General features: G+C 57.9%; 1 protein-coding gene across 1 annotated transcript; it reads left to right on the forward strand.

The window, feature by feature from the left end:
• Positions 1-37,353: 37,353 nt before the first annotated feature.
• On the forward strand, positions 37,354-91,235 carry TMEM121 (transmembrane protein 121). The gene is made up of 2 exons (XM_075937086.2): positions 37,354-37,539; positions 87,846-91,235. The coding sequence occupies exon 2, from the start codon at positions 88,484-88,486 to the stop codon at positions 89,420-89,422; it is 939 nt and encodes a 312-aa protein (XP_075793201.1). The 5' UTR covers positions 37,354-37,539; positions 87,846-88,483; the 3' UTR covers positions 89,423-91,235.
• The last annotated feature ends 10,819 nt before the right edge of the window (positions 91,236-102,054 follow it).

A 102,054-nucleotide genomic window follows, 5' to 3' on the forward strand; every position in this document is an offset into this window, starting at 1 on the left:
GAACCCGGCGGCCCCCGCAGGCCATAGGTATCAGCAGACCACCCACCTGGGTGCCCCGCCGGTGGCATTTCCCAGGCACTTAGGCACGTGGCCTGCAAGGCTCAGGATGACGCCCGGCACAGGCACGCTGCCGTTCTGTAGGGCCCAAGCCTCCTGGGCGCCGCCCACCCGTGTGAAAAGAAGGTCGTGTGGACTGAAGATCGGGCACGCCGGCTGCATTGCCACGTTTTCATTGTCCTCAAACACACGCTCCCCCCTCCACGAGCAAACTGACCTAAGGCCTACGGCCAGTCGCCGGCAATGCTGGGAAAAGACCTCCACGTTATTTACCCCCAGTCCTTCGAGGACCAGCCCAGTGCTGCTGAGACCGCATTCGAATTTGGCTTGGAGGGTTGGATTGCTGCGAGCTCCCTGCGCCTGAGCCAACGATGCTTTGGGATGGAAGAGCTGCTGGAAAGCTCTAAGAGTACGGATTGGCTGCGTAGCTGTCCCTGGGGCAGTGGGAGGCTGTCTGCCTTGAGCTGGGTCAGCCCTTTCCTTTTGTGCAAGTCATGGGTATTCGGCCCAAGAGTGCCTTGGCTTTTACCCTCATGGCCTCGGTTTTGCCTGCTCATCTGCCTCAGCAGGAGAAGCAGCAGCTGTCCAGCAGCAAATGATCCTGTAGATAATATCAAGATATTGTACACGGCACATGGGGTCAGCATTGCCAAATCTACAGTGACAACACGCTTTTCCAGTGTCTAACAAGGCCGCTATCAAACACTGTTCCTCATGATTTTTCTGTGTGTTTCTCCTCTTACAATATGATCAATTATATATTGTCCTTTCCTGAAATCACTTTCTAGGCAGGTAATTTCATTTCCCCGGGTATGCTGCTGATCTCTCACTTATCACACTTTCCATGGTTTTCACCATACATTATGTGAAGGCAATAGGTCTGTATGCATCAGATCTTCTGATTAATTTGTCATGTTTTCCTATCAGTATAACCAACAACCACTTCCATTCTGCTGGTAGCATTCCCTTTCTCCGCATTTTATAGCATTACCACCACATTTTTTGATTCCCCTCCAGTAAGTGCTTAAGCATTACATTACATATGCTCTTTACCTGGGGCCTATCTTTTTACTTTTGTCTAGTGTTTGTGTGGAGTACACCATCTTTAGAGTCTATCCATGGGGTAAGAGCTCACAGTGTTCTTCAGCAACGATTCTTTTTTGGTTCACAAGACTCTTCAGTTTGATTTTTGGAACACTTGTGCTAAAATATCTGCTCTTACTAAGTTAGAACTTTCAACTGCCTCATTAACTATAATGGCTGCAGTGTAGACATTGACTATGACTGCTATACTACCAAGCATACATTTGTTTTTCCTCCATATCCCATTCATCTTTTTAACCTGTATGGCTGAAAACTTGGAATCTTTGTCCATTTCCCCACAATACTTTATCCAGCTCTTTTTGCCTTTTTAATATTTTGGGCCAGTGCCTTACATCTTCCATAGTTCATTAAGTCCTTGTCATTCAATGTGCTTTGAATGCCTTTGTTCATTCTTTAATTGCTCTTTTACAATCTTCATTTCACCAGAGAATTGGTTTCTGAATTTGTGGCAATTTGATGTCTCACATATAGCTGGGCTGGCTGCTGCTACAACTCCCTTTACTATATTCTTGTGCAATTCCTGTAGGTTCTAAGCTATACAATTGGTACTTAGCTATTCAGCACACTTACGCTTAAGTAGTCTCCGGTTTGCTTTGCTAAAGCTCCAGGTAGGAATTTTTCAGTGTTTTAAACAATACAAGCAACAGGGAGGAAATTAGTGTGAGCATCTGATCAACATTTGAGACGTCTGTACCTAATGTTGGGAGTATGAAGAACACGCAGAAAGATCTGAAAGTGTTAATGCATAAGGTAAATTAGGATTTAATTGGCATCGCGGTTAAAGTCTAATGATGGGAATATTGATGTAGAGGAGGGAAGTTGGTTCAGAAAGGACAGGCGGGGAAAAGGAGGACGGATTGCATTCTACAGAAACATATATACTTGTGCTGAGGTTCAGAAGGAGGTGGAGACAGACCAGTTGAGAGTCTGATTAAAGGATGAAAGGACTGAGATAGAGGTGATATCCTGGTGGGGGCTGGCACTCTATGCCTTGGAGGGGCTCTATTTAACCGCATATTCCTGAGCTGTACATAATTGTGACCGTGTGTATAAAGCACGCCATGTGAGACCGCAGGGGAATAGTGTGATCTGCCGAAAGCCATGCTCCATCCCTATATGCATCTGTATGTCACCAAGGCTCAGGAAACTGGTGCTGTAAGGTTTTCACCAACATGTACTGTGGGTTTGGGAGGCGCCCTGGGACTAGCTCTGCAGAGACGCTGTCAAAGAAGGTAACCAACACCCAGGTGGGAGCTGTTGGACAGACATCACCCCCGGGAGCTACAATGCAGTGACTCGCCTGCGTGACACCACCCGGGAATTGCTCAGCTTTGCTTAGGGACTCAGCGAGGCCCCCTAATGTGCCTGGACTTGTATTCTCCAAGCACATGGACTAAGGGTGTAAAAACCGAACACAGGGGCCCATGCTTGGCCTTTCTCCTTCACCCACCTACGCTGCAAGCACCAGCCACTGAGAAGCCTGAAGGCTCTAATTAAGGGGACCAGCCCAGATATCCAGGGTGAAGTCTGTGTACTGTGGACTGCAGTATCCAGTGGGGTGAGCCAAGAGGCTTGCTCTAGGCTTGAGAGCGTCTGTTTATTTCAGTAATTGCTTCTGACTTTTTTGCCTGAGGTGTTGAGTAAATTTGCTCAGGGGTTCTCCACAGGCTGGTGGACGTGCCCTTTCCATTGGTGAACGGTACGTGGTCTGTTCCTGAGGTACAGCACTGGGAGCTGGGGGGACTTGGCTCTGGTGCCTTTCGCTGGGTGATTCATGAGTGGGCAGCGGAGCATTCGTGCAGTGTGGCCGGGCTTGGGGTGACCCTGGAGGGTTCCCGCTGGGCACTAGCAAGGCAGTGAGAGAGACATCCCAGGCTAGAGAAAGGTAGTGGGGCCCAGGGGTCCCACAGCCCCAGGCTGCACCCTGGGGATCCGTCACATGGGGTCTGCTCTAGACTGGATGAGGCATTTTAAAAACAAATAGCAGAAACATCCATCCCACGGGACCTGGTAGTAACGAGGCGTAGGCCTTGCTGGAGTCCTGGGCCAACTAATGAGGGAACCAAAGGCTCTGACCTTGGGCAGGCCTGGCCTTGACAAACGGGTGCCTGCTGTATTGGCTAGCCAAGCACGGCCATTCCTGGCTGCAGGGGATAGTGCGAGAACCCCCCGCGTTCCCAATGAACTGTGGAGTCCAGTCTGGGGAGGTGGTGCTCTCCGGATGCCTTGCAAAGTCTGATCCGTCCCGACAGCGGGAGCAATACCAAGCCCTAGCCAATTATACGGGCCCAGACCTTTTGAGTGCACCTTAGACGCTTCCCACCTCAGATGAGATCAGGAGGGGATGACGGGAGAACGGATAAGGAGGTTTTGTTTGCAATAGCAGGTACAAGGAGAAGGACAACAACCAGTGACCTCCAGCGTGAGATACGAAACTGGTGAGATCAGTGTGTGAAAGGAGAAGTCAGAGGAGTGTTCCAGGCCGGGGACAGGAACCTGAGGCACCGACTACCTGGCACGTTGTCGCGGGAGCTGTGCTAGTGGGCCTGTAGGCCCTATGTGCTGCTAGAACTGTTTTGCTGACAATAAACTTGGCTTAGTGCTTTTGCCTCTTGACAGGTGAGATGGTGAAGAGGCTGGAGCAGCATTTTGCAATCAGTGAGCCCCTCCCCCCGCCCCCATGAAGCAGTATTGAGCGAAAGCCCACAGTTTAGTACACGTGCTGATCACCTCACGCTAGCCAGCAAAATCTGTACTGAGCCTGCAAATGGTTCAGAACCACGTGTCCCCAGAGCCCCGGTTGTAGCAGAAATGCTCAGACTTGCTAAGAGGAATCAGCTTGGTGGGGAATCTGTTTCCTCCTGTGCGACAGAGTGACAAAGGATGATCAGAACTCGTGCTTGTCAGGCTGAGCTTAACGAGGCCCGAGAGACAGATCTGAGTGTGGCTTGCTTAATGAACGTCTGCAGAAGAGCCTCTGAATCGAGGAATTCTAACCTTTAACATGCAGTGGAAATTGGAGTCGCGCTGGAAAGTGCAGCTAGCGATGCAGTCGAAGTGCATAGTGGCCCTCAAACAGAAATAGAAATGCATCAGCAGGCTGTAGCCAAGGCCAGAGCCGGTCTGCTCAGTAGACAGTTGCGTGCTATAGGTGTGGAAAAGCATCCTATGCTCCTTCAGAGCGCTGACTTAGAGATGTGTCTTGCAGAAATGGTAATAGAAAAGGTCTAGCCAAGCCGCTTGTCACACTAAGAAACAAGAAAGAGATGAAATTAGGGCATAGGAGGAAAAGAACCTCGGTGTACACTCCAGACAGAGTCAGTCGTGACAGACTGTGAGCATGGAGTAGCCGGTCTGGGCGTATACAGTATGAACAGTAGGACCCCCAGGCCACGGGGGAATGCTCCGAGTGGAAATGGACACAGGCTCCCCGCTGTTACCTCACCTTCAGAATACGGGAACTTTTAAAATGACCAAACCGAGGAAGGTACCGGCCTTGCTGCAAACCTCAAGAGAGAAAATAGTGGCAGCTGGAGAAATGCAGGTGCCCGTGAGGTGTCTCAGTAGCAGGGTTTAGTGGACTTCTGTGTCATAGAGAAATGGGGACCAGCCCTCCAGGGTCGCGAATGGGTGCCCGAGAGTCCTCTCGGTTGGATTCCACTGTACAGTCGCTCTCAGCAGCCCCAGGAGAAGGACCCAGAGTGGGGCGTCAGGAGACCTCGGGGAGGACAAAGGAACACACGAAGGACGAAACAATCCGGGAGGAGACGCTGCAGCCCGCGCTTCACAAAGCTTGGCCGTGCCTTGCCACGTCTGCCCAGAGGGGGTGCGGCGCTGGGACGTCTGGGAAGAAGACGTCTTTAAAAAAAGGAATAAGGGATCTTTCGGAAAAGGCTTTATTTTCCGAAAGATCCCCGTCTAGACTGGCGCTTTTTTCCGGCAAAGCTCCGAGCCAGAAAAAAGCGGCAGCCATGTTTATGCAAATGAAGCAGGGGGGATTTAAATCCCCCCTTCATTTGCAATCGCGATGTGTCTAATTTGCATCCCTTTTACGGAAATGGGATGCAGTCTAGACACAGCCCTCAGGAAAAGGTAGAAGGAATCTTGGAAGCACCAGTACCAAAGGACATGTCACAGCTTTGATCACTGCGAGGAGTTACCGTAAGCAGTGGATGAAGGCCCAGCTGGGGAAAGCAAGCCATAGGCCCAGCCCTTCTGCCCGAAGCCCCGCCCCTTCCACTGAGGCCACGCCCCTTCAACAGCCTCTCCCACCCAACCAGAGCCCTCAAGCCCGATCCTTCCTGGCCACCTGGAGGGCTGAGGCTGTCCTGCTGCTGGCCCAGCCCTCCCAGGTGGCAGGGCAGTGTAGGCAGACTTACGAAGGCAAGGCCTTCCCTTGCCTATATCACCTGCTGCCCATAGGAATTATCAATTACTATAGCTGGTTGGTACCAAACCCAGCAACTCCATTGGTCTGCCAAGCTGCTCACCGCTGGCTGGGCAAACATGGCCACGACAGCGTTCTCGGAAGTAAAACCATTGGTCAGATCAGGCCACGAATTGACGCAGTTTGACCCTTGCTGGCCTATGAAGTTAGCACGTGATGCTTCCTCACGTGGAATTGGGGCCGGGTTGCCACACAGAGCCAGACAGCGGCACAGACCCGCAGCAGTTGCTCCAGATCTCTCCGTGGCAGAACCTAACTGTGCCCAGCTAGACGAGGGGCTGTAAGTCTGGTCTGTGGTGGGAAGCAATCAGCCTGGGAGAAAATTCGCCCTTGTCACACACCACCAGCCCCGCGGAACAGTCCTTCATCCCGGGAAGGGAGTTTCCGTGACAACGGCAGCCCACGTGCCACACTGGGCTCTCTTCTGAGCTGCTTACATCTGCGGCATCGAATTCCAAAGAACAACAGTGCACGCAGGTGCAGAAGAGCCCGTCCGCCTGCCCGTGCTCATTGAAGGACAGCCTCTAATACAGACAGAATCGGCTTCTTTCAGACTGTGTGCGCCCCGGTGACTTGGAATTGGATTGGGCAAGAAGCCACGAGGGATCCCACGCTAGCCCGGGTGCACAAAGCCCCTCTGAAGGGCTGGAAATACACTGAGCGCCCTAAGCTGGAACCTTTCTGGCCGTGCAGAGGTGAGCTTACCAAGCAGAGAGGGTGTGTCCTGTAGGGAATTCGTGCTGTTACACACAATAAACTGCACAAGAGTCTCCGAAGAGCCTCCTGTATGTCACCGGGGAAGTACAAGTGAAGGCTCTTGCCGGGAGTTTTATACGGTGGCCAGGCATTGACCAGCCAAGACGGCAACTTGCTATGGAGGGTTCCGAATGCCAACAAGTGAAAGAGGCTCCTAATCCAGTGCCAGTTTGCCTCTCAGGATGGCCACGGCTCCCTGGCTTGTCTGGTTCGGAAGGGCTGTTTGGGAGTGATGGGTCCAGGAGGGGCAGATATCAGGGCCAGAAGCCCTGACCACGCATGTCCCAACAAGAGACCCACGATGAATTGTTTTGCAAGGACTGGACTGCCAGAGCAAACTGTGAGTAGCAGTGGCCTGCAGTTCAGTACGGAAGTGTTTCAGTGGCTCTGGAAGGAAAATGGTGTGAGACGTATTACCCGGGCACTATATCACCCAGCCGCAAACAGCGGGGCTGGCGGGGCTGTTCTCACTTTCCAGCAGTGCATGACAGATGAGGGGGGCTCATCACAGCAAGAAGCCATCATTCTCCTTGCTAGTATATGGAAACGCGGCTCTGCCGCGAGGAACCAAACACCTGCAGAAATCTCTGGCCAGGCATGGCATTATGAAAGCCAGCGCTATGTCTATAGGTTGGAAATCATCATTACAATACAAGAGTCCCCCTCCCCTGGATGTTTTTGTGCTGCCACATTGACCAATTGTGAGGTCAGTGGGTGATCGTGGCTCACAAAAAAAGGCAAAAATTGGTGACCCACCAGTTCCAACATTGGCTTGTTGCAACAGTCAGTAATGTTATACCAGGGAGCAGCTATGCTGAACAGCCAGAGTCAGCCAGAGGAACATCTGAGTCGGATGTGGCTGCAGACACAACTCTTCCTTGGGGAGTGTTCAAAATGTTGGCAGCTGCTTTCCGGAAAGAAAATGCAGCCGCCTGAAAACCTGGGTGTGTAGCTGAGCCCTGGCTCATTCCCCGCAGACGTGCCTGTTTCATTCTAGGGCAGGATAGACGTGATGTGCATGAACGTTCCGCGCAGGGTCGTGAATCCATTCGTGTGAATTTCTTAAGCAGTTGCTCGTGTAGATTCTGCAGTTCTGTCGTGGTTCCTACATTTCTCTTCTCTCTTGGCAGTACAGACACAGATACAGTGGCTGAGAAGCTGGATATGAGTCAACAGTGTGCTCTTGTCGCCAAGAAGGCTAATGGCATATTAGGTTGCATTAGGAGGAGCATTGCCAGCAGATCCAGAGATGTCATTATTCCCCTTTATTCGGCTCTGGTGAGGCCACATCTGGAGTATTGTGTCCAATTCTGGGCCCCCCACTACAGAAAGGATGTGGACACATTGGAGAGGGTCCAGAGGAGGGCAACCAAAATGATTAGGGGGCTGGAGCATATGACTTATGAGGAGAGGCTGAGGGAGTCGGGTCTGTTTAGTCTGCAGAAGCGAAGAGTGAGGGGGGATTTGATAGCAGCCTTCAACTTCCTGAAGGAGGTTCCAAAGAGGATGAGGAGAGGCTGTTCACAGTAGTGATGGATGGCAGAACAAGGAGCAACGGTCTCAAGTTGTGGTGGGAGAGGTCCAGGTGGGATATTAGGAAAAACTATTTCACTAGGAGGGTGGGGAAACACTGGGATGGGTTACCTAGGGAAGTAGTGGAGTCTCCATCCCTAGAGGTGTTTAAGTCTCGGCTCGACAAAGCCCTGGCCGGGTTGATTTAGTTGGGATTGGTCCTGCCTAGGGCAGGGGGCTGGACTTGATGACTTTCTGAGGTCTCTTCCAGCTCTGTGGTTCTATGATTCTATGCCTTTCTAATCAGGGACTTGTGCTGTGTCCACAAACCTTCTCCATCCTCGCGGAGTCCCCCCGTCCTGGGATTGGCATGGCCGTGCTGCCGCATTCCCTTCACCGTCAGCCACACACAGTCGGAAGTGGGCAGTGTAAGAGCAGCCTCCATCGGTTCCGGAACCCTGGATTTCCCAAGAGCCCTTGGCACCCCTTTTGGGCAGCAGCACCGTGGGCGCCGGTCCCACACTTGGAACTCATGGAAAACTTTGGATTGGGTCTTGTTGGACTCTTGGGTTGAGTTTCTGACAGACTCTGTGGCCAGGCTGCTGACGAGTGAATTCAAGGACCCTGGGCTGAGCAGGTGCCTGGGCACCGAGTGAGGTTTGTCAGAGGCCCCTGGCGAAGGGGAAAGAGGGTCAGTGGTCGTCCGTGTGCAGTAGCCTGTAGAGAGAAGGCCCGATGTGCTATCTGGTCACTCTGCATGGAGGCTGCAGACAGACACGGCAGCCCCCTGGTGTTATGGGGAGCTGAGCGGTCAGTGCATGCGGTTCTTGTAACCCCCTTGTTTGTACCCAGGCATTGCCGTGGTGGTGCAGCTTCCAGACTCTTCTGCAGGAGCCTGAGTGAAATAAAGGTTCAACACAGCAAAGCTCCCGGAACCCGGGAAGTGGCAAAACAAAAGCAAGAATGTTTCCCACTGGAACGTTTCCTCCCGTTACTGTCTCCACCCTCTTTCCCCGTCCACGTGCTCAGGGTACACTGGGCCTGTCCCACCAATTGATCATTCCAGCTCACTGGTGGAATCGCCATCCCTAGAGGTTTCCCTGGCGGGGCTGGTCCTGCTTCGGGCAGGGAGCTGGACTCAAGGGCTCTGATGTCCTGTGATTTGCATGTGAACTATGAAGGGGTTCGTTGTGAAACATACGTGGCGGGCGAGGAGCTCTGTGGCTGAAGGTACAAGAGTTACATGCGGGCAGAGGGACGGGATCCGGGGTGCGCATGGGGGTTCAATGGCAAAGCTTCCTCAGACCTTGCAGAGCCTGCCTGCTGGGCGTCCCCATGGACAGAAGCCGTGCTGGGACTGACCAGGTTTGCCAGTCTCCGTTTCACGCTCAGCTGTGCAGGGCCGGAGCGGGAGATGGGCACATGGGGACTGGTGGAGCAGGGAGTGCTGCGTGGGGATTGGCTGCTCTGGGTGTGATGCCGACGCACTTCCAAGGCCACACTTGTTGCACGCCACCCATCAGCTCCAGTTGGGGGGGGGAGCTGCTCTTAACACGCGTGTGGCACGAAGCGAGAGAGGCTGGGAAGAACTGCTGCCTTCTAAGGGCCTCTCCACTTTCTTCCACCCACGCCGGCCCGTTTTCACAGCGCTGGCTCATGCTCCCTTGCTGGACGAGCGACGTGAATCCTGCAGTGCAGCCCGGCCCGCCCTGGCGCTGCGCCATCCCTGCTGGGGAGCTCCGCACTGGCACGTCCCTTGCGCGTGTCTTGCAGCTCCTGCTAGGCAGCACTTTCCTTAATTAACAGCTCCCCACAGGCCAGTCTGGATAGCGAGGGCACTGCCTGACTCGCTCCTGAGCCAGCAGCCCTTGGCTGCCACGTAGACTTTCCATTTGCTCCCAGCAGTATCAGGCACGTGACACCTTGAGCTGTAGCCAGCGGCTCGCACGCCAGTTCGTGACGGCGTGGAGGTATCGTGCACACACCGAAATTCTGTCTCAGCTGTCTCTAGGAACAAAGGCTGCCTAACGTCACCCTTTGCAAGCCCTCGTGTACCTAGAACACGTGATGGGGGCAGGATAAAGGGAGGGAAGGTTGGAAAACGTCTTCAGGCGACAAGTGAAAGTATTTCGGGTTGTGCTCAGCAAATAACGTTTCCAGTTAGTTACGTGGTGGGTTTAGCAAACTCCGAGTACCTGAGATTCATTAGCTGTTTGAAATGCGTTGGGCCAGTTTTTGACAGGGGGGTTCCGTTTGTTTTAGCCATTTCCCTAGCTCCCTGTGTTGGCGGCAACCCCTTCTCTAGAGATACACTTGCTCTCTGATGGCATTGCTTAGGTGGCTGTAGATTCCACGGCCCCAAGGAACCATCGTGGTCATGTTGTCTGACCTCCAGAGAAACTTCCCCCAAATCATTGCAGATGGGTTTTGTCCAATCCTGACGTAGCAATTGCCCCGCTGGAGTTGGTAAGTTGTTCCCCGGGTTAATGACTCTCACTGTTAAACATGCACTTTCTGTTGAGTCCCTGAATTTGGCTAGCTTCAACTTCCAGCTGTTTAATTGTTGTTATATCTTTGCTTGCTAGCTTGACGAGGCCATGATCAAATATTTCTGTCCCAGGCACTTGTAATGCCAGCAGGGGGAATTGAACTTGGGACCCTTAGAGCTTAGTGCATGAGCCCCTTGTCATCTGGGTCGTAGAGCAAACTCGTTCTCTCCCAGGGTGGGCGGGTACCTCTGAGCCTGTCCTCGGTTTGCAGGCCAATAGCTGCTGGCAGCAGTGCGCCGGGCGTTCTGGAATTGACTGGCCAATGCGTTGTGATTAGCTTGCAGTTTAAAATATAAAAGCATGGATTATGTCGGGGGGAATAGAAAGGAAATGTGTTTTACATAATCTTGACTCGAGGGGACACGCTTTCCGACAGTCCTACGGGGAACCCAGGCTGGCCGCCCTGCCAGTTAGGGAAGTGGTGACCCCATCTCCCACGGCACAAAAGCTTCGCTCTCACAGCAAACGTGCTTGGTGTGCAGAAGGGCACATTAATCGGCAGCAGATCTGAGGCGGTGCCAGCAGAGAGACGCTGAGTTCAGCGGGAAATCTCTCTGCTACTGTATCTAATGGAGAGTACTGCAGTTGTCTGGCTACAGGTGCCTGAATTTAATTAGGTGTTTCTGCATGATGATAATTTTAATTAAGTGCAGCCCGTTGTCGTGGCTGGGTGCGAGTCCCTGCGTATCTGAGATACCCAGGCAAGCTTTCATTTCAGCCTCACCGCTCCTTTCTTCCCAACTTCTCCGTTCATTTCCTCCTCTTTGTAAATAGCTAATTGAAATGAAAAGTGATTTTCTCCACCTAGGACACCGAGAATCTCTCCTAAAGCACGTGGCAGGGCTCCTGAGACGGGCTGGGGGACGAAACCACACAGGGCGGGGACTGGGCTACCTGCGTGTGCACGCAGGGCCTGGCACGATGGACACTGTGCTACTCCTCCGCGACCATATTAACACAGCGGCCGGGGAAGGGACTTTCCACCTAAGACAGCCGACCGCAGTGGGGCCTGTCCCCCCGCAGCCCCGGCCCGTCAGACCCCACCCCTCTCCTTATTGGTGTCTGCAGCCCTCACGGGGTGGCCCCTGGGGCCATTAGCAAGTGGCTCTGTCCCTTCTCCTCACTAGCCCTTGCCCGCTCCCCCTGCTGTTTACTGGAGCGCTGCACCCAGGCCTGCTCTGCTTGTGGCCTCCTGCGGCGTGACCGCGGCCAGGCCTGCTGTTCTCTCACCCTGCGCCCATTCCCACCGCCTGGTGCCGTGCGGCTGAGCCCGCACCTGAGAAGGGGTCACCTGGGGACACAGCTTGGTGCCGGGCGTAGCACCCTTGCCACGTGCACTGAGGAAAGCCAGGGCCCGTGCTGGGGAGCCCACAGGCTGCGCCTCACTCCACAGCTGGGCACAGGGTGGCTGGGGCTGTGCCATGCCCCTGGGCCAACGTGTGGGACACGTTCTGTGACCCAGAGACCCAGTGGGGGACCCACAAACCCTTCACGCCCGGAGAGGCCGCGGTGGCCGGACTCCTCCCTCCAGCGGATCAGCTGCAGGGGCTGCGGCCCGGATGGAAGTCGCGCTCAGACACCGCACGTGTGGGGCGCGGCGCTCTGGAGCTCAGAGGAGCTGGGGCCTCAGAAGGAAGGCTACTGGAGAGGCCTGGGGGAGGGGCAGAGCTGGGCTCACCGTGCTCCAGTGGTGCCCATGACACAAGCCTGGCTGCCCCAAGGTGGGGGGCAGAAAGAGGCCTTGTGTTGACTGCCCCCCAGGTGCCCTGGAAGCCCCCAATGCAAAGTGCTGATCATAGCTCTGGGCCGGGGGTGATGCTGCTGCCGTATTGTAATGGATTTGCACAAGGGGCCAAAGCTAAGGGCTCAAGCTAGACTCCGTCACTTCCTGCTTTGTCTGGGTCATGTTCTGTGGGGCGCCTGGAAATGAATGGGCCGTTTGGGCCCCAAGTGGCCTTGCGGACTGGCCAGATCCTGCTGCTTCCCTCCATTTGGCATGTGGTTTCAAGTGGCAGCACGTTGCTCTTCCCTTCGGAAGGACCGGCTCCTCACTACAGGCGCCGTCTGCACAGACCTGCACTTGTGTTCTCCTGCGCGACGCAGCGGCCCCAGGAATACGAATCCACTGGCTTCTGGAGGGATCAACACACAGGCCACGGCGGGGGCGTCTCTCCAAGAAACCAAATACATTTATGGAGAGACGAGAGGCTAAAAGGAATCATTGGAGCTGGGTAATTTGTGAATCCAGCCTGATTTAACTTCTTTAATTACTCCCATCAGCCGGCCGTTTCAATCACATGGCAATATCGGGAACAGATTCAAATCTAATTAGCCCGTGTTCACATTAATTAGATGTATTGTGTGTTAGATGCTCAGCTCTTCCTTCAAGCTTCATCTCCGAGCATGTGCTCACAGTTAACCCACATCTAGCGCGCGGTGACGGGGACGTCCCTGGAAGCTCCTGTCGCCTCGTGCACAGCCAGTCGGTCTGCACTGCCCGGCCGGGGCACGCCAGGGGTGGGACAAGGGTCTCGGGAGACCGAAGAGGTCGGGCCCAATCAGCCAGGCCCAGGTGGCCCAGGGAAATAACTCGCCTGCGAGGAGACGTGTGATCACGTTGGAGAGCCGGCAGTGGAGAGCAAATCAGACGTGAGCGTCTCAAGGTGATTCTGCAGCAAAAGAGGCCAGTGAGCTCTGGGCTGCCTGCAGGGAGACGCCTGGCCCCTGCAGGGAGGCAGCCGTCCCCGTGTGGCTCTGGTGCCGCTGAGCAGGAGAGTCCATGTCTGGTCCGGCTGGGGCAGTGGATTGCCAGAAGGAGCTTGACAAGTTAATCAGCAATGCCCAGGGCAAATGGCCCAGCCCTTTGCAGCAGAGTGTCCCCAGGGCAGCCTGAGTGGGAGGAGCATGGGAGGGACGGGGCTGAGCTCTGGGAGCAGAGCAGGAAGCTGCTGGGCAGAGCCAGCCCCGCCTGTGGCAGAGGGCAGGGTCCAAGCGCATGGACGGGGCGATGGCGAAAGCAGGGCCCCACTGAGGGCCGTGACGGCCCAGGGGCTCTGGTGCCGATTCAGGGCGGCCAGAGAGAAAGTTTCCGACTTTATGCGAGTTGCACCTCACCCCCGCTCCCCCACCGGGCACCAGGGAGTCAGCTGGGGATCCGGGCAGAGCCTTTCCCAGAAGGCGCCCTCACATTCAGCCTCCAGCTGACTCCGCGTGCGGGATGGTGGCGGATTCCTGGCCGGAGAACGTGAGGATCCGCTCTTGGCAGCACTGGAGCCACCGGGGAAATGTCTCTGAGTTCTGCCACTTCCCCTTGGGGGGGGCCTCGGCACAGCTCCTGGACAGCCCCCGGAGACAAGCAGCCACATCAGCCTGGCTGAAATATCGGTCAGTCGAACAGTCGATTAACCGCATGAAGTCTTATTGGCTAGTCGACTAGTCTCTAGTCCCTGGGCAGCCCCTGTCTGGGGGGGTCTGAGCTCCAGGACCCAGCACAAGCCGGGATTGAGCCGGGCTGCCTCCCCTCCTGGCTCCCAATACACTTGCAATGCAGAGCCACAGCGGGGATAGTCCAGGAGCCAGTGCAAGCCGGGGCTGAGCCAGGCGGCTGGCCAGCCTGTTCGGTACTGGCAAGGGGTGGGGGCACGCGTGTCGTCTAGCATCAGCCGGTAAGCCTTTGCTTATTGGTTAATCGGTTGATGGACTCCACTGTCACATCCCTAGTTGACACAGGGGTGCGAGGGAGAGAGCGAGCCAATCGGTGGGGGCCGAGTCCTGTCCAGAATCAAAGAGCAGGGCTGGCTGGGGATGCTGGGCCAGCTCCGGGTTCCTGCCCAACTGGCGTTGCCTTTGTGCCGGCTCGGGGGGCCTGGCTGCCACTGTGCTGGGAGGTCCCTGCGTGGGGGTGGCCGTCCTGCTGCGTCTGCGCAGACAGCTGAGCGATAGCACGGACCCTGCACGGCAACAGCGCCCGGCAGCCTGGAGCATTTGCACCGTGCTTGCTCGCAGGCAGCCCTGGGACTCGCTGGGTGTGCCCGCACGAGTGCCCCATGCGACACGGCCCCCTTCCTGCCCCCTTCCAGGCACGGTCTGGCCGGGGCCGGACTGCGGAGGCGCGGAGCCAGCTGCTTTGACCGTAGAGGCGGGGCAGCGCAGAGGCACGGACACAGCCGGCCAGGCTGGGGGGCAGGCGGACTGTGGGGCTCGGGGTTTGTAGCTCACACAGTCGAGTACCAAAGATCCAGCTGGAACGCGGGGCTGCGGGGCTCAGCTCCCGGCGGGCACATGCCGCAGGGCACCTCCTCTCCAGACTATTGCTTCGGTGCTAGACCGTCCATCTGGCTGGGCGGATTGCTTTGTCTCTTGAGCAGTTCTGAGAAGAAGCCTGGGGCTGGCCCAGCAGCTGGCAGTCAGTGTGGGGGTCTTCCAGTCTGCTGCTAGGCTGGGGCCGGGGCAACAGGGACGCGGCGAGGCAGGCATGTCGCAAGCCCTGACAGAGACAGCAGGGAGTGAGCTGTCGTGACCAGGGTTCCCTGTAGGCTGAGCACTTGGGCAGGCACCCAGGAGAGAGTCCGGTGCCGTCCAGCTGAGTAGCACAATGCCCACAGCGGGTGTCTCTGGTGGTGGTGCACATCCGCATGCCATGCAGTGCGTAGAACAAAATGTATTCTTCACATGGATGGGAAAATGTGGAGGGAACTTTCCTTACCTGAGCTCCTGGCCGTGGAAAGGGAGCCGGGACACAGGGGAAGGCAGCTGACAGTAGGGCTGAGGGGCGGTGTGTGCGCCTGTCCACTCGCCAAAACCCCCTCCTGCCGGTCAGCTCCCAGGCCTGGCGGCGGAGAGCGGAGACGATGCCAGCAAATGGGAGTCTCCTCCGCCCCGTCACTACGGTGACGGAGCCCCACCTCTTCCATCCGCTGTCACAGCACCCCGGGGCCGGCAGCAGCACCGGGGCGTCCTGGGACGTGGCCAGGGTGCCACTGGGTCGTGGCTGGCCCCTCGCGCACACACCGTGGCTTGTTACACAACTAGGCCCCGAGATGGGCGCTGCCGTGCGGCTGGGGATGTCCTTGGCCCGGATACGCCACACGCAATCAGCTCACTCGCGGCGGCTCCCAGCTGCGCTCCATTCGCTCTGCCCTCGCCGCGGCCACGGCTCGGGGACTGCGCTGCCGCCGCAGACGCACACCCACTCTCTGCAGACACCACCAGCTGTCGGCCAGCAGAGCCGAGGGACCGGCCTTTCAGAGCTTTGCCAGAGCTGCAGCTGCTGTTTAGGTTACCAAGGCGGTAGGTTTGAAATGCCACCTCAGGGCCTGCAGCCGTCCGACAGGCTCTTTGTAGACCCCCTGCGATCCGCGCCAGTTCTTGCTGCGACCTGCTAATAAGCCAATAACCAGGGGTAACATTTGCAAAAGCTCCCGGGTCCTGTGTTCAAAGTGATTTAGGCACTTCCAAGCCAGCATTCCTTGTAAAGTCAATGGAACCTAAGTGCAGAAGCACCTAGCTCATGTCTGAAAGGGTTCCTCAGGCTCCTAAGTCACCTAGGCACGCCTGTAAATCTCACGCCAGATGGCTGTTAGCTGCAGTGATTTAGGAACTGAGTTCAGGGCCACTGATAGGCCAGCTGTGACTGGAAGGGCTCTTCCATTCCACGGCTCAGACTCATCCCGCCTCCTCCCCCAGAACCCACCTTTTTATTTTGAGTTGTCCTTTGGTTTGCAAATAGTCAGCTGTCGTCAGCTCTATTCTCAGACCTTCCATCAGTTCCTTTTGCCGCGACTGAAACCAAAAGCTCATTATGACACGTTTCTGAAACCGTTCTGGTGGCTGAGTTACTCAAACTCATAAGAACGGCCACACCGGGTCAGACCAAAGGTCCATCCAGCCCAGAGTCCTGTCGGCCGACAGCGGCCAGTGCCAGGTGCCCCAGAGAGAGTGAACGGAACAGCGAATCATCACGTGAGCCCTCCCCTGTCACCAACTCTCCGCTTCTGACACACAGAGGCCAGGGACACCATCCCTGCCTGTCCTGGCTACAGCCATTGATGGACCTGTCCTCTGTGAATTTATCTAGCTCTTTATTGAACCCTAGTAAAGTCCTGGCCTTCACAGCATCCTCTGGCAAGGAGTTCCACAGATTGAATGTGCATTGTATGAGGAAATGCTTCATTTTGTTTGTGTTAAATCTGCTACCTATTAATTTCATTTGGTGACCCCTAGATTTTGTGTTATGGGAACAAGTAAATCATTTTCCTTGTTTACTTTCTCCGTACCAGTCATGATGTTATAGACCTCTGTCATATCCCCCTTTAGTCACTTCTCTTCTGAGATGGAGTCCCAGTCTTATTAATCTCTGTTCACGTGGCAGCCGTTCCAAACCCCTAATCATTTTTGTTGCCCTTTTCTGAACTTTTTCTCTGTATATCGTAGATATACTCTGTCGATTTATCCCGTGCTGGACAACAAAACCTCTTGATCGAGGGCAAGAAATACTATTTACAAATGACAAATGTATGAGAATGTGGACGGCACTAAGGCAGGAGTAGTTTTTCTACTACCTTTTTAACAACGCATCAAAGGGTGCCATTCCAGATGTGTGCGCAAATGTGGTTGTATCTGGAGCGTCACACTTTGAAATAAACAACGCGGTAGCCGCATTCATGTCAGTGATTACACACGCAGGGGGGACATTTTGAAATGAGAACTCCCACCTAGGTGTGACAGCATTTCAAAGGTGTATTCACTGCAACCCAGGACAGCACATCCAAGTGGTTTCGCATGGCACAGAGAACTATAACTTTGCATCTGAATGTGACATAAACGTGTGCTTCTATGCAGCTGCTTGTGCTGTTTACACACACAAAAGCCTCCTGTAAAGCTAGCTATGTTGCTCAGTGAACTAAACCATATCAAAGTCAGGCAATACAAAGTGAAGGTTTTGAAAGGATTAAAGGGTTGCAGCATACACATTTGTTGTCATCAAACAATATTTGATTGCCAGGGATATGTTTGTGAAGCGCCTTATTTCGCACTTGGCGCTAGAGTCACAGCAGGGTGGCGCTGGACGGGACTGTGAGCTAGGGACGGGCCATCCAGGCCAGGGGTTTTCAGGCTGTTTCTCTGCCACCCAACACAACGACGTCTTTTGATGGAAAATAACTAATGGGTGACCCCAGCTTCCCGATCTGCGTGCATGGCTGTTGTGGGGCCGCCCTCCCCGGTGTAAACCAACATCGCTCCACTTAGTGAGTGACAAGGAGGCTTTTGCTCAAAGGAGGGATTGCCAAGAGCACTTCCTAGCTCAGGAGCACCGATCGCCAATGGGGGTGTTTCGACGGCACACAGGCAAAGAGGAATGCCCCCATGCTCCATCAATTTGCAAGTGACTCGCAATAACTAAGCACTCAATCCGCAGGGCACTTTTACTGACGTATCCGTGGATGAATCTGCGCTTCCAGCTTTAAAATCCGAAGGAGTGGGCTGTGCCCACGAAAGCTCGCGCCGCCATCGGCGTCTCGTCAGTCGCAACGGTGCTGCAGGACCAGTCGCTGTCTGTAAAGTTTTTGCAACTTTAAAATGTGGCGCATAAGGTGACATGTTCAGCCCAGCCCCTGGATTGTGCCCCCAGGAAGTGCTGGGGGTGGGGATTAACCTAAGAACGTTTCTGACTTCCTGGCCGCATTTCGACGTGGCGTTCTGTGGCGCGATGTGCTTTTATTTGTGGCTACCCCATGCTCCCACCAGTGCTCACACTTTGCCCTCGCATGGACCCTCCTCACCCAAGACTCCATTGCTTTACCGGCCGGGGTCAGCTGGCCCCTCTCTCCAAACCCAGGGGGCACGGACTGAGGGCTCGCCAGCTAGGGCAGCCTCCCTGCCTGGCCTGGCACCTCGCACTGCGCTGTGCCCCAGGCGCGGCAATCCGGCTCTAGGGAGAGGCGCTTACCGGCACCCCCGCCTAGGAGCTGGACCGCTGCTGGCTGCATGTGGTTCAGCGCGGTGTCAGAGCAGGGAGGAGCTAGCCAGAATTAGCAGGGCAGCGCCACCCCTGTGGCTTTGGATGGCCCTGTTGGCGGTGCTGACTGGAGCTGTCAGGGCCCCTCGTGCTGAGCAGGGTGGGACGGTGAGCCAGGGCTTTCCATTGCATGACCCACAACCGGGGCACGACCTGCACTTGGACAGCCCCGGCCTAGTCCCCTGGCTCTCCAGCAGGAACGGGCACTGCGGAGGGGACACAGGCATCTTGCAGGGATTCAACCACTCATCTAGATCTGTGCCTGCTTTTACAGTCGGGGCTGGCAGAGGGTGGGGTGGCCCAGGATTCGAACACACCACCCTGCGCTCCCCAGGCGATTGCCCTAAGTCACAGCAGAACCCACCCTACCTTGAGGATGTCCCTTATCCTGCCTTCCTAGTGCCGGAGCCAGGTCCGTCCAGGCAGTGCGAAGGGCAGTTGCATGCAGACAACGACGTGTCTGTGTTGCTCTGTATGCTACACACTGAAATGTACAGACAACGGTTTTGCTTCAAAGTTGGCAAAAAGTGCGCCCGCTCCTTGGGGTCCCGCGGACACCCTGCTGGACACGGCTGCGTGGAAGTTCGGACGCGAGACTCACGTGGAGATGCACAGAACTGCCTTTTGCTGAGTGTCGACTCTCGCTCCAGTCCTTTGCATGTCAGCTGCAACTCGTACGTCACAGGTAAGCAGCCTGTCCGTGAGAGGAAGTGGGATGCATTTCCAGTTGCAAAGGAATCCCGTGGATTTTCCCCAAAAATACCCCAAGAAAATACCGTATGGCCTCTCTGAGGGGACTGCACCCTTTTCTTTCCTCAGAGAGTCTGCGCACTCCCGGGGGGCCTGAATGAGTCGTGCTGCCTTGAGCCAGGGAAAGCAGCAGAATGGCACGACCCCAGGGGCACACACAAGGCTGATGGGCTGGCGTTCTTCCTCACGTAGACTTTAAAAGCCGCTCATCTGCCTTTTGGCGTGGTTACACGTCCCTGGCAAACGTACCACGGGCCGGCTGGTGTTGTGGAACCCAGGAGCGTTGCGTGTGTCGGTTTAGTCAATCGAAAGACAAGCAATGCGCGGCGTGTGCAGCCGACGTGGCCACGTTCCTTTCGAGCGCTTTACTCCGCATTGCATGTACCGTGCAGAGTCCTCGTGGTCTGACACGGCGTTGTCCCACACTTGGACGGACTCCTCTGAATCCAGATGGAAACGACCTTGCATCGCCCTGGAGAACAGCAGAAGATCTCAATAGCGCAATATTTACTGATTTATTTTCGTACTGTAGAACTCTGGGAGAATGTTAATTTTTGGCTGTCTGGAAAGTTCTGGGGCGTCAACATTTTCTAAAGAGAATTTCTTGCCTCTCAAAAGACTCTTAATTACAGCTTGGTGGGGAGTGAGAACTTCAAGCGTGTAATTTGCTTCCAGCTGGTGATGCACTGGGCCAGGGCGTGCTGCTGGTGCCTGTTTGTGGAGCAGAGCTCATAAAAAGCTGGAACCATGGACAGCGTTCGCTGGACTCATCTCAGATCACAAAGTGGGAACCTGCGTGTGTGGAAAATCCACCTTTGTCTCGTTGGGCCCACCCCGGAGTTAGCTTTGCTTGGCTTTCTTACGACTGTATAGCTGAGAAAATCTGCCTGTCTCTGTCCAAGAACTCCTCCGAACCAGTCGGAGCCGGGGCCACCAGGTCGGCCGGCAGCTTCCTCTGATCAGAACGTAAAGCCAGGGCAGGGCTGGGTTGTGCCGGGAAAATGGGATGAGCCTGGAGTGGGATGGCTTCTCCTAAAACCAGACGGGAAAGAGGCAGACTCACCAGGCAGGAGAAAGGGGCTGGCTGGGACCTAGCCCCAAGCTTCCCATCCCTCTGGTGCCCATTCGGGAAGGTGGGGGGCTTGAAGCCCCCCGCCCCAGCTTGTACAGGGAACGTTACCGGCTGTTCCCTGTTGTCAGGGAGCCAGGGGAAAGTGCCCAGTTTGCTGCATCCCTCACTCTGGCTGGGGAGCGCAGGGGCAGATGAACCTGGACCTGCCCCAGCTAGGGGACGTGCCCCTCCCCCGGCCATGCCCACTGGAGCTGCAGCGGCACGAAGAGGCACTTCCCACCTGGCCCCCAGCTGCTGTGGTGAGAGCGGGCTGGGGTAGCTGCCCCCCTCCCCCCCCGCGCCTCTCCCAGGAGCACTGATTCCAGTGATGCCTAGACAGTTGCATCACAATGGCAAAGCCCAGGGACATTGGCTTCTTGGGTGGCCACCCTGGGCACGGGTCCCGAGCTCGCTGGGCACAGCGGTAGGCAGGGGCTGAGTGGACCAGTCCAGCAGGGCCTGTCTCCACACTCTGCGTGGGTACCCGCCGGCAGCCAGGCCCATCGCGTGCCCTGGAGGTTTCCAAACTTTGGAACACTTCACTTGGCACCCTTACCATTCTCTTTTGCTTGTAATATGTGAGGCCTCCCTTCCTCCCCACAAAGAAAACAGTCAAACCAAGTCAGTCACACGTCTCTACACACGTACACCATGTGGGGCTGCACATGGGGGTGCTATAGAGGAAAGGAGCTTGCTGCTGATACTGACCCATGGGGAGCACCATAGGGCCAAAGGGGGTATGTGCAGGTCTGGCTGGGGAGAGCCTAGTCTGCCTCTCCCCCACTACAGCTGGTCAGCAGCCCCCAGGCCTCCACGGTGAGCTGGCTGCGCCAGGTTTAGTTTTGATCTTGACCGGCTGCTGCATGCCCCCGAGGAAGGGAAGGGTCCCATGAGGAGTGCGCGTCCTGCCACAAGTCAGGCCAGATTCCATGGGACAAAGGAAGGGCCCCGGGCAGTCTCCCTGCTGGGAGTCGAGGCTGGTTGCAAACCATGGCGGGGAGGGGAGCTCCTACAAACGCGGCACAGGGGCTGCTCCCCAGCTCCCCACAGATATTCTCATTGTCCTCCTCGTGGCCACGCCCAAAGCCACGTAGCCCCTTGCAGATCCCACGCCGCCCAGGCTGATCTCGGGCTGCAGCCTCGCGGCGGCTGGCTGACGTCTCTTTCCTTCCATCACGGGCAGGCGTGACGCATCACCCACGCCGTGGGCAGCGATGAGACCGGCAGCAGCAGCCTGGGGCGAACACGCATCGGTCGCCCCTCCAATAAGCCGCCCGGGCCAAGGAAGCCCCCGAAGAGGCTCTTGGGAGCAGCTGCTGGGTTCGGCTGCAAATACCCGCTTGCTGGTTTGCCCTGCACTTACTCTGCTGCCTGTCGATGGCGCGGTAGCACGCAAAGGCCCGGGCACGACTGGTTAGTCTTGAAAAGGCCAAGCACTCACCAGACACTGGGCCCTACTCAGAATCACGGGGACAGTCGATGGTGGCTTGCACCATTTCGGAAGGCCGTGCACTCCTGCCGTGCAATGTCGTGGGGCAGCTTGGCAGCTGTTTCCATTGTGCAACGGATAGCATGAGAGCCGATGATTTAGGAGAGTGAGCGGCAGCTTCATTTCTGTCTGGTGACCCCCAGGGTTCTGAGGCGGGGGCGCCGGGCGAGCCAGACGGGATAACGTGCCGTGTAAGAGCAAGACTGGCGGATCCCGTTCACCCCGGGGCTCTGACTGAGGAGCCCACTTGACAGCTGTAGCTAATCAGAGATTGCTTCCCAGCCTCCAGAGCCTCCAGAGTTCAGGGGTGAACCGTTTGTCTCCCAGCGCCCCTGGACAACGTTCAGTAGTTTTACAAATGATTTCTGCGCTCTCCAGCCGCCCTCGGCCTAATTGCCAGCCAGTTCCCCGCTGTCCACCTCTGGCTGTCTGCGTTCCTGATGTGCCTGCCGCTGCAAGAGCTATGACAATAAAACATGCTCCTTGCCCACCTCTGACTTTTTTCTGGAACGCCCTCCTGTTCCTGTGCAGAAAGTCCTTGAAAATCAGCCCTGCCCAAAAGAAAACTGACTTTCTTTGAGGCCCGTTGGCGTGCAGGTGTCTCCCTCAGCAGCACGTAAACTAGATTAACGTTCACTCTCGCTCCGAGGTCCTGCCGTTTAAATGTCTCAGAGATGGAGCACAGGCCTGCTGCATGTCTCCGCCGTCCCTGCCGGGTGGTTTGGGTGCAGCTCTGGTGAGCTCGCTGAGCTAGGAGCCGTCTCACGTGCAGGAGTGTCGGAGCAGGGCTCTGCTACGCTTCTGTAACACCCTGGCTGCACGAAGATCCCGGCCCGTGGTCCGCTGCTGAACGGCGCCCGTCTCAGAACAGACTTGCTCCGGCTCTGTCCAGCTGGCGAAGGCGTCATCCGTCCCAGGCAGCAGATCCAAAATGGCAGCGGGAAGGTTGCCATGGCAACAGGGCCTCATAATCAGACTGCCTGTGCATGGGGGTCCCAAGCGGGATAGGACAGTGTCTCAGGGAAGCTGCTCCCCCAGGTGAAAGAGCATCAAGGGAGGGAGAAGGACCCATCGGAGACAATCTCGCGTAGTCTCAGGCGGAGCCAAAAGTCAAATCAAACCTTCTCCCTCCCCGGACACGGAGCCGGCTTCTCACCAGCGTAACTGGGCGCATCCCCACTCACGCTGCCAAAGCTCCGGCCACACAAGAAACCGTGACGTCTTTCCCCTTGCCCTTCCCTGGCGAAGCTCCGTTGCTTTTCATCACGGGGCGCTGCTGTGTCTGACAGTCATTAAATACATCTGCCGGCCGGCCGGCGTGTGCTGCCAGCCGCTCACTTCGTAATCGGATCCGTGTGGAGACACAAACCTAACGCCGCCTGCCGCAGCCCGGGACACCAGCTGTCCAGAGGCGCCATCGGCCCGCCCGAGTGTCCGCCTGGCTTTTCACCTGGAGCGGTGCAGAGGGCTCATGCAGGGCACAGCCTGCTCCCGAGGGGCAGACGTACCCGAGGTGCTGTCCAGCCTGCACCTCCAGGAGGGGAATCCCAGCATTCACGGCCTGTAGGTGGGGGATCAGCTTTGCACCCTCTGGGCCTGGGCTGTTTTGGGAGTTGGAGAGGCCCGCACTGCAGTGTGCACGGCCCGGCGGGGGGTGTCTACGACACAGCAGCCTGCCTGGCTGTTTTGGGAGTTGGAGAGGCCCGCACTGCAGTGTGCACGGCCCGGCGGGGGGTGTCTACGACACAGCAGCCTGCCTGGCTGTTTTGGGAGTTGGAGAGGCCCGCACTGCAGTGTGCACGGCCCGGCGGGGGGCTGTCTACGACACAGCAGCCTGCCTGGCTGTTTTGGGAGTTGGAGAGGCCCGCACTGGAGTGTGCACGGCCCGGCGGGGGGGTGTCTACGACACAGCAGCCTGCCTGGCTGTTTTGGGAGTTGGAGAGGCCCGGGTTGCAGTGTGCACGGCCCGGCGGGGGGCTGTCTACGACACAGCAGCCTGCCTGGCTGTTTTCATAGAATCATAGAATCATAGGACTGGAAGGGACCTCGAGAGGTCATCGAGTCCAGCCCCCCCCACAAGGCAGGACCAAGCTCCGTCTACACCATCCCTGACAGATGTCTATCTAACCTGTTCTTAAATATCTCCAGAGAGGGAGATTCCACCACCTCCCTTGGCAATTTATTCCAATATTTGACCACCCTGACAGTTAGGAATTTTTTCCTAATGTCCAATCTAAACCTCCCCTGCTGCACTTTAAGCCCATTACTCCTTGTCCTGTCCTCAGAAACCAAGAGGAACAAATTTTCTCCTTCCTCCTTGTGACACCCTTTTAGATATTTGAAAGCCGCTATCATGTCCCTCCTTAATCTTCTTTTATCCAAACTAAACAAGCCCAGTTCATGAAGCCTGGCTTCATAGGTCATGTTCTCTAAACCTTTAATCATTCTTGTCGCTCTTCTCTGTACCCTTTCCAATTTCTCCACATCTTTCTTGAAATGTGGCGCCCAGAACTGGACACAGTACTCCAGCTGAGGCCTAACTAGTGCAGAGTAGAGCGGCAGAATGACTTCACGAGTTTTGCTTACAACACACCTGTTGATACAACCTAGAATCATATTTGCTTTTTTTGCAACAGCATCACACTGTTGACTCATATTCAACTTGTGGTCCACTATGACCCCTAGATCCCTTTCCGCCATGCTCCTTCCTAGACAGTCGCTTCCCATCTTGTATGTATGGAACTGATTGTTCCTTCCTAAGTGGAGCACTTTGCATTTCTCTTTATTAAACCTCATCCTGTTTACCTCCGACCATTTCTCTAACTTGCTAAGGTCATTCTGAATTATGTCCCTATCCTCCAAAGAAGTCGCAACCCCACCCAGTTTGGTATCATCTGCAAACTTAATAAGCGTACTCTCTATCCCAATATCTACATCATTGATGAAGATATTGAACAGTACGGGTCCCAAAACAGACCCTTGAGGAACTCCACTTGTTATCCCTTTCCAGCAGGATTTAGAACCGTTAACAACCACTCTCTGACTACGGTTATCCAGCCAATTATGCACCCACCTTATCGTGGCCCTATCTAAGTTATATTTGCCTAGTTTATCAATAAGAATATCATGCGAGACCGTATCAAATGCCTTACTAAAGTCTAGGTATATGACATCCACCGCTTCTCCCTTATCCACAAGGCTCGTTATCTTATCAAAGAAAGCTATCAGATTAGTTTGGCATGACTTGTTCTTCACAAACCCATGCTGGCTATTCCCTATCACTTTATTACCTTCCAAGTGTTTGCATATGATTTCCTTAATTACCTGCTCCATTATCTTCCCTGGGACAGACGTTAAACTGACCGGTCTATAGTTTCCTGGGTTGTTCTTATTCCCCTTTTTATAGATGGGCACAATATTTGCCCTTTTCCAGTCTTCTGGAATCTCCCCTGTCTGCCATGATTTTTCAAAGATCATAGCTAAAGGCTCAGATACCTCCTCTATCAGCTCCTTGAGTATCCTGGGATGCATTTCATCAGGACCTGGTGACTTGCTGACATCTAACTTTCCTAAGTGATTTTTAACTTGTTCTTTGTGTATCCTATCTTCTAAACTTACCCTCTCTCTGCTTGTATTCACTACGTTAGGCACACCTCCATACTTCTCGGTGAAGACCGAAACAAAGAAGTCATTGAGCATCTCCGCCATTTCCAAGTTTCCTGTTACTGCTTCTCCCTCCTCACTAAGCAGTGGGCCTACCCTGTCCTTGGTCTTCCTCTTGCTTTTAATGTATTTATAAAAGGTCTTCTTGTTTCCCTTTATGCCTGTAGCTAATTTGATCTCATTTTGTGCCTTTGCCTTTCTAATCTTGCCCCTGTTTTGGGAGTTGGAGAGGCCCGCGCTGGAGTGTGCACGGCCCGGCGGGGGGCTGTCTACGACACAGCAGCCTGCCTGGCTGTTTTGGGAGATGGAGAGGCCCGGGTTGCAGTGTGCACGGCCCGGCGGGGGGGTGTCTACGACACAGCAGCCTGCCTGGCTGTTTTGGGAGATGGAGAGGCCCGGGTTGCAGTGTGCACGGCCCGGCGGGGGGGTGTCTACGACACAGCAGCCTGCCTGGCTGTTTTGGGAGATGGAGAGGCCCGGGTTGCAGTGTGCACGGCCCGGCGGGGGGTGTCTACGACACAGCAGCCTGCCTGGCTGTTTTGGGAGATGGAGAGGCCCGCACTGGAGTGTGCACGGCCCGGCGGGGGGGTGTCTACGACACAGCAGCCTGCCTGGCTGTTTTGGGAGTTGGAGAGGCCCGCACTGCAGTGTGCACGGCCCGGCGGGGGGTGTCTACGACACAGCAGCCTGCCTGGCTGTTTTGGGAGTTGGAGAGGCCCGCACTGGAGTGTGCACGGCCCGGCGGGGGGTGTCTACGACACAGCAGCCTGCCTGGCTGTTTTGGGAGTTGGAGAGGCCCGCACTGCAGTGTGCACGGCCCGGCGGGGGGCTGTCTACGACACAGCAGCCTGCCTGGCTGTTTTGGGAGATGGAGAGGCCCGCACTGGAGTGTGCACGGCCCGGCGGGGGGTGTCTACGACACAGCAGCCTGCCTGGCTGTTTTGGGAGTTGGAGAGGCCCGCACTGGAGTGTGCACGGCCCGGCGGGGGGTGTCTACGACACAGCAGCCTGCCTGGCTGTTTTGGGAGTTGGAGAGGCCCGGGTTGCAGTGTGCACGGCCCGGCGGGGGGTGTCTACGACACAGCAGCCTGCCTGGCTGTTTTGGGAGTTGGAGAGGCCCGCGCTGCAGTGTGCACGGCCCGGCGGGGGGCTGTCTACGACACAGCAGCCTGCCTGGCTGTTTTGGGAGATGGAGAGGCCCGGGTTGCAGTGTGCACGGCCCGGCGGGGGGCTGTCTACGACACAGCAGCCTGCCTGGCTGTTTTGGGAGATGGAGAGGCCCGCGCTGGAGTGTGCACGGCCCGGCGGGGGGTGTCTATGACACAGCAGCCTGCCTGGCTGTTTTGGGAGATGGAGAGGCCCGCACTGGAGTGTGCACGGCCCGGCGGGGGGTGTCTACGACACAGCAGCCTGCCTGGCTGTTTTGGGAGATGGAGAGGCCCGCACTGGAGTGTGCACGGCCCGGCGGGGGGTGTCTACGACACAGCAGCCTGCCTGGCTGTTTTGGGAGATGGAGAGGCCCGCACTGGAGTGTGCACGGCCCGGCGGGGGGTGTCTACGACACAGCAGCCTGCCTGGCTGTTTTGGGAGATGGAGAGGCCCGCGCTGCTGTGACGTAGTGGGGGTAATTGCTGGGCTGTGGTGACCCCTGCTGTCTGGAGCAAGACCCAGCAGGGAAAACCTGGCTAGGCAGAGATAAGGCCAAACTGGTTGAACCAGTGGCCAGACACCCCCCATGGAGAGGAACAAAGGAAGGTGGAATGCTGCCCTGACTGCGGGGGCAGGGCTGGAGGGGAATTTAGTTAGACTGTGGAAGAGCATGGAGGAGAGCCTAGGGGAAGGGGCTGGAGTTTAGGGGCCCAGTCTCCCCCATCTCAAGGGGGCCTGAGGCATCCTAGCCCAGTTCCTGTAACCAGATTACATCTGTGCTGCGCTGTGCTGGAGGAGCAATAAACCACCCTCAATTCCACTGGCTGGTGCAGTCTGTTTGTGCCATTTCGGGGTGCAGGAGACGGGGAACCCCCAACGCGCCGTCACAGCTGCAGTGTGCACGGCCCGGCGGGGGGCTGTCTACGACACAGCAGCCTGCCTGGCTGTTTTGGGAGTTGGAGAGGCCCGCGCTGCAGTGTGCACGGCCCGGCGGGGGGGTGTCTACGAACCAGCAGCCTGCCTGGCTGTTTTGGGAGTTGGAGAGGCCCGGGTTGCAGTGTGCACGGCCCGGCGGGGGGTGTCTATGACACAGCAGCCTGCCTGGCTGTTTTGGGAGATGGAGAGGCCCGCGCTGCAGTGTGCACGGCCCGGCGGGGGGCTGTCTACGACACAGCAGCCTGCCTGGCTGTTTTGGGCCATGGCACCGCTGCAGTCGCTGAAGCAGCGAGGGCTTGCACGGGTCCGAAAGCAGCCGAACGGCTGTGTCCGAGCGCCCCCTCAGGTAGCCCTCCCCAAGGGCTTGTCGATGTGGAGGAGACGCCCCGGGGCGCAAGCAGGACTGTTTGCGTGGGTGGCTCGTTCCCTGAGAAGGGCCTGGCTTGGGGGGCGGCTCAGCCGGTGCGGCAGCGCCGGTGCGCGGAGTCGGCAGAGCTGAATTATGCTGGCTCGTGTCTTGGTGGCCCTACGGCGCCATCCCGCTCTGCGTGACGCCCCGATGCCGCGGTGCAGGAGGGGAGTGCCTTGCTGCTCAGCAGGCAAACCGGGGAAAGAGGCTGCAAAGTTAATGAAGTTTGTAATTAAAAGAGGCACCTTTGGGCCTCCCACCAGCAGCCAGCGGCCAATGACGTCAGGGTGGGGATTTGTTCCTGGCTTTCATGGGCTCGGCGAGGACACTAAGCCGGCTCCGCGCCAAGAGCATCGACGCTCCCCACTGTGATCGCGTGTGTGATGGCAGCTCGTGTCTGTGCAAGGACACAGACCAGTGTAGTGCAGGGCGTGATCAGAGCAGATAGCCGGGCGCTCCGTTACCCCCGCCACACACAGCCACTGGGGGTCACTCATCCACGGAGCCCCTCTGAGCAGTGAGCATCACAGACAGACAACGGCGTGTTTGCTTTGGGGGGCTCCCTTTTCAGGAGAGAGGTGCTGGGTTTCACAGACAGACCCTCGCCTGCTGGCAGGTGGCACGTTGCTGCCGACCTCCGCTGAGCTTGGCTGATTTGCAGCGTGCAGGATTCGGCCCTGTGGCTTCACGTGAGCTGCGCCAGTTTGCACAGCTGAGGCTACGGCCCCGTCAGGCGGCTGTGAGCTGTCATCACAAGACATGAAAACGAAACGTGAACCGTCTGAATAGAGGGGCTATTGCCTCTCCAGGATACAGCACAGCACAGATGTGATATTGCTACAGGAGTCTGGGCCAGGAGGCCTAAGACCCTTGGGCTAGGGGTACATCACCCCCAGCCCCTCAGCGCAGGCTGTTCCCTTCATGTTTCCCAACCAGCCACTGCCCCTTCCCCCAACACTCACTCCCCTAGGTCCCTCGCTGCCCTCAGCCCGTCTGACCGGTTGGGTCTTTGTCTACCTGACCTAGGCAGCGCCCTGCTGGGCCGTGCTCACAGGCGGAGGCCAGTGCGGGTCACCCACAGCCCACGCACAGCGACCAGCAAGGTACCGACGCTACATCACGTGGGTGAGTCCATGGGAATCGCACCTCACGGTGCAGGGGGACCCCGGATGACAGAGCAGACAGCCCCCCGCTATGCCACTGTGCGATCAAAGCATTCTGATTGGCTGAGCAATTGAGAGAGCTCTGAGAGTTGGCCAATCAGAAACCAGCGTTTTCACACCCTTCCCTCCAGCTGTGTTTTAGGGTGAATATGGCTTTGGCCTGGCTGTTCTTTCTCCGGGGCGAGGGTGGGGGCGATGGTTAGTTACCTCCTAGCTGAACTGGCTGACACTAACTTCGTTGCTTGGGGAGTGGCTGTCGGTGCCAGGATATGAGCGAGGCAAGGCCGGTGAGGTAATAGCTGCAGAGTCCTGCGTAGATGGAGAGCTTGCCCCTCCGCCAGCAGAGGTTGGTCCAATAACAGATATTACTTCCCCCGACGTGGCTCACTGATTTCATCGGTTAGAATGAACATCTCTGCACAGTCTGTTTCTGGGTCTCTTGGTGACCATGTGATGGGCACTGGGGACTAAGGCTGCCAGTTTTCTGGCCAGTCCCAACCAAACCACCCCGCCCCTGTTCTGAGGCTCCAGCATGCTCACTCCATCCCCCCCCTCACTCACGGGCTCGTTTTCACCCGGCTGGGAGGGTCCCTTTCAACCAGGGGGTTGCTCAAAAATCAGCCACTTGGTCACCTCCTGGGGACTTTGCTAGACGGTGCTCAGTCCAAAAGCCTGAGTTGTCACACAGGCCTGAAGCTGGCGTTTCCATTTAAACACATGTCTACTAAACCCTGACAATCTTTACCAAAATGAAGAACTTTCATTTCCATGTTTTGTAACAAGATCTGGCTTTTTGACCCGCAAGAATTGTGTTATTGGGGTGAAAAAGCTCCTTTGCGTTTTACAGACAATTAGCTATTGTACTTTGCATCCTCACGGGCAAACCCTTTCCCTGTGGCGCTCTGACCTGCCTGCGCTTTGGGATTTGTTTTGAGAAAGAACAGCGCATAGAAAAGGCAACCCCTCCGCTGGTACAAATCAGAGTCGCTCCCCTGCCTCCAGTCGATTTACACCCGCCCGCCCCCTGATGACCTGCATCGGCAGCTTCACACCGTGTCCTCTGCAAACAGCCCAAAGGGAACCGATTGGCTGAGAGCAAATCGGGAGAGGGCTGGGGGAGATAGTGGCTTTTATTGGACCAGGTTCTGGTGGTGAGAGAGGCGCTTCGGAGCACGTCAGGGCTCTTCCTCGGGCGGGGGAAGGCACTGGGGTGTCACACCCGCATGCAAGGCGGAACAGATTGATTTGCATGAAGGGTGTGTAGTCTAGGGCCCTGGCTCTCAGCCTTTCCAGTCGACTGTCCCCCTTTCAGGAGTCTGGTTTGTCTGGAGCGCCCCCAAGTTTCACCTCACTTCAAAACCACTTGCTTACAAAGTCAGACGTAACAGTACAGGCGTGTCACCACGCATTGGCACTGACAGATTGCTGACTGACTCCTGCTACCGTGTAATGATGAAATAAATCAACTGACAGAGAAATATTGTCCGGACATTTCAGCGTGTAGTATATAGAGCTGTGTGGACACTCAGCGTCTGTATAAAACTCCCGTTTGAGCTGATGTCACTAGGGCTGTAAAACTGGGCAAACATCTAGCTGGCTTATGCAGCCCCTGGTAGCTGGCTGGATACCCCCGACTGAGAACCACCAAGGCCCCGCGTAGTGGAGAGGCTGGGTGTTGTATAAGCCAGAAACCCCATGTCTCTGTTCAGGTCACAGGGTTTAGTGTCTCTGGATTTCAGCTCCCCAGCTTATCTGTGGCACGTGCTGTGCAGGCTGCTTTGAGGGCGAGAAGCAACAGGTCAGCTGGAGGCCCCACCATCCTTCCATATCTCCTACCCCTGCTCTGTCCCCTCCTGCCACCAAACAGCTGGTTGGTGGGCAGCTAACGGGTACTGAGCACATACTGCTTTTTCCATGGCTGCTCCAGAACCCTCAGAGCCAAAGCCCTCGGTGGCCAATATCTTGGGAATCCAAGTGGCAAGATAGCAGCCAATCTCCTGCTGTTCCTCCTATTGCCGGTGCCATCTGCCAAGGGAGAGGAAGGCAGCCCCCAGAGTATCCCCTGCAGCTCCACACACTTCACTGGGCACTTTATTGCTTCTGTTCATTCTCATTCCTCTCCATTTTTAGCATAATGAGTCTTTTACTGTCCGTTTCCAGTGATTGTCAATTTCATTAACTCCCTCAGCCATTAGCGCCTCATCAGCAAAACTAATAGAAAGGGGGATTCTTGGTAGCGACTTTCCCCTCTACAGTCTGCATGAGAGTCCTTCTGGCTCCCGGCCTCTGCCTCCCATCTCCACTTTCCCACAGTGGGCAGGGCTTTCGGCTCCTTGCCAAGGGAGCGAGGGGTTCTCGCACTCCCTGGGGGCGGGGAAAGGGGTACTGGTGGATACGCTGAACTAAAACAATTGGTGAGTTGAACCAATCAAAGCATTTGGCAAAACCATCCCCCTTTCTTCGCCATTGTTTTTCTTTTGGGGCAAAAATAGTTTGAAAGCTTTGGAAACTAAATGTGTCCTTTCCCCCTTGGCTGAGGTGAGACGGAGGAAATACGTTCACTGACTTCTGTGGCATCTTCCTCCTTTTGCCAAGGGGAAGCTTGTTTTAAGGTAAAAAGAAGTCAAGAAAAAATGCAAAGCAAAGCAAACCATTGCATCCGATTCCTCAGGATGGGTGTGCCCGTCTTCCACCAGCTGCACAACCCACAGGATCTGAGCACGCCCGGGCAACGGTGGTGAGCTTTGCTTTATTAATTGTTATTATTTGTGTGACGGTGACTGTTCTAGACCAGGACTGGTGCGGTGGAGTGGGGACCGAGCCCAAGGCCTCATGCTGCCTGTGATGGAGTAGAGACTGAAACCCAAATCTCGGATTTGTGCCTGAATCTCTGGGCCCCCCTCACTGTCCTGGTGCGCTGGGATTAATTGAACTTACTGACCAGATAGTGCCCCGTCCCACAGGCGCGACCTCATCCCATTCCCGGCCTGGATCTCAGAGTGGAGTTCCCTGGCCTGTGCTAGGCCGGCCAGAGGAGATCATCACAGTGGTCCTCTCCGGCCTTCAAATGGACAAAGCTCTGCGCTTTGGTGGTGGGTAATACTGGAGACAGTTGGCAAAACTAAAAGCTGCTGTAATTAGGGATAGTCAAATAATGATTTTGCCGAACAAGCTGTGCGAACTGGTGCGGAAGAGCAGCAGATTTATATTTGAGAGGTGTGGCTAAAAACGGATTCTCTGATAGTTTTTCACGGACTGATAGGGGAAAATAACAAATGGATTATTTGTGGCTATTATCCAACCTGTTCCAGCGGCGAGGGAAGGGAAATAGCCCAGTGGCTGTGTGCTACGCTGTGAGATAGGCAGAGGGCGGTTATCCAGATGAATTCAAAGTAGCACCGCCCACCTCTATCAAAGCGGGCCAGCCAATGATTCGGCGTAATTGACATCCCCTTGGTGCCCCGTGATGTGAGATTAATTGGGATGTAAGTGGTGCAGATGCCCTGCACGGGGTGAATTTCCTTTCTCTTGGCTTTGCAGCCTGCCTGGTGTGTTTGCCGTGCCCTCTCCGGGCACCCAAAGGATGCTGTGCACAGTGCGGTTTTGTTTCCTGACACTGCTAATTGCCGAGTGTGTGTTTCCCCTGCCTACGCTCAGTTATTTTGGGACTCTCTTTTGTCTCTCTGCCCCCAGCAGGAGCACTGTGGATTTGTTTTCCCTGTCTGTAATAGGGGGTTGAGTGGTGTCACACAGCGCCTGGGTTTGTGGAAAGCTAAGCAGGACTGGGATCTCCTAGCACAGATTCGGTGCCGAACAGCTGAGCCTGCAGTTCCTGGTGTAAATCCACTCTGGGCCTTTCACACGTCTAGTCTGAAAGGGAAAGGGACGCGAGCGCTGCCTTAGGCCTTGTCTCCACTGCAGGTGGAACCTCTCTCCAGCACCCTGGGGACCTGTCCCGTGCCGAGCCAGAGAATTGGCCAGCACCCAGGTCAGCCTTGTGTCACCGCGGCGGATCAATGGGGCAGCACGTGCAATGCTCCGTGTGCCTGCCGAGGGGCGGAGCCTGGCCACAGCACGTTTCTTCATCTTGCAGAGCTCAGGGCCACAGGGAATAGCAGAAACGGGGAAGTGGCCATTCAGGTCAGCTGGTCCATTCCCATCAGCCCCACCACATGCCCAGCTTGGGGGTCCAATCCCCAGCCCCTCTGCCCACAGGACACATCCCAGGAAGCCTGTGATGGCCGCCGGCTGTGGATGACTCACTTCGGAGCCTCTTTCCTTCGCTGAGCTGGTCAGAGGATAATTCTTCTCCTCACGGCGGCTGCTTGGCCAGTGGCCAGCATGTCTCCCGATGTGCTGTGCTCCTTGGAGCCGAGCCAGCGGCACGAGAGTGAGAACAAACGAGCGTTTGGAACTCCGGCGAGCACTTCAGCAAATTCACCTTCTCTCCCCCTTTCAAAGGAGCCACCAACCCCACTTTGTGACACTAAAAACGTCCAGCCTCATAAATCTGGGCCCCAGCTAAATGGCAGAGAGCCCCTGCCCAGAGACAGTGTGACTCCCCCTGGGAGACCCGCGGCTACACCTGCCCCGCTCACAGCAGCACGCAGCGAGCCTGCATGCACACGCGCTGGCTGAAAGGCTGCAGCTCGTTCTGAGCGATAACCCCACAGCCAGAGAGAGAACAGGCTGCTCCCCAGGCTGCGTCGACACAGCCGCGTTGCTTCGGAATAATGAAACGCGCGTCTACACTGCAAGCCGTTACTTCCAAATAACGTCGACCTGGAGGACCTCTTCGTCCGACTCCGGTAACCCCCATGGCACGAGGAGTGAGGGCAGGCGAAGGCAGAGGACATGTCTTAATTCAGCTTTTGCCCTCCTGGGTAGGCGTGCCCGAACAGAGAAAGGCAAAACTCACTCTGTCTTGCACTGGGATACCCCCACTCACTTCTGCACCCTCCCCCCTGGCCAGACACCCTACCCCCAGCCTGCTCCTGCACCCGACCTCACACCCTCTCCTGCACCCCACCTCCTGCCCAAATCCTTTGTCCACTCGCTGGCAGCCTTGTCCCACACACTGAACCCCTCCTTTTTGTCACCACCCCAGAGCCTAGGGCATCCACAAAATCCACAAGCCCTGGAACCCCAGAAGAGTAAATCTGGCCTATGGAAAGCTCTGAACCTCAGTCCTCCCTATCCCCACCCCTGTGGTGGGGCCGGAGTGCCAGGCGAGTGAGGCACCCTCAATTCGGGGCCACATCAGTGAGGGGTGGGGGAGGGGGTGGAAAGATTTTTTTGCTTCTCACTTGTATGGTCCCCAACTGATTCTTCTGTGGTCAGCAGCCCCCCAACCCAAGAAAGGTTCTCGCCCCTGCCACAAAGAAAACATGGAAACCTTTTGCATTGGGCATGAATTAATATTTTACTTTAATAGGAAGTTTGATAAACTAACATGAGAAAGTTAAAGCGCTTAATCTGGCTAACGGTTGAAATGAACGTTTCCGTTCGCACTGGGTGAATTAAAGTGCTCTGCCCAGCTGCAGCGCTAGCAAACGGCTCGGGTGCCATTATGTAAGTAGGGGCGAGGTCCGCGGAATGGTCTGCGTCGAGCCATGTGCACCACAGAGTTAGGGAGCCGCTGGGCGAGGGAAGGGTGGGCCAGGGCGGGCGACACTGATGCGCAGAGTGCAGAGCTGAGCTGCTCGCGGGCTGCGGACAGCGTGCGTGCTGCCGCTGGCGTCCCCTGCCTTGCGCTGTGGCGTGCCTGTGCGGGCAGGGGAGCGCTTTGGACGGTGCAGCACTGGGCACGTTTCAGGCTGTGACGACGCTGGACGTGTTTCCTGGGATTTAGCACATCCAGCTTTGCCCTGACACGGCAGAGGAAGAGCTAAGCAGTGGTGAGGCGCTGTGGTGTCCCCTTGCAGTGGGGAGGCCTAGCTTAGGGTATGTCTACACTAGCCCCTAGTTCGAACTAGGGTGGTTAATGTAGGCAACCGGAGTTGCAAATGAAGCCCGGGATTTGAATTTCCCGGGCTTCATTTGCATAAAGCCAGGCGCTGCCATTTTTAAATGTCTGCTAGTGCGGACTCCATGCTGCACGGCTACACGCGGCACGAACTAGGTAGTTCGGACTAGGCTTCCTATTCTGAACTACCGTTACTCCTCGTGAAATAAGGAGTAATGGTAGTTCGGAATAGGCTTCCTAGTCTGAACTACCTAGTCCGTGCCGCATGTAGCCGCGTGGCACGGAGTCCGCACTAGTGGACATTTAAAAATGGCGGCGCCCGGCTTTATGCAAATGAAGCCCGGGAAATTCAAATCCTGGGCTTCATTTGCAACTCCGGTTGCCTACATTACCACCCTAGTTCGAACTAGGGGCTAGTGTAGACAGACCCTTGGAGATTAGGGAGGGTGGGAAGCACTGGAATAGGTCCCCCGGGGGCGCCAAGTGCAGGCTGGGATGGCTCAGGGCTGGTCCTGCTTCAAGCAGGGGGTTGGATCGATGAGCTCCCAGAGCCAAGCTCAAACCATGCTTTCAGGCCTCCCGGCTTGGAGCACTTGCGCTGCTGCCTGTAACGACGTGCGAGGGCATTTCCCCCAGGGTACAACTGCCGAAACGTCTTTCCTGGTTTTTAGACTGGCTGCCCTCACGGACCAGCTCCCGCCTGGCCCCCTGCACTGCTGCCTCGGATACAGCGGCAGTGCAGTGTGGCAGGGGCTCCTCGGGAGGGGGGCCAGAGCGCACTGGCTGCCGGCTCCCCCCCCGGGACTACAGAACAGTGGGGTAACCGACAATTCGTGAGGTTAATCGCTATTCAATTAACTGAGATTTAACGTCCCTCGTCACAGCGTACGAGTCAATCCCGCCGGGGGTGCGGGAGAAAACTCGAAGTGTAACGTGGAAAAGCCCCTGGATGCGAGACAGACCCACATAGTGACCATGTCATCCCCCCGCCGACCCCCTGCCCAATGCCACTGCCTGCTGGGGCTGTTACGTGGGCGAACCGGGACGGGGCGCTGTGCACCCCAGAGGGCAGGAAGGGGGCACTCCCCCTGCACAGGGGTTTGACGCCAGCCCCCCTGCATGGCAGTAGCATGGGCCTCTGAATGGGGCTGTGGGTTAGCAGGAGCCGTAGGAGAGAGGTGACCGGTTCGGACCATCCAGCAGGCCCAGGGTGCCAGCTGCTAGCCGAGGATCCAGCAACACGGGAGCGAGGGGAGCGGGCCGAGAGAGGCTGTTTCCTGTGCCGGGGATGCCTTGCCTGCCCCCCTCCTGCTCGGCTGGATGCCGGGGCCTCCAGGAACACTGAGCTCCCTTGATTCCCTCTGCAGAAAAGGCAACAAAAGCTCTCTGTCTAAAGCAAGGGTGACCCAGAGCATCTTCCCCACCCTTCCTGGTCCGTGGGCCCCCTCGCCGCCCTGGGCAAGGAACCACGAGGGACTCAGCGCCAGCAGCAGCCGCGTGGTCCCCAAAGGAGCTGCTGGGGGGAAGCATAGGAACTGCCCCCCTCCCACTCACAGGGCCTGGGGCGGGAACCGAGCCTGCCAGTTCTCTGCTGCCACCCCAGCAGTGCTAGGCCAGGCCTGGGAGCAGCGGTGTCCCCTGCGCTGTTCCCCGGGGACCCCGAGTGCCCCTGCCTGGCTGGTTCTCCCCACCAGGGAGCAGTCCCAGGGCATCAGACTGGCTCCGGGGGGGAAGGTGCCGTGGGATGTTGACGGGTCTAGTCGGGAGCCTGTTCCCAGCCGCTGGCGCCAGTGAACCATTCCCCTGGCTGCAGGGCGCTTCGACTTTTCCACAGGGGCACAAGCTCCCCCCTCCCTCCACCGGCAGCTCCCCGCGCTCGCCCGCTTCCCTGTGCCCCAGGCTGCCTGTGCGCGCATCCCCTCGAGCAAGGCAGTGTCTGGAGGGAGCCCCCACCCCCGGGCCAGGGGTACCCGGCTCTGGCCTAGGGCGCGGCTCACCGCAAGGCCAAGCGGCCCGCTGGGGGCAGGGGCCTTCTTCCCACTTCACCCCCCCCCCCCCGGCACGTGGCTCGGGGCCAGCCCTGCCCGCCCCACGCCTGGCAGCGGCCGCAGCTCCGGACCCCGCGCCCCGCCCCAAGTGCGCGTGACCCCCCCCCGTTCTGCGGGGGCACCGGCGGGGCGGGAGGCGAGGAATGAAACGGGGGGGCGCCCCCTTCCCCCGCCCTGTGCGAGCGGCAGCGCCCCCCCCGTGCGCCCCCGCCCCGGCAGCGGCGGCTCCGCGCTCCGCGTGCGCCCTGCCCAGGCTGCGGGACGCGGCGATGCCGGCCCCGCGCTGCGGCCAATCGGAGCGAGCGAGCGGGGCGCGGGCAGCGCCTGGGGAGCCGCTCGGCTCCGGCCCGGGAGGCGCCAGCGCGGGGCTGCCGGGAGCGAGGCGCAGCGCCCGGGGCGGCTCGGCCCCGCCAGGTAGGAGACGCGGGGCTGGCGCGGGGCAGAGCCGGGCTCCTCCGGCGCAGGCTGGGGCGCCGCTGCCGGGCCGGGGGCGGGGGGCGCCGGGAAGGGGGGGGTCCCCCACCGTGTGCGCGGCGGCTCGGGGCAGCCGGGCTTTCCCTGCGAGTGCGGGTCCGCGTCAGCCCCTCGGCTCGGGGAGAGCCGGAGCCCGGGGCCGGCTTCAGCCTCCTCCCCCGGGCACAGGCGAGGCGGCGCCAGGCCCCGGCACCGGGCACCGAGCACGGCCAGTGCCGAGCTCCGGCTCCCGCGGCCAGTGCAAGCCGGTGGCCCCGGACCGCTCTCCGCCTCCCCAGCAACTTGCTGCAGCCGGCGGCCTCCCTGCGAGAGGCGCTGGAGTCCCGCCTGAGCCCTCAGAGGGCAGAACTCCGGGCTCTCCGCAGGAGCCTGCTCCCCAAGGCTTGTGTGCTGGCCGGGGGAGAGGAGGGGTCCGCTCGCTTGCTCCCTTTCCCCCGGAGGCAAGCCCCAGGTAACGGCCCCTGTCCGGGAGGGGCAGATGGCTAGAGCGCCCAGGCAGGGGCGGAATCAAGGCAAAACGCTGCCCCTTCTGTCGGCTGCCGGGGAGCCCCCGGACCAGCCTCCCACGCAACAGGCTCCTGCAGGCCCAGCTGGCGCTCAGCACGGGGGCGTGGGGAGCTGCGTGGGGGGGTGCAGATGGGAAGGCAGCTCTCAAAGCTGAGTGCCTGGCTGCTGGCAGCAGGCAGAGGCTCGCAGCTGCTCTGCCCGGCACTGGCTGGGCACGGTTCCCTTGCACAGACCTGGCTGAGATATTTCTGGCAGCTCGTTAATCAGAATTGTGCAGTGAGCTGTCTCTGCAGCGCTCCAGGCCGCTCAGGAATGGCTGCTTGGCTCAGCTGTTCCTGGGACCCTCCTGTGGTCCCTGGTGCCGGCTTGGAGGGTTCTCCTCCATGTATTGACTCAGGGTTTCAGCCAGGCTTCCTGGAGCCAGGTCCTCGCTTTCCCAGACAGGTGTGGGCAGGGCGACCCTGCTGAGGGGCAGTTCTCCGGGCCGGGTTAGCCACGGGCCATGCGCCCTGCTGCTGCCAGCTGTGGGGAGCCAACATTGCCCGGTGGCCTTTGTCCTGGCAGCATGGCCCTTGGTGGTGTGGTGCAGACAAGGGGCCATTGGTTTTCTATACAGCTGCTCGGCCATAGGGGAGGAGGGAGGCCCTGCCCATACTCTCAGGGTTAGGAGGGTGTCACCACAGGGGCCACATTAAACCCACTTGCTTAATCACCCATTAGACATCCTCCCCCGTCCCGCGCGCAGAGGGGCCGTTCCCAAAGCCACGCCAGGGCCAAAGGCCGCAGGTGTCCCGCGGAGACGGGGCCGAAGGCCGCAGGTGTCCCGCGGAGACGGGGCCGAAGGCCGCGGGTGTCCCGCGGAGACGGGGCCGAAGGCAGCGGGTGTCCCGCGGAGACGGGGCCGAAGGCAGCGGGTGTCCCGCGGAGACGGGGCCGAAGGCCGCGGGTGTCCCGCGGAGACGGGGCCGGGCGACGCGTGTTTGTACCGCACCTGGGCCAGAGAGATCCGGGCGCGGGGGTTCCTGCCTTGCAGATACTGACTAACAAGGGCAGAATTTCCGCCCCTGGTTGCAGGGGTCGGGCTGCCTCTGACCAGGTGGGGTTCTGCCCACGAACGCTTGGGCCCAAGTCAGTGTGAGGCTCCCCGCTGGTTAGGTGATTAGCGCGGCGGGGCCCAAAGAACATTCCGTGTATTTGGTGCTGCGAGAGCAGGGGCCACGTGTAACCGCCGGGGACGGGGCGGGGGCTTTGCCTTTCCGGAGCACAGTGACATTCCCGCTTGCTCTCTGCCCCCACAACCCCCTGTCCTGACTCGGATTGAGTGGGGAAGCTGGCTGAAGGCCACGTGGATTCAGGATTTCTCTCGGGGCTCGGGAGAAAGATCAGCCCAGCCAGCAGCATTTGTCTCTGGCTCCAAGTGCAGACTTTCCCAGACCCGGAAGGGGTTCTGATCTGTGTTCTCTGTGAGCGGCGCGCTTGGGCGGCCGCCCAGGAGAGCTTCCAGTGCCGCCCAGCTGGTTAGCGGAGCGCCCACAGCCGACAGCCTGGGTTTCTATTGCTGGTGCACATCTGCCCATGCCTGGGTACGTAGAACAAAACTTATTCTGCACATAAGTGACAGACGTTCGAGGGAGCATTGGGAGCTGGAGGGGATGGTGCAGCCACATGCACAGGGACGCGCAGAACCTGGGACTCCGCTCAGGAGCAGCCTGCAATGTCCAGATGCTTGTGTCTCCAGGCCTGCTCCATTCGCCCGGGGATTCCAGAACCCGCCACTGCCGTTGCGCATTGGTGCAGGGCAGGTCTCTGGCTTGCATCCTGCCGGAGGCCTGGGCAATCGCAGGGGTGCCCTGTGGCCTGGGAATGAATGCAGGTCCCGTGGGGCCCATCTTGCCTCACAGAGACGGGGTCAAGCAACAGGCCAGGCTCTTCCCACAGCAGAAGGTGGAGGAGGGGCTGGGCCCCGTGCACTCTTCTGTCCATCTCTAGAGGGGTCTCCTCTGCCCTCCCACCAGAGGCGGCAGGCGCGTGGGGTCTGAGGGTCCATCCACTTTCCCCTTCTATGATGTGACGACGGCTCTCACGCAGCTCTGCCCACGGCGCCTGCTGGCCGCGTGGCTGGCACAGCCTGGCGAGGCCCTGCCCCCGGGCGCCAGAGCCGCAGGAGGGAGAATGGAAGTACCCCGAGAAACTCGCAGGGCACGGCCCCCCCACCTGAGCCTCTGGGGCAGGGGAAACCTGGGGAGCGCAAACACTGACGCCAGCCAGGCCCCCGCGATTGAGCTAGGTGGAACTGAACGTGAAGTGGGCTTCTTGGCCCCGTTGGGGATGCCCCAGGCGTCAGCGGGGTCGTGTGTTCTCTTCCTGCTCTCCTGGCCCCGCGCCCCACCCATCGGCCAGGCTGTGCAGTGCAGCCGCGTTAGTATTCCTGCGGGCTGCCTGTGCTATTTATGTGGGAGCAGCGCCACGCTGTAATCACGGCCTGCAGGCTGCTCCCGAGCACCGGGCTCCCTTCTCCGTCTCCGCAGGCCGGCGGCTCGAGGCACCAGGGGACTCCCCTGAGGCTCTAGAGCAGGCTCCAGAGTCCCCTGGCTCTGGGTGTCCGTGGCTGACGTGGGGGATGAGATGGACCAGGGAGAGAAGCTGGGATCCCCTCGAGCAGGACGCGTGGGGCTGCCACCAGGGAACCGTCTGCACCCCGCGGGGAGGCCGCCCAAGCGGAGTGGGGAAATCCTTCCTGCACAGGCTGGGCCGAGGCCCCAGGCACAGTCCTGCTCCGCCTCCCGGAGGAAGCTGCTTTCTCAGCTCTGATCTGCATGAGAATGGTGCAGGTGGGGAGCAGTCGGGGATTGCTGGCTCCATTCCCGGGGCTGATGAAGCCCTGAAGTGTGTGAACGGGGGGGCAATGGGACCCTGCGGGTCTCGGCCATTGCCTCTGGCCTGCGCGACAGGGTCCCGCCAGTGCCACTCCGGTCGGCTCCCTCGGTGCAGCTCCTGCTGGCTGGGAGGCAGCCCAGCAAACCGCGCGGTGTGCGGTGCAATCCCAGCGCCGCGGGGAAGGGAACCGGGTTTTGAACCCAAATCTCAGCAGAAAAAGAGGCTGATGCATGTAACCCCAGTGCTCTAGGTCATCTCCCTGGGCTTCCTAGAGCTCCCCCTTCCCGTGCTGCCTTGATCTCTCTCGCCTGAGCTCTGCACCAAGCAGCACCCTGTACAGCATCCCATGTGCGTGTGTTTATAGGGGCAGCTCTCAGCACTTCTGCAGGCTGGATCAGTCTCTGCTTTCCTGCTCCTTTCCAGGGGCTTGGACGAGCCATTTCTGGCACCACACAGCTCAGGAGATCCCACGCCAGGCTCTCGATCTCTCGGCTTCGCTGGCGCCAGGGCTGAGGGCTGCTGGCATTGTTCTGGGCACACTGGCCTGGCGAAGTCCAGCGGAAGTGAAGCCTCGTGTGCTTCCTTGCTGTGCCTTCCCGATTGCCCGCCATGGCTTTGATCGTTCGCCGGGGGGACAGGAAATATGGATCTCTCCCGAGGCCCTAGGAGGCACTTTTGGCAATTTAATCTCCATGGAGCAAAGCTGCTGTGAGTGGCTCCCAGTGGCAGGAAACAACCCAGAGCCGAGGAGGAAAAGTGTTCAGATTTATGGAGCTGAGATGGGTCTAGTTGGGTTTATCTGTCCCTTCTCTTTTTCCCTGCCATCCAGTCTAATTAGCCAAGATATTTGTGTCTCCCAAGAAGCCAGTTTTCTCCTCCTTCCTGGCCCTGCTGCAAAGCAAGAGTTCTCAGGCTTCCGCCCCCCGCAGCCGTTTCGTGGCAGGGTGCCAAGTTGGAGATCCCTGAGGCTTTGGGGAGGAATGGGAAAGGAAGCTGTTAAACCTGGACGCAGTCAGAGGCAAGGCCTTTGTAGGTGGGAGGGGAGTGTCTGTGGGGAGCCGCTCTGCCCTGTCGGCCGACCTGGGAGTGTCTGTGGGGAGGTCGCTCCGCCCTGTCGGCCGACCCGGGAGTGTCCGCGGGGAGGTCGCTCCGCCCTGTCGGCTGACCCGGGAGTGTCCGCGGGGAGGTCGCTCCGCCCTGTCGGCTGACCCGGGAGTGTCCGCGGGGAGGTCGCTCCGCCCTGTCGCCCGTCCCGGGAGTGTCCGCGGGGAGGTCGCTCCGCCCTGTCGCCCGTCCCGGGAGTGTCCGCGGGGAGGTCGCTCCGCCCTGTCGCCCGTCCCGGGAGTGTCCGCGGGGAGGTCGCTCCGCCCTGTCGCCCGTCCCGGGAGTGTCCGCGGGGAGGTCGTTCCGCCCTGTCGCCCGTCCCGGGAGTGTCCGCGGGGAGGTCGCTCCGCCCTGTCGCCTGACCCGGGAGTGTCCGCGGGGAGGTCGCTCCGCCCTGTCGCCCGACCCGGGAGTGTCCGCGGGGAGGTCGCTCCGCCCTGTCGCCCGACCCGGGAGTGTCCGCGGGGAGGTCGCTCCGCCCTGTCGCCCGTCCCGGGAGTGTCCGCGGGGAGGTTGCTCCGCCCTGTCGCCCGTCCCGGGAGTGTCCGCGGGGAGGTCGCTCCGCCCTGTCGCCCGACCCGGGAGTGTCCGCGGGGAGGTCGCTCCGCCCTGTCGCCCGACCCGGGAGTGTCCGCGGGGAGGTCGCTCCGCCCTGTAGGCCGAGCGTTCCTGGGGGCCCGGGGGTGGGCCAGGCCTGGTCACACTCCGCAGGACAGTTCGGTAATTCTGGCAGGCCGACTGCTCGGCCTGAGAGGTGGGTTTGTGGGGCCTCCTACTCGCCCGTTGTTATCCCCGTGGGCCCTGCCTCGTGGCTTTGGCCGGGCACCACGTGCGCCTCTGGGGGCAGCCTAGAAACCTGGGCTCGGCGCTGGCCGCTGCTGTGTGGCTGGCCGGGTGCTGCTCCTGCGCCCTGCTCCGGCCGCGGAGTCCCCCACGCCTGCTGCGGCGCCGCGCTGGGCCGAGTGCAGGGATCAGCGGACGCCCCTCAGGGAACTGGCTGTGGCTGAAGCCGAGTGCATGCTGCTAGCACCCTCTCTGAGGGGCCCCTTATCCCTCCCCGCAGTTGGCTGGAGCATGGGGGCAAAGCCGTGGCCCGGCCTGTGCCTCAAGGCGCCATGTGCCCCGGGGTAGGTGCTGTGGATGGAGCAGCCTGTGTCCTTCCGGGAATGCAGGGGCTGAAGCTCGGTAGCTCCTGGGAGGGCAGTTCTGGCTACTCCCCCCCCACCCCACGAGGGCAGGCGGAACCCGGCTGTGTGGCCCAAGAGCCGTGCCGTGTCCCTGGGCTTGCCCAGCAGTGTGGCCGCCTCCCGTGGCTGGGGGACAGCAAAGCGTGTCTGTTCAACCATGCACGTGCAGAGCGGATCGGCCCCTCACTCCTCCCGCTCCCCAGCTTGATCCCCAGCACAGAAGATGCTTTGGGCAGGGAGCTGGTTGTTATCTAGGCAGCGCTGGGCAGCAATGTCCCCTCTAATTTTTTTCCGTCCGTGTGTGGAATACATTTTGTGTGCACCAAGGCATGAGTGAATGTGCACCACCCGTAGAGACAAAGCCTATTGCGGGCACCCTGCCGGGCAGCCCTGGAATCTCTCTGGAGCAGGCCGCACACACGCCCAGCTTGCAGGGAGCCCTGTTGTGCAGCCTTGTGATTCTTACCCCTCTCCCCGGCCATGACAGTGACCTGCCCAGCGGCCGGCCTGGGGGTTTCCGCTGCAGAGCGTGAGAAATGGAGGCCACGTCTTGCTGGGTAGCAGACCAAGGAAGGAGGAGCACAGGCGCGAATCCGAGCACAGGGATTTCCGTTTTCAGATAGCCGTGCAGCACTTAAGGAAATCGGTCACACTCCCGCCTGCCTGATCAGTCGCTGTGCAGGGAGTGATCTGAGTGAGGGACACCCAGACAGGCGTCCACGAGAGTGGTTACACCGTCCCGGCTGAGCGAGGGGCCGAGGGCGTTCCACTGCTGCAGCTCGGGGTGGCCGGAGCGCCACATCGCGGTGTGGAGGGCCACGAGTACTCACAACATTGGGGGTTGGGTTGCAGGAGGGGGTGAGGGCTCCATCTGGGGGTGCGGGCTCGGCGGCTGAGCCAGAAACGAGGGTTCAGGAGGGTGCTCTGGGCTGGGATCAAAGGGTTCAGAGGGCAGGAGGGGGTTCTCAGCTGGGGCAGGGGATTGGGGAACTTAGGGGTGAGGGCTTTGGCTGGAGGAGCAGGCTCTGAAGTCAGGCTGGGGGTGAAGGGTTTGGGGTGCTGGAGTGGGCTCCAGGCAGGACAGAGGGGTCTCGGGGCAGGAGGAAGATTAGGGTTTGGGCAGGGGGTTGGTGCACTGGGGGATGAGGCTCCAGCTGGGGGTGCAGACTCTGGAATGGGAGTTGGGGTGCTGGAGGGGATCAGGGCTGGCTGGGGGAGTTCAGGGGTGCAGGATCCGGGTGGGGCTTACCGATGCAGCTTCTGGAATCAGTGACCTGACCCCACTCTGGCTCTCAGATGGAGGCAGGGCAGGCGTCTCTGCACACTGCCCCATCCGTAGGGCCACAGCTCCCATTGGCTGCAGTTCCCAACCAATGAGAGTGGCAGAGCCGGTGCTGGGGGGGAGGGACAGCCTGGCTGCCCCTGTTCCCGGGAGCCGCGCAGAGCCGCTGCATGCGTGGAGACGGGCAGGGCAAGCCCCGGCTGGAGCAGGCGAGGTCCCGACCCCGCTCTCGGGTGGAAGGTTGAGGTCAGATTAGAAGGGCCAGTGGGCGGGATGTGGCTTGTGGCTGCCGTTTGCCCACCCCGGCCAGAGATGCTGGAGAGGAGTTAATTCCTCCTTCAAAGGAGGGCGCTCGAGAGCACCCCGCCCCGGCAGACGCCTGCACCAGCACGGTGAGTGCCCTGGGCGGGTTTGGGCGCAGGCGCTCCCACTCTCAGGCGCTGGAGACAGGCCTCGGCCGCTAGCTACCCTTTGCCTTAAATGTGAGGCAATAACGGCTCTACCGCTCCGCCGTTTGGGATGCAGTGCAGAAGCGGCCAGCTGGCTCGTGGCTCTAGGCTTTTCATTCTTGTTTTGCACGAGTGTGTGTATTGGTTCAAATCCCAGTTGAGTTCTCAAACATTCCACATTTGTGTGTCAGCTTTCATCAGATAATTGTCTCCCCTTTAATTCCCGGTGTCTGGCACCAGAGGAGATCAGAGCAGAGTCCAGCTCGCTGGTGTGGCAAGTTCATTGGTTCTGTGGATACTGGGACTCGCCATTTCAGCTCTGGGTGGCAGTGTTCGGATAAGAGCGAGCCGGCCTGGCCATACTCAGATGTAGCCGCTCTCCTCAGCATTTGTTCTGATAACATTATTCATCAGCTTGTATGTGACTTTATTCTGGCCCTTGCATTGTGCAGGAACTGTTCATGTAAAGCCCTGTACCTGGCATTTCCAAGCTAAACTTCAAGCAAATTTGACTTGTGTCACTTGGCACATGTGTGTTCTCTGACAGGCTGAGCAAGACTTGTGGCATTCGATTTCCTGGTGGAATGCCCACGATCACATGTTTGAAATGATCAGTCATTGGACATGCTGTAATAAAATTCAGTTTTAGCAACATTTCTGCCACACAAGCCAGGTGCTTACACATCTGGTGAACGCAAATATGAAAGGTCAGTAACTATCACTGAAGTGGATTTATTTTGAAATTTGAACATAGAATAATAGCTAAGCAAATACAGCAAAGTCCTTTGTTAGCCTAACGTAGCATGTTTCCCTTGCACTATATTTAAGGAAATAAATGTGCCATGTGTAGTAACTTTGACCCAAATTTTCAAATTGCCTAAGTGACTTAGGAGCCTGGCTTATTGTCATTCGTTGAGATGTAGCCTTCTGTATGCCTATGGGTACATCTTCGAAATGGCCGAAGGGCCAGATTTGTAAAGGTATTTCGGTATTCAGGCTGACACCTAGGATTCTTTACAGTGCGTAGCAATTAAGTCCCATTAAATCATCTCTATCGATATGTTCAAACCACTGTTGTTTATACCAGCGTATCTCCCCCATGTGGACACTCCGACGCCAGACTCAGAGCAGCTTTTTCACAGTTTAGCTTCAATGGCTGTGGAAGCGACCTATGCAAAACCATACAGGGGCTGGACTTGATGACCTTCTGAGGTCTCTTCCAGCTCTGTGGTTCTATGAAAAGGGCTTTTCTGCCCGAATTGGAGCATCCGCACAGAGAGGTACCCACCTGCGGTGCTGTAAAATCACACTCTGCCTTATACCCGAGTAACTTCTCCCATGTACATAAGCCCTTAGTGCCTGAGCCCCTTTTGGAAATGGAATGTAGGCTCCGAAGTCACTTTTGTGCTTGTGAAAACGTTGCTCTAAATCTGTGATTTAACTTAAGAGCTGCCTTACTGGATCAGACAACGGTCCATCCTGCTCAGTATCCAGTCGCCCCAGTGGCCTTTACCAAAGCTTCGGAATGGAGCAGGGCAATTTTGAAAAGATTCATCCCTGTCTTCCCCTCCCAGGGTCTGCCATTGAGGTGCAGGGTGGCTCTGAGCAGGGGGCTACATCCCTGGGCATCTTGGCTAGTAGCCGTCGATGGACCTGTCCTCCCCCAGCTCACCTAATTCTTTTTCTGATTCAGCTGCAGAGTCCGTGGAGGCCAGACACAGCCTCTGTCAGCTGGGCAGCTCTGCACTTGCAGGAATGGGGGGCAGTGGCACGTACCCTGTGTGCCCCGGGCCTCATCTCACCATTCTTCAGGGGCGTGCTTCAGCAAACCCATCCAGCTGTACACAGCTCAGATGGCTTTGTCGTAGGTCTCTGCTCTCCAAGCAGGCCTTTCTAAAGTCCATCTGATGGGCCTAACTTCGGGTTAGTGGTTTGTGATGCAAATCCCAATCTCTGGCAAAGTGCAGCCCGTTAGCACTAACGACTTCATCTGGAATTCTGTGTCTGGAGTGGATTCCCTCCCTGCTGGCCATCACTGGCTGGCTGAGTTCTGGGCAGTATGCATGTTTCTGGCTACAGAGAATAGTAACTGGGACTATTAACTAACCCTCCGATTGCCAGGTACATCTGTCCATGCTGACCTTCTCAAAAGGCCTTTGTAGAACTGGGCCAGGGCTCAGCGGCTCTGCTGTTGGCATGGCTTGTATCTCAGGCACGAAAAGCAGTGGCTACCACCTTACCCATGTGTGATTGATGTGTGGCCAATACAGAACCTCTCGTGCGCATCATTTGCACGACTCAATCCCTAACTGACCCTGCTGGACTTGCTGCAGTCATTGGACTAGGAGCCTTCACACTCTTGAAAATCACTCCCATCTATCACCGTCGGCTCATGCCTGCAATTCCAATAGTCTGTTACGCTTGGAAAGTAGCTGGTTATTTCTTCCGGCCACCCTTTAATGATCCCTTCTTCGAGGGTTCCCAACGATTCGTCTTTCTCCGTTTCATCTCTTATTTGTGTCAGTTTCCCGTTAGCTGCGGGAATTGGCTTTCCAATCAAATCTGCGTAGGCGTAGGCGCACATCTCTGTTCCCGCCCTCTTCTCTGGTTTGGTGGGAGCCGCTGCCCTGGAAAGGGCACCTGCGCTGAGCACGAATTTACCAAGTGCGGAGGTTACAGCCAAATCATACGGTGGCAGCTTATCCCCATTCTTCCAATCCACAGTCTGACAAGTGTGAGGGGCAGCCCTGCTAGTCTGTTTCAGCAAAAACAACCGGGCGTCCTACGACACTGTAAAACAGGGGTGGCCAACCTGTGGCTCCAGAGCCACGTGCGGCTCTTCAGAAGTTAGATGCGGCTCCTTGCACAGGTACCAAATCCAGGGCTGGAGCTACAGGTGCCAATTATCCCCTGGGCCAGAGGGTGCTCCTTGTTCAACCCCCAGCTCTGCCTTAGGCCCTTTCCCCCTAGGAGCCTGCCACTGAGCCTTTCACACCCATGCTTCCCCCTCCAGTGTGTCCCACGGAGAGAGCTGATCCCCGTGGGCGGGAGGGAACGGAGGAGGCGGCACTGACTGGTGGGGCTGCCTGTGGGCAGGCTGTGCTGAGAGGGGTCATGGGGAGATGAGCAGGGCTGGGGATGTAGAACTGTTGCTCTTGGGCAATGGGCATTGGTCGATTCTGGCTCCTTCCCAGGGTTAGCTTGGCCACCTCTGCTGTAAAGTCTAACACCTCTCGTGGGCTGGAGCCCGCTTCGTCAGGTGCACCAAGTGCAAACGTCAGTGTGGCCACGCTCCGCGCACACGCAGGGACGGGCGTGTGATGTTACTGTGCGGAGGACCAGTGCTAGCAGGGCCGATCCAGACAGGGCGGGCAGGGCCCACTCCAAGGTGCGAATACCACCAGGGGGAAATGACTTGTGCATGGAGCCAGCCGTTCCTGGCGGCTATTCAGACCCAGTCGGAGGGCGTCAGGTTTGCTTTGGATTCCCAGCTCGGCCGTTTGGCGCTGCAGGCTGGTTTTGAGGTTATTTTACCCAAGAATGGCCATTTTCAAGTCTGCTACAGAGAGTCCAGGGAGACTGAAGTGCTCTCCTGGTTTTGAATGTTTCCCGTCTTGATGTCTGACCTGCATCCATTTATCCTTTGGCTCCGAGTCTGTCCGCTCTGGCCAGTGCCCATGGCAGAGGGGCATTGCTGGCACTTGATGGCATAGATCACTGTAGCGGATGTGCAGGTGGACGAGCCCCTAACGGGTGGTTGGGTGCGGTGACGGTGCACTGGAGTAGATATGCAGAAAGATTTGGCAATAGGGCTTGTTGGCGGGATTTTGGCTTGTGGTCCATTCGCACTTTCGCTATCTGTGCATAAATCTACTGATCGAATCTCTCGCAGGCAAACAATGTTCCTAAACTCTCCTTCTCGGTCTGTGCGTGTTTGCTTCTGCCTCAGTCAGGGCTTTCAGTGCATGTGCCAGTGGTTGCCAACAACCCTCAAGCTGCTGTGAAATCACTACCGCACCCAGACTGCGATGCAGCTGCTGAAATGTTATTACCTTTCCCTGCTGCATAGAACATCGACACTGGTCCCTGTATCCGTTATGTCAAACCGTCCCAGGCCGCCTCCTGTGCTGGGCCTCACTGTCATTCCGTTTTATTCGCCACCTCGGTAGGTGGATTAGGTAGGACTTTTCCCAGGAGAATGAATCATTCCCAGGACCCAGTGGCTATCCATCTCCGAGGACATGGCATCATTTAATGGCTGAAATCTTCCTATTCCCAGGTTTTACACCCTCATTGCAAACAGCAGCCTCAACAAACGTCAGTTCTGTGACCCCCTAGAACACATTTGAGGTTTTCAGCTCTCACTGGATCCAAGCCTTCCAGAAGCCGACAGTCGTGCTCCTCTGTCACTTAACCCCCGAGAATGACGTCCTCCATTGAGGCGTTAACACCATTAATGGGCCATATGGTTTGTGCATACTTCCAGTGCGGAAGCTACGCCGAAGAGCAGCGTAAGACTCTCCATCTCCCCAATGGGGTATTAAATGTACATAACATTGAGTTTTCTTAAGTTAATTTTAGCTGTCAAAACCTAAGGATGCGTCCAATTTACTGAAATATTGAGCATTTGCAAACTGAGTTGTGGTCTTTTAGTGGGTAGTTTGAATTGTTCTGGTTTTATGGCCTTGTTGAGATCTCTGGGATTTAAGCATCTGCACAGATGGCCGTTACTTTTCTCCACAGTGACGAGAGACGTCACCCATTCTGTGAGCCCCTCAGTTATTTAATTTACTTGCATTGCTCTCATTGTCGCAGGCTCAGCTGGAGTTTATCATGGCATGGGGGGGGGGGTCGTTAGAGGGATTTGCTTGTTAATCCGGATGGTGTGTTCACCCTGTAAGTAACCCAGCTGGTCATGATACTCCTGGAAGAATGTTGTGTCGTCAGGGTATAGTGAGAGAACCCATTTTACCAGATGGAGTTTCTTGCATGCAGCCAGACCTAAAGTAGGTGTCACCTCATTTGGCAGGACAATGCAAGGGAACCTGTATATGGCGTTTTCACGGTTGATGCTGGCAATCGCCTTCACTGGTATTTTTGTTCCACTTATTCTTATGTTTGTTGGTCCCAGACTTTATTTTCAGTCTCTCATAATCTTGACCAGACAGATTATTAACCTGAGCTCCTGCGTCCAGTTTAATAAAAAAACCCATCATGCCTCTCAAAAGTGTCATTCCTTTTTGGTATGCAACGTTCCTCAAATTTAGTCAATATTATATTTAACTTCATGCTTTCACTTTCTTCAGGCTCAAAGTTGTTATAAATATCCAATGTTCCTTCACCCACCACCTGAAAAAGATTGATGATTCTACTTTAACATTTGTCTCTTCTGCCACTATTACTGCTAAATGCAATTTACATCTCTGTCTGAATTTTTTCCAGTTCTCTGCAGTATTGCCTGACAATTGCAGACTGGATGGAGGTTGCAACACATCCATTTTTGGCTTTTTCCCCAACCTTTCTTAGGCTAGACAAGCTACTATTATGCTCACTAAATACATGCAAAAGCCTCTGTCCCTGGTGCTGCCCTAGATTTTCTGGTGCCCCCCTTTGTGTCTGCTCTCCGTTGCAAACACAGGAGTTAACTTCAAAATGACAGCAGTTTCCTTCTCATTCAGCACTTCAAACACCACGTAATGATCTTGGGGTTCATTAAATAACAAGCCAATGAAAGAGAAAAGATATGAAAAATTAATTGGAAAATGGCCCACTTTGGAGCCTGCAAAATGGAAGCAGCTATGACATTTCTCAGGAAAACAATATTTCACTTTTCAACCTGCTCTCGTGGGTTTTCTCCCAGAGATGGGATCCCAATGAAACTGCAAATATGCAGTGCAAGAGATTGAGAGAAAATTTCTGGGGAGAGGGATTCAAATGGAATAAAGAGAAATCCCAGATAGCAATAGTACGTGTACACGTCGGGGACCGTGTTGAGGGAGAATGGTTGTGATGGAAATGTCAGGACGTAAATAGGAGTCACAGCAGCGGACAGGAATTATTCCAGTCTGCTGCAACAACTGTCCACAAGAAGAGCTCTGTGGTGCGAGAGCTTTTCTCTCTCACGCACAGACGCTGGTCTGATGAAGGATATAGCTGCATCGACCTTGTCTGTGCAGGACGCGAGGGCCGTGCAGCTACAGTAGCACTCCAGCGTAGCCGTGTGTTTCCAGAGGCTGGGAGTGGGGGACGGGGAGGGCTCACGGGACGATTCCCTGTTCGGTTCACTCCCTCTGGGCCACTGGCATTGGCAGACAGACCGGGCGAGATGAACCTTTGGTCTGACCCCGTCTGGCTGTTCTGAGGAGAGTTACTACAGAACAGTGCCAAACGGCTACCGGACCAGAGTCACAATCGTAGGGCGAGGCCCCGGCCCTAGAACCTGGCACCAGGCCCTCTCAGAGACCCAGGAGGCCCCAGCCACCATACAAATAAAACACGCCGCCACATGAAAACAGGGAGAAATCATGTGACCCTTTTTGCGTGTTGTGATGTAGTGGGGGTACTTGCTGGGCTGGGGTGACCCCTGCTGTCTGGAGCAAGACCCAGCAGGGAAAACCTCACTATGCAAAGGTGATGCCAAACCGGTTGAACCAGACACCCCCCATGGAGAGGAACAAAGGAAGGTGGAGGCTGCCCTGGCTGGGGGGCAGGGCTGGAGGAGAGTGAGTTGAGTTGCTGGCTGGGAGCATGGAGGAGACAGCCTAGGGAAAGGGGCTGGAGTTTAGGGGCCCAGTCTCCCCCCATCTCAAGGGGGCCTGAGGCATCCTAGCCCAGCTCTGTGACCAGATTCCATCTGTGCTGTGCTGTATCCTGGAGAGGCAATAAACTTCCTCTATTCCACCGGCTGGTGCAGTCTGTTTGTGCCATCTTGGGGTGCAGGAGACGGGGGACCCCCAATCCGCCGTCACACGTGTAACGAATGCTTTTCTCGCCTTTTTCTGCACAGCTGCGCTAGTTAGTGAGGGGAGGTCTAGCTTTCCATCGACACGTGTCTAAACGTGAGGCCCAGGCCAAAAGGCCCCCTCCCCCTCTGATTGGCCACAGACCATGGGAAGGCCCGCCTCAAGGGGTCCAATAGGCAGCAGTTTCAAGGTTCCTGATTGGCTTCCCAGCCTGTATAAACCCCAGGGGCATTCTGGGAAGGATCCAGGTAGCCATGTAGGAGCTCTGTTGCTGCCAGGACTGCTCTTTGCTCCTGGGTTTGACCGGACCCTGTCTCAGGCTGATGCTCGGTATTGACCCTGGCCTAGAACCAGACTACAAACGCATCTGCCACTCCCAGCCTCAAGTGTGAGCAGCCCTTGACTGCCGTGTTAGGGTTCTGACAGGAGCTGTTAGGGAAAGCTCTTACCTGGTGTTGGATTAAAGCAAAGCAGCCCTACTGACCACGGCTGTCAGCAGCAGGTTGGCGTCCACTTTAATCTACGGGATTGCGCCCTAGCTGCTGTTGCTTCACGAGCAGTAACTGGAACTCTACAGCTATACCCAGCTCGACAGAGGAGGTTTTCTCAGGCTTGTGTGTAGGATTCGCTGGGCTGTTTCTGGTAAATAGCATGTGATACTGACCACAAATCATTGCAAATCAGTTTTAAAAACCTCTAACTGAATCAGCTCCCCGCAATATAAACATGCCTGTTGAGATGTCAGAGGTACCAGATTCATCTTGGAAATGGTCAAAATGCAGAACTTTAATTCTGAGGGAAAGTCTGGCATTTGGAAATGATAACAAGAAGTCAGTGTTCTGTGAAATGAAAATGCTGAAGGATTTTATTTTGGAATTATTGAAAGGACATTATTGATACGTCTTGTTTCAGCAAAGAGAAAGCCCTTCGTTTTGAATTTGATCATTCAACGTGTACATTCAACCGTACAGTTGTAACATTCAAAATTAAATTCTTCAATCTCACTGCAAAGAAGCACTTTGATACCTTTTGTCAACAACTGAGACGAGAGAGACATGTTCCCGTAGAATTATTTCCTAGGACCAGCATTTCCTAGCAGAAAACTGTTTGTGGAATCTCCATCACTGGAGATATTGAAGAGCAGCTTGGACAGACACCTGTCAGGGATGGTCTGGGCGGTGCTTGGTCCTGCCATGGGGGTTGGGGACTGGACTCAATGACTCTTGAGGTCCCTTCCAGCTCCGTGATTCTGTGATTCACTGGAAATTTTTCACCTTGCCCTAGTTTAACCAAAGAACTGTGCTGGGTAAGACTCTAATTATGGTAGACGCACCATTGAAGGTAAATCTGCGAGAAGTGGAGAGTCTCTTGGAACACAGTATAGACACCTAAGTGGGTAGGTTTATTGAAGTCAGTGGAGTGCTGACAGTTTGCACCCACTGGGCATCTGTGTATTGAGCTCAGAACATACAGTCGTTCGTGTAACACTGTGTCGTCGTCAGGCTACCAAAGCAATATCCTTCCAAAGCAATAATACCCGGGTGATGGCCCGCAGCTGGAGTACGGGGCTGCCAGTGCCAGTGAGGAGTCAATGCCATTTAACATGCAGGAAGGGGCGCTGGGCGGGGATTAGACACAAGGGAAGCTGGCAACAACTTTTGCTGGGTGGAATGAAGGCAAATGGGCCCAATTCATACCTGGTGGAACTCCACTGAAGTCAGTGCAGTTGCACATAAGAGTGGCCGCACTGGGTCAGACCAAAGGTCCATCTAGCCTAGTAGCCTGTCTGCCAACAGTGGCCAGCACCAGGTGCCCCAGAGAGGGTGGACCGAAGACAATGATCAAGCGATTTGTCTCCTGCCATCCCTCTCCAGCCTCTGATGAGCAGAGGACAGTGACACCACTTCTATCCCCTGGCTAATAGCCTTTTATGGACCTAACCTCCAGGAAATTATCTAGCTTCTCTTTAAACTCTGTTTTAGTCCTAGCCTTCACAGCCTCCTCTGGCAAGGAGTTCCACAGGTTAACTACACGCTGTGTGAAGAAGAACTTTCTTTTATTAGTTCTAAACCTGCTACCCATTAATTTCATTTGGTGTCCTCTAGTTCTTCTATTTAGGGAACTAATAAATAACTTTTCTTTATCCGCCCTCTCCACACCACTCATGATTTTATAGACCTCTGTCATATCCCCCCTCAGTCTCCTCTTTTCTAAACTGAAAAGTCCCAGTCGCTTTAACCTCTCCTCATATGGGACCCGTTCCAAACCCCTAATCATTTTAGTTGCCCTTTTCTGAACCCTTTCCAAGGCCAAAATATCTTTTCTGAGGTGAGGAGACCCATCTGCACCAGTGATGAATGTGGGCCACTGATTGCTGATGCAAGTTGGGAAGGTTCCCTGTGGGCAGAGCAACCTAAAGCACCGTGACACGCCAAGAACATGCTTGGCCGCCTGCAGCAGCGGGCTGGTCTCTGAAAGCCAGGGCTACTGGCTGCAGCTGGCTTGAGTTCGCATTGCCTGAGGTGGAGGCTACTTCCTAATGGCCTAGTAGAAGCAGGGGCCTGTCAGGTGAAATCCCCCTTTGCGTGCCGTGGAATTCCTGAGCCGGCGGCAGTCTCCCACCAGGGATTCCGTGTTTGAAGCTTGCGTAACACGTTGGGTTTCTCTGGCCACATGACACAGAATCCCTGTCCCCAGAACGTCTGCAAGCGAGTGACTGCCGTCGTAGGAGTTCTGGGTTCCCTGGTACGCAGTGCAGCAGAGTCCTTAATGGATTTCCACAGTGAGGGACGTTAAATGTTTCCTTTGAAATCTCCCCCTCCCCCCGGCAACCCTTACCAGGATGCTTTGCTGTCCGTTTGCATGTTGCCTGTGTGGCGTTTCCCTGGGTGTCCTAGTGGATTGTAGATGTTCCCCTGGGTGCCAGACCCCACTCTGAGGCCCTCCTACACACAGCTCGAGCAATGTAGCCCTGCATAGGTGCACGGGGGGAAGGGTTGTTCTCCACTGCCACTCAAGACTGCTGTAGAAAAACAACCCCCGTGCATCCATTGGGGTGTAGCGTTGTGACTGTGGATCTGTGTTCTTCCTGCCAGCCCACCGTAATCATGGCCCTCCATGCCTATCCAGACACAGCTGGTGCCGCCTGCTTTTGATGGTTCATGGGGGATGTCTGGGATTCCTGACTTTTAACCCAAACCACATGGCCCCATTTGGCTGGGACTCTCAAGATGACAAGGACAAGATGTGGCAGACGTGATCTTTAGAAGAGCAAACACAAACACCAAATTCCATCTGGAAGCTGCTTCCGGCCTTCTCTTTTATGCTGTCTTGCATATGTCATTTCTCTGCAACCCATCACTGGGCAATTCATTGTCAGCCAGATGCCATGCTTAATTGGGCTAGTCTGTAAAAAATGGAGTGTATAAGTAAATCAAGAAGAGAGGGGCCCATGGGGGGCCGGCATGTAGCATACAGGCAGTCCCCGGGTTACGTACAAGATAGGGACTATAGGTTTGTTCTTAAGTTGAATTTGTACGTAACTTGGAACTGGCTCCAGATTCAGCCGCTGCTGCTGAAACTGACCAGGGGCTGACTACAGGAAGCCTGAGGCAGAGTTGCTCTGCCCCCAGCTTCCTGGAATCAGCCTGATCAGCTTCAACAGCGGCTGAATCTGGAGCCTGGGACAGAACAGCTGGGGCGCTGCCGGGTAGGTCCTCCCAGGACCAACCCGGCAGCACCCAGGCTGCTCTACCCCAGGCGTCCACAACAAAAGCCTGGTCTCCTGGGGGGGGGGGGCACACTAGCTGCGCCCCTCCTCCCCCAGCAGACCAGGGAGACCCGGAGCAAAGCCGCAGAGGCAGCGGGAGCACAGCAGGGAGACAGGAGCAAAGCCGCACGGGCAGCGGGGTCCCCCGCCTATGCGGCTTTGCTCGGGTCTCCCTGCTGTGCTGGGGAGTCCCCCCCAGCACACCAGGGAGACCCGGAGCAGCTTTTCTCGCCCCGGAGGACGCGATGGCGGGACCGCTGCACTCTGGGCAGTTCCGCCGCCCGCGAGCTCCAGGGCGAGAAAAGCCCCGTTCGTAAGTGCGGATCCGATGTAAGTCGGGTCCGCGTAAGTCGGGGACTGCCTGTATTTGTTTAATTTCTCACATCGGTGTGGTGGGTTTCTCCGTAGTAGACACAAAGGCTGCTAGTGGGAGCTGTGAAGAAACGCCACGTCTGAGTTAAAAAATAAAACCTGTCTGAAATAAACAGGGATTGAAAACCTCCCCTGGGGCTTTAGCAGAGCAATTCAGCACCCTTCCAGGAGCACAGAGAAATCCTCTGCCGAGCTCTGTAGGGTGCGTAGCTAGTGCTATGATGCATGCAATAGGCAGTGAGTCTACTGAACACGTTTCAAATGGAGACCTTTCCTCCCTCCAGGATCATTCCCCCAGGCCCATCAGTGAATGCTCGTGTGGCATCGTGTTCTCATGGCAGACCTGCGTGCAAGGCTTTCTGAGCTGGGATTTCCCCAGGAAACCCAACAATATGGACCAGTCCGGGTGTTCCCGTGCAGGGGCAGAGGGGGCCGTGGGATGAACACTCTTGGAGAAGTGTAGCCAGACAGCCGTGAAAAGCTGGATGGCAGAATCGGCCCATCTCAGGGATGCTGAGTGGGTCAGAATCTCCCATGCTGGGAATTCTAACAGCAGCTTCTCTTCTGATGAGCCTCCGCCTCAGCTGAGCGCATCCCTCTCGATACCAGCCTAGCGTTCCCAGCCTCGGTTATCTGCTCCGGCCGCCACATGTCAGAGTCACCATATAACTACAGTGCAAGGGGAAGGACATCACAGCTGCACTCTAGACGGTGCTGGGTCCTGCTGTGAGGGTGGCGACGAGACTCAATGGCCTCTTGAGGCCCCGTCCAGTTCTAGGGTTCTGTGGCTCTGTCTGGTTGTGCACCCCGACTGTGAGTGCTGGCTCCAGGGAGGGCGTGGGTTGAAGTCGATGGCTCTGCTGTACACAAGTGAGTGTCAGTGTGTGCACCCCCACACCTAGCGCGCCCCGTGCTCTGGCTCGGGCAGCTGGGATTCATGCGTTTCGCTCTCCTGGGTCGGTCCCGGCTAAGCTGGCTAGAGCAGGACGCTCCCGATGTTGGTGTGAGCCTGCCACGATCCTGCCCCTTTATCCTGGAGAACAGAGGGGAGCAGCTGATGCCAGGAGCATGAAATCTGAGAGGCGAGTGACTGCAGGTGGGATAGAGCTGTCCCGCCAATGGAAGGGAAATGGGGACGCGCAGAGCGGACGGGGTGGGAAGCAACCTGAGCCGGGCAGGAAGGGAGGCCTGTGTAGTGCGCTGGGAGAGGAGCACTTGTATTAAAATCACCTTTCTGTTGGCTCTCGTTTCTGGAGAGAAGCGAAGTCGCTGGGACTCTCCAGTGGACCGTTGCTGGCTGACGGTGACGTGCACTCACCGAACGCGCTTGGTTAAAACAAGGAAACTTTCTCTGAGGGAAGCCCAAGATGCACATTGTCCTTTGGCTCAGGACAGTCGTTTCACTGGGGTTTGCTGTCCCAGTCACGGCTGGGAGACGAGCAAAGGGAGGAGGTTTTCTTCTCGAGACGCTTGGGAGTGTTCCCCCCGCCCTGGTTGTGTTGTTTTCTCTTGGCCCTGGCAAGGCCCCGCTCACAGATTCCTCTTAGGGAAAATAAACGGACTCTCTTGCTGCGAGACGCCAGTGCTCCTGTCGCTTTCTGACATGGAGGAAAGATTGCAAGGCAGGAGTCCGTTTGCCAGCCAAGTCACGATTCCGTGCGCATGTTCTGAATGGCGACCATGCGCGGATGCCTCACGCTTAGCCAGTCAAATCCTACCGTGCTCAATGTGCGGCAGGTAAGCTTGCTTCCACTCAGCTGGGCTACAGAAAATAAATGGCAGGTTTCAGAGGGGGCAGCCACGCGAGTCTGTTCCAGCAAAAGCCAGGAGAAAATAAGTGGTGGCTTGACATGAAACCTAATTTTGATGCCCAGGACGGTCACAGCATCCGAGTCTGTCCCTGATTTGATGCACCAGTGCTGCTTACTGCATTGGGTCTGGTTTGAAATGTCTCGCGGGACAGGATTCCGCCCTTCCCACAGCCTAGTGCTCGCTGGAGGGGAGTTGTCTGTAAGGCTGGTATTTAAGGGTTAGTTAGTGTCTGCTGGTTTAGAGACTGACGGTAGAAATGAACTGGCAGGCAGGTGGGCGTAACTAGAACACGGCCTGTGACAAGAGGAGGATTCTGATTTTTACAGTTTAACCCCAAACTGACAAAACAGCCCTGCTTGTTTTGAAAGGGGCGAGAAGGAGACAAAGCTCCACACCCCCAGAAGAGACAGGGCTGAGGGCAGTCGCCCAGCCACGTGCCACCGACTAGGGGGCTTTCCCCAGTGGCTAGTTGTTTCCAGTTGAAGAGCATACGGGGGAAAGTCGGAATCGTTTGTACAGCAGACCACGTTTCCCCAGGCGGTGTGATGAAGTGCGCTTCCCACGTTAGCCCTGCAAGAGCTGAATTAGGCCAGCTGGGCCCAATCTGCTAATAAAGCTGCAAAGACTGGCAGCTTTAGGCTTGAGGCCGCTAATTACAGTCGGGGGACAAAAGCCAGGCGGGGGGTAGCAGCAGGTGCGGCAGGTAAAGGCCACTCTCCCACTGGGGGGAGAGATGCATGTGGAGGGCACTGACTACTCGCATCGAAGGGCTGCTCTGCATGGCCCGTGGGGTCTGGTTCCTGAAGTGAGCTACTGTGTTGCCCGTTACCCGGTGCTGGTGCATGCTAACGTTCTTGGGAACGGTACGACGTCCGGCGGTTGGTTTTCCATCCGGGAATGCTCTTTTCCATTACCCCGTGTCATCAGCGCTGCGTGCTGCTCGTCCCAGTCCGTGCTGTCGGCAGACGGGACCATCTGACGAGAAAAGCACGGCTGGGGTCAGCCAAGGGTCAGCGGGCTCCGTGCTAATCAAGAGCAGTATCCCACTGGATCCTACTCTACTCACAGCCCAGGCTCTTGATTGAATTTGCCTCTGCTGGGCTCATTCATGCACAGCCATCCCTGAGCGAGCAATAAATCTTCATGCTCTGCATTTATTTTGCACATGCCACCTAATCTTTGGGTTTGGGTATCGAGAGAGATGGTTGCTGGCAAGTGTGATACTGTGAGTTCACCGTGCAGCAACCTGGTGTCCTCGCACCAGTGAGAGTCGTGAAAACACCTGTGAAGCATCTGCACATGTGCATTTCAGTGGTAAGGTTGTAAATAGGCTCATCTCATGCCAAAAGTTGAAGCTACATCAGAATACTTGGAGCTGTTTGCAAAATGGACATCTTGCACCTAGCAGGAGGTGGTGCTGCGTCTCTGTGTCTCGCCGGGTTTTGATAGCACGTTGTCTAGATCAGTGGGCGGGGCTTGGTAGGAAGTTTTAGTCCCACCTGGAGTTGCTCTCTGAAGGTCCCAATAAATCCCGTGATCTCTGTAAGTGAGCGTTACAGCTCTTGGCAGCAGCCTCAAGATGGCAAAAGAAGAAATGTATGGCCATGCAGACAAGACTCAGGTCTGGGAGTGCTTGCCAGACTTGGAGCTTCTGGTCTCTGGGAATGAGTAGACTGAGGCGAAGGCAGCTTGTTTGCAGGGCGATGCTGGAGCATTTTACTCGCAGCTTCCCCAGTGCACTTGTGGCTCTTAGGCAAACGCTTACCTGCCAGGAAGAACTGCAGAATGTTGATTCGCCAGGATTTGAAAGCAAAACTATTTTGACTATTTAACAGAAAACTTTCCATTCTCCGGTGGGGGGGGGGGGGGGTGTTACACAACAAACTCTCAGGATTTGCGTTTCACCAGATTTATTGCCCTTTTACCCTCTGGTGAGCCCAATATACCCTCCACCTGAATAAGTCGATGCCCGTCCCCAGTCCGAATGGGCCTGCCAATGGTCCCCTTAACTTTGTCCTAGTTATAGAAGTTCTGTTTGGAGCCCGCGTCGTATGGGTCGCGGCTCTGGTTTATGTCGGACACCGCCAGGGAAGGATTAGCCAAGGGTGGCAGGGTAGGGGGACCCAGGCCCTCCCTCACTCCCGGGTCCCAGCCTAAGGCAGGGATAAAATTTCCCCTACCTGGCTGACGGGGGAGTCGCCCCTAAACACGCCTGCCCACGAGCTCCACGACCCTGCCCTGGGCCACTTCCTACCCGCCTCCTCCAATCACTGTACCTCTGTCCTCTCTGTTTCCGTCCCTTCCTTGCTCCACCACACCTTCGCCTTACTCCTGGGACGGAGCTCAGCCTCCTCCCTCCGTCTTGCTGCCTTACCTCTTTTAAACTCCCCGGCGTCTTCCGTCGGCAGGGTTCCAGCGGAACAGCCATTCTGCCGCCACCGTGTTGGTGGGTGATGTCATTCCCCGGCGTCGGCCCCGAACCGGCGCTGCCTCTCCGCCGCCTCTCCTGCAGCTGCGGCTGTCCCCGTAATGCCAGCACTGTGCTGGCCGGAGTGCAGGGCGCCACCGCCCCGTCACAGGGGGAAGCTTGGGGGGAGGTTGTTTTTCTTTTATTTCTCTCCATTTTTCATCCCCTCCTCTCTTACATTCCCTCTCATTTCTCTCTTTTTTTGTTAGTGAAAAGGGAGGCAGGGGGATGCACAAAACCCACTCACATGTAAGTCCTCATGGTGTTTTCTTTCCTTGGAGAAAGTGAATCGTTTCCAAGCTATAAACACTGAGGAATCTTAGATTTCGGAGGGGTGGGGTCCAGTTTACAACAAATTATTTTCAGATTCCAATTCTTGACCAGTCCACATAATACAGTAACAAACATTATGTGCATTGAGCCATGTGCAGATGTGCACCACCAATAGAAACATCACCCCCAGCCAGAGCCCTCAGCTCTACCCCATACCTGCCTCAGTCCCCTTCCAGACTCAGAGCCCCTGACCTCATCCCCACCACACGTCACCTCCATGTTGGTGCACATAGCAAAATTCATTCTGCACATGCACATAAAAAATTAGATGGAACTCTTTAGCCCGCGTTACCCACACATGAATGGAAAGGCTGGGAGAGCCAAGACAATCCTGCGGTGGGAAGATCCGTTCTGTGCTTTTCCGAGTTGTGGATCAGTAGTAGCTGCTGGATACAGTCCTGCATATCTCCGGATGGGAAGACAACCTAGAATGCTGTTCGCACTTAAATTCTTTTCCAGTCTCCAAAGTGGCCAGATATGAAGTGAGTAGCCAAAATGGTTTAAAAGAGCTTCTGAAGACTTGTTTCCAGCAGGCATTAATCCGTAGAGAACGGCTGAGTCTAGAACCTACTGACCGTGTGTCTATATCACTGGGGAGGAAGGAAAAAGAAAAAGGCTGTGAAGGGGCCAGTCTTATGGGGTACCCTCACGCAGGAAGAAGAGAGACCAGGTGGGTGAGGTGATATCTTTTATTGGTCCAACTTCTGTTGGTGAAAGAGACAAGCTACGTGGAGCTCTTTGGTCTGGAAAAGGTACTTCATATTCCTTCTTATAGAGGGTGCAACAGATTGTATGATGGAGAGCAGGTCCAGAAATAAATCCTTCCTGGCCCTCCTCTTCTGCTCTTCAGATGACAAACCCCATCCTTGCCAATCTCACCAGAAGCAAGCTCCCCACGGACCAGGACCCACCAGCCCCTAACAGCAAGAGACCCTGCCGTAGCAACAGATGAAGAGCCTGCAGACTTCTCTCCAGTGCCACATGGATCAATACCTCCCACAGTGCTCTTTTTCAAGATGCGTGGGTCCGACTTCTCTTTTATAGTCTGTTGTGTTCCTCAGCCAGTGTGCCGACTGCTTCAGTAACTGTGTGAATGCAAATGGACAATCACCTCACTTTCGAATGAACTCCCAGAAAAACTTACAAAAGACAAGAACACTGTGCCACCCACAGGCAAATATTTTTTACAAAACAACCACTCCATACCTGATCTCTCAGTCCTCAACCTCAAAGGAAAGCCATAACTCCTTCAAAAGCTGAGCCTGGGAACTTCAATACGTAACTTTGCTAGACACAAAAAATCATCGTTTTAATAAAGACACTGGAGATATGGATTATTACAACAATCTATAACCCATTAGTGCCCCTTCACCTTTTGGGGTTTTTTGTTTTGTTTTGTGTTTTTATTCCAGAGGTATTAATGAGGCACTCGACATGTGTTGTAAGAGACTATTCAAGGTGATCTACTTATACTAAATAGTCCATTCCACTTTGTATGTGTGTACAACTTCTGAGGACATTTCCAGACCTGAGGAAGAGCTCTTTGTGGCTCAAGAGCTTGTCTCTTTCGCCAGAATTTGGTCCAATAAAAGGAACCCACCTTGTCTGTCTTATATCCAGAGCCCACACAGCTACACCACTACTGCAAACAAATTAGGGAAAGGATGGTGTGATAAATGGGAGGGGTGCCACTCTTTTCTGGATATCCCAGCCATTCACTTAACCTTTACAGGCAATTTAGTTAACTCCATAGACAGTGGATCCTAGAGAGTCTCCAGGAAGTGTTGGCAGGGAGCCAGGAGAGCCAATGAAAAGAGAGTGTGAGATTTGAATTGAAGCAGGACCCTCGTTCTGCAGTCGTGTGTGAGCAGAGCATGAGCTGGGAGAGAAATTTCCAAGGGGGCCCAAGCCAGGGGAAAGACTAAACCTTGGAACAACAGAGATGTAAGTAGAACAGGGAATGTTTAGATAGACATAGCCAGGTTATTTTCTTTATTTGGGGTTTGTTGAACTCCACTGTGTTGAGCCCATGTAACCCCCAAACACTGTAACTTTTCAACTGAATCCCAGAGAAACAAATCTCTGTGGTTTTAATCTGCTTTTTTTCAGTTGCTCTGTAACACCTGGCAAGCAAGTATTCTTTACCAGATATATCTTTGTGTTTTGTTAATAACCTCACCTTTTCAAGACTGATCTGATTCCTGTGTTCTAGAAAGCAGGAGGTTCTGTGTGCATGTGCCTGAGACTGAAAGGTCAGCTGTTAAGAGAATTACAGGTTAATGTTGGTTTTTTTCAACCTCTCGAGGGAGAGTTAAAGGGCATGGAGGCATCCCACAAAAAGAAATTCCGAAGTGCGTCATCCTGGGCTCTCAAAGGGGTTTTACATGTGGGTGGTGGCAGCGTCTCACCCCAGGCCAGGGCATCTGTGACCTCGGGGAGTTTTTCAGCAGAAGCCTTTACTGGCAGGTATTTTGAAGTCTCTTGTGGGCCCACACATTCTGCCCTTGAAGTGCCAGCATTGGGAGCAGCCTTGACAGATGCATTGTACTGAAATGAAAGTGACAGCCAGGACCGACGGGAGCTGAAAATTCCTCTCAGTGAAAAGGGGAAAGGAGGAGCCATACTGGGGAGTTGTGATCACATATGTTTGCTACAAGAGCAAGGCTGTTACAGGAGATTAAATGACCTGCTGCTCTCAGCTTCTTAAAAGAAAATGGTGTTTCTTGGCAGCTGTACAGATCTGACATCTTGATCCACTGAAACACTCTTGTACTCTAAACCACGAGCAAGCGATCAAAGCCTGCGGTGCAGGGAGCAGACTCGTTCTCCTTTCCGGCAGAATGCACCTTGTACCTTATTTTCTTCTTCAAATCCTTTTCTGCCCCAGGTGTGACAGCCCTCTGGCAGAGCTCTCTGCAAGGCGGGAGGGGAACGTAGCTGAAAATTCCATGGAGCTGGGACTCTCTTTGTGGTTGGTGAAAATACAGCATCTGGCCCAGCGGGGTCCTGCGTGTGATTAGAGGAACCCAGGTGCTATGTGTGTGTAAATAACAAGGGACCGACCTTGGCATCTCTGCTGTGCTAAATAACAGTGTTGGAGAGAATTGTTTCCTAGGAACTGAAGAGAGATGCTCCCCGCACTTTGATTATATATTGGACACAGCTGTGTCCAATATATAATCAATCTGCAAATGGGTTTGGGGTCTGATCCAGAGTCCACTGACCTCAGTGGAGTGACTCATGGATTCTAATGGACTTTGGATCGGGCTCTTAATGAATCACGTCATTACTAGTCAAATGCAGGGAGCTGAATCCTTATAAATGTTGGTTCGGTTCCGGTTCAGATGTTGATGGGTCGGCAACTAATTCGATCGCTTTGAACTGGCTTGAACCAGTTCAGATACACTTCCTGCAGACTGATGTCATGCATGCTTACGCTCGCAGTACAACTCTGGCTCAGTGATTCATAGGGTGAAATCCTGTCTCCACTGAAGTCAAAGGCAACAGACAAGGGTGTTGGTAACCAGGATTGGCCTCCTGAAAGACACAGGCCATAGAATTTCACCCAGAGATTCCCGTACTGAGCCCATAACTTCTGGCTGAGGTAGGGCAGGTCTTGTACCAAGAGACGCCCGCTCTTAATGTACGGCCTTCAGAACACACAGAATCCACCAAGGCCCTCGCACCTCTGACATTTTCACCTGATTTCTCGTCTGGATTTCTCTGGCTGCTTTTGTCATCACTGGACCAGTTGGCTCTCAGCTGTGGAGTAACATCCAAGGGAAAGCTACTCATCCCGCTGCTCTCGTGGCGTTGGCTCAGCCGTTCTCTTTGTTAGGGGGAGTTGTTTCCAGTAGGGCCAGCGACGTGCCAGGCGCTCTCCAGGTCCTTCCTGCTTCAAGGGAGGCTGTGGGAAGGGGAATGGGCACAGCAGGGACTGTCTCCTAGACAGTCTGCGAGCGACTCGGCTTGATTCCCTGAGGGTATCCCAGGACTGTACAGGGACAGGATCAGAGATGACCTTTTAGTACCATGCACAGGTGCCCAAATGAGGGAGAAAATGCCAGCCCCAAAATGCAGGATGGGTCTAGTTCTAATTTTAATTCAATGAGCAAATTGCACTGTAAATTAAACTTGATCTTCATGAAAATCTCCCCCTGCATGTAAATGCTGGTGTGAATCTGGGAGTGGGTTTTATCTGAATTCTCTCGTCTTTTGTCTTGAATTTAAAAAGTCAAAATTTCCATGTAATTGCCCTTGCACTGCCGGTGAGTTCTGGGAATACGGTAGCTGAGTGCCTTCGGAACGTCACGGCTGTAAGCAGATCTCTCTGCCTTAGACTTTGAAGGCATTTAACACCAATTCTGTGGGAGCGTGATGTTTTTATGGGGAATTTTTTCATCTTTTTCACTCTCGATGTCAAATGGATCATTACATTTTCCACACTTAATTACTTTTATCATCCCCAAATCCTCAGCATGTAATGAAAATAAAGCATCCTTGCTGAAGAGGCCAAACTGTGTTACCTCTGATGGTTCTGAGAGGTTGTTTGCACCTAGGTTGCTAAGAATTATGGAACACATTTTATTTCAACTAAATAGCATTCTTCTTCAATCTTCTACCTCTCATTCTCCTGTGCAGTCAATCTAGTTCTGTCGTATACAGGAAAGAACAGTAACATCTGTTCTCCCTTGCTCATAACACAAGAACAAGGGGACATCAATGAAACCAAAAGGTAGGAAATTCAAAGAGAATACAGGAAATGCTATTTTCATGCAATCCTGAGTAGACTGTAGAACTCATTGCCACATGATGTTGAGGCCAAGAGCTTAGCAAAATTCAACATGGGATCTTTAGATGGCTAAGTGTATTCAGAATTATTGTAATAAATGACAACAATTTTTTGGGAGGGATATTGAACCTCCTGTTTTGGAGTTTAAACCAGTCTCTATCAGAGACTAGGATGAGATTTCATTTCTGTTAGCTTTTTCCATGAATGCAATCCTTGAGTTAGTGCTCACAGTCTAAAGTAAGGGCGTGTGTAGAAATAGTCTGTAAAGTGGTAACAAATGATGAATAGATGTAATAAGCCTGTTCCAGAATTGAGCAGTTTGTCTTAGCCAGTTATGAGAACATCAGTAGAAATTGCTGCACCTGGTTATAAGAAATCTGCTGACCTGTTGGATTTTGTAACTATTGATTAACGAGTCATTAAAACAGCCACCCAGTTTTGTGAGATCTCTTTGTAACTCGGAGCTGTTTGTTTTGGACCTAACTATTAATTTTGTATCATCTGTAAAGTTTGCCATCTCGCTACTGACCCCCCCTTCTCCCAGATCATTTCTGAATGTGTTGAGCTGGTCTGAGTACAGATCCTTGGGGATCTGCTATTTCTCTCTCTCCACCGTGAAAGCTGCCCATTTACTCCTATCCTTTGTCTCCTGTATTTTAGCAAGTTACCAATCTATGAGAAGACCTTCTCCCTTATCCCATGCCTGCCTACTCTGTCTAGGAGCCTTTGGCTAGGGACCTTGTCAGAGACTTTCTGAAAGTCGATGTACGCGGGCTCCACTAGATCACCAGCGTCCGTGGGTTCAGTGACTCCCTCAGCACCATTTAACTAATGCAAGTGGGGCTCTAATACGGGTCGGCGAGCCAGTGGGGATGAGGGGAATCTCCCTGCATTTTCTGATGCCCAAGAAATGCCCCAGATTCCATTTTGTATGCCTAGCCCTCCTTGGGTGTCTCTGTCTTCCCTCCGGAGTATGCTGCAGCTCCCTCAGAGAACTCGGGTAGATTGGTGGGGCATGACTGCCCTTTACAAAAGCCAGGTTGGCACTTCCCCAACAGACTGTGTTCTTCTGTATGCTTGCTAATTCTGTTCATTACTGTAGCTTCAGCCACTGTGCTAGGTAGTGACGTTGGGCTGACCGGCCACCTTCCAGTCATCCGGTGCTGAAGCTGGTACATACCAGAGTTAGTAGTTCTGTAGTGCTAGACATGAGTTCCTTCAGAACTCTTGGGTGGACACCATCTGGTCCTGGTGACTTATTGCTCTTTAACTGAATTTAAAAATGGAAAATAGGTCAAATGACACAGCTGTAGGGACACAATGAGAGAAAGTTAGCTAACGCCATAAAGGATAACAAGAAAACATTCTACAACTACATTACAAGCAAGGGCAAGACCAAGGGCAATGTAGGCCCACTACTCAGTGAGGGAGGAAGAGAAGAACAGAAAATGTGGAAATGGAAGTGCTATTTTTTGTTTTCATCAAAAAGGTTAGTAACAATCAGACGTCCAGTATAGTGAATGCCAGTGAAAATGAGGTAGGATCTGAGCTAAAATGGGGAAAGAAAATGTTTTCTAGATTTCTGCATCTTGTCCTGAGGTGAGGTATGCTCAGTTAGTATGGGAATAGCCAGAATCCCCCATTATTTGGGGTTTTCTGTTATCTCTAATCTCCCTGAGCACTTCACAGTCACCCTTCTGGCCAGGTCGTCAGTAGCATATTCCTACTTCTCCACTCTTATTAGTCAAGCATGGAATGTCTACTCATGGAGATTCTGTGGTATAATTTGATTGACTTAAGATTTTTACTGAGTTTGACTTTCTGCTTTCTTTCCCTGCCACTCCCCAGCGAATGCCACCTACTCTGATATATTTTATAGTCTGGGATTAATGCATCCTATTGATTATCCACCAAGTTTCTGTGAGGTCTATTATATCACTGTCTGGATCTAATACCGGGCACTCAGGTTCACCCACCTTAGTATTTAAACTTCTGACATTTGTCTACGAGCACTTGCAGAACTTGCCTATATTCCGTTTTCTATCTTCCTGGGGGTGTAACTGATTGGGACTACGTTTTGTTTTGTGTGACTCTTTCTCTTCAGTTCCTACCTGTCCCTTATCAAGTTCTATCTTCTTCTGTTTCCTAGGAGATAGAGCTTCCCCTTTAATAGCCCTCCCCCGGGGATGACTGCACCTTCACTCTTCTGCACCTGTCAGCTTTCCCCTTAGTTTAAAAACTCTTCTGCAGCCTTTTTGATTTACACGCTAGCGGAAGGATTCTGTTTTACTGTGGGTGGAGCTCGTCCTTCCTGGATACGTTTCGCCTTTCCCAAAAGTTTCCCTAGTTCCTAAATCCCTCCTCCCCTCGCCATCATCTCACCCTTGCATTTAACGCTGCAGAGTTGCGTGTCTACCTGGCCGGCTGCGTGGAACTGGAAACATGTCCGAGAGCCTTATCATGGAGGTCCTGGTAATTCATGGTGGTTTCATGAGGACTGATGGGAAAGAGAGATTTACTGAGATCAAAGCTTTCCCATAGTGTGGTCTGTTACTGTGCAGTATTCACCCAGCAGAAATAGTGGTCCCTCGCTGGAGGCATTTAACAGCCCTGGGCAATGTTTCATGTGCCACACGGTGGGTATTAACATGAGAGGTCTCCAGGCTTGGGAAATTAATCTGGCTCTTTTTAAAAAGAATTCTACCGAGATGCCAGAGCTGCAGCTAGTATTCCGGCCAGGTGCACACAGAGTAACTTTCTGTTGCTTCCTCCGACTCTCCCCTCCTGCAACCCTCTGCTCCTCCTTTCTCTGAGTTCCATGTAAGTTGCTATCGTGTGGGTTTAGTAGTGAAGGTTCCCATGACTTTGGTCCCCAGAGTTGATTTAATTGGAAGCCAAAATGAATTAGGGTTCTTGCATTTTATGTGTTTTGTATCTTTTGCAAATGAGGATTACATATCTGCTTTCTACTGGTCCAACAAGGTCACTTGAGAAAAGGTAAATAATGGAAGTGAATTATGAACTAGGCAGAGAACAGCTCAACTTAGAATCCAAAAATCTTCCCTATTTTTGAGAAAATATGGCATCCCATAAAATACCCCGAGAAATAGCATCCATCTAGGGCAGGGACAGAATGGTGCTGAGGGTGATCATGTAGAAGGGGTGCCAGGATGCTAGTAAAAAGCTTCAGATCCTGTTCTGTGGTGTGGCTCTGCGCCAGGAAATCTGCTCGTGCATATCTGAGAGCTCATTAGCAGGAGCACGGTAGGTCACTGAGGTTCACTTCTTGCCTGACGCCGTTGATGGGTGAACAGAGCCCACAATGTGAATGCTTTCGCTTCTGGCCAGAGACTAGCCCCTGGAGCAACAATCATACTGAAGCGTGGCGAGAGAGAGAGAGAGATTCCTCCCCCTTTGACTCCTGGAAGTTACGGGCTAACTTTTGCCCCCAGGGATCTATATAATCGGACAGTAAGGAGCTCTGTGATCACCGGTAACTCTCATCAAACGGAAGCACATAAATCCCCTAGGCGTCGCTAGGAGAGACTATGCCTGTCATAGTATTTGAGCTCCTGCTCTCATTTCGTAACTCACCGTCTGGCTCGCCCCGTGCTGTTCATGCCCTGGGACATGAAGGGAGCCAACAGGCCAGGTCTGTCAGCCAGAGAAAACGTGGCATTTACACCATCTGCGTGTCCTCACAGGCTCTAGTACCTGCTCTTCCTTAGCTGTGTTGTTTTCTTAGGCACGACCCCTCACGTGGGACCAAATTCTCTGCGGGTGTAAAAGATTTGCATCTCCATTGACCTCCCCAGTGCAGAAGAGGGTTTCCTTGTGTTCTAGGAGACTGTCTGGCAACACGTGAGCTTTTCATTGCAGGAGGAGCCGCGGGAGAGGAGCGCTTCTCCCCTCGTCATGCTCCTCAGGCCTTGCCTGTATTAGCTGTTTAAATAAAGGTGTGCTGTAGGTAAGTCTGCTGCTATCCTCGGGGTAGCCACTACTAATTTGTTTTAAAGTTGGCCTGTTCTGACTGACGTTAATTAGGTAAGGAGTCGCTGGTTTCAGCTACATTCCTGGAAATCAAAGTACGATTGTTCACAATACAGTCTGCAGTGGTTTAACTCAATTGGTGTAAACCAATTTAAAGTGAAACTGGTGCAAGTCTGACTTGAGAGGGGACCATGCTGCCTGGTGTTGATGGAGCCAGATGGAGCATATCTCGGGGTCTCGTCTGGAGAACTGCCAAAGCGAACCTTTCAGGCACCGCCCGCTGTCGTACTTGTAATTCTGCTTGGGGGAGAATGAAACTCTGCCTGGCCCCCCGTAGCAGACAGTCCTACCCATTCACAGGCGCCTGCGGCCCTTTCCTGGGGGATTGGACCAAGGGGAAAGGGAGCTGGAATGCGGACAGAAACAGCCAACGCCATGCTCCACGGCTAGAGCGGCAAAGCAGAACGAGCCCGCGCTGCAGCCTTAGCTGGGAGCCAGCTGGCTTTTCGCTCAGGCCAGACAGGCTCTTGCATTGAATTCCAGCGGCCCCAGGTTCGATCCCCCGCTGATGGCCGGGGTCTGTCGGTGTCACGGTCGCTCTTGGCAAGTGGCGGGTTTCGATGCAGGCACCCGCACCCCAGAGGAACCAAACTGGTCTCTTCCTGGCAGCCTCAGCACGAAGGCTAAGGACGGAAGGGGGCGTGGGACAGTTCCGGCAAGGCGGAGCAGAGGCCAAAGGGCAGCTTGGGGAACATGTCAACGGCTGCTGCCTGCTCCGTGTCTCAAGGGGATTTTGCTCCCATGTGCTGTGACTCTGATGCCTTCGTCATCTCTGAAGTGCACGGACGTCTCCTTCTGGAGAGGCGAGTACGCACTTTATTCCTTCTGACAACTCATCTGGCTGCAAGGCATGAATTCTGTGAGATTTACATGACAGCTGTTAGCTGCCTAGTTACATACTAATTAACTACCAAGATCGTGTGACAGTATGCGCCATGCAAAAATGTTAAATAGCGGAAGGCAGCTTGCAGGGGAAGCCGTGTTGGATTTGACCATGCACTCAGGAGTGTGTATTTACAGCCTGTTAGGAGAGCCGAATGCTCATAAGTGTTAATCAGAAACTCCTGTGTGATGGGCCCCGTGTGGAACCCTAAGATGGGATATGAAAGGGCTTACCCAGCCGGAACTGTGTAGAAGGTGTTTCATCAAGTCATCGAATCATCAGGTTGGCAGAGACCTCAGGAGGCACCGAGTCCAGCCCCCTGCCCAAGGCAGGACCAGCCCCGACTCAGTCATCAGCCATGGCTCTGTCCAGCCGGGACTTAAACACCCCTAGGGATGTAGATTCCACCCCCTCCCTAGGTAACCCATCCCAGGGCTTCCCCGCCTGCCTAGGGAAACAGTTTTCCCTAATCTCCAACCTGGACCTCCCCCACGGCAACTTGAGCCCATTGCTCCTTGTTCTGCCATCTGCCCCCAACCACTCTCCAGCCTCTTTGGAACCTCCCTTCAGGAAGTTGCAGGCTGCTCTCAAATCCCCCCTCGCTCTGCTCTTCTGCAGACTAAACAAACCCAACTCCCTCAGCCTCTCCTCGTAGGTCATGTGCTCCAGCCCCCTCATCATTTTCATTGCCCTTCCTGGGCGCTCTCCAATGTGTCCCCATCCTTTCCGCAGTGGGGGGCCCAGAACTGGACACAGTGATACAGATGTGGTCTCGTCTCACCAGTGCTGAATAAATAGTCACTTCCCTAGATCTGGCCACGCTCCTTGGGGCTGGGCCCTGGCCCTGGCCAGGCGACTGTCCGAGGGCTGTCCCGTGGCTCATGGCGACGTGGTCATAGCAGAGTGCGCTTATGCAAAAGGAGAAGCCATGCTGTCCTGCGACCCTGGACCTGTCCTTTCTCCATGCAGGTGGGCCCTGGTTGGGTGCTAATCCAGTCCCACCAACTCTTACATTGGTCTCCCACCAGGACTCTCCTCAAACACCCCAGTTCTTCCAGGCTTGGAAACGCCCTAGGACTGTGTCTGGCAGCCCAGTGGCAGGAGGGGACAGACAGATCAGCATCACGCACCAACTTTCTCTCACTGGCTTTGATGGTTAGGGAGTGAAGTCTCAGGAGTCACTTCTGTAGAGCCCTGCCTGGACACAAATTGGTATCCGGACCTACATCTGCATCCGTATCTGCAAAAATGAGGTGCGGGTAGTCGCCGCCGCCGCCGCCAGAGAGAGACAGCGGGTAGCCGCCGCCGCCGCCAGAGAGAGACAGCGGGTAGCCGCCGCCAGAGAGAGACAGCGGGTAGCCGCCTCCGCCGCCTCCAGAGAGAGACAGCGGGTAGCCGCCGCCGCCGCCAGAGAGAGACAGCGGGTAGCCGCCGCCGCCGCCAGAGAGAGACAGCGGGTAGCCGCCGCCAGAGAGAGACAGCGGGTAGCCGCCTCCAGAGAGAGACAGCGGGTAGCCGCCTCCGCCGCCTCCAGAGAGAGACAGCGGGTAGCCGCCTCCGCCGCCAGAGAGAGACAGCGGGTAGCCGCCTCCGCCGCCTCCAGAGAGAGACAGCGGGTAGCCGCCTCCGCCGCCTCCAGAGAGAGACAGCGGGTAGCCGCCGCCGCCGCCAGAGAGAGACAGCGGGTAGCCGCCTCCGCCGCCTCCAGAGAGAGACAGCGGGTAGCCGCCGCCGCCGCCAGAGAGAGACAGCGGGTAGCCGCCTCCGCCAGAGAGAGACAGCGGGTAGCCGCCGCCTCCGCCAGAGAGAGACAGCGGGTAGCCGCCGCCGCCGCCAGAGAGAGACAGCGGGTAGCCGCCGCCGCCGCCAGAGAGAGACAGCGGGTAGCCGCCGCCGCCGCCAGAGAGAGACAGCGGGTAGCCGCCACTGCCTCCGCCGCCGCCAGAGAGAGACAGCGGGTAGCCGCCGCTGCCTCCGCCGCCTCCAGAGAGAGACAGCGGGTAGCCGCCTCCGCTGCCGTCGCAGAGAGACAGCGGGTAGCAAGGCGGAGCAGGGGGCTGTGACCTGACGAGGCAGGGCTGACGCAGGGCGGGCGGTGTGAGTCACTCTCCATTCTGTGCGGGCTGAAGGACCGAGCCCCTTTGCCACGGGCAGGATGGGCGTTGCTGAATCCACTGTGCACGTGCAGCTGGGCGAGGAGCAGCCCTTGGGAGCCAGCGTAAGGCAGGTCGTGTACGAACACGGCACTGCCTGGGCTCCCCATCTGCTTGTTGCACCGCATGATTGGTCGCCTGCATCGCAGCCTGCTGCTTCGGCTCCCTGGGTGAATGCCGGCGCTCTGGGGACAGAAGTCCATTCGCTTAAGACACTGGGCCCATGAGAGGCAGGAGGGGAACATGGGGGGGGGCTGATGGAAGGGGCAGGGCTGGGCCCAGAGAGGCAGGATCGGAGTGTGGGGGGGGTTGATGGAAGGTGCAGGGCTGGGCCCAGGAGAGGCAGGATTGGAGTGTGGGGGGGGCTGATGGAAGGTGCAGGGCTGGGCCCAGGAGAGGCAGGATCGGAGTGTGGGGGGGGTTGATGGAAGGTGCAGGGCTGGGCCCAGGAGAGGCAGGATTGGAGTGTGAAGGGAGGGCGGGGGGTGCCAGCTCGGCAGTTGCTCTTCGCAGGCTGGGTTTGCCGGCTGGGTTTGCCGGCTTTCTGCCTGGGAATGGCAACTTGTGTCCTGCCAAGTCCAAGCAGGGAAATGGATTTGACTCGCCCTGCTCTGAACGCCGTCGCGCAGGAGACTGCTCCCCGCACCCAGCCTCTCTTCCAGTCAGCCAGCCGGCTCCCCGCCCACAGGCTCAGTCCTACTTCATAGCCTGGGGCCCGACTCTGAGCTGGCGTAAGTCCTCTGAGGTCAGTTGAACTGGGCCAGGGCTCTTCTCTCAGTTTGCTGGTGACTCTGCCACCGGCTCGGCTCTTCCTTATCTCCTGGCGAGTGTCACTTCAGGAGCGGCTGGATCTTGCACGCAGGGGTCTCTCCCTGCAGACAGAGAGTCTCTCTGGGAATCGGCAAAGTTCTGCGTCTGCCTCCTCCCTCCCCTCCTGCCTACCTCCGGGAAGACACTCAAATGCCGAGAAGGCTGCTCTGGAGGTGGAGAGCCAGGCTGGGAATGCTAATGGCAGCCTGCCTCCCGTTGCCCGTCACGGGGGAGGAAAGAAACGGCTCTGAACGGCCCATTTTCTCAGCCTAACGAAGATCGCTATGGGAGGAGAAGAAGCACACTGCAGAGGAGGCTGATGCAGGTGGAGAGGAGCTGGGGGAGTCTAACTAGCAACATGCGACGGAGAAATAAGCCTTTTGTCTTGGAGCGAATGCAAAGCTGCCTTTAAACGTCCATGTAACTGCGCCGCGGCCGGCAGCCGGCTGGGAATGGGGGCAGGGGACGCAGCCATAAATATTTCATCTCCCTGGCAATGAGCTAATTTGCATGTGGCACCGCAGCCTCCGGGCCGAGGGCACTGGGCGGCTCTCTGGTGTTGCACAAAGAGAACTCTGTGCTCCAGCTGCTCCAGGGTGACTTGCACCAGGAGCCCTGCTGCTTGGCTGGTTGGACCGAGCCCTGGACCGGCACGTCAGTCGTACGAGCCAGATGGAGGGAGGTCTCCCCTCTGCCCTGTCCAGTGGCCTGGGAGAAGACACAGGCAGGGTTCATGTTAGGCCAGGCCCATTTCCCTTCGCACCTGTTTCCTTCCAGGGCGCCAGACCCTTTCTGCAGCGGCTCAGCCGTACACTGCCTGGGCACCTGAACCAGGTCGGAGTGCGTGAGTCTCTCCGTGGAGAGGGCAAGCGCTTCACGACAGGCACCTGGTCCCTTCACTGGCACTGCCAGGAGTCTGCAAGCGGGCCGGTCTCTGGGAAGCACCGTGTCTGCTCCCAGGCCCTGCGAGGTCTGGAGAGAGCCACAACACGCAGGTTCTGTCCTGCCACCGGTGCCAACCTGTGTTCGTAGTGCCCTAGAGGGTGAGGCCGTTAGGCAGAGCTCCTGCGCCTCGCAGGCAGGAGAACGTCAGCCAGTTACCCTGTACTGGCCCCAGCAGCCTGTGTTGGACTGACACGTCCCAGCAAGGCAGCCAGTCTGCAATGGAAGGTTTCAAGGGGTGGAGAGTCCGCCGCTTCCCCGGCAGCTGAATCCAATGGTGCGTTGACGAGGCCGAATTCACTCCAGAGCCAGCCCCCTTTGGCCCCGGGTCGCCGCGCCAGCGTGGTAACTGGTGCCCCATACAGGAGCTGGACGGATCAAGCAGAGAAGAACGGCACCAGAGCTGACAGGTGCTTTGTCACCGAACCATTTTTAAACCTTTCAAAATTCTGCTGGTGCGTGAAAATGTTCTGTTTTCAGTCGGATCTCTCTGTTGGGGAACGCTGTCGGGGCTCAGGGATGATCACAGGATCTAAACAATTTCCTGGGGAAAACAAATGGCCTTTGTTACCAGCCTTAGCAAACATGCACCTAACTGCAGGGGAGCCAAAGCGCACTGCAGCTACGAATGGTACAAGGCCATTTCCCCAGTCGCCCTTGGCAGGGGCATGGCGGCTGTGGCACTGCCAGCTCATGCTAGAGTGGGATCGTGCTCATGGTACTCGGACTTAGGAGACTCGGGTTCAGTTCCCTGCTCGCAAACTTCCTCTGTGACCTGGAGAAGCTCCCTTAACCAAGTGTCACCATCACGGGACTGAGCCACGTCAGCCACAACATCAGGGGCACACCCACCAGTGTGATCTGTGCCAGCAGGGCCCCTCTGCCACGTGCACTGGCCATCCCGGGCCGGCTCTGTGCCAAAGGACAAATGGACACGAGTCAGACGTCAGAAGTGGTGTCACACACACACCTGCAGGAGAGCAGTTTGACCTGCCTGGGCACTCAGCCATGGATGTTAAAGGAGCTGTTCTGCTACAAAGGAATTTCACTAGCCAGTTAGAGAGAGAGGCTGCAGAACGAGAATTCATCTACAAATTTGACACCGTTACTCTAGGTTTGGACAAAGCCATTAACTGGTTGGCGCGTTACAAATCCAATTTCTCCTGCCATTAACATCTGCATTTCCACATCAAGAGCTTGAATGGGGCACAGCCAGCCCACTTAATTAGCCTCATTAACACAGGCCCTACAATTGACAGGTACTTCTTCGGCCGATATATTGATCTCGGTTTCTGTTATTTCCACTCCAGCGTATCTGAGGAAATGGGTTTTGCCCTCGAAAGCTCACGACTCTATAGAGTGAGATTAGTCTCTACAGGACTCCTCATTTCTAAAGTTACAGGCTAACACGGCTCCCCGCTGAGGTTTTTAAGTCTCTCTGGACCTCTGCTTCCCATCAGCACCATGGACAAGTCCTACCCTGCCCTGCAGGGGACGGGGCTGAGGTTGTGCACACATTGAAGACTGCTAAGTGCTCAGGCACCCTGTGGTGTGCGATACTCGTCTCCACATGACTTGCAGCTTTACTGTCCAGGCGGATGGCTAGAGGCAGCAGCTGTTTGTGACCCTGGAGCTGAAAGCTCCCACTAGTTCAGTTAGACCTAACCGCGGAGGAACCTACAAGCGATCAGGCGAGCAAGTTCCAACCCCAGGGACTCGTGTTCCTGGAGCAGCACGCAGCAGCCCATTGCCTTGGCCCATGTGCCAGGGCTGTAGCGGGTTGGACCTGGGAGTGAGGCAGGAACGCTGCGGCCAGGAAGCCGGGATTGAATGAGCCGCCAGCCAGCCAGGCAGGATTCAGATTTATTAGGTGCTGGGGAGAGAGGCCAGAAGACAGGGGCAGAGAAATGACTCCTTGGTGCCCTGGGACGACCTTTCTTTCCTTGGCTGGGGGGGGATATGTCGAGGGAAGGTTTACTGCCCCCTGGGCCAATGTGTAGCAGCCAGCGCCCCTCAAACAATGGAGCAGCCCCCAGAGAGATGCTGGCAATAGCTTCTCTTTGCATTTGGACAGCTGGCTGGCTCTGCCTGCTTTCTGTGGTACCTGCAGCCCAGCCCCTGCGGTGCAGCAGCCACGGCTCCCCGAAACTTCCTCCCCGCAAGGGTCTGCTCACTGCAAGTGCTGCTCTGCCCAGGACGCTGCCTCAGCTGGGAATGCAAATAAAGGCAGCGGAGTCCCCGGGCCTCCTCTCTGCAGACGAAACCCCTCACCAGGCCCCGTAGCAGAGCCTGCGAGAGCCATGCAAGTGGCAACAAACCATTTAATGGGGATGTGCCACCCCAGGCACCCGTCAATTCCTGGTCACGTTCCCAGGAGCTCGCTAGTACGTGGACAGCTCGGCATTAGCAGACGTGGGAGCAGCAGTATTTGGCGCTCAGAGCCCGGTGGTGCATGCTTTTCCGAGCTGCCCCCTGCGGGCAGGCACCCCCTGGCTGCTACATGCCCAGCCACTAGGCAGCAAGCAGAGTTCGCCTTGGTACGTCCCTGGCTGGGAGCCTGCCGAGGTGCCCACAGCTATTGCAGGCAGCAGTAGGGGTGGCCCAGTCTGCCGGGTGTGAGCCAATGCCCCTGGCCAAAGCTGCGGGGTGCCCAGGTGGTGGGTGAGCCCCGTTAGCTCCAGCGCATGCCGGGGGTTCAGGGAGGACTCCCTGTGTGATCGCCTTGGTGCGGAAATGGTACAGCTGGGCTGCACAGGCAGCCCCAGTGCAGGAGCACTGGGAGGCGGAGACAATTTCACATTCACTCTGACCATGTAATTTAGCAGCTGTGGTGGCGTGTGGCATTTCTCACGACTGGTGTGAAAGCCGGTGGCTAATGCCGGCGCCCAGAACAGGTGAGGGGAAGGGAGCGATTGTGTGGCGTTGGGGGGGCAGGATTTATGGCTTTCCATTCTGGGGAGGACGGCGATGAGGGATGCAAATTATTCCATCGGTCCCAGGAAGTCTAAGCAGTTACACGCCCTGTTCAGCACTGAGCTCCGCGGAGAGGAGCCTGGCTTATCATGAACAGATTGCTCTGGAAATGCAGTCGGCTGGGTTGTGAGGAAGGCTGTCCCCTGGCAGGCTGCACGGTCTCTGTGCAAAGCCACGGGGCGCCATTCGCACTCAGGGCCGGCAGTGGGGAAGGCAGGATGTGACGTGCAACGCAGAGAGTCTGCATGGCAGAGCTGGTTCACATCGTTCAGCACCGGAGGAGCAGCCCCGCGGCCGGGCCGCTGCTGTAACGTGCGTCTCTCTTTCGGTGTGTGCACAGGGCCCGTCACTTGGGCTGGTCTGCGATTTCCACCAGTCCCCCGCTGAGCCACCATGGCGCACCCCGCAGCAGAGACGGGCCGTGTGCCGCCTGGAATTCGGTTCCCATGGGGCGCTGCGCCCGCTCGGCCTAATGCCAGCCTGGGAGGGCATCTCAGCAGGCCCCAAGTAAAAGGCTTATCCCAGGGGAGGGAGCCGACAGGCCAGACCCAGTGGGTCCCTTGGGATGTGGGGGGGAGGGGTCAGTGGCGACTCAGGCGGGTGCAGTCAGAAACGTTTCCTGACCGACACTTTCTCCGGCCTGCGGCAGAGGCTGGTAACTCACCGTTCGGTCCCGACTGGCGTGGAAACACGTGGAAATCCTGCTCCCAGCTCTGCCCCGTAGCTGGGGATTCCCGTCGCTGCACGCCGGCCAGGGAGCCAAGTGCCTGTATCCCCATGCACAGGTGGGAAAATACAGGCCCCGCTTCAGAAAGGTGGGGACGCACTGGAGAGGGTCCAGCGGAGGGCAGCCAGTGATATGGGGCACATGACCTACGAGGAGGGGCTGAGGGAACAGGGCTCGTTTAGTCTGCAGGAGAGAGGAGCGAGGGGGGATTGAGAGCCGCCTGCAACGCCCCGAGGCTGGTCTCAGTAGGGACGGATGCAGAACGAGGAGCAGTGGGCTCACGTTGCAGTGGGGGAGGTCTTGGTTAGGGGTGTAAGCGACTGGTCGAGCAGTTGACTACCCGATAAGCCTAGGGTCATTGGGTAGTCGAGTGATTACTTGCTTCCCGCCCCCTTGCTGCCTCTGTACCAGGTGGGGGTGTGACGGCGCGTTGGGGGTTCCCCGTCTCCTGCACCCTGAAATGGCACAAACAGACTGCACCAGCCAGTGGAATTGAGGGTGGTTTATTGCTCCTCCAGCACAGCGCAGCACAGATGTAATCTGGTTACAGGAACTGGGCTAGGATGCCTCAGGCCCCCTTGAGATGGGGGAGACTGGGCCCCTAAACTCCAGCTCCTCTCCCTAGGCTGTCTCATCCATCCTCACAGACAGCCACCAACCAACTCACTCACTTCCAGCCCTACCCCCCAGCCAAGGCAGCATTCCACCTTCCTTTGTTCCTCTCCATGGGGGGTGTCTGGCCACTGGTTTGCATAGTGACTCATCCTGTTTTGCTGGGTCGTGGTACCCACGGCAGCCAGTGGGGGTTCCCCCAGAGCCAGCAGCATAGAAACCAGCCAGGTACCCCCACTACGTCACAGTTCTCCCCCCTCCGAGAGCGAACTGAGCAGGGTCACTCTGCTCGTGACCTGGGGAAGTTCGGGTCCTCTGCGTGGGAACCCGCCCCGGGGACATGGGTGCTCCCCTTGACTCAGGCCGGCCGTGGCAAGGCCCCACATGAGCTGGCTTCCCTCTGTCCACTCGCCGCCCCGCTCCAGGGTGACTGGCCCAGGCCTGTCCTCGGGGGTCACACCCACCCTTCCGCTGGCCTTGATCTCTGGCCAGGGTCTCTCGGGCCGGGGCCATGAGCCCAGTGAGCCTTCTCTGGACAGCCAGGGTGGCTCCCATCCCCGATGCTCCATCCAGGGAGGACTTCCCCTCCCATAACTCTCTCAGCAAGCCCAGAGGGTCTATCTGGGGTAGAGACCCCCAAGCCGCTTTCCTCCTGTCTTGGGCCTTCCCGCCCCTCTGGCAGGAGTCACAGGACCGGCAGTACCGCTGCACGGCTGTAAAGATTCCCGGCCAATAGAAGTGCTGGAGCAGCTTCAGCCGGGTGCTCCGGATCCCCCGGTGGCCCCCAACGGGGACATCGTGGGCCAAATACAGCAGCTCGAGGCGATACTTTCGGGGGACGACCAGCTGCCGCTGGACCCTCCATGCCCTCGCCTTCCTGGGGGGGAGCCACTCACGGAACAGGAGCCCACGCTCCCGCAGGAATCTCTCCTGGCCACCTCTCCCCCGGGGCTGAGCTGCACGGAGGCCAGCCTGATCCCTCAGCCTCTGCAAGGAGGGGTCTGCCTGCACCTCAGCCTGGAATTCAGCTGCTGAGGCAGGGATCGGGACCTGTCCCCCACCTCTGCCTAGGTCCGGAGTCCCAGCCTGGCTGGACCCCGTGTCCACTGGGATGGGACCCTGAGGACGCTGCCAGGAGTCCTTCCCTGGACCCACGTTGTCAGCCCCCCGCTGGCTCTGGCTCCGGGTAGTGACTAGAGCCCGCTGGGATTCATGGGGCCACTCCTCTAGGTCATGCCCCATCAGCACCTCGGTGGGCAAGTGCGGGTGCACCCCCACTTCCTTGAGGCCTTCCTTCGCCCCCCATTTCAGATGCACCCTGGCTACAGGCACCTTAAACGGGGACCCGTCTATGCCCTTCAGGGTCAGCTGCGCGTGGGGTAGTATCCGCTCCGGGGCCACTATGTCGGATCGGGCCAGAGTCACCTCCGCCCCCGTGTTCCAGAAGCCCGTCACCTTCCTACCATCCACCTCCAGGGGTATGAGGCACTCGCTCCGCAGGGGCCGTCCTGCCCCCACCCGGTACACGGAGAAATCCGCCTCCTGAGAATCAGACCTCCCAGGGGAGGTGCACTGAGCATCCTTCCCCTCTCTCTGAGCTGAGGTTTGCCTGCCAGCCCCTGCCTCTGGGGCAGCCTGCCCTTCCTCCCGTCCCAGCCAGTTAACCCTGGAAAGTCCCCGGTCCTGGGACCTGGTGCACTGAGCCCTCTTGTGGCCTTTTTGCCCACAGCGATGGCAAGTTAGGCTTTGGGCTGTCTCTGTCCAGGCCCTGGCTGGTTCTCTGGGGCGCAGACGACCTGTTCCTTGGTCTCGCCCCGTAGTTGACTCCCTCCGTCGCTCAGCCGAGATCCGGTCTCTGCGCGGTTCCCTTTCTCTCCGGGACTCCCGTTCACACCCAGACCGGCTCTCCGTGAACTCGTCCGCCAGTCTCCCGGCCTCCTGGGGGTTCTCTGGTCTCCGGTCCTTGAGCCACAGCCTCAGTTTGGGTGGGCACGCTTCATAGAACTGCTCCATCATGACCAGCTTGAGCAGCTCCTCTGCGGTCTGGGCTCCGACTCCAGACACCCACTTGCGGCAGTATTGCGCCAGGCGGGAGGCCAGGTCCACATAGGTCTCCCGTGGCCCTTTCTGTACCCCCCGGAACTTCCTCCTGTACATCTCGGGGGTCAGCCCGAACTTGTGCAGCAGGGCCTCCTTGACTCGGTTGTAATCCCCTGGCTGTAGGTCCTCCAGCTGACTGAGCACTCCGGCCGCCTCCTGGCTCAGTGCGGGGACGAGCTCCTGCAGCCAGTCAGCTGGGGGGACCCGTTGCAGTCCACAGGCCCTCTCAAAGGCACTGAGGAACCCGTCTATGTCGCCCACGTCCTTCAATTGGGCCACCGTGAGCCTCTCCAAGCGTCTGGCAGTCCTGGGACCTTGGGGCTCATCCGCACTTGGCGCAGCCGGTGCCCCGCCGGTTCTCCGCTCTGCCATGGCCAGCTCATGCTGTCGCTGCCTCTCTCGGTCTTGGCGATCCCTCTCTCGATCCTGGCGCTCCTTCTCTCGGTCCTGTACTTCCAATTCCCTGATCCGCAGCTGGATCTCCAGCCGCCGCAGCTCCGCTGGGCTGGCCCCTGCCCTAGATGGGCTACGGCTTGCAGGCCTCCCGGGAGACGCTGTCTCATCTCTCCGGTGGGTTCCAGCGCTCCTCCCCCTCTCTGAGCCTGACACACTCTCAGGGGGGGTCTGGCTGCTTCCCATGGGGACAAGATCCTGGCCCCGTGGCTGGTCATTCTCTTCCAGCTGGGCAATCAGCTGGGCCTTGGTTGCTTTCTGCACAGGCAAGCCCCTCTCTCTGCACAGCCCCACCAGCTCTGCCTTCAAGAGTCGGGCGTAGGCCATCTGCCCGCTGGGCCCCTCGGTGCAGACTCACCAGTCTAGTGCTGCAGCGCCCCACGATTCCCCGGAACCGCTTCGCTCTGTCTCCAGCACGCCTGGCTCCGGGGCTCTTGCTTCTACTGCGCCTTGTCACTTGCCGCTGGAAGCTCCATCCACGGGGTGCAGTGCATCCCACTCCTGACACCAGTGTGACGGCGCGTTGGGGGTTCCCCGTCTCCTGCACCCTGAAATGGCACAAACAGACTGCACCAGCCAGTGGAATTGAGGGTGGTTTATTGCTCCTCCAGCACAGCGCAGCACAGATGTAATCTGGTTACAGGAACTGGGCTAGGATGCCTCAGGCCCCCTTGAGATGGGGGAGACTGGGCCCCTAAACTCCAGCTCCTCTCCCTAGGCTGTCTCATCCATCCTCACAGACAGCCACCAACCAACTCACTCACTTCCAGCCCTGCCCCCCAGCCAAGGCAGCATTCCACCTTCCTTTGTTCCTCTCCATGGGGGGTGTCTGGCCACTGGTTTGCATAGTGACTCATCCTGTTTTGCTGGGTCGTGGTACCCACGGCAGCCAGTGGGGGTTCCCCCAGAGCCAGCAGCATAGAAACCAGCCAGGTACCCCCACTACGTCACAGGGGGAAGCAGGAGCTGGTGCTGGGGGGAGCCTGCTTAAAAGCCGGCTCCCCACAGCACCATCTCCGCAGTGTGCTGGCGGGGGAGGGCAAAGCCACAGCAGTCCAGGAGCCAGTGCGAGCCGGGTCTGCCCAGGCCTGGCTCATGCTGGGCCCGGGAGCTACCCCCACGGTGGGTCTGTGGTGACCCAGCCCTGCAGCCCCCCATTCCTAATTCCTGCTCTTTCTTACGGCGGCACCTCAGCCTGACAGATTTGCTAGGGCATCAGCTTCGGCGGGTAAAACCAGGGCGGTTTTGCAGATCCAGATTAGTGCAGCTCCCCGAGTCCTTCTTCCCTAGTGTCTTGTCTCCAGCAGCGCTTTCGTGATGATCCAACGATCCCTCAGTTACTGGAGCGACAAGCTTGTGGTTGTCTTAATCCCCTGCCTCCCTCTGCTGATACAAGCTCCCTGCGCCGGCGGTAAAGCGTTGCAGGTAAGAGCTACCTCTGGGGCCAGGGCATGTGCTTCCAGCAGGCCTCAGGCATGAAATCCAGGGGCTCAAACCTGTGGAGAGCTACTGACCCCCCCACTCCCCATAAATGGCGCCCTTGCCAAGAAGGCAGAGATCCTCGGCTTTGGAATTTGGAAAGCACATTGCACTTTCCCAAAGGCTTTGCACTCCACGTCCATTCATGTCTCTGGTTTTGGCCTGGGCCCAGTCAAATCGGATGGGGCAGGGGACATGCATCCGGGGTGATGCTGGAGTGAGCTAAGGATGAGCCTTTGCCACAGAACAAAGCCAGCGTCTTGGCAGGGGTGAGGCTAGATCCCCTCCGCGGTCCCTCCTGGCCCTAGATGCTGCAAATCCGCATGAAAAGTCCCGGAGAACCAGGGAAGCCGCAGAGGCCGGGGGAGGGAGGGTGCTGGTGTGAATGTGGCACTGTCTTGCTAGGAGGAACGGAGCAGGGCAGCAGTTGCTGGACAGCCCCTGGTGAAATACGGCCTCGCAGCGGGACCAGCGGCCCCTGCCTGTCCCAGGGGTGTTTGATGGTGCCCTGACACCCGGCCGCCTCCTGCCCACGCGCGGAAGGGCTGCTGGGAGCGTGGGTGCAGCAGGCGCGCCATGTGGAGAGGCTTGTGGGGGGCTGCGAGAATCCATTGGCTTCGCTGCTGAACGACTCGGTGAAGGGGCGCTTCAGACGCACATCCAGTGACGCCGGAATAAATCAAGCCAATGAATGGGAAAGTGACTCTTTAAGCATCCCGACGGGCTGGGAGACAGATGCTCTGTGTGGTTCTGCTGCTCTCGCTTTTAATAGCAGAATTGAAATCACTGAAATAATTGACTCTAATTTGCCAGGTAGAGCTGAGTTCAGGAGCCATCTGCTTGCACTAATGAGCCTCCCTTTTGAAGTCAGCTCTGCTGTGGCTCTGCTTCACGCAGTGTCTCCAACTCCTGTGCTTCCCTGCTCCCTGGCAGCCCTGGCCTGGGAGAGGCAGGAGACACGTGTCCAGCCCTGGGCCAGCCAGGGGAAGGGCAGGGCCCAGACTCCAGTCAGGACTCGGTGGGAGTCAGGCTGGGGCAGGCGCAGGGTCCCTCTTGCACTTCGATCCTCGTGCCGCGCTGCATGGAAACTCGCCAGCAGCTCCAGCGGCCGCCGGACAGCGTCTGAGCCAGGGATCAATGGACACAGGTCAGGCATCGAGAGCGGGACGCTGCCAACCCGGGGGAGCCCGTCAGCCCCCTGGACACTCCGGAGCGTGAAACCGCTGAGCTGGGATTCAGGTGCAAACCTGGCACCTTCCGACTGGGCCTGACTAGACCCCGGGGGGCTGGCCCCGTGCAGAAGGATTCCCCCCTTTTGGTATTCGCACCTTCTCACCCACAGGGGAGGGGCCCGCCCACCCTGACGGGACTGGCCCCGCATGGTAACGCCACACGCCCATCGCTGCGCACCAGAGGGGTGTTTGCACGGTGTGCGCCTGGGGAGGGGCCTCGCACACCCAGACGGGACTGGCCCCGCGTAGCAGTGCCACACGCCCATCGCTGCGCACCAGAGGGGTGTTTGCACGGCGTGCGCCTGGGGAGGGGCCTCGCACACCCTGAAGGGACTGGCCCCGTGTGGTAACGCCACACGCCCATCGCTGCACACCAGAGGGGTGTTTGCACGGCGTGCGCCTGGGGAGGGGCCTCGCACACCCTGAAGGGACTGGCCCCGTGTGGTAACGCCACACGCCCATCGCTGCACACCAGAGGGGTGTTTGCACGGCGTGCGCCTGGGGAGGGGCCTCGCACACCCTGACGGGACTGGCCCCGCGTAGCAGTGCCACACGCCCATCGCTGCACACCAGAGGGGCGTTTTCACGGCGTGCACCCAGGGAGGGGCCTCGCACACCCAGACGGGACTGGCCCCGCGTAGCAGTGCCACACGCCCATCACTGCGCACCAGAGGGGCGTTTGCACGGCGTGCGCCCGAGGAGGGGCCTCGCACACCCAGACGGGACTGGCCCCGCGTAGCAGTGCCACACGCCCATCACTGCGCACCAGAGGGGCGTTTGCACGGCGTGCGCCCGGGGAGGGGCCTCGCACACCCAGACGGGACTGGCCCCGCGTAGCAGTGCCATACGCCCATCGCTGCGCACCAGAGGGGCGTTTGCACGGCGTGCGCCCGGGGAGGGGCCTCGCACACCCAGACGGGACTGGCCCCGCGTAGCAGTGCCACACGCCCATCGCTGCGCACCAGAGGGGCGTTTGCACGGCATGCGCCCAGGGAGGCTCGTGCCCAGGGCAGCGTGTCGGCTGAGGGTGCTGTGGATTCCTCCTTTGAGGGAAGCTCTGGAGCAGCCTTCCAAGGGGAGTCCTGGGGCAAACTCTGACTTGCCTCCAGGCTGAGCTTGATCAGGGCAGGGGCTTCATGCGATCGCCCCCAGTGGCATCTTAGTCCACAGCTGCCCTTAGCGTGTATCTCCGGGGGGGGCTCTGAGTGACGACAGAGCATTCTCTCCAGGGGCTGGCTGGTGGGGCGCCCTCACTGACACCCCCAGGGCAGAGCGGCAGAGCCCGGGGGATTCTCCTTCCTGTGCAGTGTGGGGCCCGCGTCACTGGCTGGCGTGAGCTACAGCGAATGGTGGACTGTGGGCGTCGGTGCGAGGTCGCCAGCAACTCGGCCGGAGGTGCTAGGCAGTGGGGAGGGGCTGGGCTCGTGACAGTCCCTGGTGGCCTTAAAGTCCAGCGGTAGGGAGCTGCAAGCCAGAAATGTACAGGCAGAATTGCTTCTAAACAGACGGGGGCAGTGAGTTCCCCCGGGGCACCCACCGCTTCCCAGCTAACCTGGGTCCTTTGAAAGTAGAAATGCTCAGGCGGAAACCAGCATTTCCTCCCGAGAGCCCCGGTGGAGCTGGGCTGAGCCATCCCCGGCTGCACATCCCCCGGCGGGCGTCTAAAGAGCAGTTCCAGCGACGCCGATGTGCTTTATCTGAACCCTAGGAGAGAATAATCATGGGGCTGAAGGCAGCACGGCGCAGGCCAGGGGCTTGTGCTGATGCAGGCGGCGCACGTGCCCGGGAGTCATTCTGAACAGCGCCTGCAAACTTCTACCAATCACCCCAGGGAGCCCCGTGCGCTGCTGCTCCTGCGCCTGGGCTCCAGTTTCGGACAAGCCGTGAAAGGCTGCTGGCAGTGGGACCTCCCCACCGCCTAATAGGGACTCGGTCAGCTGGGTGGCTGGGGCCAGGTGTTCCTGTCTCCCCTTGGTCTCTCTGCTGATCGGGCATTTTGTACAACAACCGTTATGTGATGGCAAATGCAACTCACTGCAAGATTTAAATGTTTGGTGCTGTGCAGGGTGGGTGGGACGCTGGGGGCAGTGCTGCAGTGTAGGGGCACTGGGTGGGCAGTGCTGCAGTGCAGAGTGGGCGGGACGCTGGGGGCAGTGCTGCAGTGTAGGGGCACTGGGTGGGCAGTGCTGCAGTGCAGAGTGGGCGGGACGCTGGGGGCAGTGCTGCAGTGTAGGGGCACTGGGTGGGCAGCGCTACAGTGCAGAGTGGGCGGGACGCTGGGGGCAGTGCTGCAGTGTAGGGGCACTGGGTGGGCAGTGCTGCAGTGCAGAGTGGGCGGGACGCTGGGGGCAGTGCTGCAGTGTAGGGGCACTGGGTGGGCAGCGCTGCAGTGCAGGGTGGGCGGGACGCTGGGGGCAGTGCTGCAGTGTAGGGGCACTGGGTGGGCAGCGCTGCAGTGCAGGGTGGGCGGGACGCTGGGGGCAGTGCTGCAGTGTAGGGGCACTGGGTGGGCAGCGCTGCAGTGCAGGGTGGGCGGGACGCTGGGGGCAGTGCTGCAGTGTAGGGGCACTGGGTGGGCAGCGCTGCAGTGCAGGGTGGGCGGGACGCTGGGGGCAGTGCTGCAGTGTAGGGGCACTGGGTGGGCAGCGCTGCAGTGCAGGGTGGGCGGGACGCTGGGGGCAGTGCTGCAGTGTAGGGGCACTGGGTGGGCAGTGCTGCAGTGCAGGGTGGGCGGGACGCTGGGGGCAGTGCTGCAGTGTAGGGGCACTGGGTGGGCAGCGCTGCAGTGCAGGGTGGGCGGGACGCTGGGGGCAGTGCTGCAGTGTAGGGGCACTGGGTGGGCAGTGCTGCAGTGCAGGGTGGGCGGGACGCTGGGGGCAGTGCTGCAGTGTAGGGGCACTGGGTGGGCAGCGCTGCAGTGCAGGGTGGGCGGGACGCTGGGGGCAGACAGGACACTGGGCTGGGTGGGTCTTGGTCTGAGCCAGGCTGGCCGCTCTGATGTTCTTCTGCTGTAAGTCCAGGAGTTTTCCCTTCCTTTGCCGGGCTGAGGGGCTGAGTCCCTGCCTCTTTGCCCCTGCAGCGGTAGAACTGGGAGGCTGGAGTGCCGCGGTGGGCCATGTGTGAGTGGCTGGGGGCGGTGGGAGGTCTCTGACCCTGGTCACGGCAGCAGTGCCCACGTCCCAAGGAAGGACGTGAGTCCAGGAGCGGGTCCCGGAGCGCAGCGTCCTAGCTGGACTCTACCCAGAGCCAGGCGGCTGTGGGCCTGGTGGCCGTCCAGGGGGCTGGGCCGTGTGGGAACAGCCAGTGTGAAGCCTTGGACACAAGAACGACGTGAGAGCTGCAGGTGGGGTTGGGCTGCGTTTGCCCAGGGCCACGGGGAGCCCAGTGAGGAGTGTGTGTTACGGGCCCCCCACTGGACCCAGCCCCCACCACGGCAGCTTGACCCGTCTGCGGCTCTGCTGGCCCCACGCACGCGGCAGGTCCTGTCCGGTAGCCCCCGCGGCCCTGCCTGACTGCGCCGCTGGCTGGCCCCACGGCCTTGGTCCACAGGTGGGCTGAGGCACACCAGCGCCTCCTAGTGGTCCAGACCTGGTACTGCGCCTGAGCGCCCACGCGCACAGAGCCTCCGCCAAGGGGGGCACGGGGCTGCATGTTCCCTACACACCCTGCACCCACAGACTCACGGCCAGGCCCCTCACGTGGAGCCTTACGTAAGTGGGACTGAAGGCAGGAGGGGCACGTGGCTCCCCGCACGTCGGTAGCGCTGGTGCACGTGGGTTTAACCTGCCTGAGTGGGCGGGAGGCTCCGTCACAGGGAAGGCGTCCAGCCCACAGCCTACCCAGGCCCCCCAGTGTGTCTTTGCACCCTGCTCTCTGTGGCCAGCAAGCCCTAACCGGCGTTCCCCTTGGTCTCTTCCAGGTCGCAGTGAGCGGCAGGCCGGAGGCCACGGCTCAGTACCCAGCGCCGGGAAGAGCGAGGAAGGTTCGTCGTGGATAATACCAGAGATTCCTGCTGCAGCTGCAGTCGTGGGATCCCCCCACGCCCTGGCCCTTGGGCCATTCCCCATTTCCGGGGCCGCTCTGCCTTTCTCCCGCCCCCCCTGGCCTGGCCGTGCTGATCTGATCTCCAGGGGCCCGGGGCGGAGCCAGGAAGCGCCTTAGACGCTGAATTGCTGCCGCGCGCCATGCGGGGGCGCTGCCTCCCCTCTGACTGGCCCGAGGCAGGGGCTGCGAGGCGCTAGGGGATGTCCGGAAGGATCTCTCGGGGGGACCAGCTTTGCTGCCTAAGGAGCAGAGCTACTGGAGTGGCACCTCGGAAGGGCGACGTGGAATCCCTGGAGCATTTCTCTGCTGAGACACCCCGACGGGAGGCCCTGGAGCGCTGGGGTTGTCTTTGCCTTTTGGGGGGATTTTCATGGCGGGGCTTGTTCCTGGTCCCCGTGGTGCTTTGCTTACAGCTGATGAGCCTCTGCCCCCCGCCCGTGGTCCCCCTGCCCTGACGCAGGCCTGCGCGTGAGGTGACACGAGGAGGCGAGCGGGAGGGCAGCTCACCTCACCATGGTGCTGCCGCCGCCTGACAAGCGCCACGTGTGTCTGACCACCATCGTCATCATGACCAGCATGGCCTTCATGGACGCCTACCTGGTGGAGCAGAACCAAGGGCCCCGGAAGATCGGCGTCTGCATCATCGTCCTGGTGGGAGACATCTGCTTCCTCATCGTGCTGCGCTACGTGGCGGTGTGGGTGGGGGCGGAGGTGAGGACGGCCAAGCGGGGCTACGCCATGATCCTGTGGTTCCTCTACATCTTCGTGCTGGAGATTAAGCTGTATTTCATATTCCAGAACTACAAGGCGGACAAGAGGAATCTGGAGACGGTGGCCAGGAAGGCCTTGACCTTGCTCCTGTCCATCTGCGTGCCTGGGCTCTACCTGGTGCTGGTGGCCTTGGACAGCATGGAGTACATCCGGACCTTCCGGAAGAAGGAGGATCTGCGGGGGCGTCTCTTCTGGGTGGCCCTGGACCTGCTGGATATCTTAGACATCCAGGCCAACCTGTGGGAGCCGCACAAGACTGGGCTGCCCATCTGGGCGGAAGGGCTCATGTTCTTCTACTGCTACATCCTGCTCTTGATCCTGCCTTGCGTCTCGCTGAGCGAGATCAGCATGCAAGGGGAGCACATTGCCCCGCAGAAAATGATGCTCTACCCCGTGCTGAGCCTGGTCACCATCAACGTGGTCACCATCTTCATCCGGGCCATTAACATGGTCTTGTTCCAGGACAGCAGGGTCTCCACCATCTTCATCGGCAAGAACATTATCGCCATGGCCACCAAGGCCTGCACCTTCCTGGAGTACAAGAAGCAGGTGAAGGAGTTCCCCCCCCACGCGATGGCCCTGGAGCTCCAGCAGAACTCCGTCCCCCACAACCAGACTCTGCACAGCACGCAGGGCGTGGCCCACGAGCAGTCGCCCACCAGGGACGTCCTGGACACATGACGGCCCCTCCAGACAGCATCCCTGGCTGCCGCCACCTTGGGGGTGCAGGGAGGCGGGAAGCTGCTCTCCCGTGGCGGGGGGCGAGTGAGACGGACCGGTCCCAGCAAGGAGCGCACTCCAGGCACAAAGCACTCCGGAGCGTCTCCGAGACCTCTTCATCTCAGGTATAGCCCGAGTTCTCCAGGGACCCAAACGAACCAGCTGGGCCCTGGTTCCCCTCCTGCTCCTCCCCGGCGGAGCTGCCCCGTGAAGAGATTGTTACCAGAATCCTTTGGATGGGAAGGGGGGGCGGGGGGCGGGGCGTGTGCACCAGTGAAGCCCGTGATTATACTTGTCGTCTTCTTCCCAGCGCTCGTGTTTGCTCCTCCCTATTCATAACTGTCCCTGGCTGAGCCTGCCTGGGACTCGGCCTGGCCCCACCGGAAACCTGCCTCTGCTCTTGGGCCCAGCAGGGGCGAGACACAAGTAGCCCCCGAGCCCCACGTGGGGGGGTCTCTTCTGCTGGGCTGCGGCGGCTGGGTCGGGGGCAGGGACGCCGTGGGCAGCGGTGCTCGCCACCCTGGTGTTACCCCAGGGCTGGTGGCTTTGTCTCCTTCACTTGAGCGACTCAGCACAATCGTTCTGGTTCTAGAAGGGGCTCTCGCGCTGGCAGCCCGAACACGCCCGGCTGCCAGGGACGGCGCAGGGCCGCTGCTCCAGAGAGCCCGACGGGCCAGTGAGCGCAGCAGCAGCTGCCAGAGCCGGCGACGCTCCAGCCCACGCCTTTGTAGAGAGGGCTGCTTGCCACAGCTCCTGTATTTTTAAAATAAAGTATTTCCATAAACAGGAGAGAAGGGCTGCTTGCGCCACGTGGCCGGGGCGGGCGGGGAAGCAGCCCCGTGGCCGGCTCCCCTCCCCTCGGGCCCGGCGACCGCCCCACGCGTGGCTGGGGCCAGCTGAACAAGAGCAATAAAAGCCGTTTTGTGTCGGCTGGGTGGCCCGGAGAAGGCTAGTGGCACCACGCTGAGATCTCCTGAACCTACGGCAGCTCCCGCCCTCAGCTCGCCAAAGTCCACAGCATCTTCTCCGGGCGCTCCAGCCTGAGGCGAGCTCGGGGCTGGCCTCTCTTCTCCTGGGCCGGCTCCGGCCTCCGCGCAGGAGCCACAGGTCGCCCGTTGCACTGGAGCTGGCTGGGATTTGTGGAGGGAAGAGTTTTCCATGAGAAAATGCTGTTTCGGCAGCTGCAGAATGTGTCGTGGGCACGTGTTGGGTTTGGGCCGTTTTCCATGGACGCGTTTCAAAAAGATGGGGAACTAAAAGGGCCTCGTGTTTGGATTTCGTCTTGCGTTTCCCAGGGTGTCCAGGTCTGATTCTCCTGTTCCAGTCTGACCTGGACAGTGTCTGAGCTGCGGGTGTCAGGTATTGGCGCACAGGGGCAGGAACAGGCCAATAAGCTCTTCTCAGGCTTTCAGCGATGAGGCTTTTTCTCTATTCTGAGGAAATTTCAACTTTACAGCCGGGTTCTAGATGGAAGCAAATATCCCGCAGGCCGGGTGGTGTCTGGTCTCTGCCTAGCTCTAGTTCTCCTGCTGCCCCTGCCTCCACAGAGCAGCATGCTCCTGCCAGTGGCTTCCCCTCCCCGCAGAGCACGAAGCCCCACGGCAAACCCCGGGAGCTGCTGGTGGGAGCGCCCCCCGGCAGGGCCCCCAGACAGCAGGGCAGATTTAGGCACCCTGCTCGGCTGCCCACAATCCAGTGGCCATCAGGCAACAAGTGACCCCAGTGGCACTGGTGCTACGTAACCCGCTGCGAGCAGGAGGGTCCTCGGCGCCCGCTCCCACGCGCTGTGAGGCTACGTCTACACTGCAGGCTTCTTGCACAAAAACGTGGTGGGCGTCTACACTCAACACGCGCTTGTGCAAGTAAATTTACAGTCTAGCGTGGGAAAACGGCTTCTTCCGGAAGAGTTCTTCCTGTCCCCACGAGGAGTAATCCCTCTTGCACAAGAAGCCAGTGTAGACAGGCAACAGGAATTTCTTGCGCAAGAAACCCCTATGGCTAAAATGGCCATCAGAGCTTTCTTGCGCAAGAGAGCGTCCACGCTGCCTTAGATGCTCTTGCACAAAAGCACATGGCAGTGTGGACGCGCTCTTGTGGAAGACCTTTTGCACGAGAACTCTTGTGCAAACCAGTTCTTGCACAAGAAGCCTGCAGTGTAGATGTAGCCTAAGTGCTGCGCCCCGACCTCTGCCCTCTCCTGCCCCCTGGGCCGTGCCCCGACCTCTGCCCTCTCCTGTCCCCTGGGCCGTGCCCCGACCTCTGCCCTCTCCTGTCCCCTGGGAAATGGCCCCAAACTGTGTCCTGTCCTCCTCGCCGGGCTGCGCCCCGACCTCCGCCCTGTCCTCCTGGGCGGCTGCACCCCAACCTGGGTGCGCTGATCCTCTGGGATTCCCCCCTGTGCTCAGTCAGGGCCCTACCCCAGCTGTCCCCCGGAAGCCGGAATCCCCAGGCGGGAAGAGCGGCTTGCCAGGTGCCCTGAGGCTCCCTGCCTCCTAGTTGGTGCTGACCCGCCAGCCCCTGCCAAGGGACCGAGACCCCAGTGGGGCACCAGGCTTCCCCCAGAAATCTCTGCAGCCCCCTCACTCAGCGGCAGCTCCCCCACCCCCTCCCACTCGCCGTGGGGCCGAGGGCAGCAGGGTGGAGCGCCAGAGCCGGGCAGGCCCGTGGGCAGGCAGGGCTGGCTCTTGGCTGTGCTCGGGCCCTGGGGACGCCCAGCAGCCAGCCACGGCCACACTCGCACCGCTGGCTGTGGAAGTTGGGCCAGCTGATGCAGGGTGAGCGCCGGGCCTGGCTCAGGCCACGAGCCCGCGGGGGCACCCAACACAGAGCCCTGAGCGGGAGCGTTCGCTGGGGGGTGGACTTGCCCCAGCCACCAGGGTCTGGCCTGGGTCTGAGCTGCCCCTCGTGAGAGGCCGGGCCCTGGCCCTGTGAGCCCCCCTGCACGGGGCCTGTGCTTAGCAGTGGGCAAGCTCCCAAGCCTGCCCGGGCCAAGGCTTGCCAACGGGCTTGCCAAAGAAAAGAGTCACCCTGCCCCTCCCCCGGGCCACGCTCCAGCCCCAGCCGCCCCTGCCCACGCTGGGCAGTCAGCCAATCGTCTCGCACGACTCGCCAGGCCCCTGCCAGGCCACAGAACTGGAGCTCAGTGGGCTGGTGTCAGCTGCACGCCTCCGGAAGCAGGTCCCCCCGCAGGAGGCTCCAGCAGGCTGTGGGGCGTGTTCTGAGCCTGCCGACCTGCCTGTGGTCCCGAGGGCCCCGCCAGGCCAGGATCTAGGTCGCTCCCACGAGCAGCTCGGCCTTGCGGGGACGCGCTCTACCTGCCAAGCGGCTCCCGGGACACAGCTCCCTGCACAGCCACAGGCAGCGAGGGCCAGGGGCGTTAGCTGCGGCTGCCGCTTCCCTCCTGGGGCCCGTCCTCCGAGATGCAAAGCAGGGAGGGAAGCAAAGCACGCGCCCTTGAAGCGGCCCAGAGCGCAGTGGGCCGCGGCTGCCTCACGCCTTCCCAGAGGGCGCCGGGCGCTAGGCAGGGTTAGCGGCAATTAATTCACTCGCTGCCTTGCTCTGCAAAGACACACTGACCCGCCTGATGCCATTAGCCCCCGGCATGATTAGCATCCCTGCAATCAGCGCCCACGTAGCTAAGAACCCGCTGCCCCCGTTGGTGGCTAATTGATGTGTGTCCCATTCTTATAACGCTTTTCCCGCCTCGCTCAACGGGCGCCCACCTGCCCTCGAGCTCTGGGCCTGGCTGGGATGCGCCAGACACACGCCACGTTCCGGGGGCCCCCTGGGCCGGGGGGCACAGAGCTGCTCCCATAGGTGCAGCCAGACACCTGCCAGACGCCATCAGGCACATCCCCGGCCACTCGTCCCTGCTTCTCGCCCTCGGCTCAGCCAGCCCTACCGCGTGCAGGCCAGGCGCCCTCAGCGACACAGCCTGGCCCCCCTCGCGGGGTGTTCCCGGTGCCTGGCACGGGGCGGTGCCAGGCAGGGAGCGAGACGGGCCAGGCCCAGGCGGGCGTAGCTGAACGGAGCCTCGGCGCGGCAGCCACGTGCTGGCGCAGGCTCCATGTGTGCAGCTCGTTTTGCCGTGCAGCGCTGATGCGGCGAGCCCAGGACGGGGAGCTGCCCGGCCCCAGGCCTGGCCCACACTGAGCGCTGGCTGCAGGGTCAGGGCGCCCCCTCGCCATCCTGGGACGGGTGTGCCTTGCCCAACCGCCTCGCTGCTCCAGGCCTGGACCCCCGGTCACGGGGGCCTGCTCCCCCGCCCTGGAAACCAGTCTCATGGGGGAAGGCCCCAGCTCCTGCACGGCGGGCGAGTCAGCACCCGTGTCTCGCGGTGACTCAGGACCAGCCCCGTCCCTCTGCTGGGCCGGGGGGACAGACCACATGGACGGTCCCCACTGCCCAGTGCTCGTGCGTAGCAGCGTACTGCTCACCACAGCCTCCCTGGGAGCAGCTGGTATCCCACCTGGCCGGCTGGGAAACTGAGGCACAGAGAGGCTAAGTGACTGGCCCACGGTCCCATGGGGGTAGGCCCTTTCTCGCTCTGAAATGACAGTGTAAGTGGGTTGCAGAGCAGGGCCTGCCCACGGCATTGGGGGGGGCTAACCCCTCTCCCCCTCCCATGGCCTTTCCTACCCTCCCGCTCCCACCAGCTGCCCCGGAGCCCAGAGCGACACCCCACGCTGCGCCCGGCCCTGTGCTCCTGGCCAACAGCTGGGGGCTGGGCGGGGGGAATGTAGCCCATCATCCCCCCAGCTGTGCAGGCTGGGACACCCCCCAAGCCACTGGTAAGCTGGGGCCAAGCCTCCTCCAGCGGGTAACACAGAGGCAGCGTGTGTAGCCCTGGGCTGCCATCCAGGTCTCTCTCAACCTGCTCCCCAAGGGCCGTGCGGGCACACCGGGGCGTGAGGACATGACTAATGCAGGGCACCGTGACCGTCCAGTCTGACCGGCCCGGCACCGACCAGAGCCCCTCTCCAGGGACGCCTGCCTCCCGCCCGGCGCCGCTGGAGAAGCTGGGGCTGATCTTTGGGAAGCGACACCCCAGCACCCCCAGGTAAGGAGTGTTCCAGCAGAGACCCGCCCGCCGCACTGCTAGTCGGCGCGTGTCCCGGTCGGCTCGCCTCTGCCAGCGCAGGAGCCGTGTGCAGGGGGGTGGGTCCTTCAGCCAGTAAGTGCGCGTGCAAATACACCGTGGCAGGCTGTGAACTCCGAGGCCTGATCCCGTGCGAGGAGGCGCCCAGCACGCAGGAATGTCAGAGCCGCGGCACACACAAACTTGGAACGCCGGGAGCCTTTGCACGTCTCCCCCGCTCGGCCGCGTCCGTGGCTGACGGTGCATTTCGCACACCGGTGTTCTGACGGGGCCAGGGCACGGAGCCATCTGCTGCGCGTTCCAGCCGCTCTGCCCGGGCAGGCTCAGCGTTTTGCGCTCCACACGGGCTGCAGCAGGTTGATAGCGGGGGTGCTGACAGTGGGCATCCTAGACCGGGGGTATTACCACTGCCGGCCAGGGTGTGGCCGCCGCCCCGCAGCCTTCGCTCCAGCAGCCCGGAGCCACATGTGGGTGCCAGGAAGAGCCCCTGCCTGCACCGAGGCAGGACCTGTCTGTACCTGCCAGCTGCATCGCACCCGAGGGGATGAACCGCTCACAGTGTCAGCGCTCCCAGCCACTTGCACCAGGGTGCTCTAGGCCACCCCTGCCCGGTCAGAGTGGCTTTCTGCACCACCCCCGTGCCTGGGCACTGCCCAACCACGTCCTGCAGCCAGCTGTGAAAAATCTCCTCTCGCCCCTGTACGGTGCCCCTCGTGCTCTGCTCCCTGCACATTAGCCCAGCTCCTGCCGCTCACTCGCCCCCCTGCTCTCCCCTACCCCAGGAAAGCGCCCGTGAGCAGCTCGGCCAGCTCAAGTCCTGCTGGAGGGACGTGTCCCGAGGGCCCGGCATTGCCGGAGTGCGGCATCCGGCGGGCACCCCGCTAACGCAGCGTCCTCTTGGCCACTCCGGCTGCTCGAGCACAGCAGCTCCGCCTCCCTGGCCCCCGGGTGATGCTGGCCCCCAGGCGGTGGCGTTGCTGATCCCGCAGCAAACGAGGCAGGGATGCGTAAAGCAGCGAGACCAGCTCCAGGGACCGGGGCTGCAGAATGAGGTTGGGTGATTCCAGGAGGCTGGCTACCTCGCTGAAAGCAGCCAAGGGAGAGGGCCCCGAATGTCAGAGAGTCCTAACTACAGCGGGGTGTTTGCAATATGCCAGCCCCACTGCCCCGCCCCAGCTAGCCCTGTGCATGAGCCCTCTGAGTGCCCGAGGGCTCTCCCGCCCGCCCCTTTCCTGCCCTCTCCTAGGCGGCCTCCGCTCTGCAGGTCGGCCCCGTGTCCGCGCAGGGCCTCTGAGGTCTTACGCCGTGGGAGCCCGGGACGATACCCCCAGGCCTGACGAGCTCCTGCTCCTTAGCCACCCAGGCACCGCACCTTTGGGACGGAGCGTGGCCCACACACTGCTGCAGAACACAGCTGGATTCCAGCACGTTGCGTCTGGCACTTCTGCAGGCTTTGTGCTTTGCCTGACTGTCCCAGCCACCAGGTCTTTACTTCGTCGCTTCCCCTTTCCAGTCCAGGGTAGGCCTGGCCGGGCAGTGACCACGTCCCCTTTGGCTGTGCTATCGGAGCAGGCGTTTCATATTTAAGGGATGCCGGCTGAGCCCAGGTAACCTGGGTGGATGTGGGGTCTATGGCCCTCGCGCTCGCTTGCTCGGGGACGCCTGAGCCCTCTGGGTCCTGCTAGGCCACAGAGCAGGGTCAGGGCTTGTAACCATTTCTCTTCGGCCTGCTGCTGTTCACCGGTTTCCTCTGCAGTGTGCAGCTTGCCCTTTAGAGGTTCCTTGCCACCGCGGGAACGGCTCATCTGTCACATCCCGCGAGAAAGGGCAGGGGTCACACCTCTCGCCGTCCTTCCGCCTCGCTCCGAATGCCCCACTCGGCTGGCTCTGGCCACAGGCAGGGCGCTTGGTGCCGGGCACACAAGGCAGACCCCCGGGGAAGGCCGCTAAGCCACCCTACCAGGGAGGGTGTCTGGCTCGCCTCTGAGCCGGGCGGGGCGTCAGAAGGGCGCTCCGGGAGGAGCTGGCAGCGGCTCAGGGGAAAGGCCCCCCCGTGCAGAGGGAGGTGGCTCCATTCGCAGGCTGCAGCTGTCACCTTCTTGACAAGGCACCAGGAGTCCTGAGCTCCATTTTCAGCCCAGGACAAGTCAGCTCACCGCCCTGGTGAGACAAGGGCAGGGCCCCACGTCGCAGGCCTGGGCTACGGCTGCCTCGGAAATGAGCTGGCCCATGTGGGGAGGAGCCTTTGGAACAAGGACAGAAACCCCACCGGGAAAACGGGCGCCTGACACCACTTCCATCCCACCCACCCCTTTGCCAAGGGTGCCAGGGGGGAGAAACAGTGCTCAGGACTCAGAGCGGTGCTTTGCATGGGCACCAGTGGCCCTCTGGGTGCAGAGTGAAGGAGGAAGAGTCAGAGAGGCAAAGCCAGTTCCTGAGGCAGGGTCAGAGAGGCTGCGTCTAGACTGGAAGCCTCTTGCGAAAAAGAGCGTCTAGACGACGAGCAGAGCTTTCCAAAGAGCAAGAGCGCGCCCAGGCAGTCTGGATGCAGGTGAAGTTTTTTCGAAAAAACCCTGCAGTCTAGACACACCCAGAGAGGCAAAGCCAGTGAATGGGGCGAATGAGGCAGGGTCAGAGAGAGGCCAAACCAATGAATGAGCCCGGGTCCGTGAACGAGACAGGGTCGGAGAGTGGATTGGCCGGTGCTCCAATGGAGCCGTGTTCATTCATCGCATGAGTTGTGAGTGAGGCTGGTGCTCAAGGCGTGGAGCCAGCTGGGTCTGGGTCGCTCTGCTTCCTGCTGCCTGCTATGAATCGCTCCTTAAGGGTGTAAATTCCCGCCAGTGGGTGTGATGAAATGGCCAACAACAATAACTCGCGCGCGCTTATCCGGCACTTTTCCTCAGTTGGGCTCAAAGTGCTTTCCAAAAGTGGTCGTTAGCACTGCTAGCTTAGCGATGGGGAAACTGAGGCAGAGAGGGACGTTACTTGCGCGCGTCGCCTCGCGCAGCCAAGGCAGGGCAGGACCCCAGTCTCTGAGCTGCGCGCGTGTGTCCCAGCACCAGGCCACACTGCTCAAAAAGGCCGGGCGGGGTGCCCCACAGGACCTCACTGTCTCACCATGCAGAGCACAGACTAGGCAGAGTGTCCCAGCGGGGTGGGGGCTGGGCCAGGGGAGCCGGTGCTTTGTGCTAGGTTAACACAGCTCCCACGTGATGGTCGTTGCATTGCCGGCCTTCTCTGTGGCCCAGGCTTCGTGGCTGGGGACCTATAACCAGCGGGCCCTGGAAGTGGGGTGCTTGTGTGGCCGCCCAGGAGAGAGGCCACTGCTGCTCAGCTGGGCACCCACAACTAGGTTTCGTTTCTCCTGGTGGTGCACATTCACACAGGCCTCGGTGCACATAAACATTTATTCTGCACACAAATGGAAAAGATTAGAGGGGACATGGCCTGTAACAGTCGTCTCCCTGGCCAGGTGTGCCCGTAGCATCTCTTCCCCAGCTCGCGGCTCAGAAAAGGCCCCCGGCACGCCAGCTGTGGCTTCCCCCATCAGATGGTTCATGGGGAATTGGGGCTGTTGCCCTTAATAACATCACATTGCAGCTGACGGTTTCAGCCCATAATCAGATCAACCATTAATCTTAGGCCGTTTAATCTGATAGGCTCCAGCTACCGCGGAGTGTTAACTGAACCGATTATCTGATTACTAATGATCTTTCTGCAGAGGCTTCTGACAATTATTGAACCATGCCGGTAAGCCCTCGCCAGCTGGCCATGAATTCAGCTGCGCCTGGCCACATCATGCGTGTGGCTGGCTCTGTAACAGTAGCACAAATTAGACTCCAGCCCAATCTCTCTAGTTTATAGCGCAGGAAGAGGCTGGATTTACAGTGAGGTGTAGTGACGGCTGCTCTGCTCACTGGAGGCTGGGACGTATGCACCCGGCTGCACCGTGATCTAGGGCTAGATGCATTCGCCGGAAATAGAGCAAGACTCTCCCTTATTCATCTCTTCTGGAGAGTCTTTGCGTTGCGTTTCTGCGTTATTATTGCACATTCCACAGGCCCGCCCTGGCCGTACCACCAGCGACAGCGCGGGAGGAGCGCAGAGCAGTAAAACTCTCGTGAGTGCCCCCTAGGGGCCGGGTGAGGTGCCGTGTGACTTCGCCAGCTCCTGGTGCCCCTGCAGGCTGCCGCCCTCGCCAGGCAGCTCCTCAATGGCTCAGCCCTCCAGCCAGCCAGCCAGTCGATGCGAACGTGAGCGCGACGCGCTGCCTGTCCTCACTGGGGCCTTCAGTCCCGTCTCTGGGCTCTAAAACCTTCAGTTGCCCCCTTCTCGCCAAGGGCTGCTGGGGAACCCAGGCCTGCCCAGTGCGTCGGGGCCCACTAGACCCTGCACAGGGGACCAGACGGCCCCGTTTTATAAGGACAGCCCCAATATTTGGGGCTTTGTCTTACAGAGGAGCCTGTTATCCCTGCTGTGACTCTTCTCACTTGCTCTCTGCTCACCCTCCCTAGGCAGCAGCCACTTCCCCTGCCTCGCAGGGCTGAAGGGCTCCACTCCTCTTCCCCTCACCTTACAGTGCCACCCGGTGTGCTAGGTTCTCTGGAGCACCTGGGAACATCCAGACGGCCCCTCTCCTGCCCTGCCGCTCTGGTCCCAGGCTGTGGCAGACCAGCGCCCCACTGCCCTCCCCTCCCCCCAGCCCAGATCCTTTTATCTGCACTGGTAGGCTCTGGCTGCTTCTGCCAGCTCCCTCCAGGCAGGCCGGGAGGACTCACTTGTGCCGCTCTGGCCTAGGCCAGGCTGTGGTAAGACTGCAGGTCGCCAGCAAGGCGCCCGCAGGGCCAGATACACACACTTCCCAGCTGGCTTACACTGAGGTCAATGAAACTCAATCTGTCTGTGCCTACCCCCAGGCGGGTTGGTCGCAGCCTGTAAGTAGGTGCGTTGAGCACAGAGCTGGAGAGCAGAGCCCAGCAGACAAACCCAGACCACGCTCCAGGGTGGGGCGCTGACGCCGGTCGGCGCAGCAGGCTCTAGCCCAACCCGACATCATGGGTGTGATGCTGGGCTCGCCAGGCAATGGCCCGTGGCGTGTGCTATGGAGACGGCCCGACCACAGCGGTGTCTTCTGGCTGGTAAATCTAGGAGAGCTGACCCTGCAGGGCAGCCCCGTGGTCTCTCCACATGGACTGGAGCTGCGGGCAGCCAAGTGACTGGCCCAAGAGCTCTGGGAAGCCAGAGGGTCAGATCAGCAGTCCTAGGAAACCCGGGTACTCGCACCCCCGCTCTGCTTTATGCGCTGCCATGTGACTCACACGGTTCCCATGGCAGCCACGAGCTGCTCCCAGGCCAGCGTGAGCCGGGGGTATAATTACCCCATTGGTCTGAGCGTAGCGGCGTGCGCCTGCGGAGAGCTGCTCTCGCCAACAGCAAGATGCTTCTGAAAGCAGCGGCCCACTCCAGGGCGGGGGAGAGGGGCTCTTCGCCACACGTGCCCGCCTGCGGTGCCCGGCCTCGCTGGCGAAAGGCCCGTGAGCATCACTCGCACAGTGACGCTGATCTCGGCCCTTCACCGCAACCAGAGTCGCGCCACATGCACGAGAGGGTGGGAGATGGGGTCTGAATGGGGATTGGTGGGCGTGCCCCAGCTCCTCCTGGCTTTAGCAGGGTGTTTCCTGCAAACTCGGGGGCAGAGCGGCACCGAACTCCAAGCCAGCCCCTCCTCCCGCTAGGTGAGTTAGAGGACACAGCACAGACTAGAAAACACCAGAGTTATTGCTCCAAGTCTTCTTTCCTGACAGAAAATGGCTTTCTGACAGTGTCAATTTGGGGGGAAACTGAGGCATTTCACCAGGAAATGGGGAGGGGATTCAGTGAGGAGGCCAGCGAAAACCTTTGACAAAAACAAACAAAAAAGAATCAGGTAGAAAAACTTTCCTGGGGGAAAATCATTTCCCAGCCTGGTCTAGTGATTAAATGCTCCCCAAAGCCGCCTCTGAATAGCGTGAACACGGGAGCAGCGCGCACCAAGTCAGGAAGCCAGCCTGGCACGCTGCGCCCGGGCCGGGTCCCCGCCACCCGGAGCTGCTGCAGGAGCCCGGCAGGGCTAGACTCCTACCCGGGGGACTGGTTCGGATCCCTGGCAGCGTGAGCCTGGAGTCGGCTAGTGGCCAGGTCTGCCAAGCCAATGCCTTGGCGCGCGCGCACACACACACAGGCACGCACACACACGCGCGCGCACACACAGGCACGCGCACACGCGCGCACACACACACACAGGCACGCACACGCACGCGCGCACACACGCGCACACACACAGGCACGCACGCACACACACGCGCGCACACACACAGGCACGCACACACACACACACACAGGCACGCACACACGCGCGCGCACACACAGGCACGCACACACACAGGCACACGCGCGCACACACACACAGGCACGCACACACACACGCGCGCACACACACAGGCACGCACACACACACACACACAGGCACGCACACACGCGCGCGCACACACAGGCACGCACACACACAGGCACACGCGCGCACACACACACAGGCACGCACACACACACGCGCGCACACACACAGGCACGCACACACACGCACAGGCACGCACACGCACGCGCGCACACACGCGCACAATTCAAAGCGGCACCCGGCAATGCAAACGCCGGAGAAGGGATTGCAAAGTGAATTGCTCCCGGGGCTTCCCTGCGTGTGGCAGATGCGAACCGGACGGTATTTCCTCCGTGCGCCCTCAGCGGGGCAACGAGCCCCCTGAAAACAGTAGACCGCGGGGCCAAGGGGCGTGTTCGCATTCCAGAGCCAGCGAGACAGGTGAGTGAGGCCATCTCCTTATACAGCGCGTGGCAATCCCCCCCCCCAGCACTGCTGCCACCCGCAAGCAATCAGCCCCCCCAGCCCAGCACTGCTGCCACCCGCAAGCAATCAGCCCCCCCAGCCCAGCACTGCTGCCACCCGCAAGCAATCAGCCCCCCCAGCCCAGCACTGCTGCCACCCGCAAGCAATCAGCCCCCCCAGCCCAGCACTGCTGCCACCCGCAAGCAATCAGCCCCCCCAGCCCAGCACTGCTGCCACCCGCAAGCAATCAGCCCCGCCCCACAGTCCCCCTCTTTGCCAAGGCGGAGTCGCAGCGCAGGGACACAAAGCAGCCCTCGTGCCCGGTGCTCAGCACGTCCTGGCCGGGTAGCCGTTTGGCTGCCCCTCGCCGGGCTGGGGTGGCTCGGCTCTGTCTGCACGCGCACTGCGAGGAGCACCGCAAGCCGTAGCGCCGACGGCACCAATGGCTCAGGAATGGACAGACATCGCCAACGGGCTTTCAGCCTGCCACAGGCACACGAGCAGCCCTGGGTTGGCAGGGAGGCGCAGCTGGCAGGGGAGGCAGGCCCGAGCCTGAGGCTTTGTCTACACTGCCAACGAAGGCCGAAACGTTTGTTGTTCACAGGCACTTTACCC

The sequence above is a fragment of the Pelodiscus sinensis genome, chromosome 9 (assembly GCF_052426305.1).
Source record: "Pelodiscus sinensis isolate ZL-2025 chromosome 9, ASM5242630v1, whole genome shotgun sequence".
Classification (NCBI taxonomy): Eukaryota; Metazoa; Chordata; order Testudines; family Trionychidae; genus Pelodiscus; species Pelodiscus sinensis.

What these genes read in the sequence shown, in the direction of transcription:
- TMEM121 (XM_075937086.2), top strand. Translation starts at nt 88,484, where the DNA reads ATGGTGCTGCCGCCGCCTGACAAGCGCCACGTGTGTCTGACCACCATC.